This window comes from Oncorhynchus masou, chromosome 6 (genome assembly GCF_036934945.1).
Source record: "Oncorhynchus masou masou isolate Uvic2021 chromosome 6, UVic_Omas_1.1, whole genome shotgun sequence".
Taxonomy (NCBI): Eukaryota; Metazoa; Chordata; class Actinopteri; order Salmoniformes; family Salmonidae; genus Oncorhynchus; species Oncorhynchus masou.
In genome coordinates this window covers 31,635,027-31,779,205 of record NC_088217.1, presented here as the reverse complement: position 1 = coordinate 31,779,205, position 144,179 = coordinate 31,635,027, and the positions used below count along the sequence as shown (strand labels likewise).

Here is a 144,179-nt window from a genome sequence, read left to right as displayed (position 1 = left end):
ATATATATATATATATATATATATGTATGTGTATATATATATGTATGTGTATATATATATGTATATGTATATATGTATATATGTATATATGTGTATATATGTGTATATATGTGTATATATATATATATATATATATATGTGTGTATATATATATATTACTCAAAAAATAAAGGGAACACTAAAATAACACATCCTAGATCTGAATTAATGAAATATTCTTATTAAATACTTTTCTTTACATAGTTGAATGTGCTGACAACAAAATCACACAAATTATCAATGGAAATCAAATTTATCAACCCATGGAGGTCTGGATTTGGAGTCACACTCCAAATTAAAGTGGAAAACCACACTACAGGCTGATCCAACTTTGATGTAATGTCCTTAAAACAAGTCAAAATGAGGCTCAGTAGTGTGTGTGGCCTCCACATGCCTGTATGACCTCCCTACAACGCCTGGGCAGGCTCCTGATGAGGTGGCAGATGGTCTACTGAGGGATCTCCTCCCAGACCTGGACTAAAGCATCCGCCAACTCCTGGACAGTCTGTGGTAAAACGTGGCGTTGGTGGATGGAGCGAGACATGATGTCCCAGATGTGCTCAATTGGATTCAGGTCTGGGGAACGGGCGGGCCAGTCCATAGGATCAATGCCTTCCTCTTGCAGGAACTGCTGACACACTCCAGCCACATGAGGTCTAGCATTGTCTTGCATTAGGAGGAACCCAGGGCCAACCGCACCAGCATATGGTCTCACAAGGGGTCTGAGGATCTCATCTCGGTACCTAATGGCAGTCGGGCTACTTCTGGCGAGCACATGGAGGGCTGTGCGGCCCCCCCAAAGAAATGCCACCCCACACCATGACTGACCCACCGCCAAACCGGTCATGCTGGAGGATGTTGCAGGCAGCAGAACGTTCTCCACGGCGTCTCCAGACTCTGTCACGTCTATCACGTGCTCAGTGTGAACCTGCTTTCATCTGTGAAGAGCACCGTGCGCCAGTGGCAAATTTTCCAATCTTGGTGTTCACTGGCAAATGCCAAACATCCTGCACGGTGTTGGGCTGTAAGCACAACCCCCACCTGTGGACGTCGGACCCTCATACCACCCTCATGGAGTCTGTTTCTGACCGTTTGAGCAGACACATGCACATTTGTGGCCTGCTGGAGGTCATTTTGCAGGGCTCTGGCAATGCTCCTCCTGCTCCTCTTTGCACAAAGGCGGAGGTAGCGGTCCTGCTGCTGGGTTGTTGCCCTCCTACGGCCTCCTCCACGTCTCCTGATGTACTGGCCTGTCTCCTGGTAGCGCCTCCAAGCTCTGGACACTACGCTGACAGACACAGCAAACCTTCTTGCCACAGCTCGTATTGATGTGCCATCCTGGGTGAGCTGCACTACCTGAGCCACTTGTGTGGGTTGTAGACTCCGTCTCATGCTACCACTAGAGTGAAAGCACCACCAGCATTCAAAAGTGACCAAAACATCAGCCAGGAAGCATAGGAACTGAGAAGTGGTCCATTGTCACCACCTGCAGAACCACTCCTTTATTGGGGGTGTCTTGCTAATTGCCTATAATTTCCACCTGTTGTCAATTCCATTTGCACAACAGCATGTGAAATGTATTGTCAATGTGTTGCTTCCTAAGTGGACAGTTTGATTTCACAGAAGTGTGATTGACTTGGAGTTACATTGTGTTGTTTAAGTGTTCCCTTTATTTTTTTGAGCAGTGTATATACACACAGTCGTATGAAAAAGTCTGCGCACCCCTCTGAGGCTGCATAATAATTTACTCTGTTGTCACAGAAAATTATCACAGTGGCATGCCATTCATTTTCTAATAAAAGCTGAGTACTGGAGTATTGTCCAGACAAAGATTTTTAGTGTAGCAATATTAAGTTGTATGAAATTAAATCAGATGTGAAAAATAGGCTATGCAAAAATGTGGGCACTGATTAATTGGAACACACAATTGGTTCGGTGAGCTCATTAAGCCTTGAACTTCATAGGCAAGTGCATCCAATCATGAGAAAAGGTATTTAAGTTGGCCAATTGCAAGTTGTTGTTCTCTTTGACACTCCTCTGAAGTATGGCAACATGGGGGCCTCAAAACAACTCTCAAATGACCTGAAAACAAAGAATTTTCAACATTATGGTTTAGAGAAAGGCTACAAAAAGCTATCGCAGAGATTTAAGCTGTCAGTGTCCACTGTGAGGAACATAGTGAGGAAATGGAAGAGCACAGACACAGTTCTTGTTAAGGCCAGAAATGGCAGGCCAAGTAAAATATCTGAGAGGTAAAGGCGAAGGATGGTGAGAACGGTCAAAAACTGCCCACAGACCACCTCCAAAGACCCACAACATCATCTTGCTGCAGATGGTGTCACTGTGCATCGTACTCTTTCTCCGTATTCCCCAAGGTGTCTACAGCATTGTGACGTAGTTTTACGCATTTATGTTGAAGAATACCCGTAAGCGGCTACATTGCGCAACTGGTCACCTGATGGCCCCCAGAGTGATTCTCGCGTAAAATACAGAGGTAGCCATTATTCCAATCGGTCCTATTGAAAAACTAATTGTCCCGGTGGATATATTATCGAATAGATATTTGAAAAACCCCATGAGGATTGATTATAAATGACGTTTGCCATGTTTATGTCGATATTATGGAGCTAATTTGGAATATTTTTCGGCGTTTGTGACTACAATTTCCGGGCGATTTCTCAGCCAAACGTGAAGAACAAACGGAGCTATTTCGCCTACAAAAATAATATTTTTGGAAAAAAGGAACATTTGCTATCTAACTGGAGTCTCGTGAGTGAAAACATCCGAAGCTCATCAAAGGTAAACGATTTAATTTGATTGCTTTTCTGATTTCCGTGACCAAGTTACCTGCTGCTAGCTGGACAAAATGCTAGCTAGGCTATCGATAAACTTACACAAATGCTTGTCCAGCTTTGGTTGTAAAGCATATTTTGAAAATCTGAGATGACAGGGTGATTAACAAAAGGCTAAGCTGTGTCTCAATATATTTCACTTGTGATTTTCATGAATAGGAATATTGTCCGTTGCGTTATGCTAATTAGTGTCAGTCGATGATTACGCTCCCTCATGCGGGATGGGGAGTCACTAGAGGCTAGAGCTGCCCCGGTCAACTCTAAGTGCTGTTATTGTGAAGTGGAAAGCAACAACTGCTCAGCCACACAATCTCACCGAGTGCTGATGTGCATTGAGCGTAAAAATCTGTCTGTCCTCGATTGCAACACTCACTACCGAGTTCCAAACAGCTCAAGAACTGTTCATCGGGAGCTTCATGAAATGGGTTTCCATGGCCGAGCAGCCGCACACAAGCCAAAGATCACCATGCTCAATGCCAAGCTTTGGGTGGAGTGGTGTAAAGCTCGCCGCCATTGGACTCTGGAGCAGTGGAAACGCGTTCTCTGGAGTGATGAATCACGCTTCACCATCTGGGAGTCCGAGAGACGAGTCAGAATTTGGCGGATGCCCCAATGATTTGTGCCAACTTTAATGTTTGCTGGAGGAGGAATAATGGTCTGGGGATGTTTTTCATGGTTAGGGCTAGGCCCCTTAGTTCTAGTGAAGGGAAATCTTAACGCTACAGCATACAATAACATTCTAGACGATTCTGTACTTCCAACATTGTGCAACAGTTTGGGGAAGGCCCTTTTTGTTTTTAAGCATGACAATACCCCCGTGCACAAAGCAAGGTCTATACAGAAATGTTTTGTCGATATCGGTGTGGAAGAACTTGACTGGCCTGCACAGAGCCCTGACCTCAACGCAATCGAATACCTTTGGGATGAATTGAAACGCAGACTGCGAGCTAGGCCTAATCACCCAACATCAGTGCCTGACCTCACTAATGCTCTTGTGGCTGAATGGAAGCAAGTCCTGCAACAATGTTCCAACATCTAGTGGAAAGCATTCCCAGAAGAGTGGAGGCTGTAATAGAAGCAAAGGGGGATCTCCATATTATAAACTCCATATTAACGCCCATGATTTTGGAATGAGATGTTTGATGAGCAGATGTCCACATACTTTTGGTCATGTAGTGTATTATTCCTTGAATGTGACAAATTCTGGTAGTTTTACTGGTAAACATAGAAGGTTTCCAAGTACTATACCCACCCTTTGCAAACCTAGTCGGGACGAAGTTAGAAAGTCAGTCTCCCTCTCCTCAAAGTTCCTCTGAGACTGTTCTGCTCTGTGACCAGCGCATAGCTGTGGTATCAGAAGTGTTGGGTTTCATTGAATCTTTTTTTTAAATGCTGGGAATGTTCAACATAACAATTCTAACTAATGGCGTATATTCTCATTTTTGTTGTCTACTGACATGCGTTTCTCTTGTGTCAGTCAACATATTTTGTGGCAAGCTGTTTGGATTGCTGTAGCTGCAGAATGCTTCAGTCTGCTCTTCAGTTTGGCAGACAGGCAGGCTTGTTTTTTCAAATGTGCCCTTCACAATACAACACAAATATACAGATTATACACAAAATATGCATATACAGTATACACATTAAAATTCAAAAATACAGTCATGAGAAGCACAAGTAAAATATCACAAATCACCCAGAAAAACAGTTATATTCCTCCACAAATTATTCCCCAATCAATACTCTAAACTGCCCGAACGGCACCAGAACATTAAGATTGAAAGGTTTTTTGTATTAAAACCAAAATCAGATTTACCTAGCTCAGTGGAGACTTGATACCTCAACCAGAGTGGGCAAGCCAGACATTTACCTGACACACTGTATAGTCCACCTCCCCTTAGAGAGACAACTCCTATTGATTCCCCTCTGTTTGGAGCTGGACCTTCAGTCTTGCTGGCTCAGAATCTAAAGTATGTGTACTTTAGTGTTGTTCTGTGACAACATCTTCACTTGTGACCCCAGGGCATGCAGTGTTTGCCCTAATACAGTGAGGGAAAAAAGTATTTGATCCACTGCTGATTTTGTACGTTTGCCCACAGACAAAGAAATTCAGTCTATAATTTTAATGGTAGGTTTATTTGAACAGTGAGAGACAGAATAACAACAACAAACATCCATAATAACAACAACAAAAATCCAGAAAAATGTATGTCAAAAATATTATAAATTGATTTGCATTTTATTGAGGGAAATACGTATTTTGCCCCTCTGTAAAACATGACTTAGTACTTTGTGGCAAAACCTTTGTTGGCAATCACAGAGGTCAGACGTTGTACTTGGCCACCAGGTTTTCACACATCTCAGGAGGGATTTTGTCCCACTCCTCTTTGCAGATCTTCTCCAAGTCATTAAGGTTTCGAGGCTGACGTTTGGCAACTCGAACCTTCAGCTCCCTCCACAGATTTTCTGTAGGATTAAGGTCTGGAGACTGGCCTTGCCACTCCAGGACCTTAATGTGCTTCTTCTTGAGCCACTCCTTTGTTGCATTGGCTGTGTGTTTTGGGTCATTGTCATGCTGGAATACCCATCCACGACCCATTTTCAATGCCCTGGCTGAGGGAAGGAGGTTCTCACCCAAGAGTTGACGGTACATAGCCCTGTCCATCGTCCCTTTGATGCAGTGAAGTTGTTCTGTCCCGTTAGCAGAAAAACACCCCCAAAGCATAATGTTTCCACCTCCAGGTTTGGCGGTGGGGATGGTGTTCTTGGGGTCATAGGCAGCATTCCTCCTCTTCCAAACACAGCGAGTTGAGTTGATGCCAAAGAGCTCCATTTTGGTCTCATCTTACCACAACACTTTCACCCAGTTGTACTCTGGATTATTCATATGTTCATTGGTAAACTTCAGACGGGCATGTATATGTGCTTTCTTGAGCAGGGGGACCTTGCGGGCGCTGCAGGATTTCAGTCCTTCACAGCGTAGTGTGTTACTCCCTTTAAGAGTGTGCTCCTAATCTCAGCTCGTTACCTGTATAAAAGACACCTGGGAGCCAGAAATCTTTCTGATTGAGAGGGGGTCAAATACTTATTTCCCTCATTAAAATGCAAATCAATTTATAACATTTTTTCTGGATTTTTTGTTGTTGTTATTCTGTCTCTCACTGTTCAAATAAACCTACCATTAAAATTATATATTGATAATTTCTTCGTCAGTGGGCAAACGTACAAAATCAGCAGGGGATCAAATATTTTCTTCCCTCACTATAAGTCAGGCTCTCTCACATGGAGAGAGAGGGAGAGAGATCTACATTTTGTTACGAACAGAGGCTGGTGTGTTTTTTTCCTAAACAGTCTTCTTTGCTGACACAGTGCTCCACACTTTCCTCAGGGAGCCTGCGACCCAATTAGTAATTTGTTGGCAAACTGTCCAAAACTTGCAACATGAAACGGGGACAAGTGGAGAAAAAAAAGAACAAAAAAATCTCTGCCTGAGCACAACAACACAGCACTTTAGATAATAACAACCACTAGAGAAACAAAGTAATGCAAACTCCCCTTGTGTCGCTGCGGCTGGCATTTGTGTTAATTCCCCCTCGGGTGCTTTGCTTACAAAAAGTGCCCGGGTGTCAAGAGTTGCCCGTTGTTACCAAGGACAATTATCATTGTGTACTGCAGCATAATTACCATATGAATAAGAAATTCTGTTTTGAAACCTCTCCATATCCTTTCAGAAAGTCACAGTTGAATTTGAAGGAGAGCCGTACCATTGTACTCTTAATACAAAGCACCGGTTGGTTTTCGTTATGTGGGGAGGTTTTGAAAAAACCCACTAGGTAGTTAAAAGATGATGGATGCTGAAGACCCTGGGAGACTGAGGAGGGCTGTTAGAGGGTTATCCCCAAGGACAGACCATAATGATTTCCTCTATCAGAGACCTCACTCTTTGTGTCAGGAGTTAGACTGACTGACGGACAGTTTGGCCTGATGGCCATAAATAGGCTACTCATTTTCTAGGTAGGGATGGCAGGCTAATGGAAGGACGTTCTTTAACACACCATCACAGGCTTTATCTGATGAGGATTTTTATGCTATTCGGAGTCATTTAGAGCCAGTGAGGTATGGCCAGACTGGAATGGGGCTTTATAAAGGCAGAAGGTCAGATTTAAGTGCCCCCTGGGACAAGGTGATATGTACTTTAGAGAGACGACTGTATAGCTAACTGTTGGACAGTATCTATATGTATTTCAGAGGGAAACTCTCACCTGTCTTTGACCAAGGTATCTGACTGACAGTGCAGTGAAGTTGAACATGTTTATCATGACTCTTAAGGCAACTCATTTCCTTTTTCGCAGCCATGCCCAGCATTGCATTGGTGACAACCTCCTAAAATTAGTGCGGTAAGGCTGGGGCAGGGATGTTGTTAGGAGTGTTAGCTACATTAGCTGTAGAGGCTCAGAACTTTTCTTAGTAGAATAATAAGAAGGCCAAGGTTGAATCTACTCATGTACAGGGGCCATGGGGCCCACGCCCACACTCGGATAGAATCCATCTATCACCTTCCAATTATTATCATCACATAATGTACTGTACTGAAGACTCTAGTGGACCCTAGAGTGTGTTATAGAAACTCTCTATTTCACTGTCTCTCATCTCTTCAAATTATCTCTCTCCTTCTCTTTCTCTCAACCTCTCAATCTTCCTTTTTCTATCCCTCTGTTCTCTCTTTATTACTCTCTGTATTTCTTGCCTTATCTCAGAGTTTCTCTTTCTCCCTCATTGCCTCTCTTTCCAACAATCACAGTCATTATAGGCTGAACAGGAACAGGGGGTGAGGAGCAGTGAAGGGACAAGGAGATTAGGCACTCTGTCAGCAGAAGGGACTGTTAATTCTAACCATTAGCTCTGTTCTTTAGTAGTGGGTGGCTCATCTGGACTGGACACAGCAACATCCTCCCTCACTCCGTCACAGAGGTTGGATGACGGGGGCGAGGACCTGGGGGTGTTGCTGGGGAAAATGTGTGCATTTGGTACCTTCTAAATATGTGTGATTCCTTTGTGAGTCAGTCGATGTTTCCTGTTCTTGTTGCTTTAGCTTTCTTCTCTCTGAGATGGTTGATCTCTGCTGTCTGTAGCACCCAGAGGGAGGAAGAAGAAGAAATGGGATGCAGGACACCAAAGCTGTCCCCAATACAATCACAAGCAGAGCCATGCCCGGTGTCGCTAGAGCATGATGTGACAAGGACATCCCTGCCAGCCAAATCCTCCCCTAACCCAGACGACGTTGGGCCAATTGTGCGCCGCCCCATGGGTCTCCTGGTTGCCTTCAGAAAGTATTCATACCCCTTGACTTATTCCACATTTTGTTGTTACAGCCTGAATTCAAAATGTATTAAATTAAAACAAAATATCACCTATCGACACACAATACCCCATAATGACAAAGTGAAAACATGTTTTTAGGAATTTGTGCAAATGTATTGAAAATAAAATACAGAAATGGCTCTTTTACAGAACTATTCACACCTGTGAGTCAATACATGTTAGAATCACCTTTGGCAGTGATTGCAGCTGTGAGTCTTTCTGGGTAAGGTCTCTAAGAGCTTTGCCCACCTGGATTGTACAATATTTGCACATTATTCTTCTTTATATTCTTCATGCTCTGTCAAGTTGGTTGTTGATCATTGCTAGACAGCCATTTTCAGGTCTTGCCATATATTTTCAAGTAGATTTAAGTAAAAAATGTAACTAGGCCATTCAGGAACATTCAGTGTTGTCTTGTTAAGCAACTCCAGTGTAGATTTGGCCTTGTGTTTTCGGCTGAAAGGTGAATTTATGAGGCGGCAGGGTAGCCTAGTGGTTAGAGCGTTGGACTAGTAACCAAAAGGTTGCAAGTTTGAATACCCGAGCTGACAAGGTACAAATCTGTCGTTCTTCCCCTGAACAGGCAGTTAACCCACTGTTCCTAGGCCGTCATTGAAAATAAGAATTTGTTCTTAACTGACTTGCCTAGTAAAATTAAGGTAAAATTAAAAAATGTGTCTCCCAGTGTCTGTTGGATAACAGACTGAACAAGGTTTTCCTCTAGGTTTTTGCCTGTGCTTAGTTCAATTCAGTTTATCCCCAAAAAAACTCCCTAGTCCTTGCTAATGACAAGCATACCCATGACATGATGCAGACACCTTCATGCTTGAAAATATGAAGAGTGGTACTCAGTGATGTGTTGTGTCGGATTTGTCCCAAACATAACGCTTTGTATTCAGGACAGAGTAGCCTAGTGTTTAGAGCATTGGACTAGTAACCGGAAGGTTGCAAGTTCAAACTCCCGAGCTGATAAGGTACAAATCTGTCATTCTGCCCCTGAACAGCCAGTTAACCCACTGTTCCTAGGCTGTCATAGAAAATAAGAATTTGTTCTTAATTTACCTTTATTTAACTAGGCAAGTCAGTTAAGTTATTTTCTTTGCCACATTTATTTGTAATTTTCCTTTAGTGCCTTATTGCAAACATGATACATGTTTTGGAATATGTTTTTTCTCTACAATCTACATTATTTTCACTCTGTCATTTAGGCTAGTATTGTGGAGTAACTACAATGTTGTTGATCCATCCTTAGTTTTCTCCTATCGCAGCCATTAAACTCAGTAACTGTTATCAAGTCACCATTGGCCTCATGGTGAAATCCCTGAGCAGTTTCCTTCCTTTCTGGCAACTGAGTTAGGAAGGACACCTGTATCTTTGTAGTGACTGGGTGGATTGATACACCGTCCAAAGTGTAATTAATAATTTCACCATGCTCAAACGGATATACATTTTCAATCTTTTTATTTTTACACATCTACCATTCGGTGCCCTTTGCGAGGCATTGGAAAACACGCCTTGTCTTTGTGGTTGAATCTGTTTGAAATGCACTGCTCGATTGAAGGACCTTCCAGACAATTGTATATGTGGTGTTCAGGGATGAGGAAGTCGTTCATAAATCATGTTAAACACTATTATTGCACACAGAGTGAGTCCCTGCAATTTGTTATGTGACTTGTTAAGCACATTTCTACTCCTGAACTTATTTAGACTTGCCATAACAAAGGGTTTGAATACTTATTGACTCAAGACATTGCAGCTTTACATTTTTATTTATTTTTTGAACATTTCTAAAAACATAATTCCACTTTGACATTATAGGTTATTGTGTGTAGACCCATGACAATTTCATCCATTTTAAATTCAGGCTGTAACACAACAAAATGTGGAAAAAGTTGAGTGGTGTGAATACTTTCTGAAAGCACATGCATACATACATGGAATCTGTCTCTCAGAGAACAGAGGTTTGTAAGGAATGGAAATGCGTGTTAGTTTTTGTCTCTCCACAAAAAAACCCTGGGAGAGATGTGCTAACTTATCCATACCGTACCACTATGTTGATTCTCCTCAAGCTCACTTTTATGAGGATGCCTCCTTCATACATCTGAGCTGGTAGAATATCCTGCCTACCGAGGCTACATTTCAACTCTTCCTAGATCATGCCAGAGTCCCTTCACCAATGACTGCTTTCTACCTTTACCTAACCTCTACTGCTGCTGCAAGCTTCAACCAAATGATGAAGAGGACATGTATGGATTAGACCTATAAAGGCTAGGACATTCTGTAAATTGAACCTGTTCATTAAACCTGTTCTGCTCCAGTCTCCCTGCCCCATTTCACCATCATTGTCCGCTCTAATTGTATTTCAGTACAAAATGTGAATACGTCTGATATTACTCACAGATTAACATCAAATCAATCAAACTGGGAATTGGGTTGGCGATTTGAGAATTATTCCCCATTTATATTAATGTATTTCTGGAGGATCTCTGGTTTTTCATTCAATGCTTGCATGATTAAGGGAGCTTTAATGGCCAAGACTAATTGGACCCAAATCACTCTAATGGCGTTCTAAATGGCCTGTGTTTTTGCTAAATTTGTGCACTGTGCTGATTTCCTACAGCCAAGGGTGAGGCTAGTATTTATTTTTGTTTGTTTTAAATGAGATATGGACCCCATTTTAAACATATACATGTGTATGGTCTCCTTACACACACACACACACACACACACACACACACACACACACACACACACACACACACACACACACACACACACACACACACACACACCTGCTCTTACAGAGAATCAAAATGTCTAATTTGCCCCACTATGTGTTTTGTTCTGAACCTACAATTTGTCATTGGTTTGTCAGTCAGTAAAGTCATTGGAGTGAGACCAGGTTTGGGCTCAGCACAGAAAAACTCCTGTTGTTATTGTCTCTCTGTTAAGTGCCTTGTTATTAGCTGGATCTGAATTGTGTTTGGAGTAAAGAAGTGTCAAGCTGATCCCTAGACAAGAGAGTAAGAGAAGAGGAATAATCCATGGTCAGTGCAACAGGCCTGATTGCCTCTCCTCTCCCCCCAGCCCGCCTCATCGATTCTGGGGGAGCTGGGAGGACCACAGCGGCTGCTGACAGTCACTACAGCTCATCAAGTCTTCCTGCTCATCGATCGCTGGGTGCAACTAGAGGTTGAACCCAACAGCCAGCCTCCATCCTCCTCTAGCCAAACCATAGCCTGATGCCCAGCTCCATGCCTCTCTGCCTGGCTGCTGTTGGCCACACGGGGGTGGAGGACACAGATAGCAGATGTCCTCCCTGTGACTGTCTGGGCTTGTCTGGAAGAATGTAGAAAATAGAGGCAACACAAGGAGGACAGAAATACTCTGTGCTGAGGAAGTGTGTGACCGGTGCTGAGGAAGTGTGTGACGGGCAGGAACAGTCACAATTGAACACCTCTATAGAGGTGTGAAAGAGTTTTTGTCCGTCCCCACTGAGAGAGAAGAAAGAGAGCGGGAGAAGGAGGGAGTGGATGGGTTATAAGGAGGAAGGACACTGGCTTTCTAATGGTACTGAGGGCGTAAATAGGCCAGGGGAGAGAGGGGACTCAAGGGACTCTCAGCAATTGTCACCCTGCCTTGCATTTGTATTAATTTTCCTCTGTCTGCCCAGGGACCAGCTATAAATAGACTGATCTGCTCTGTGTGTGTGTTCCTGTGTGGACTGTAATGAGCAGCCCCTTGTCCACAGTTTGGGGCCTAACTAGGCTGCACTCGGTCACTGTGAATGTGAGACGGTGATGGCCCTGCTCTCGCCTATCTCCCTCCTGTTATTCACAAACTGCTTCTTAGCTAGCTCTCATTTGCTGGGGAGTGTCTGTACACCACCTTCTGCAACTGGATCCTGGACTTCCTGACGTGCGGATCGTTGGCTGTGAGGATTGGCAACAACACAACAACACCTCCACCCTGGGTCTTCTCCAAATGCTACCGCTGCACCATTGTCCTGACCGTTTGTATCACGGCCTGAAACCCGAATTGCACCATCCACGACCGCAAGGCCCTCCAGCTGGTGGTGAAGACAGCCCAGTGCATCACTGGGACTATGCTCACACCCATCCAGGACATCTACTCTAAACGCTGCCTGAGGATGACATGCAGCATCATCAAGGACCCCACACACCCCAACCACAAGCTGTTCCACTCCCTTACCGTCGTGCAGATGGTATCGGAGCTTGAGGTCTGATACCAACCGGCTGAGACAGTTTCTATCTACAAGCCATCAGACTGTTGAACACTTGAACTGCTCGGATCCTCTCCACGTTAGCACAGATGCACACATACACATCACATCTGCTGCGACCAGACTCTTATTAGGATTGCTAAATGCAGCACAATTTAAACACTTGCCCCACTCCCCCCTTCCCCAAAACACATGTAAATATTGGACTACAAGTTGTGCCTTCCTGTATTATACTTATGCTAAAATGTTTATTCTATTCTACTGAGTCATTTACTTTATGTTCGTATTCTTATCTTTTGTTATTTCTTATTGTAGCATTGTCGAGAATTAACCTGCAAGTAAGCATTTCATTGGACGGTGTATACCATGCGTATCCTGTACATATGACAAATAAAACTTGAACTTGTAACTACTGCCCCTGCTCCATAGTGGTATCCTGTCTTATTCCACTAGCACGGCTGCAGGGTCTTCCGAAGCATGTGTAGTTCTTTAGTGAAAGCCATGTCTGGTCTAGTGGTCTTTGATTGTCTCTGACTACTGTATTTTGTTGTGTTTTGTCTCCTTGATATCTACATCACACACACACTGTTCTGGCAGCTCCACTAGAACAGGAACATCTCCACCACATATCTAACAGCAAGTGTCCTGGGAACCCAAACCTCCCCAGCTCAGTGAATGAGCAGACGATACACTGAGAATCTTTTAATGCTAATAATCATTCTATATAATTACCCAGTTGGAATCATGAAGAGATTCTTTTGAAAAACTTTACATAGAGAAAGTGGGACAGAGCTGGAGTAGAGGGATTTACACATTGTCCTCATCTTGTCGTGTCCCATATATATATATATATATATATTTACAACTTTTTTCATACATTTTTTTTATTTACATTTTCCATAAACTCATCCTCAAAACACTCTCCTGCAACCCGCCTCACCAATTTATATTTATAAAAAAGTATAAAGAAGTATTTTTTACCTCAAGTCTGTAATCATCCAAGAAGCTAGCCAGAAACTAGCCAGAAGATAGCCAGAAGCTAGCCAGGAGCTAATCCAGAAGCTAATCACAAGCTAGGTCAGAAGCTAGCCAGAAACTAGCCAGAAGCTAGCCAGGAGTTAGCCAGAAACAAATCCAGAAGCTAGTTAAAGCTTTCGTCGATTCCGGAGCGAACATCAGTTGTTCCGGAGCTAGCCAGCTGAGGAGTTCCATCAATCACTCCTGGGCTGCGGTCACATATCCGGACCCGTTTTTCTGCCTACGCGGAGCCCCACCGGGCCTTCACGGCTGAACTGCCGACGTTGTCTACCCGAGGGAGTCATCCGTCTGGTTCCTCCGTCGTGACGTTGCCTGGGCGCCCATCTGCGGACTGCTAGCCATTAGCTGTCTTATCGGCTGCTATCTGAATAGATAATCGGACAATTTATTTATTTATTTTTATTGTTATTGTTATTTTTTTCTTCTTCTGGGCCTCTAGCTATATCTTTTGTTTTTATTTTTGTTGTTGTTGTGTGATTTGGATTGGTCCTCTCTACCACACGGAACCCCACTAATCTACTGACGGAGCGCAAGAGGTGGCTAATAACAGACGTCCATCCTATGCTAGCTTGCTACCGATGGCCTGGCTGGCTGTCTGGATCGCCGTGACCCCCAACCAACCTCTCCACTCTCTGGACCCTTTTGATCACTCGACTAAGCATGCCTCTCCTTAATGTCAATATGCCTTGTCCATTGCTGTTCTGGTTAGTGTTTATTGGCTTATTTCACTGTAGAGCCTCTAGTCCTGCTCACCATACCTTATCCAACCTATTAGTTCCACCACCCACACATGCAACGACATCTCCTGGTTTCAATGATGTTTCTAGAGACAATATCTCTCTCTTCATCACTCAATACCTAGGTTTACCTCCACTGTATTCACATCCTACCATACCTTTGTCTGTACATTATACCTTGATGCTATTTTATCGCCCCCAGAAACCTCCTTTTACTCTCTGTTCCATACGTTCTTGACGACCAATTCTTATTGCTTTCAGCCGCACCCTTATTCTACTCCTCCTCTGTTCCTCTGGCGATGTAGAGGAGAATCCAGGCCCTGCAGTGCCTAGCTCCACTCCTATTCCCCAGGCGCTCTCTTTTGACGACTTCTGTAACCGTAATAGCCTTGGTTTCATGCATGTTAACATTAGAAGCCTCCTCCCTAAGTTTGTTCTATTCACTGCTTTAGCACACTCTGCCAACCCGGATGTTCTAGCTGTGTCTGAATCCTGGCTTAGGAAGACTACCAAAAATTCTGAAATTTTAATTCCAAACTACAACCTTTTCAGACAAGATAGAGCTGCCAAAGGGGGTGGTGTTGGAATCTACTACAAAGATAGCCTGCAGAGTTCTGTCCTACTATCCAGGTCTGTACCCAAACAATTTGAACTTCTACTTTTAAAAATCCACCTCTCTAAAAACAAGTCTCTCACCGTTGCAGTCTGCTATAGACCACCCTCTGCCCCCAGTTGTGCTTTGGACACCATATGTGAACTGATTGCCCCCCATCTATCTTCAGAGCTCGTGCTGCTAGGCAACCTAACCTGGAACATGCTTAACACCCCAGCCATCCTACAATCTAAACTTGATGCCCTCAATCTCACACAAATTATCAATGAACCTACCAGGTACCTCCCCAAAGCCTTAAACACGAGCACCCTCATAGATATCATCCTAACCAACTTGCCCTCTAAATACACCTCTGCTGTCTTCAACCAAGATCTCAGCGATCACTGCCTCATTATCTGCATCCGTAATGGGTCAGCGGTCAAACGACCCCCACTCATCACTGTAAAACGCTCCCTGAAACACTTCAGCGAGCAGGCCTTTCTAATCGACCTGGCCGGGGTATCCTGGAAGGATATTGATCTCATCCCGTCAGTAGAGGATGCCTGGATATTTTTTAAAAATGCCTTCCTAACCATCTTAAATAAACATGCCCCATTTAAGAAATTTAGAACCAGGAACAGATATAGCCCTTGGTTCTCCACAGACCTGACTGCCCTTAATCAACACAAAAACATCCTATGGCGTTCTGCATTAGCATCGAACAGCCCCCGTGATATGCAGCTGTTCAGGGAAGCTAGAAACCATTATACACAGGCAGTTAGAAAAGCCAAGGCTAGCTTTCTGCTTTCTATCTGAACGGGCATTTATAGAATGCAGTCCATTAAACCCAATTCCTCTTGTTTTGATTTGTGCATTCATCTTTGTCATGTCTTCTATCTGGCTAACATTTGGAATGATAAACTCTTCTCCTCGCCTTAGCTGAGAGGATGACAGATTTTGTATTTGTTTGTAGTCGTATTGCAGCAGCTCCTCTTCACAATCCATATATGACCCCTAACCATTTTTTGGACAGAGTGAAAAGTGGGCTTTGGCGATATCTCATTAGCCAATGAGGAGATTAGGTGTGAGGGAGGGACTGAAGAGCTTTAGGAGGATATGATGGGTTCTCTACAGATGGATCAGGGAGAATGAGAAGGTGATCCTTCACTAAAGGCTGAGCAAATATAAACTCTATGAGATTCATTTCATAGCCTGACGTGCACAGTCATTCAGTTCAAAGACCTCAACATGCTACAGTAGGTTTATTTATTGAGTGTTACTGTTGTACATTCCTGCTGTATTGCTCCAGTGTTTGAATGTCCAGCTAAACTTTATAGCAGATCTCCAGTCAGAGCTGTGAACATTTTTGATGTGTTCTGGCCCTATAGACCCCCCTGAGAGACGTGACCTGCTGCTCCGCTTTCCCTCCTCTCGCCTCTCTCCTTTCCTCCCCCTCTCTGTTGCTGTCACTGGGCTAGTCACAGAGAGGATAGAGAGATGGCAGATGAAAATGAGCAGAATGAATGATGAGCCTATCACAGAGACCTTTTGAAACGCTCTCCGCCGTGTGAAGGACAAACAAGGCTACCATCACACATCTGGAAATGAAAAGGCTGCTTCTGTATTGGCGTCTAGACTAAGTGATTGAAAGAGGGAGAAATGTGTCTTAAAGACTCAGATGTAGTGTTGCTTTTCAGTTTATTACCAGTGGTTTGTGTAAGGCCTATGTACTGTACTGCACAGTGCTCTACAGTTATTGATACATGTTGAATAGGCAACCTCTACTGCTTCGAGGGCTAACCGTTTCTGTGGCTTGAATGCTCCAAGGGTGGTGTTACAGTACCTGTGTTTCCTTCACTCCTATAGTGTCTATGAAGAGGGAGGCTGTCTACTCTCAGAGCAGCTGCCAGAGAGAGCAAAGTCACAACAAACCCCGACGAGATCCTCCCTTCTCTCTCTCTGTCACTCTCTTTCTCCTCCTAATTTTCCCTGTCTTACCTCCAGTCACACCAACACTTAATGAACTTCCCAATTAAACTAATTATCCTTAACGACGCTAACTCTTTCCTTAAAAATGTTTGCTTTCGAGGGCAGAAAATCTAATTAGGCAGTTTGTATTGAGGGAGTTGAACCTTGTCCTTGTATACCAATTGACTACGGTTGCTCAATCAATTTGTGCTCGCTCCATTTTTTGTCCCTGCTACTTTGCTTTTCTATCTCTGGGTTTCTTTGTCTTGTCTTGGTCTGTTTGAATTAATTAGTCAGGGATTTCACCATCGATCCAGGAGGAGGCTGAGGCTCTCTCATGATAATCTGCCTTCATTGTAAGCAATTGCTTGCTAATTAATTTTGCAGGACAGTTTTCAAGTGTGGTGCTCTGTGTCCACATGCTCCATCCTCAAAACCTTCACTCTCTCTCCAGTAGTAGGGATAGTTTTTATCATCTGTTGCAATAGCAGCTAATGGATGCTCTGATAAAAGTATTTTCACTGAAACGTTGGTGTTGGTGTGAGATCCATGACATTGTTAGTGGAGCATCCAAGATCACCAGTGTGCTGGATGTGTGTGTTTTTTCCCCCTAGCTTTCCTAGCTAATGGATGTGTGTCATGTCGTTGATGTGTTTCAGGGATGTTTCTGCTCTGTTTTGATGCAGATAACTAGGGAGAAAAGAAGTATAGTTAAAGCACAGTCTTTTTTATCTCTTATAACTTCCTTGTCCATTCTCTCATGTTGGTCTGTCTCTGTCTAGAAGGCTTCCAGCACAATTATCTATTTTATTACACCATACACACACCATGCACACTCAGTGAGAAGTAATGATATCAAATCTGAGAAAGTTTACAGGTTGGAAGCAAGTGTTCCTCAAACTCTGTGTGTGCTGCTGGGTTTGCATGTGGTTAGTAGTAGGGATACACGATGTATCGGTGAGCATATTGGAATCGGACGATATTAGCTAAAAATGCCAACATCGGTTATGGCCTGACGTCAGTTTAACTCCGACGTTAAAAAACTATGTCACAGCTACCGTTTAGCAGTATTTATTCGAGAGGGGTAAAGAAAGATTTTGTTTGGGAGCCAGGCAGGTATTAACCATGCCGAAAGGAAAAGAGTAGAATAGAGAGAGTACCACTACCAGACCCACACACATCAGCAGAAGAGACTGCCTAGAGTGTAGCCTGTTTACCAGATAGCCAGTGGAGAGAAAAGAGAATACACACCATATACAACCCACATCACAGCACAGGGGTAACCCCAACAAGAATTCCTCATACAATAATAATACTAATAATGGCAGAGCAATTTAAAAGCTACTTCATACAAGAAAGAACCCAGTCATCAACAGAGGATTTGCAATAATCTGTATTATCTTCCAGTGGATGAGTGCAGAGGGTATAAATGTGGGGGGTGTTCATAGACACAACAAAGGCCTTAAAAATGTCCACAATCTTCTCGGCCACATGTCATTAGTACACCTCACCTCAATACAGTTCACATAACAATACACAACTTGCAAGCAACCTCCCTTTTAACTAAAATGTCCACCCAAATACTTCTGGCAGGGCAATAATAGTCCAGCTCTAATGAACTTCAATGGGAAGTGCATTTGAAAAATAGACAGTCTGTTGCAGGGTAAAGCACTGGAACGAGAGGGAAGGGAAAGAAAGAATGAGAACAAGAGAGATCTTAGCTGTGGTCTTCATGTGTGCTGGTGTACTGTCCGATGGTTTGTTGGTTTGTATGTTAAAGCTTCGCAACAATGTTGCTACTAATCCATGCGATCCATAACGGGCGCGATCCCAAACGAATACAACCACGACATAGAGCGATTACACCGATGACTGAGTTAAATACTTTATAAACTACACATGCTGAAAACAAACAAAACTTCTGCAGCACAGCCCACACAATCAAACTGTCGCGCCACCCAAGAGCTCCTCCCCAGAGAGCTGAATGAGCTCTCTTTATTTCCTCCTTCCTTACTGCTCATGCGCTCTTAAAGTGGCAGCGCACGGTGAAGGCTCCAAGCAGATTTCGCCACAACCGTGCATACCTATATAACGTAGGTACATGACGTAATGACAGCATTTTGCACTACACGTGCAGTACAGCATTCCTAACCTAGCCCACAATGTCTGCTGTGTGGATTGAGCAATCAACAAGTCGAGCAGTCATTTTAAAGAGTAAGTCAATTTCAGGGAGACAACTCAAAGGCAAAATCCATTAAAGCAATGGAATTCATTGCCCTTGACAATCAACCGTTCTCTGTCGTGGGTGATGTTGGCTTTTGTCGACTTGTCGAGCACTGGTACACACTACCAAGTACGCTATTTTTCAGATGTTGCCCTACCGGAGTTACACAGTAATAGCGTCATTGCTATCAGCTTCACGATATACATACTATGAAATGCCGTTTTGGTCTTTGAGTGTCAAAAAAGATACAGTAGCACTGTCAAAGATGTACAAAAAGTCTGCAAACAAGCAAACTCCGGCTACAAACGATGTGTTTACAATACCACGTTGGTAATAAAGCCTCATTTGTTCAACCTCAACTTCTGGGGTAGCTAGCTTTAGCTTGGTACCTAGCTAGCACCAATACAACCAGCCTGAGAACAATGACGAGTAGAAACTGCAGTCATTTTCATTATTTTTAGCAATGATTTAGGAATCCTTATGAGTAAGTATTTGCTAGGTTGCCACTTGGCTAGTGCGACTCGACTGGACCGGGTTATGTGTTGTAAAACTAGCAACAATAAGGATTAGGCAAAATAGTGGAATTTGTGGTTTGCCTTCAAAATAAAAGATGTCATTGACAGTGATGCAAATCAATACTAATATTAAAATGATGACAGACTGTTATTTTTAAAACTAACCACAAAGTCCACTATTGTGGCTAATCCTTATTGTGGCTAGCTTCACATAGATGGCTCCGACCACCATTAATCAAATACGAACTCTTCTAAATTAGGCTTATTTTAGATGATGACACCTAGCTATATAGTTAGCTAGCTACTGAAACAGATGTCCTTTTGCTGTGTTTTTGGAGAAGAACATTGTTTGCATCCATGAACTAGCTAGATTTTTTTATGAACAGCAACGTAGGTGCGCGAGACACATTTACAGGCATAATAGCATACGTGTCAATGAATCATTGTGACATATAAAATAGAGTCATAGTGTAATAACTACGTAAATTATGTATGAACGCGTTAAATTATTATGTGACATGCGGTCATATTCAGGTCCTGACACGTCAAATAGTGTTAGGTTTTAATAATGTTTTACTGGTAATGGGGACATACGTAAATGGCAACAAAATAACTCTTGTGTGTCACCTTTATTTAACTAGGCAAGTTAGTTAAGAACAAATGTTTATTTACAATGACGGCCCGGACGACACTGGGCCAATTGTATGCTGCCCTATGGGAATCCCAATCATGGCCAGATATGATACAGCCTGGATTCGAACCAGGGACTGTAGTAATGCCTCTTGCACTGAGATGAGTGCTTTAGACCGCTGCGCCCATGTGTTTTAACTATTTAACTGTATTAGACTGGTTAAAAGGCCGGTAACATTTTAAATATCTGTATCGTTGTTTTTGGAGGCAAGGAAAATATCGGCCAAAAATGTCATATCGGTGCATCAGGAGTTAGTAGTTATCACTGATACACTGCACCTGGAGATCAGGCTCATTGTCCAGACTCGGGAGTTTTCACACTAAGCATACCAGTCTTTGGTTTGTACAGTAGCCTGCGTATTCTGTCAGGGAGATGGTTCTGGCCTCCGGTTCAGTTGAATGGCTGTTGTTGTGGATGTCAGTCCTATATATCAACCATAGCATGTTGGTTAAATAATCTATAAAGCATTCCTTCATTATAATACATAGGACGAGATAAGAATGGAAAGGCGCATGGGTGAATTGTAGTGGGAATGGCTGGGTAGATAAGCACAGTGTGGGAAGAGTAGATATATTCTTATCAGACTTCACAGCTCGATATGAAGAGAGCTTTCCTCCTGTTAAGATTTGTGTATCTAGAAGCTAAAGCCTAGTTTGATCTTCAAATAGCCTATGTTCCTATACACAACTCTGTCTTTAGCTCTATAGCCTGAGACCAGCTCTGTGTCTTTAGCTCTATAGCCTGAGATCAGCTCTGTGTCTTTAGCTCTATAGCCTGAGATCAGCTCTGTGTCTTTAGCTCTATAGCCTGAGATCAGCTCTGTGTCTTTAGCTCTATAGCCTGAGATCAGCTCTGTGTCTTTAGCTCTATAGCCTGAGATTAGCTCTGCAAAATGCCACACTTTAGACTAACCCCAGACCCATATGCTTTTTACATGAGGAAACAAGATGAAATAATTTGATGAAGTAATAAGACCAATTATTGTGCAGCACAGGAGCCGCTTAAATGCCTCTTTAACCCAGAAAAACACTACATTTTCATCAATGCCTTATAAAGCTCCTGAATTATTGAGGAGCGAGTCATGTAACGGGGAGAAAAGTAACACAACCACGTGCACTATTTTGGAAGGATTATAAAGGCTTTGTTACTGCTGCCAAATAGGGTAACCAACATCAGCATACTGCTCATCATAATATGCTGTTCACTACCTGCCTATTTACAGGGAAATATACATAGCAACCCAATAAACATGTATTGTATAATTGTGATAACTAACATGTATCCTTGTCTAATGGTTTTTAGTCTCTTCTTTGCATGTGGTTAGGGCTATTCTTACCCAATGCTCCACAGAGGAGTTAACAGTTAGGCAGACGTGCTGTGCTGTTTATGCTAAGCTCTCCTGTGCTGTGCTGTTCTATGCTAAGCTATACTGTGCTGTATAGATTCAAAGAGGTCCACTCTGTTCTCCATATGAGAGCAGAGCCCATCTCTGTCCCAGAAGCCCCTGACTGAGCAGGTTAACTGGAAGCATGTTTACTCCTGTGCCGCCGACCATGGAAATGGATCTCCTCCAACCAGGAACACAGCGATGCAGGATTGCAATGCGGCGAAAAGGGCAGAGGGAGGAGGAAGGAAATCCCACATCCTCCCATTGTAATTAAAAAATGTTCACGCCAGGAGCGCCATTTTGATTATGACAGGCCAGTTAATCTATCTCTTTTTTTATTTCCTCTGCGGTGGGAGGGAGATATCAGATTGCGTCCGAGGAGAAAATGAGCTACCAGGAGACAAAGAATGTACTAATCTATTTATCATTAATTAATAATGCATGTGGGTGGTAACTTTATTTATGTTTGGCTGTCAAATCAGGGAGTAATTATGGTGTGGCAGAGGGCAGGATCAGTGTGGGTGACAAATGGAACAGGAGGGGCGCCGATGGGCCGTAAATCTAACGGCCACTGTTGGCCATCCATTATTCACAAGCTCTTTCTTAATGATTAAGTGGTTAGGGGGTGAATGTTATTTATAATAACGGTTACATGGAGAAAATCTGAACTCTCTGAAATGAAAATGGATGGCCCTTACTTCAGCAAAATCTATTTTTACCTAAACCCTCCCTGAACTCTTAATAATCATTAGAACAAAGTGGATAGCTGAGAACATGTAAATTCAGTGTAACATTGATGTGGCAACTCTCTTATGCTCTGCTATTGCACAATTCTAATTTGTCCCTGTAGGTCACATAAAGTTATCCCCAGTAAAATGAGCCCACCACCTCCACTGCTCGCACCTAATCCCGTCCCCACCTGTGACTGAAAACAGGGGGAGAAATGCCAATTGAAAAGCTCTCTCTTAAAAATGTAGAATTCTGTGTAAAATAGCTAAAAGGCTATAAAGTAGCATTTACTGTTAGTGAAGTTTCTAGGTAGCAAGTTAGCATACACTAGAGCTAACTGGGCTAGTCATTGTCTAAATGACAGGAAGAAACACATTCATAACCATAATGTGGCCTTTTAGGCCCAGCAGAGAATCAGAGATGAGGGGCAGCATAGGGCACACATGGATATACACTGAGTATACCAAACATTAGGAACACCTTCCTAATATGAACCTGTCTCCTCCCCTTCATCTACACTGATTTGAAGTGGATTTAACAGGTGAGGGATAAGGGATCATAGCTTTCACCTGGATGCACCTAGTCAGCCTGTCATGGAAAGAGCAGATTTGAGACTATAGAATGGAGCAGCATAAACAAAGGTCATTATTTTGTATGCTCAGTGCATAGCCTAATAAGCAACTCATTATAAAACACTGAGATATAGAAATGTCATCAATAACAAGTTATGTGACCCTCCACTATTTATTTAACCTTTATTTAACTAGCCAAGTCGGTTAAGAACAAATTCTTATTTACAATGACAGCCTACCAGGTAATAGTGGGTTAACTGCCTTGTTCAAGGGCGGAACGACAGATCCCACTATGTCGAACGAACAAATTATCTGTCACCGTTTATAAAATTGTACCGAAACTTCCTGTTTCCATCACAGCTATCATGATAAAAAAATGTATATGGTATGACTTTACGAGCATAAACCACGTTTCCATCCACAGTCTCTCTCTCTCTCTAATGGATGCATTCCATTGGAGCTGTTCATCCATTAAGGCATCCGATCCTCGTTTGCTAAGTCAAACGACACCGCTGGTTCTGCTCACACTGCCCTACCCTGTGCTCTGACCTCTTTCTCCCCTCTCTCTCCAGATGAAATCTCGCTTCTTGTGACGGCCGGCCGCCCAACAACCTGCCCGCTTGACCCTATCCCCTCCTCTCTTCTCCAGACCATTTCCGGAGACCTTCTCCCTTACCTCACCTCGCTCATCAACTCATCCCTGACCGCTGGCTACGTCCCTTCCGTCTTCAAGAGAGCGAGAGTTGCACCCCTTCTGAAAAAACCTACACTCGACCCCTCCGATGTCAACAACTACAGACCAGTATCCCTTCTTTCTTTTCTCTCCAAAACTCTTGAACGTGCCGTCCTTGGCCAGCTCTCCCGCTATCTCTCTCAGAATGACCTTCTTGATCCAAATCAGTCAGGTTTCAAGACTAGTCATTCAACTGAGACTGCTCTTCTCTGTATCACGGAGGCGCTCCGCACTGCTAAAGCTAACTCTCTCTCCTCTGCTCTCATCCTTCTAGACCTATCGGCTGCCTTCGATACTGTGAACCATCAGATCCTCCTCTCCACCCTCTCCGAGTTGGGCATCTCCGGCGCGGCCCACGCTTGGATTGCGTCCTACCTGACAGGTCGCTCCTACCAGGTGGCGTGGCGAGAATCTGTCTCCTCGCCACGCGCTCTCACCACTGGTGTCCCCCAGGGCTCTGTTCTAGGCCCTCTCCTATTCTCGCTATACACCAAGTCACTTAGCTCTGTCATAACCTCACATGGTCTCTCCTATCATTGCTATGCAGACGACACACAATTAATCTTCTCCTTTCCCCCTTCTGATGACCAGGTGGCGAATCGCATCTCTGCATGTCTGGCAGACATATCAGTGTGGATGACGGATCACCACCTCAAGCTGAACCTCGGCAAGACGGAGCTGCTCTTCCTCCCGGGGAAGGACTGCCCGTTCCATGATCTCGCCATCACGGTTGACAACTCCATTGTGTCCTCCTCCCAGAGCGCTAAGAACCTTGGCGTGATCCTGGACAACACCCTGTCGTTCTCAACTAACATCATGGCGGTGGCCCGTTCCTGTAGGTTCATGCTCTACAACATCCGCAGAGTACGACCCTGCCTCACACAGGAAGCGGCGCAGGTCCTAATCCAGGCACTTGTCATCTCCCGTCTGGATTACTGCAACTCGCTGTTGGCTGGGCTCCCTGCCTGTGCCATTAAACCCCTACAACTCATCCAGAACGCCGCAGCCCGTCTGGTGTTCAACCTTCCCAAGTTCTCTCACGTCACCCCGCTCCTCCGCTCTCTCCACTGGCTTCCAGTTGAAGCTCGCATCCGCTACAAGACCATGGTGCTTGCCTACGGACCTGTGAGGGGAACGGCACCGCAGTACCTCCAGGCTCTGATCAGGCCCTACACCCAAACAAGGGCACTGCGTTCATCCACCTCTGGCCTGCTCGCCTCCCTACCACTGAGGAAGTACAGTTCCCGCTCAGCCCAGTCAAAACTGTTCGCTGCTCTGGCCCCCCAATGGTGGAACAAACTCCCTCACGACGCCAGGACAGCGGAGTCAATCACCACCTTCCGGAGACACCTGAAACCCCACCTCTTCAAGGAATACCTAGGATAGGATAAAGTAATCCTTCTCACCCCCCCCCCCTTAAATTATTTAGATGCACTATTGTAAAGTGGCTGTTCCACTGGATGTCAGAAGGTGAATTCACCAATTTGTAAGTCGCTCTGGATAAGAGCGTCTGCTAAATGACTTAAATGTAAATGTAAATGTAAGGCGCGTGTGGTAGTGTGATCGTCTGTTGTGTCCTGAAGCTGTGGAGGTCTAGGAGGTTAATTACTTTCTCAATAGAAGATATCTCTCAGCTTTCATGTCATCTTTATCAGTCACAACAACACCGGCACACAGACACTACAGCAAGTCCTGATATGTCCAGAAAATATGCCCTATAATTTGAACACTATTGGTGCCTTTAGAGAGGATTTGTAGTGACATTTGCGAAATGCCTTTACAAATCACCTCTGCTCTGTGTTGGTCCCTGCCATTGGTAAACCAATGTAATTCATCCTTATTTGTATTCACCTTGATTTTTGAATGACTTCTACTTTTGTGAGATGGACTGTAGTTCATATCAGGCTTTAAATAGCCGCTTGACAATAACCGGGCTCGGGATAATGCTAGCGGCAGAGCGGTTTGTAACAGAGTCTCAGCAAACCATTACCTCCTGCAATAGTGGTAAATTCTTCTCTACCGGTTATATTCACAGGAAATAATCATTGTTGAGTCAATCAGATTGTAATCAACATAATTCACTGTATCCCCTAGTATTTTACAGTGACTGGCTTCTCTGCTGTATTTCAGTGACTGGCTTCTCTGCTATGTTTCAGTGACTGGCTTCTCCGGTGTGTGTTTCAGTGACTGGCTTTGTTTGTGTTTCAATGAGCTGTTGAGCTGTAAACTAATGTCATCCTGGGAAAGAAATCTTCTTGATTGTTCTATCAGAGCAATGCTATTAGAGATATCAGAGACCACTAATGCAGCTAATATGTATTATCTAGTATGTTATTTTATCTGTCAAATCAATCTTAGTAAACGCTTCCCTCTGCCTGTCACAGTGACGCCACAGTATCTATCATATACTACAGGAGTGTTGCTGAAGTTTGAAGAGAAATGCCCCTCATTTCTCCTTGTGTCCTCACCCGACCCACGCAATAAAAGTTTGCATATGGCAGTAGCCCTGGGGGCTGGGGGGGTTTATGTGTAGCAGGTGATTCATACCACGGAGGAGCAGAACTAGCTAGCTACATACGTACTTTACCCAGGATAAGATTAAAACTAGTGATGCACCGATACGACATTCTTGGCCAATACCGATATCCAATATTTTCCTTGCCAACAAAAAAATATATACCGATAACTGATATTAAAACATTTTGCGGCCTTTTAATCATTCTAGTACAGTTAAACAGTTAACACACACACGGACGAAGCTGTTTAAGGCACGGCATCTCCGTGCAAGAGGCGTCACTACAGTCCCTGGTTCGAATCCAGGCTGTATCACATCCTGCTGTGTTTGGGAGTCCCATAGGGCGGCACACAATTTGCCCAGCGTCGTCTAGGGTTTGTTATTAACTGACTTGCCTAGTTAAATAAAGGTTACACACACACCACAATGACCAAAAAGTTATTTTTGGTGGCATTTACGTATGTCCCCATTACTAGTAAAACATAATCAAAACCTATTTCTTTCACTTACTTACTGTGCTGTTTCGTTGTTCATTTGTTCAGTCGTTAAATTCTCAACCAGGATTCCTATGGAACGCCGTTTGGGTCTTTGCTTGTCAAAAAAGAAAACAATGACCAGTAGATAACCCTATTTGACGTTTCAAATAAGCTTGTTGACCAATCAGGACCTGAATATGACTGCACGTCACATAATAATTTAATGCATTCATTCATTTTTTTATGTAGTTATTACACATTGATTACACTATCGCTTGTATTTTATGTTACAATGATTCATTGATGCTGGTAAAGTTGTCTCGCGCACCTACAGTGCTGGACATTTAAAAAAATGCTAGTTAGCTCATGGATGCAAACAATGTTCTTCCCCAAAAACATAGCAAAAGGACATCTGTTTCAGTAGCTATAGTTAGCTAGCTAACTATATAGCTAGGTGTCATCATCTAAAATAACCCTAATTTATAAGACAGTTTTTATTTGATTTAATGGTGGTCGGACCCATCTATGTGAAGCTAGCCACAATAAGGATTAGCCACAATAGTGGACTTTAATAAAAGTATGCCAGTTGAGCCTTACTAGCCAGATTAAGCTAGCTGGCTGGTTATAACGTTATCTTTGGGCAACAGAATTAAGTAACTGGCTAGCTAGTTATTTTCAGGAACTGAAGTTCAATTTCAATAGGCGAACAACAAGTGGCAACCTAGATAATATACTTACTCACAAGGATTCCTAAATCATTGCTAAAAATAATGAAAATGACTGCAGTTTCTACTAGTCATTGTTTTCAGGCTGGTTGTATTGGTGCTAGCTAGGTACCAAGCTAAAGCTAGCTACCTCAGAAGTTGAGGTTGAACAAATGAGGCTTTATTACCAACGCGGTATTGTAAACACATCGTTCGTGGCCAGTGTTTGCTTGTTTGCAGACTTTTTTGTACATCTTTGACAGTGCTACTGTATCTTTTTTGACACGCAAAGACCCAAATGGCGTTCCATAGTATGTATATCTTGAGGCTAATAGCAGTGATGCTATTACTGTGTACCTCCGGTAGGTCAACATCTGAAAAATAGCGCACTTGCTAGTGTGTACCGGTGCTTGACCAGTCGGCGAAAGCCAACATCACCCACGACAGAGAACAGTTGATTGTCAAGGGCAATGAATTCCATTATCTTGGCTTTAACGGATTTCGTCTTTGAGTTGTCTCGCTGAAATGTTCTTTCAAATGAAATTCGATTTGTTGACTGCTTGATCCACACAGCAGACATTGTGGGCTAGGTTATGAATGCTGTGTTGCACGTGTAGGGCAACATTTTACGTGGCGTCATTACACCATGTACTGTATCACCAGCCCTCTCCTTCACTCCTCTCTCTCCCTGTTGTCTCCTAAAGTGAAGGGAAAGCACACCTCCACAACCCACTGCCTCCATCTCTTGAATATATATTTGTTAAAATATTGTTATAAAAAATAAATTTATCATTTGTACAGTTCTTTATTACAAATTGTATTTTTTGTCACATTTGACTGTGCAAAACCTTGCAGTGCTACTTTTTTCTTTAACCTCTAGTGACTCCCCATCCCGCATGAGGGAGCGTAATCATCGACTGACACGAATTAGCATAACGCAACGGACATAAATATTCCTAGAAAATATTCCTATTCATGAAAATCACAAGTGAAATATATTGAGCCATAGCTTAGCCTTTTGTTAATCATCTCAGATTTTCAGATTTTCAAAATCAGATTCTCAGATTTTCAAAATATGCTTTACAGCCAAAGCTAGACAAGCATTTGTGTAAGTTTATCAATACCCTAAAATGGCATTTTGTCCAGCTAGCAGCAGGTAACTTGGTCACGGAAATCAGAAAAGCAATCAAATTAAATCGTTTACCTTTGATGAGCTTCGGATGTTTTCACTCACGAGACTCCAGTTAGATAGCAAATGTTCCTTTTTTCCAAAAATATAATTTTTGTAGGCGAAATAACTCCGTTTGTTCTTCACGTTTGGCTGAGAAATCGCCCGGAAATTGCAGTCACGAAAACGGCGAAAAATATTCCAAATTAGCTCCATAATATAGAGAGAAACATGGCAAACGTTGTTTATAATCAATCCTCAAGGTGTTTTTCAAATATCTATTCGATAATATATCCATTGGGAAAATAAATTTTTCAGTAGGACCGATTGGAGTAATGGCTACCTCTGTATTTTACGCGAGAATCTCTCTGGGAGCATCAGGTGACCACTTGCGCAATGTAGCCGCTTACGGGTATTCTTCAACATAAATGCGTAAAACTATGTCACAATGCTGGAGAAACCTTCGGGAATACGGAGAAAGAGTAATCTGATTGATAGCCCATTCACTGCTCAATAGGGACGCATTGGAACGCAGCGCTTTCAAAACATGAGTCACTTCCGGATTGGATTTTTCTCTGGCTTTCGCCTGCAACATCAGTTCTGTTATACTCACAGACAATATTTTTACAGTTTTGGAAACTTTAGAGTGTTTTCTATCCGAAGCTGTCAATTATATGCATATTCTAGCATCTTGTCCTGACAAAATATCCCATTTACTACGGGAACGTTTCTTTCTCCAAAAATGAAAATACTGCCCCATAGTCACAAAAGGAGTGAGGTGGATATAAATTGAAATGTGATGGTTTCATTTCAGAGATAAACAATCTAGTGGTAGGTTTCAAACAAATACATGTCTGTCGATAAACAACCCCATGCCATAATTAGATATTTAAAAAACACACCAATCTGTTTTAGAAGTTCTTTAAACAAAAAAAGTGAATGTATTAATAGGTATGAAAATTGATATATAGCGTTTTGGAATTAAATGTATAAACTCCCCTCTTTCATCACACATCTGCATCCCTCCACCCTAGGAAAGTTACTATGTAGACATATGGCTCTATATAAATGGAATGTTAATGCCTCGCATGTGGAGGAACATATCGCACATGCCATGAATTCCTATTCACGCACCATACATACTGTATACAGTATAATAGTGTTATGTCAGCACACTGGGAGGGTTTCATCATGTCGCTCCTCTCTGATCTTCTCTTCTTCTCTTCTTGTCTGATGCCTTCTGCCCATCTGCATAACACACATAGCTTCTCATTGGAATGGACTCTTTCACATAACAATATAGTTGAGCCCCGATGTAGCAGTAGTGGGAATGTGAGAAGCTAACGGCTCTCATTTTAAACCTGCAGAAACATGGTGATCATTGGGTTTTTGGAATTCAAGGACAACAAAACAGGTTGGCTTGAGAAACCTAATGTGCTGCTTTCTTTGGAAGGGTAAAGTTCTTCTACATGTGTCTAGAGGTTGTCCCTCTAAGGCAGCAATTTGCCCCTGCTCTAAGGATGATTCCATTTGCTGAGACTTATCCTCCATCAAAGGTCAATATGTGCTGCTATACAGTATGGATCATAGTTCTTGTGGAATATTGGTATATATCAATCCTCATGTTGACTACCTCACCACAGTGAATGAGGTTATACAGCATATTGATGCTGTGAAACTTGTTTTTTTATTTTTTTATTAGTCCTTTAATTTAAAAAAAAATGCCTGATGTCTTTGTTCCAGACAAAATAGATTGGCTCATTAAATGTAGTGTTTGTGTGTGTGCATGCATGTGCGCTCATCTCTCACACAGCCTTGTTCCAATCAGGGTGTGCTGGATAAGCAAACTGCCTAGCTTTAAACATTAATGAGCAAAGAGTGAAGTAAAGGTTTAAAGCAGGTGGCAATCTTATACCTCTGGAAAGAGTCTCTTTAAGGACTGTTTTGTGTTGCATTCTAGAGTGGGAGAGGAGAGAAATTAGCTTAAAATCAGTTTAATGGTTCACAGCTCTGTTTATTGTTATGGGAGAAATGCAGGGCTTAGTGATGTGGTACATGGTCAAGCTGACAAGTCTTTCTGGTCAACAGCAGCTGTCTTTCGAGAAGGACGTAGTCTTTCTTTAGAATAACTTATCCTACATTGTTAAGCTAAGTGCTTTTTTGAATACAGAACGGCTGAGCCTTAGAAAAGCTCAGGATTGGAGGGCAGATCTGACAAAATAGACTGCCTCTTGCCAATGGGAATCAAACATGCAGTTTGAACTCTCTTTCTCTGTCTCGCTCTCTCTCACCCACAGGAGAGGCAACTCCATGCCTGGCCATTCATTGAGATCAATACAGGGGACCTAACGCACTACATTGCTCCGCTGTCCTCCCAGAGCGGCTTCCACCACACTGGCTTCGTTGTGCCCGAGCTCGTCACACAGACAGCGGCCAAGACACCGGTGACAGAGGAGTCCTTGGACCAGGACAGAGGGACGGATATTTCAGGTACTCTAAGCCCCTCTTCCTTCCATACAACCACTGCCATTGACCAACCAGGTGTGTTCTCCCCCATTTGGGATGTAATGGGCAAGTTTAACTAAAACCAAATATCTTTTAAGTTCTCATTCAACCTACCCAACCACAGATGCGTTTTAGCTAGTTTCATTCATAGCAAGAAAATAAGAGTGGATGGCCAGTAATGGAAAGAGAGAAAAAAAAGCATTGAACAGCTTGTTCCACTAAGAGGTTTGTTTGAATTACTTCAGCTAGATTGAGTTTGTAGAGATTTAGCTCTGCAGCTCTAGTCTATCCAAAGGTAAGGCTGTGTGTGAGATCTAAAGAACCAACAGACAGCCAGGATGTGGCTGCAGGTATTTGGTGCCCCACCGTGTTGATCCCACCCAACAGCCCCTGGAATTGTTCTGTCACTGTGATGTTTCTTCAAGTGGGGTGTTTTTTTAGACCCGCCATTACTCTTTTAAACTTGACAGGGCCTTTAGGTTAGCACAGCGGTGATATTGACTTTGTCTTTGCACAAATACTGGGGTGTGTGTGTGTGTGTGTGTGGATAAGGCTGTGTGGGCTGGAGGTGTAGGTATAGACTGAGATGGCTCGTCTGAGAGGAGGAGACAGAGAAGGGCATGAGGAAACAAGGGCTCACAGAGGCTGTGTCTCTAACCGCTCTTCCTCATAAAGTACAACCCTTTCGTTTATCAGATGCCCTGTATTATGGGGGTTATTGTCTTTCCTTTGTTCTGCCCATTCATGTAATGATGTCTGGGTGGGTTCAGAACTGATTACCATGTTTAGTCTCTGCCATCGGTCACTGAGGAGTGCAGTGCCCGTCTGTTGATGATGACATAGACAGTACCCCCTCCCCCTTCATTGGTAGAATTGAATATGTGGATGACAAAATGTTTTGGATTTGTTCAATCAACAGACTTCAGAAAACCCAACTGAGTTCAGTTCACTGATAGTTTTCTCCCTCTCTCCTTCCTCCTTTACCTCTCTCTCTCCCTGCCCCCTCATCTCTCTTCACCTCTCTCTTGCTCTTTCTCTCTTTGCTTGGCCCAGTCAAATAGTGTGGACTTCTGGTGGTGTGGGAGTTTGTCTGGTGTACTGTGTTGTGACGACATGACATGAGGATTTTTCACTTAAACGCTAAATCTAAGTTGCTTCAATAATCAATCTGTCAGTCCCCCAGCAGATCTTGTTGAAGCATGCACTTTCTATATCAATTAGTTTACACAGTGGGTCAGCACAGTTCTGTAATACAGAAGTGTGTGTGTGTGTGTGTGTGTGTGTGTGTGTGTGTGTGTGTGTCTGTGTGTCTGTGTCTGTGTGTGTGTGTGTGTGTGTGTGTGTGTGTGTGTGTGTGTGTGTGTGTGTGTGTGTGTGTGTGTGTGTGTGTGTGTGTGTGAGTGCGTGCGTTTTGGGGGGTGGTTTACAGATGCTGCACATTATGCAGATAATAATAATCACTCTGGATTCACCAGTAAAGCAGAAATACATCCTCCTCTTTAGAGAGAGATCCAGACTGGCTTGTTATTTGTTCTCATAATGAGAGACGGCTCAATCAGTGGTGCTGAGCTGTGTCTGATAGACCAGCCCTGGAAATCAAACTCCACACAGACCTTCCAGTGTCTGATAGACCAGCCCTGGAAATCAAACTCCACACAGACCTTCCAGTGTCTGATAGACCAGCCCTGGAAATCAAACTCCACACAGACCTTCCAGTGTCTGATAGACCAGCCCTGGAAATCAAACTCCAAACAGACCTTCCAGTGTCTGACAGACCAGCCCTGGAAATCAAACTCCACACAGACCTTCCAGTGTCTGATAGACCAGCCCTGGAAATCAAACTCCACACAGACCTTCCAGTGTCTGATAGACCAGCCCTGGAAATCAAACTGCAAACAGACCTTCCAGTGTCTGACAGACCAGCCCTGGAAATCAAACTCCACACAGACCTTCCAGTGTCTGATAGACCCGCCCTGGAAATCAAACTCCACACAGACCTTCCAGTGTCTGATAGACCAGCCCTGGAAATCAAACTCCACACAGACCTTCCAGTGTCTGATAGACCAGCCCTGGAAATCAAACTCCAAACAGACCTTCCAGTGTCTGATAGACCAGCCCTGGAAATCAAACTCCACACAGACCTTCCAGTGTCTGATAGACCAGCCCTGGAAATCAAACTCCACACAGACCTTCCAGTGTCTGATAGACCAGCCCTGGAAATCAAACTCCAAACAGACCTTCCAGTGTCTGACAGACCAGCCCTGGAAATCAAACTCCAAACAGACCTTCCTGTATCCGATAGACCAGCCCTGGAAATCAAACTCCACACAGACCTCCCTGTGTGTGGCCAGCCAGCCTATGACTCAAACACACTGCCTTGCATGGGTGGGCTTGAGGGGTGGCTGTACTTGTACTGTACTGTACTGTACACACATCACTGCAATACTGTGTGCTCAACGTCCCTCTAGAGAAATGACAATACAAATCATGTGCTCTTTACATATGATGATCTGACGATCACTGCTATGTAAATAACTGCTTATTTCATAAATCACAAGGGACATAAATAAGGATACAAGTAGAAACAATAGGTGTTTAAAAAAAGAAGTTTTATCTCTGTCAATTGTTATTTTTTTATTTAACCTTTATTTAACTAGGCAAGTCAATTTATAAATTATTATTTACAATGACAGCCTGGGAACAGTGGGTTAATTGCCTTGTTCAGGGGCAGAACGACAGATATTTACCTTGTCAGCTCTGGGATTCAATCTAGCCACATTTTTGATACTGGCCCAACTCTCTAACCACTAGGCTACCTGCCACCCCAATGAGATGATTAGTATTCTCTGCAGGTCTTACTACTGTACCTCAGGGGACCTGTTTCACCAAGTGTGCCGGTGTGAGGAGGATGTGCTTTTGCATGACCTCCATTTGTTTCATTGCGCCAGTAAGGTATTTATTTTAACACCGTGAACATTGCAGAATGTGCATGCTTATTCACAGATGCTGGATTGTGAGAAATTGCTAGTCCGACTGGGTGTTTCATTTTGGAGCACAAACTCAGGAGATAATATTTACCATGTCGAGGGTAGTTATGGAACATTACGTTTTCCTCCTATTCCTAGCTCCAACTTCGACACTATGGGATCATGCAGTGAAGAGCACCAAATAAGCTTCATCTGTCCTTGATGAGCAATAGTCTGTTCTCATAGAGCTTGTTGTGCTGAACTGGGGTCTGGGTCTATATGACATCATCATTACCCTCCAGAAGTATTACAGAAATGGCTTCAGTATAATTTAGTCCTACTGAATGTAATTTATTTATAAATGCTGTGTAATTACACAACAATTGCTACATTTTCTATGTGATTGTTATACAATTAGGCCTACATATGATTGTGTTGTTACCACCCTTCCTCTCCAAACTCCCAGCTTGCCTCAGTCTTGTCTCTCTAATTATCTCCTGCTCTCCTTCTTTGTAGTGTAACTCTCAACCTCTTATTTAGCCTTTGTCCAACCCCTTCAAATCTTGAAGTTGTGGGTGGGGGGAATTGCTCATAACTATTAATTTTGGGGGTGGATAAATGTAGTTGTTCCTGATCCCAACACTTTCTCACCAAAGTATATTTACCAGACGTCCACTGGCATGCTCTGATAATAAAACTATGTGCATCAGGAGTAAATAAGACTCTGACGTCTACTGCCACTTGCGCTGTAAATTTGAATCCCCTATGTGGCACAAGAAAAATCTTTGAAATATGAATTCACATTTATTGCGGTATTGTGTTGGGAATCCGCATTGCAGTATTTACGCAGTAGCTATTTTTCCAATGGTTAAAATGAACTCACCGATTGGTCTTGGGTATGATATGAAACCTACAACTACTACCAGGGCAACCCCACTCACACTTATGCTATCACTTTTCAGAATTAGAAGTGTGTGGGCATGGGATGAATATTGTAAATAAAGGATTTGAAAGATAAATATATCTACAACTGTTGAACTGTCTTAGCAGACTGCGCCACCAATCAGGCATAGTGGTTTGGGGAAAAAATATAATGAATTGACATGACTACCATTATCATCTATTTCTTGTTATGATAGAGGTATGAATCTAAAAGTATGATCCTCATAGCCTACATGGTTTGTTTTCTTTGTAAAAGCACATAGATGTGTATGAAACGGTAAGCAAAAACGTTGAATATGGTCATATGCGTTAATGTGCCTTGTTGCCTTTAGAATTTTGTGTAATGTCAGTAGTGTCGTGGAAATTTCCTCTATTTACCAAATCATGGGAGCAAACCACACACACAAGTCAGGGTTAGTTATCAAAGTCCATCTTTAATTATATGAGCTCTATAGCATTTTCTGTGACTCTCAACAGTTCAGTATCTCTACTCAAAAGTTGAGAGCCCCCACACAATGGCAAATGGGATCCTTTATAGCGAAGATCCACCCTCTCCTAGACAACATGACAAAACACAGGTCTTAGGAACTTACACAAAGAAAGACTTTACTTCAGAGAGGAGTATCCCCAAAGAAGACAGAGTTGGCTATAAATTATCGTTCAGTTTTGTCTCCTTTCTCAAACTCAGAACCATAAACCAATCCTACATATCAACAGGCATATATCAAATTGTCATTTAGATACAACCAATTCTAAATACAACCAATCCCGGACAAGCTCACGGAGACACACTGACTGGCACACAGACTTTGTGGAGCAAAAGATATGTTTACACATGATGACACTTTGACCTCTCCCCTCTCTGCGGCCCATGCAACTTAGTCTTGACATAGAACAGATAACTGCAACCTCGCCACAGTATTATACAAAAATACCATTCTTGATGAGAAGTAACTTACAAACATATGATGAATATAAAACATCTTACATATGTTAAAAACAAATTCTGATTATTCCACAACAGTAGTCAAGTCAAGGAAGCATCATGCAAAATATATGTAACTTGTTTCAAGAAACTAGGCATTTGTTGTGGATCACTACTTCACAGGAAAGCCATTTGAATGTAAACTCTTTTTTTTTATCACAAAGTAGTTTTTTGACAGAGATTCCTTCTGGAACATGCAAACTTTCATGTGCCTTAATAACAAACGTGTATGCCATCTGTAAATAAGAATACAATTGTTAAATTACAAGCCTAGTTGGTCAGTAACTTTCCCACTAGCCATGACAATGAGTGGGCTGGACATGAGTTCAGATTGGTCTTCCATATAAAGGGCTTCTGTCTATTTGAGCTGGTAGGTCTGTGTTGGTAATCCTGACGAACGTGACTTTAAAAAAAACATGTATCGTGTAGTGGAGCTGCATACATGTTGATCTCCACTTTCTGGAGGATCACGTTTTGAAATCAGTGGAATTATAGTATGATAGCTAAAGAGATGGTGAAATCACCTGTCTACGGATTACATCTTCAAACTAAGGGCAACCATGGCATGGCATCCGTGACAGGGAGACATGTCCATTGTGCATGATGATGTAAGATAGTCTAGCTAGCTACGTTTTCAGATATGACATATTTCTAATTTTGACAAAGTGGTTTAATTTCAAGCTAAAGCGTACTGTTAGCTAGCTAGCTGACGTTAGCTGACTGGCTCGCTATCTAGCGTTACGTGTATGATGTTATTATTCGTATCTCTGAGCCGTTTGCTTGACTAGTTAAAGCCTAATGATAGCTAGCTAACATTAGACCTGGTTGGTTAGCTACCACTACCAGCAGATTCATGCGAGGCGTAGTAACGTCTTGAGTTGGCACAATGTTCATTGTTGTTTAACTAGTTAACGTTACGTGACGTGTGTGATCTTATACATTGTTTACCTAGATAGGTTAATTTTTTTACCTAGCTAGAAAGATACATGTCTTAACAAAAGACTCCACTATGCAAGTAACCATTTTGGGTGTGTTTGTAAATTCAGTCTGAGTATGCCAGAGTGAAGAATAACTGATGAATTTACAAACACACAACACTCATTGAATTTGGCTGGTGTCAGTAAATGTTTGTAAAATATCGTAATGAAATTGCTGCCAGCAGAGCTGGTTAGGCTGTTTTCATGTTATCCAGAGGTTCACAAATCATCGGCCAGAGCGTCAAGTGTGCGCTCTGAACGCTCCAAGTGCGAAACGAGATGGGTGGAGGATGTGAACAATGCTGAATGGGTGTAGGCAAAGAAGAACTCTTAACTAGGTATCAAAACATTCAAAGGCCATTTTCTCAAAGGTGAGTTTACAAGTTTATCAACTTTCAAAACAGAATTACTTTCCCATTTTGCTACATAAGACCAGTTTGAGCTGGTTGGTCGCATATTGACAAACTCCACTTACCAAGACCATTGCTAAATAAGGCATGCTGTCACCTGCTTTTATAGTAAGCTTGGAGGTGGTACTAACCAGCACATCAAGAAGGGAGTGTATTTCATGCCGAACCCATCCCTTGAGAGGACATAGGGGCACCTTCTTAAAGTGCCTCTACATCACGATTTCAATGGTAGAGTTGAACCGCTATGGGCAAAAAGAGCTAGAAAACTGTCAAAATGGCGACCAGAATCATGAAAGTTACTCTTTAAAACCCTCCTCTTGTTTCCTCTCCTCTCTTCTCCTCTCTTTTCCTCTCTTCGATCTGAAACCATTTTAAGAACAAGACCTTGATTCCATATCTAATAATCACAGTTGGCCCAATTTAGGAACTAATATAGGCAAATGTTATCTAAAACACTTTCCAAAGCATGATCTGCTTCAATGTGAGAGCTTTGTCATGACTTATTTCCAGGTGTTTGTGGGTGAAAGAAGTCAAGTTTTGTTGGAAGGGTCTTCCTGGGGGGTATACTAAATAGACCAATTATTTCTTAGTTCAGCAACTGGTAGAACATAACCACTCTACCTGCCATTCACCAGTACTACAGCCTGAGAATGGTCAAATACAACACATATATAATACCTCCATGGACCCACTGATAGTCATCTTCTCCCTCTCATTGAGAAGGCTTAGGTTTACCCCTTTCATAGAAAAACTCAGGCATAATGAATATCACTGCCCAATATGCCCTTTTTAGAAATGATGGGTTTGCTGTGTATGGACTTGCTGGCTGGTAAATGGGATGTCTGTCAGCTTATTAATATGCTGTAAATAACCCCAGAGTCAGAACACCTCTCATATAGACATGGTCTCTCTGCATATTACAGACAGGCTCAGATACACTGGACCTGATAATGAGCTTGGTGAGAGATGGACAGATCTGAAGGATGTGGGACTTGTGTGAGGGGCTCAGAGACCATGTGTGTTTATTGCACTGTGGTCCCCTGTGACAAGATGGTCCATAACTCAGTGTGATGTGTAGATGGCATTTGTTTGGGGTGTGAACCCAGCAGGGGAGAGGAGAGGCTGGACCAGGGTGTCCTGTTACCCTCCAGGGACACTGACAGGAGATTAATCCTCCATTGTTCCTTAATGAATTAACCTCTCCAAGGCTGTTGGAAGATGATTCCATACAAAGAGAGAACCTTTTGCTAGTTCATCAATGTAGGTGACTCTACCAAGACGTTTTTCTGCCAACTTTACCATACCGCTAACTGTTTCCCGCCTTTTCCTTATATCTGAAAGGTATCGCCGATATCAAAGCTGACATTTTTATGTCCGCCAAATGACCTAGTAATCATTTAGGTTAGGTTCTGCCTATGGCTTAGTATGAAAGGCAGCCATAAAGAGGCGGCATTGGCACACACTATGCTCTAAACTCCATGGCAGCACAGACCCATAACATAGACCTAATTAAACAAAAATATATGCTATTCTTTTGAAACTACAATTTATTATTGTGTTTCTTAGGATCTGCATACACCAATAAGTAATTGATCGTTTTGATGGTATATATTCTCAATGGATTTATTAAAATAGAGCCCACCCACATCTGCACACCACTACTACCACTCGTCTCCGGCATGCAAACAGGAGGTATAAAGGTGTATGCTGGCAAGAATGTGGTAAAAATGGGCCTGTTGTAAGAGGATCATATAAACATTGCCCACTTTTTTACAGGCTAAATATGTAAATCCAATGTGAAAGCAATAGCCTATACATAACCTGGGGTGATCTCCTACATCACACACCTGTCACAATAGGACGCTTTGGATTCATGGATTTACATAATGAGATCACATGATAGAGGTGACTGACTGGTGTCCTGTAGAATGCTTTCTTTGTCTCTTTCTTACATTAATCAATGCTGAAAAGGTCTCATTTGTGTGCCTATTTTCAGCCTGTCCATTTCTGCACAATGACCACAGAGCTGGGGCCTAATTGAGATGACAGTGCTAATTGCAGTCACAATAGGCAGGAATGAATTTCTCCGGCCCCAAAACGATACAGACAGGGAGATGGCAGAGGTCATGCTAGCTTCTCTCCATGAAAGAGATTAAGATTATTAATTCATCTTCATTCCAGGGCTGTTATAACTACACACACACACACACACACGCAAATGCACACAAACCACTCCAATCCAATATGTCTTGGATCATGACAAACTGAGGAGGATATTATGATAAGACACTGGTGGATATTCCTCCATCAGAAAGGACTAGCAATCATAGGCTAATCAGGCTCAGTGTTTGGCACATCTTAATTACTCTGAAAGCATCATGGGCCAGTTCATCATGTTATATGGAGGAAATCTCTGAAGCGTTACGCTAATAGTCCATCCTGGTGATGAGTGCACATATTGTTTATTTCCTGGACCAGACAGCAGAAACCACAACCATTTCCCCTCTGGTAAAGGAGTGAGTTGGAGAAATACTAAATGAGCAACCAAGCAGGATGCTATCGTTATATATCATGTGACTGACTTATACTGCTGTGTAGGAATGGGCCTTTTTCTTTATGACCAATAATATCTCATCATTGCTTAATAGGATTCGGGAGAGGAGTTGAATTTTCTGTAATGACCCATACTGATCCAACACACATGCGCGCGCACACACACACACACACGTATTCACGCATGCACACACACACACACAGAACAGGGGTAGAGTACAGAAGCACGGCAGCATATCAAATATTCCACCACCCACTAAGATCCTCTAGTCTTCTTAGGATCTGTAATGCGGTCTTGCATACACTCATTCGTTTAAAAAACTATTCAACTGGAAGGATGTGAGTGAGAACAATGTTATTGTCGCTTGTTGCTGCCCACGTTCAAACTGGCTCAATTTTCTCAGCCTCTCTTAAAAATGACAACAATGGCAGATCTGGCATTGACACCAATGAAGTCTCTGTGTGTAATGGAGCTCGTCAACTCCTATATGAGCTGTTGGGTGATATATGTAGTCAGCTTGTCTCAATTTACAGGGTAAAGTTTGTACCTTGTCAGGATGCCAACTCTATGCCTCTGTCTCTCTCTCTCTCTCTCTGTCCCTCTCTCTCTCTCTCGCTCTCTCTCTCTCTCTCTCTCTCTCTCTCTCTCTCTCTCTCTCTCTCTCTGTCCTCTCTCTCTCTCTCTCTCTCTCTCTCTCTCTCTCCCTCTCTCTCTCTCTGTCCCTCTCTCTCTCTCTGTCCCTCTCTCTCTCTCTCTCAATTCAATTCAAGGGCTTTATTGGCATGGGAAACATGTGTTAACATTGCCAAAGCAAGTAAGGTAGATAATATATAAAGTGAAATAAACAATAAAAATTAACAGTAGACATCACACATACAGAAGTTTCAAAACAATAAAGAAATTACAAATGTCATATTATATATATACATACAGTGTTTTTACAATGTACAAATGGTAAAGGACACAAGATAAAATAAATAAGCATAGATATGGATTGTATTTACAATGGTGTGTGTTCTTCACTGGTTGCCCTTTTCTCGTGGCAACAGGTCACAAATCTTGCTGCTCTGATGGCACACTGTGGAATTTCACCCAGTAGATATGGGAGTTTTTCAAAATTGGATTTGTTTTCAAATTCTTTGTGGATCTGTGTAATCTGAGGGAAATATGTCTCTCTAATATGGTCATACATTGGGCAGGAGGTTAGGAAGTGCAGCTCAGTTTCCACCTCATTTTGTGGGCAGTGAGCACATCGCCTGTCTTCTCTTGAGAGCCAGGTCTGCCTACGGCGGCCTTTCTCAATAGCAAGGCTATGCTCGCTGAGTCTGTACATAGTCAAAGCTTTCCTTAATTTTGGGTCAGTCACTGTGGTCAGGTATTCTGCCGCGGTGTACTCTCTGTGTAGGGCCAAATAGCATTCCAGTTTGCTCTGTTTTTTTTGTTAATTCTTTCCAATGTGTCAAGTAATTATCTTTTTGTTTTCTCATGATTTGGTTGGGTCTAATTGTGCTGCTGTCCTGGGGCTCTGTAGGGTGTGTTTGTGAACAGAGCCCCAGGACCAGCTTGCTTAGGGGACTCTTCTCCAGGTTCATCTCTCTGTAGGTGATGGCTTTGTTGTGGAAGGTTTGGGAATCGCTTCCTTTTAGATGGTTATAGAATTTAACAGCTCTTTTCTGGATTTTGATCATTAGTGGGTATCGGCCTAATTCTGCTCTGCATGCATTATTTGGTGTTCTACGTTGTACACGGAGGATATTTTTGCAGAATTCTGTGTGCAGAGTCTCAATTTGGTGTTTGTCCCATTTCGTGAAGTCTTGGTTGGTGAGCGGACCCCAGACCTCACAACCATAAAGGGCAATGGGCTCTATGACTCTCTCTCTCTCTCTCTCTCTCTCTCTCTCTCTGTCCCTCTTGTGTACTTGTCTTCAATTACAATAAGTAGGAAGACACAAAACACAACAGTTAATGAGTGTGAACTTAGGGCTCTATTCAATCCGTATCACAGAAGTTTAGCGGAGACTGTGTTCACTGTATGGGTTAATTGGAAATGACCTTTACATTTCTTTCACGCAATCTGTAATGCTTCAGCCATACAGATTGAATACAGCCCTTACACCTTTGTTCATGACGTCTCCACAATTACAATTATTTTAAGTTCTGGCTCAGTAGATGGTTAGTTTTGAACTGACATCTATTCGCTGTTTCACCTGACACCTCTCTTCCTGTGGTTGCAGGTGCAGAGTCCCACAGTGATGTCAGCAGCAAGCTGAGCGGCCAGGCGCAGTCAAAGAGCACAGAGACGTCTCTGGCCCCGTCCTCCGCCTCCTCTCTGCCCCACAGGGACCAGGGGGACGGGGTGGAACAGGGGCAGGGTGGAGAGCACAGGGAGCCAAGTGAAAAGGGGCATGGGGACAGGGGCTCCAGCGAGTCAGTAGGCAGCGGCTCTTCCTTTGAGGAACTGGACTTGGTGGAAGAGATGGTGGAGGAGCTGGAGAAAGAGTTGGGGAGGGAGGAGGAAGGCCCCACAGTGAAGGAAGATGCCAGGGAAGCCCCAGTAGAGGCTGTAGCTGAGGAGAGGGAGCCTTTAGGGGATGGAGAGGAGTAGAAGAGGATGGATGGAGCAAACTCCTCGGGTTTGATCCTTTTAAGGTGGGAGTGAGATTTCTTCAGCTAATCTAGTCTTTTATGTCCACTTGTTGGTGGATCTGTAGCCATACTATTTATCATGACAGACATGGCATCTATTTCTGGACCTTTTGAACTTTCCTGTATGTTAAACTGTAATGTCTGTGAGTGATAATGACAAAACAAAGATGGGTTGATCAACATTAAGCAGAACTGTTGTAGGAGATGATACATTCACCAGTAGAAAGTGATACACTCTTTGAGGGGACAAAAATATTGTTGAAATATACTTGTGGGACTGATGAAAATCAATATTTCTTTTGATTGAAGTATTTAAATGTTAGTAACATTGTGTCCAATATGTTTAATCATCTCCCATCATAGTAGGCACACATTTTATGTAAGATAATTTGTTTATATATAAATATAAATAATTGAATATACTGTATTTAATCAAATACAGTATAGTTTTAGACAGTGGTCACCAATCGGTCGATCGACACATTCCTCGTGGATCACCTAACTGAAAAGCCAACGATAAAGGCTGCCACTCCTTTGTGTGTGTTGTGCTGTTCGTGGTACAGTAGGTACACTTGATTCAGAAGCCTTGTGCGCCGGGGAGGAGAAGTGTTCCCATTTTTAACCATTTAATTTGTCTGAAAAGACTAACTCCGCCTACCCTGTGGATCGTGAGATCTGTGGCTAAATCAAGTGTGCCTACTGACTGACCAATCGGATAGCTCAAATCATGTACCTACAGCTTACAGGACCCCGGCCCATAGGTGTTTTATACTAGCCTACATGAGATTTCATATAATTTAAAACAATGACCGTAGAGAGACTGTCAAATAATACAGCAAATAGCTGATGTTTTTATGTGTGAGGTCATGTCCAAGTTTGTATTCCGCACTGTCAACACTGTTTTTATTCAACGCTATTACAAAACATAAAACACGCTTCTCCCTGCTTCCATTCTCAATGCAGCTGCAATGAATGAGTAGTCAAGTGTATCGACAGCTCTGTGTTTTTATTATTATTTGCATCTCATCATGTCTATTTTAATATCAACAAATATTTCACTTTCTCTGGTCATAGGAACAACATGAGTTTGTGCATGAGCCAGATGCAGTGTGACTCGACTTTTGCCATCAGGTGGAAGACGTTTTCCCGTTTCCCGATTTCATGTAATGGACATATACAAAATATTCCAAATTGGTGAAATTAAATGAAAAAAATTACTTGTTTCAAAAAATAAAAAAACTGAAAAGTGGTGCGTGTATACGTATTCACCCCCTTTGCTATGAAGCCCCTAAATAAGATCTGGTGCAAACAATTACCTTTAGAAGTCACAAAATTAGTTAGATTGCACACAGGTGCACATAATCTGTCACATAATCTCAGTATATATACAACTGTTCTGAAAGGCTCCAGAATCTGCAACACCACTAAGCAAGGCACGCCACCAAGCAAGTGGCACCATGAAGACCAAGGAGCTCTCCAAACAGGTCAGGGACAAAGTTGTGGAGAAGTACAGATCAGGGTTGGGGTTATAAAAAAATATCAGAAACTTTGAACATCCCACAGTGCACCATTAAATCCATGATTAAAAAATGGAAATAATATGGCACCACAACAAACCTGCCAAGAGAGGGCCGCCCACCAAAACTCACGGACCAGGCAAGGAGGGCATTAATGAGGGAGGCAACAAAGAAACCAGAGATAACCCTGAAGGAGCTGCAAAGCTCAACAGCGGAGATGGGAGTATCTGTCCACTTTAAGCCGTGCACTCCACAGAGCCGGGCTTAATGGAAGAGTGGCCAGAAAAAAAATCCATTGCTTAAAGAAAAAAAGCTAACAATTTGGTGTTCGTCAAAAGGCATGTGGGATACTCCCCAAACATATAGAAGAAGGTACTCTGGTCAGATGAGACTAAAATTTAGCTTTTTGGCCATCAAGAAAAACAATATGTCTGGCATAAACCCAACACTTCTCATCACCCTGAGAACACCATCCCCAAAGTGAAGCATGGTGGTGGCAGCATCATGCTGTGGGGATGTTTTTCATCGGCAGGGACTGGTCAGAATTGAAGGAATGATGGATGGCGCCAAATACAGGGAAATTCTTGAGGGAAAACTGTTTCACTCTTCCAGAGATTTGAGACTGGGATGGAGGGTCACCTTCCAGCAGGACAATTACCTTAAGCATACTGCTAAAGCAACACTCGAGTGGTTTAAGGGGAAACATTTAAATGTCTTGGAATGGCCTAGTCAAAGCCCAAACCTCAATCCAATTGAGAATCTGTGGTATGACTTAAAGATTGCTGTACACCAGCAGAACCCATCCAGCTTGAAGGAGCTGGAGCAGTTTTGCCTTGAAGGATGGGAAAAATTCCAAGTGGCTAGATGTGAGACTTGCAGCTGGGGGGGGGGGGGTAGTTATGCACCCTCATGTTTTCTGGTTTCTTATCTTATTTCTTGTTTGTTTCACAATAGAAAATATTTTGCATCTTCAAAGTGGTAAGCATGTTGTGTAAATCAAATGATACAAACCCCCCAAAAATATATTTATATATATGTATATATGTATATATATATATATATATATATATATATATAATATATATAATATATAAGATGAACAACCATTATATGAAGGAATTGTATGCATTTAGTTGTGAAGGATTTGTAATTTTATCTACCTACATATCATGATCATGATCAGATCTGTTCTATTACTTTGGCCTAGGTGTTTCCGGTGTAGAAACTTGTTCAACTACTCTGGTCTGTCATGTGTACCAATATAATCTTTACTCTTTGACTTGAATCAGAGATATACTGAGTTCTTCCCTTATTTTAGGTATAACAACTTCCTTTATAGCATGATAATCCTATGATCTAGACATTGGGCTCACTCCATTTGCTGTTGTCACATGTTATTCTGTTTGGTCTCTCATCTTGGGCTTTGAGTGATGGAGATAATGTACAATGCCATGGGTGTTTTTCTGTCTGCAATAAAAGATCATATGCAATTTTCTTTTTCTGTATCTATACAGACAAGCAATACTGTATGCATGCTATGTGGTAAACTCCTGTAGTATTCAGACAGTGAAATTATATTATTCTATCCCTATTGCTCACGCCACAGCGCTGAAAACTCATCCTCTGTGTCATGGTTCCACCTGTCACCAGAGGGCTGCAGAGAGACCACCCTAGAGACAATTATGACACTCAGGTGTGTTCCATTACTCATTATGATTTTCACTTTAAAAGAGGTGTTTTTTTCTATTTCTCTTTGCAGAAGCTTGAATTGTTTACCTTGTGTGTTCGTTTCCTGAGTGAGTTTGACACATAGTGGTTGTTGTTTTTTCAAGTGTACAGTGATCCTACGCCTACCGTTTCTTAGTAAAGTATTGTGTTTATCCTTAACCACTGATTCCTTGTCTGGTCTCTTCTCTGCACCTGGGTCCAACCTCACCATGTCACACTTTGTGGCTTTTTCATTGATGAAAGTCTCTATCATTGTTTCTTTTCTGAAGAAGACCTTGCCTCACGTAAGTACAGAGGGGTAATATATGAGGAAATTACAGATGGACCCAAAGCACCTATTAACTGAACACTTTATTTTATACAACCAACTTTCATTACCATTCACACTTTTCTGTCATTTCTTGGAGGCCTGTATTGACTACCATTTCCTCTTTTTTAAAAGGAGGCTCAGAGACAGGCTTGGTGAATAGATTTCAAAAGACTGAATAAAAGAGGGAGTATGAATAAATGGCATCTCTAATGGTATAATATATCCGTGATATAACTTGCACCGCCATGCAACCACTTTGTGAAGGAGAAATTTGTCTTAGCAAACTCTTGAAGGAATAGATGTTGAAGACAGAGGAAGAAATCCATATGCACAATCTGTGTGTGAAGAGCAGTACTCATATATACAGTGGGGCAAAAAAGTATTTAGTCAGCCACCAATGTGTAAGTTCTCCCACTTAAAAAGATGAGAGGCCTGTAATTTTCATCATAGGTACACTTCAACTATGGTAGACAAAATGAGGAAAGAAAATCCAGAAAATCACACCACAATTTATTTGCAAATTATTGTGGAAAATAAGTATTTGGTCAATAACAAACAAGCAAGATTTCTGGCTCTCACAGACCTGAAACTTATTCTTTAAGAGGCTCTTCTGTCCTCCACTCGTTACCTGTATTAATGGCATCTGTTTGAACTTGTTATCAGCATAAAAGACACCTGTCCACAACCTCAAACAGTCACACTCCAAACTCTACTATGGCCAAGACCAAAGATCTGTCAAAAGACACCAGAAACAAAATTGTAGACCAGCACCAGGCTGGGAAGACTGCAATAGGTAAGCAGCTTGGTTTGAAGAAATCACCTGTGGGAGCAATTATTAGGAAATGGAAGACATACAAGACCACTGATAATCTCCCTCGATCTGGGGCTCCACGCAAGATCTCACCCCGTGGGGTCAAAATGATCACAAGAACAGTGAGCAAAAATCCCAGAACCACACGGGGGACCTAGTGAATGACCTGCAGAGAGCTGGGACCAAAGTAACAAAGCCTACCATCAGGAACACACTACGCCGCCAGGGACTCAAATCCTGCAGTGCCAGACGTGTCACCCTGCTTAAGCCAGTACATGTCCAGGCCCGTCTGAAGTTTGCTAGAGAGCATTTGGATGATCCAGAAGAAGATTGGGAGAGTGTCATATGGTCAGATGAAACCAAAATATAACTTTTTGGTAAAAACTCAACTCGTCGTGTTTGGAGGACAAAGAATGCTGAGTTGCATCCAAAGAACACCATACCTACTGTGAAGCATGGGGGTGGAAACATCATGCTTTGGGGCTGTTTTTCTGCAAAGGGACCAGGACGACTTATCCGTGTAAAGGAAAGAATGAATGGAGCCATGTATCGTGAGATTTTGAGTGAAAACCTCCTTCCATCAGCAAGGGCATTGAAGATGAAACATGGCTGAGTCTTTCAGCATGACAATGATCCCAAACACACCGCCCGGGCAACGAAGGAGTGGCTTCGTAAGAAGCATTTCAAGGTCTCCAGATCTCAACCCCATAGAAAATCTTTGGAGGGAGTTGAAAGTCTGTGTTGCCCAGCAACAGCCCCAAAACATCACTGCTCTAATGGACATCTGCATGGAGGAATGGGCCAAAATACCAGCAACAGTGTGTGAAAACCTTGTGAAGACTTACAGAAAACGTTTTACCTCTGTCATTGCCAACAAAGGGTATATAACAAAGTATTGAGAAACTTTTGTTATTGACCAAATTCTTATTTTCCACCATCATTTGCAAATAAATTCATTAAAATCCTACAATGTGACTTTTCTGAAAATTACAGGCCTCTCTCATATTTTTAAGTGGGAGAACTTGCACAATTGGTGGCTGACTAAATACTTTTTTGCCCCACTGTACGTAAAAACATGGTCTGAAGGTGTTCATTGTTTTAGCCTCTGTTCATAGCCATATTTGGAAGTCTAAATTCACAGCTCCACGTGATCAGTGCTTCTCAGGTCATTCTCTGTCTGAGGAAAGAGGCAGCAAAGTGCTACACATCAGCACATCAGGAATTGGCCAGACCGAAGGTGACTATGGGGAAATTCTTGGCTTTAGCCTTTTATGATATGTAGAGTAAGCCTTCTGTTTTGAGTGGGATTTCAACTTAACACTTAAATTGCTGAAGTTAATTAGCTGTTAAGGCTAAACTTAAAACCCCTTTCCACTCTAATGATTATATGAAATTGGAACATTCACTTGAACTTGAACTAATCTATAGGACCCTCTGAGTCTGTGGTGAGGGACTAATGTCATGGATGTTTACTGCTAGTTATATCGGCTTTGTTATTGTCTGTCTAGTTGCCTGTGTCTGCACTTTTGTATGATAGCTTCACGGTCGTTTTGTTATTTTGTATAGTTTGTTTAGTGTCTGTCTTTATTAAAAGTATAATGTATTCACATCACGCAGCGCTTTGGTCTCCTCACTTCGACGAACGTGATATTACCTTAACCATTCAGAATGAGTGCCTATACTTAACCTTTAATACTTAACCTTTTAATTTCTAAATGTGGCTTTTGGAAAAATTGATATATACAGAGCAGCAACAAAAACACTTCAAAATTCGACTTTTTGCGCAACTTCGATATTTGACGTTTGGAGAATGTGGATGAACTTCTAATTCTGTGTGAGAGCTTATTGCACATTCAACTACTATTGTGTCATTTGGCTAACCTATGCATTCAATCAGGGTGTGTCCAACAGTGTATCCATCACGGGCGAATGCCCGATGGGCTAGACCATTTTTTTCATATACCAAAAAAATTCTAAGGTTACATGGCCGGCAGCCCGTGGTCCTGTTAAGATATTTTTGTAAATATTTTGGGGCAATTACTGCCAGCCCCCCTACCAAGATGGACCGGTTTTCTGATAGGCTGAGCTGAGATCACACATTCACAGTCAAAAGCTGCATCAGCTTAAAACAGAAAGGGTGCCTATAAACATTGTTACCTCAACATTTTTAGGAGGCTAAAACCATGATTTGGTCAAACAGTAAAGTGCAATCTCTTCAGGATTCCTGCATGAAAGTGTATGCCCTGTGCCTGCTGCTGTGATGAGCGAGCCACTCTTCCCCCCCATGCGCTCAACAGAAAAATGTGTTCTGAACATACATGTCCATATGAAATTGTGGGTAAGACACAGCTTTGGAAACTTCATCCTCTTGTCCCTGTGGAACAGAGGAGGGTCTCAGCTCTCTGTAGCTTGTATTTCTCAACTCTCATTATTGATCTCAATAGCAACTATTTTACAAAGATATTGGATGGCTTGATGGCTTTGAAATATGGAGCAGTGCACCGGCCATTGCAAGGACATAGGTCTCATGGGTAGTAGTAGTAGTAGTAGTATCAAGACGAGACCCAAATGCAGACACAGGAGGCAGATGGTTGGAGTCTTACAATGTTTATTAATCCAAAGGGGTAGGCAAGAGAACGGTCTTGGACAGGCAAAAAGGTCAAAACCAGATCAGAGTCCAGGAGGTACAGAGTGGCAGACAGACTCGTGGTCAAGGCAGCCAGAATGGTCAGGCAGGCGGGTACAAAGTCCAGGAACAGGCAAGGGTCAAAACTGGGAGGACTAGAAAAATGATCATGCAATAAGCAGGCGAACGGGAAAACCGCTGGTTGACTTGGAAACATACAAGACGAACTGGCACAGAGAGACAGGAAACACAGGAATAAATACACTGGGGAAAATAAGTGACACCTGGAGGGGGTGGAGACAATCACAAAGACAGGTGAAACAGATCAGGGTGTGACAAGTAGCCTACAACTGCTAAGTTTTTTTGGACAATACATTTACTGTTGGATGAAAACATGGCTACTAGCATTGGGAATTATATTTAGAGTTAGCAATCTAGTTAATGTATTTTGAGTTTCCACTTCCTCAGGTGTTAAATATATATGACATGTATCTCTATTGAACAAAAAATAAAATCTGGAAATTCTGGAGTCTATAGTCTTATTGTCAAACCAAAAATCATAATCACTGGACTAGGTTGCTGACTGCACATTAAAATATATTTTATCATGCATTCTTGCTTGGACGTGTTAGATGAAACAACTTATTTCTTGAATAGCTGAGTAGTCTATTTATTATAATTCATAATAAAGCACTATGAATGACTTTATGATAATTTTGGTCCAACCCAAGTCATGGGCAGGTCCCACCAACTGTAAAGGTTAGTGGCACCATTGACACCAGGGGAAAATGTTATACAGAGAACAAGAAGCACAGATTACAGCGAAGAAGATGCTCAGACAGACAGACAGACAGACAGACAGACAGACAGACAGACAGACAGACAGACAGACAGACAGACAGTACAACCGGGAGTCAAACTAAATGGCTAGAGGAAAGCCACAGTTATAGTGGTGAGATGTATCTCCAGTGGTGTTTTTACATATTGTATATGTTTTAAACATGAGCTGGTTATTAAAAATGAGGAGGACCATGTCTCGCCAGTAACTGTTACAGAAATGGTTGAGAGACACTGTTCTGTACTGCCAATGTTGTCAATGTTGTATGTGTGGGGATGGGGTGTGTGTATGGCTGGTGGTCTGCCGGGGAGGGCTCCACACTGTCCCTTCATCCAGGACATGCACAGCATTTCTTAAAGTGCGGTGTGCAATTCTGAAATCAATAATTGAATTCCATCCCAAGAGAATGTAATCATTAAGAAACCGTGCCGTGAATTCTCTATCACACTCATCGCTTTTATATTACTGGGCTTTGTTTCAATCACTTCTCTTTCCATCCTTCATGGGCCACATTTAGAACCATCCAGAGTCCAGTCCCGCTCCAATCTCTCAACCAATCTTGGTGCATCAATGTGGATTTGCTTCTACATGGATTGGTGCTTTAGCATGCATGTGATCACCAAACATCTGAGACTCATTTATAATATTTTGTTCAATTTCAGAGGTTAAATATGCCAGATAGGCAGGCTAAAAGCCCCGACTGAGGATTTACTATTATGTCATTTTCAATGAGTGTGGGATATTTACATTTTAAACTCAAGTAGGTAGTCATCCCCTGGTCTCTGGGCATCCACTTTGTGGTCTATAGAGATATGTGTGATGTTGTTTACCAAGCAGTGGCGGTGACCGCATTTTTATGTTTGTATCACATTATCTGTCTGATGAATCAAATTAAAATTTAGCCTATACCACATACATATCTGTATTGTCAATTCGAAGAGTAATTGATCGACACTGTCATGGCTGACAGATATACAGAATGTCTGCTATATATAATCACAATTGTTTAATCTGGCACTCCACCAGTTATCCACAGTCAAATTAGAAGAGTAGCTGCATAAGGCCTACACTGCATTGACAACTGATTTAATTCATTGTGAAACCCACATGGGTTAGCCTACATTTGAGAGCTTTGAGGTCATGGAGATATGGCCTTCCCTATGATGTCAATTATAATTCATATTATTCCAGGGGATGTATGAAGATGGGTGAAGTCGCATACAAAACTAGTCGATAGTACCCTCCCTGACTGTGTGAATGTGGTTTTGGCAGAAGAGGGTTAGAGGTCACAACACACCATTTGGTGATCTCGAGAGTCCATATCCAGTGCGCGCAGGGTTACCACCTGGGAGCCACCTCGCGCTCTCCCTCGTCTCCACTCCCATGTCAGAACTTGTGCGTGGACTGTAAATAGAAATCTATCGATGCAGCTAAGCGGTCTCCGAACAGCTGCTGTTATGAGTTTTGCTTGTTCGGTTAAACAAAATCAAGACGATTCCCTGAGCTTCTCCACATTTACATGCTCAGCGCATCCTAATCAACAGCTCTCGAAAACAGAATGCAAAAAGCTACTAGGATAACATAATCGGTATTCTAATTATTCTTATTGTATTAATACTAGCCTAATATCACAATGAATTTGTAATATGCTATTATTAGGCTATACATGATAACAGTTAGACCTAATCTAAACTTTTGAGAAAGACTACGACCCGTTTCTTATTGCGCGGATTTAAATTAATCAATAGCATCTGCATTGATTGTCAGGGTGGTCGTTCAAAACGTGCAGGCTTGATAGCCCACAGACACACCTATTCAGAAATCGCTATTATCCACAGGCGTTCGGGTCTGTTGAATTATGTTGTGGCTGTCAATATGACAGTTCAGTTCACATGATAGCCTATGGACTCGTGTGACCGTTTTAAAAATGTAAAACTATGCACGGTGAAGAAATAATGAGTTGACTCCTTAAAATATAATGCACCCGGGATCAGATATGTTTCATTCCTCGACTCATCCTTTCTACCAGGCTCATTGATAACACTTGACTCATTTGTTATCAAATAAGATTTGTTGCACAGCTGAGTTATGAGGTGTGGACGCGTAGTTAGTAATCTGAAGGGACTCAAGTGAGTATAATGTTAAATTAGTACCAGAGGTGTGTAAAAAGGTGGGTAGACTTTTTAACCAGGGGATAGAATCTCAAGGAATCCGCGCGCTCCTCCGAGTGTTTTTCAGCACCGAGGACAGTTACTCATGCGCGCCGCAGCTGCGAGGCGCGAAAACTTCATTCACTCTCATCCCTTGTCCTTCCTTCCTCCACCATCAGTATACACGAATTGTTTATTCGGCACAATAACACGATATTTATTGAAAGTATCACCAAGGATATGAGGTGCCTGACCTAATCTGTGTAACCTGTCGGATTTGGATTCGTTCAGAAGAGAGATTCATTGGACAGGTAAGAGCTTTTGGTTTTTGTGTAGCCTACATCTGGTCCAAGCAACAGCAGCATGCACGTTGTATGCACGACTACGACCATGCTTTCTTTGTAAGTCTATAGCAATGGAACAAAGCTTTGTTATATATATTAAAGAGAGACTCCCATTCTATTCCTACTTTCTTTTGACACATCTCTCATAATTTGTCAAATTGTTGTTACAGAATTTGATTGACAGGTGGGGGGGGAAAATGTGTGTGAATGCGATGACTATAGAATAGGGTTACTTGCTTGCCATAGTAAACAAATTAGATCATGCCACCATTCTAATCATCTTTACATTTGTATATCTTCCAGCAAATTTAGTAGACACAAATCCATAAGTGTTTTTCAGAAGGGTCTCCTCATCATCATATGTTTTACTGTATTTTCCATTATTCAACCTGTATGTGATTGTCATATATTGAGACTTTCAAAATCAAGTTGCAGTTTTCAATAGATCATAGAGTTGGTCAAATTATGTTTCCTTTATTGAATCACCTACAACATCCACACACCTTCCTTTAGTTTGCACATCTACATGGATTCTGACTGCAGCGGTGAGTTGTGCATGTTCAGAGAGTCCAGGTTACACCTTGCATTAACATGTGGTTAATCGTGTGGTAAATGTGGTGTGCAGCTGTCTGAAAATGTTGGCACTATCAGAATGTGGACACAATCCGGACACAGGATGTGTGTTAGCACCAGGTATGAACAGGGATTTAGTGCATAACATAATATGTCCAAGAGGTGGACAAACCCTTGGCTCACAAGTGAACCTATACACACCACATCATAGATTCCCAGGTCATATACTGACTTTTCAGGACTGTGGGAACAAGTAAAAGGGGGAGAAGCCTTATCACAGTGGCATTGCATGTTGGTGTTTTTCTTGGAGCAAATTGTCTTGTAAAGCAATGAATGGTGTGCCCATGGCAGTGGTGGGGACGCTTGTGTTCTCAGACCCAGCCAGCAGAGAGGCTTAAGAGGAACAGGCTCTTCTCTTTTCATCTGGAACTCTGTGCACAATCAGGAACGAGGTGGAGGAGGAGAATGAGGCAAGACACTCGGTGCACCTATCTCTTTAGTATTAATGGAATCCACCTCACCTGTATCAGCGCGGTGCAGAGTGGGTAGTGACCCCCGGGGAGCGCTTCACAGCATTGCACGACGTCATGGGGATGAAACCCTGCCAATCCCCCTGGGTGTGTCGGGAGCTGGGAGTCGATGTAGCACTGCGTATCAGAGTGTCTCAGAGCGTGGAGGAGTAGTGTTATTGCTGAGCACCAAGCGTGTTAAAATCCTTGTTATCTGCCAAGAACACAAGCATCCCCACAACTGGGCCGCCAGGCCATGGAGGCACCTAGATTGCTACTCATTAGTGTGTGGAGAAGGAGCTCACTTGTAGACCAGGATTAACCTGCAGGTCAATGGACCACTGGCTCCCAGGTACCCAAACAAGCCTGTTCTCCTCTGACTCCTCCACCTCAACACACTCACAAAGCCCTGACAGATTTTATTTTTTAAGAATGTATAAAATATATGTGCTTTCTGGAGAACGTCCATAAGATTTGCCTATCGTTTTCAAAGGTGATTTTAGACTGAAGCCCCATTAACCGCAGGTCAGATGTCATTGACTGTATTGAAATACTGTAAGTATTTCTCATATTATAATGATAAGGACACTTTTCCTGTAGCCACAGCACCTTGAAGTAGGCCTACAGTATGTCACCACCATTCAACAGATGCATTGAGCATAGTCTAATGCAGGCCTGGGCAATTATTTTCCATGGAGGGCCACATTAGAATATAATTTTGCCATTGCGGGCCAGAGTCATATTATAGGATGATACATCATGTGTATGGCTGTGTTGACAGATATATCTACTGTAAATCACGCCCAGATATGCTACTTATTTTTCTTTTTTCACATGCAGAGCAACAAACCACATCCATGTTCTCCTTTTGGTAGATCATTTCATTATTAAACATTCAATGAACTACATGGAGGGAAAAGTACACTGTGCATTCAGCACCACAGACAGAACTCTTGTTAAAGGGTATGCACAAAAACACAAGAAAGAGGGAGAGCTCAACATTACATTTAAACTACTCAATCAGTGTGAGGAGTGAAGTCTCTGATGGGTATTGACTAGAGCAGTGAAGTCAGGTATAGTTTCTGACGTCGCTATGATCAGGATTGCTGAGACGTGAGTCAGTAAGAGATGATCTGTGCCTTGACTTGTTATATTTCATCACTAAAAATGTCTGTTCACATACGTAGGTTGACCTAAACAGTGCAATCATCTTCTGAGCATGACTCCTAATCTTTGGAAAGTTTTGTTCATCAAGATATGCATAGAACCTTGTCAGTGACATTGTTTTGAATAGTTCTCCAATCACTGCATCAGACCGAAGATTGAAACGCTCAAGTTGCAGTTCAGTGAAAGCGTTATCCACATTGAAGGTGAAAGGAGAGGAAACCAACAGCATGTCATTTTCCAACACTTTGAAATCCTCAAAACAACGAGAACTCACTGTTCAAAGCACGCAGCAGCGATGTATACTTCTCCCACTGGTCATCTGATAGGGAACACAGTAGAAGTATTGGAAGGTGGGTGAGATTGTTGGTTTTTACTTGGCAGGTCAGGAGGAGTAATTTTCCCTTGTAAAGTCTTGTCAAAGGCTTCATCTGGCGCTTCTTTTGTAGTTTGGAATTCAGTTCATTCATGAGGGCCATGATGTCCAGGAAATCCACATCTTTTCATTTCATTTGCAAAAACTCAGCATTCTCTGACTTCGGGTCTCACACCCTTTGAAGCACCTTCCCCAAACTCGGCCATCTCACGTTTGTGTGGTAGGGAAGATCTGCATGACCCGACTGTCTCTTGCAACAGTGAGACAAACTGCCTGTGGTTTAAAGATTTTGCACTTATGAATTTTACCACTTCAGTGACTGTATCTACAACATGGCTCATTTTCAGAACACATTGACAGAGCACTTCCTGATGAATAATGCAATGCAGGAAAAAAAATGTTATGATCTGGGTTCAGCTCAGCTACTTGATCTTGTATCCTTTTCAAAAGGCCAATGTTTTTCCCTGTCATGTTTGGGCACCCATCTGTGGTCACAATGGAGAACTTTTCAAAACTCAGTCCCATCTTAACCTCCTCCAATAAATATTGTGGTTGTGCTCTTCATTGACTGCACTGAAGCAAGCTCCTCTGTAATTTCAAAGTCTGGGGTTATGCCTCGTAAGAATATCAACAACTGCTCTGTGTCACGTGCATCACTGTTCTCATCCAGGACCAAGGAGAAATAGGTGAAATCCTTTCCTTGTCTTTCAACTGTTGTTCCATATTCTCTGCAATGTCCTCAACACACCATGCAACTGTTCGTTTTTACAGGGAAACATTTTCAAACTGCTCTTTCTTGTCCGGGCAAAGTATTGCTGCAGTCAAATAAACATTCTTTAATGAATTCGCCCTCAGTGAATGGCTTACTATGTTCAGCAATTTTGTTGGACAGTACAAATTTTATTGGTCACATACACGTGATTAGCAGATGTTATTGCGGGTTTAGCGAAATGCTTGCTCCGAAAGTGCAGTAATATCTAACAAATTACGCAACATATACCCAATACACACAAATCTAAGTAGGAATGAATTAAGACTATATACATACAGTGGGGCAAAAAAGTATTTTGTCAGCCACCAATTGTGCAAGTTCTCCCACTTAAAAAGATGAGAGAGGCCTGTAATTTTCATCATAGGTACACTTCACCTTTGACAGACAAAATGAGAAAAAAAATCCAGCAAATCACATTGTAGAATATTTAATGAATTTATTTGAAAATGATGGTGGAAAATAAGTATTTGGTCAATAACAAAAATGTATCTCAATACTTTGTTATATACCCTTTGTTGGCAATGACAGGTTTTCTGTAAGTCTTCACAAGGTTTTCACACACTGTTGCTGGCATTTTGGCCCATTCCTCCATGCAGCTCTCCTCTAGAGCAGTGATGTTTTGGGGCCTAATTGAGTGTATGTAAACTTCTGATCCACTGGGAATGTGAGAAAGAAACAAAAGCTGAAATAAATAATTCTCTCTACTTTTATTCTAACATTTCACATTCTTAAAATAAAGTGGTGATTTTACCTGACATAACAGGTCATTTCTACTAGGATTAAATGTCAGGGGAAAAAATGAGTTTAAATGTATTTGGCTAAGGTGTATGTAAACTTACGACTTCAACTATACATGCCCTTAACGGTTTTAAGGACCAAGCCAAATTTCTTCAGCCTCCTGAGGTTGAAGAGGCACTGTTGCGCCTTCACCACACTGTCTGTCAGTTTGTCAGTGATGTGTACGCCAAAGAACTTGAAGCTTTCCACCTTCTCCACTGCGGTCCCGTTGAAGTGGATAGGGGGGGTGCTCCCTCTGGTGCTTTTAATTTGAATAACAAATACATTTTTCAAAACTTTACTATCGCAAATTTTTTATGTGATCTGAGCATGATTCCTTGGGCCGTATTGAATCATGTCGCGGGCCACGGACCTTTGCCCAGGCCTGGTCTAATGTATGGCTGTACTATATGGAAAATAATTTATGGAATCCAATCACCTTCAATATAAATGCACAAGGGTTCCTTTGCAGGTAGATCTGCCCTGTTTCATCCCATGAGCTGCTATAGAGAGGGAAGCCAAAGTAACTAATTAAACCCAAATGTCTGATAAGGTATCTCGGTGCCACCCAGATCTCTTATCAGTTTTATTAGTTGGCCGTCATCTGTGATTAAGCTGCAGGATGATGAATGGCTGCAGTCCTATCAAACAGGACAGCTTAATTACTTACACCTCCTTATGGCCTCTTTCTGATCTCTTTTTAATTCACACACACGTGCACACACACAATCTATACTTGAATCCATGTTTGATGTATGAGCTTTCACATTGTTTGACAAATTAGTTTTGAATTCTCTGAATTCCTACTAAACTAAATCTTTAGTTGCTAAAAAATCACTTGCTGATGAAATAAGTGCCTGAACATCTCCTGCGACATCGTTTCCAGTGTGAGTTATGCTTCCAGGCACTTTTGCTCTTCCATAATAATGTGGCTAGGGTAGCATACAGCAGATGGTGTGTGTGTCCCTGGACAAGATTAATAGAGAGGCCCGGGGGACAGTCAAGAGCGCAGAGGTAGCTATGTAGGACCAGGGACAATGTGTGTTTGTCTGTTCAGCCATACATCTGTCTCACTGAAAGTAATATTGGTTTATATTGTGAGAATATGTTAATGTTCTCTGCTGCGCAGACATAATTTGTGTTGGAGATGTGTGTGTATGTGTTTTTACAGGTGTTGGTGTATTTGTGCACATGTGAGAGATGTGTGTTTGAGAGTGTTATATGTTGAGACAGAATGAAAGCATGTCTCAGTTCAGGATCAGGGAAGCCCACACTCTTGTTTCTCTCTTGTCACTAATGGTGTGTGTGATGAATAATGGAAAGACCCAAAGAAAACCTCATGCAGCCCCTGAAACACAAACACCATGCATCCATCACCCTGCCTGGGACAATCACAGCTCTGCCTTCAATGAGCTCACGAACACAAAGAACATAGACAGTCAAGGAATCTTAAATTAGGAAGTACACAGTGAGGTGGAATCAGGCCCATGGGAAGGGGTGGAGCTATGGAACTGTCCTAGGGGATTCCCTCCCTCACACAGGTGCAGAGAGCGTGTCAGGGATGGAGTTACTGTAAGGGGCGAGCTGAGCGGAGACACACCTGACCAAATCCAAACCCATTATTCTCTGTTAAATAGATGAACTGACTGGACCTCTCAGCCTACTTTCAGATCAATGATGAGGAAATTAACTGTGGTGGTGAGAGAGTGAGTGAGGATTTGATTGACATCTCCCTAATTGCTGTATGTCCCCACTAGTTGCCATTCAGCGCCAGCCTCAGTTTGTCTGGGTTGCTATCATTTAAACTTCAATTAACGTCTTTCCCCTAATTGGTTTGGTATCAGTGACCATTTTGGAAAGGTCAGCGCTCTTCCTTTTCCGACATGGGTTTGTCTTTTTGCCTCAGTGATCTCAGCAGTTATCATTGATACGGTCAATCTCCCAGGACTGGATTCATGGAACTAGTTTTTCCCCTGAAGTGAAGTGTTACTTAATGACAAAAATAAACAAATAACTATCCTGAGAAACAGTTGTTTGTTATACAACTTTTCAGCACTGACCTTTTCAGGACAAGTTGAACATCTACAAATCCACAGTCTGCCAAAGAGAGAGGAAGTGGCCTTCAATCTAAAACAGATATAAAACCTGTAGTGAGTTCTGAATAGGTGATATCTATCTCCTTTAGACTGTTACTAACTGAGGAAAGAGAGCGAGAGATAGTAGGGATTTGTTTGGGCTTCAACTGAGAGAGATATTTGTCAGGCTGCCACTGCTGTCCCTGCACTATCATGGCCAGATTAGGGGGATGGAAGTTGTGATTTCTCCACTCATTGTGCTCAGATTAATTACTACCAGACTAGGCTTGGCACAGCATGGCGCACATTTGGAACGGTGTGGAGTGGACCTGCTCTAGTGTCTTGTGAGCGTGTAATGAGAATTTAGAGACATAAAGCATGTTTCTTCATTTATAACTGGGGGATATTTTTCTACATCTAGGTTAAATCCATCAGTCAAATCGAGTTATGTTTGAGAATGGGAAAATAATATTGCTCAGTTTGTTAAAAATGAACCCTCACAGATGCTGATGGCATTTTGTCATAAAGGGGTTTGCCACAAGTTGTGCTCTGATTGCTGGTTGTGACTCAACTCCCCAGCCTATCTGCCTTCCTACCCTCCAACTTGTGAGGCTTGCTGTCTCATTTCCACTTCTATGCCCTCCTTCCTTCCCCTCCTCCTCCTCCTCCTCCTCTTCCCCACCTCTTCCATCCTCAGTCCCCAAACATTCTATTCCTTTACCCCTCCTGGTTTGAAAAGTGTAAAGGCTGGTAGGCTCCACACACTTGAATTAAAAGGGCCATCTGGTGAAGCGCAAAGCAGAAGAGATATGGAAGAGTGTGGAGATTTCGGCATGATAGATTAGAGGATGAAATGAGGCTGGGTGCTCTTTGAAGTTAACAGTTAACCGAATTAAAACACTTTTTAATTTTTTTTATTTTACCTTTATTCAACTATGCAAGTAAGTTAAGAACAAATTCTTATTTTCAATGACGGTCAAAGAACAGTGGGTTAACTGCCTTGTTCAGGGGCAGAACGACAGATTTTTACCTTGTCACTTCAGGGATTATGATCTTGCAACCTTTCGGTTACAAGTCCAATGCTCTAACAACTAGGCTACCTGCTGAGGAAATCATTGTAAGCCTGTTTACCATGTGCTACAGGGTATTGTATTCATGGATTGTTGTGGCTCCTGTACATTAGACCACATTATGTAAAGTGAGTTTGTTGTTCTTGTTCTGGCTAGTTTGGCTGTTAAAATGCAGGTCTGCACATTAGATCAACCACAGCTGAAATAATCAAATTGTCTTGAGGCCACTTACATACCTCCACCTTGTAAAAAACAATAATAGCCGATAACAGCTGCCCACTGTACTGAGGCTAGGAAACACTGTCACCACCGATAAGTCCACGACAATCGAGATTTTCAATAAACATTTTTCTAAGGCTGGCCATGCTTTTCACCTGGCTACCCCTATTCCGGCCAGCAGCTCTGCACCCCACACAGAAACTTGCCCAAGCCCCCCCTTCTCCTTCACCCAAAACCAGATAGCTGATGCCCTGAAAGAGCTTCAAAATCTGGACCCCTACAAATCAGTTGGTTCACCAACTACTTCTCAGATAAAGTTCAGTGTGTCAAATCTTAGGGCCTGTTGTCCGGACCTCTGGCAGTCTCTATGGGGGTGCCACAGGGATCAATTCTCAGACCGACTCTTTTCTCTGTATATATCAATGATGTCGCTCTTGCTGCTGGTGCTTCTCTGATCCACCTCTACGTAAACGACGCCATTCTGTAAACCTCTGACTAGTCTTTGGACACTGTGTTAACAAACCTTCAGACAAGCTTCAATGTCATACAACACTCCTTCCGTGGCCTCCAACTGTTCTTAAATGCTAGTAAAACTAAATTCATGCTTTTCAACCGATCGCTGCCCTCACCCGCACGCCCGACAAGCATCACTCCTCTGGACAGCTCTGACTTAGAATATGTGGACAACTACAAATACCTAGGTGTCTGGTTAGACTGTAAACTCTCCTTCCAGACATTAAGCATCTCCAATCCAAAATTAAATCTAGATTCGGCTTCCTATTTCGCAACAAAGCCTCCTTCACTCATGCTGCCAAAACATACCCTCGTAAAACTGACTATCCTACCGATCCTTGACTACGGCGATGTCAATTACAAAATAGCCTCCAACACTCTACTCAGCAAATTGTAGTCTATTACAGTGCCATCCATTTTGTCACCAAAGCCCCATATACTACCCACCACTGCGACCTGTATGCTCTCGTTGGCTGGCTCTTGCTTCATATTCGTCGCCAAACCCACTGGCTCCAGGTCATCTATAAGTCTTTTCTAGGTAAAGCCTCACCTTATCTTAGCTCACTGATCACCATAGCAACACCCACCTGTAGCACGCGCTATAGCAGGTATATTTCATTGGTCATCCCGAAAGCCAACTCCTCCTTTGGCCACCTTTCCTTCCAGTTCGCTGCTGCCAATGACTGGAACGAATTGCAAAAATCAATGAAGCTGGAGTCTTATATCTCCCTCACTAACTTTTAGCATCAGCTGTCAGAGCAGCTTACCGATCACTGCACCTGTATATAGCCCATCTGTAAATAGCACACCCAACTACCTCATCCCCATATATACATATTTTTTTGTGCTGGCTCAGCGTTCCTGGCCTCCGATGCATCTCTTCGGCCCAGTTTATCCTGCGCCAGCTCTACACACGGTGTCCCCGGTTCGCCAGCAAAGCCCAGTGCGGCCTGTTCCAGCTCCCCGCACTTGCCTGGCTAAGTGGGGTATCCAGCCAGGACGAGTTATGTCAGCTTTGTGCTCCAGACCTCCGGTGCGCCTTCACAGTCCAGTGTGTCCTGCGCTGGCTCTACGCACTATGCCTCCAGTGTGCCGTCATAGCCCAGTGCGTCCTGTGCCACCTCTCCACACTCACCGAGCTGGAGTGGGTATCCAGCCAGGACGTGTTGTGGCAGCTCTACTCACTAGGCTGCCAGTACGTCTCCTCAGTCCGGTAAGACCTGTTCCATTGGAAGCCTCCAGTGATGATCCGGTCCGGAGCCTCCGGCGACGGTCCCCAGTCCAGAGCCTCCGGCGACGGTCCCCAGCCCGGAGCCTCCGGCGACGGTCCCCAGTCCGGAGCCTCCAGCGACGGTCCCCAGTCCGGCATCTCCAGCGAGGGTCCCCAGTCCGGCGTCTCCAGCGACGGTCCCCAGTCCGGAGCCTCCAGCGTTGATCTGTGTAACGGATGTGAAATGGCTAGCTAGTTAGCGGTGTTGGCGCTAAATAGCGTTTCAATCGGTGACGTCACTTGCTCTGAGACCTTGAAGTAGTAGTTCCCCTTGCTCTGCAAGGGCCGCAGCTTTTGTGGAGCGATGGGTAACGATGCTTCGTGGGTGACTGTTGTTGATGTGTGCAGAGGGTCCCTGGTTCGCGCCCGGGTATGGGCGAGGGGATGGTCTAAAGTTATACTGTTACATTGATGCTGTTGACCCGGATCACTGGTTGCTGCGGAAAAGGAGGAGGTCAAAAGGGGGGTGAGTGTAACGGATGTGAAATGGCTAGCTAGTTAGTGGTGTTCGCGCTAAATAGCATTTCAATCGGTGACGTCACTTGCTCTGAGACCTTGAAGTAGTAGTTCCCCTTGCTCTGCAAGGGGCGCGGCTTTTGTGGAGCGATGGGTAACTATGCTTCGTGGGTGACTGTTGTTGATGTGTGCAGAGGGTCCCTGGTTCGCGCCCGGGTATGGGCGGGGGGACGGTCTAAAGTTATACTGTTACATCTGCGGCCCGGTTCCTCCAGTGAAGGTCCATGCACCAGGGCCGCTACCAAAGCGAAGGGATCTGCGGGCGGAGGGGGGTCCACGTCCCGCAGCGGAGCCGCCGCCATGATGAGATGCCCACCCGGAACCTCCCCTTTAGAGTCAGGTTTTGCGGCCGGAGTCAGGTTTTTAGAGTCTGTTACGCCCTGGCCATAGAGAGGCTTTTATGCTCTATTTTAGTTAGGCCAGGGTGTGACTAGAGTGGGCATTCTAGTTTCTTTATTTCTATGTTTTCTATTTCTTTGTTTTTTGCCGAGTGTGGTTCACAATCAGAGGCAGCTGTCTATCGTTGTCTCTGATTGGGAATCATACTTAGGTAGCCTTTTCCCCACCTGTGTTTTGTGGGTAGTTGTTTTCTGTATAGTTGATTTGCCTTACAGAACTGTTCGTTTTTATCTTTGTTATTTTGTTCGAGTGTTTTGAATAATAAATTATCATGAACGCTTAACACTGCGCTTTGGTCCATGCCTTCCGACAACAGACGTAACAGTTGCACTGCTTTGCTTTATCTTGGCCAGGTCACAGTTGTAAATGAGAACTTGTTCTCAGCTGGCCTCCCTGTTTAAATATATATGGATATTTTTTTTAAACAATGATCCAATGTAATGCTGCATACTGTCTATGCTCCTGTTGTTTTACCAAGGCAATTAATTCCCATGCAAATACTAGGTCCTTTTTACATTTATGAGTAGTTTCATATTTTGGCTTAGAATATTAAGTATAAAACATTTATTTAACAATATTTTTCAAATGCTGTCCTCAGATATGCACTGTATCAGGATGTTCTGTGGATTTTTGAAGAGAGGGAACTTTGGGAAGAAAAGGGAATTATATATCAGTTTAAATGGGAAATATCAGGACTGTACAGTATCAAATTACGTGTGCTTTAGAATTCCTCTTCTAAGCAGGGGATATGTGAAAGAACAGCAGTGGCAGAAAGAGAAAGAAGGATGAGAAGAAGCTAGCTGACTTTTCTTTTTTCTTTTCTTTAACCTTTATTCAACAAGGCAAGTTAGTTGAGAACAAATTCTCTTTTACAATGACGGCATACCCCGGCCAAACCCTAGTGCGCCGCCCTATGGGACTCCCAATCACGTCCGGTTGTAATACAGCCTGGAATCAAACCAGGGTCTGTAGCGATGCCTCCAGCACTGAGATGCAGTGCCTTAGACCGCTGCGACACTCGGGAGAGAGAGAGTGAATGTGTTCCACTGTGTCCTGCTTGGGAGATAGTGGCCTCTCCTGGAAGTTTAATTGGATGAGAAGCGAGACAGTTTAGGAACACTTTTGTCCCCCTCCTCTCTTACGGGTGTGTACTTTAGGGTTTTAACATGCTGGCTAAGTGTTATTCCCATATCTCACAACAGAAGTTGATATTTTTTATGAGAATTTGTGTACTCTCGTTTCGACATATTTTTCATGTTCAACTTTTCATTTAGGGCTACAATTGGTAATTCTCCATTCTCTGTCTCACTGTACTTAACACCCTGATTATGTTTAGGAATTGTCTCCTGTTGCTACTGTATATTCGGTCAGGCAGGGGTTGTGCAGAGAGGGACGGTACATTTTTGTTTAGCTGACTCTCCGGGGCTAAGGCAAAGGCGTGACATCCCCACTCTCATTTGGCGTTGGAGAAAAAAGACCTGTCAGCCCACAAAACACTGCAGCAGAGGGGTGCAGTAAGATTCAATGCAATGTTTCCCTTCTAGCTTCATACATCCACAAAAACACACAGGCATTTGCCTCTAAACTATCTGCAGTGCAGAAAGAACGTTGAGGGTTAGGGTGTTTTTGTGAATTGAATATATAATGGTGATTTATCTGTGAATTATATATAGAGTAGAATACCTGGCAAATGGCAATACCTTGTGAAATAGAGCCATACAGATGTAGGATCTTAATTTGATACAGTTTGTTAGACGAGGAAAATAATCCTGCAAAAACAGGAAATCTGAATTATTATGTGGATTATAATTAATGGACATTTTTGTAGTGCAGAAGTACACACACACACACACACACACACACACACACACACACACACACACACACACACACACACACACACACACACACACACACAAATGCATGCATTCACAGATACACACACACACACACACAGGCGAGCAGGGAAGATCTACAGCAATGATTGAAACACTGCACTTTTAGACTTTTTCATTTCAGAGAATGGTACTTCATTTGGGTAGTAAATATCCTGTGCCTTACAGAGCCGTATACATCATGAGATGGCCGATGACCATAGTGAGGGATAACATGAAAGAGTGCTTCAATCCAATATCTATCTGCCAGACCCTCAAAACAAAGAACGGGAAACACTTGTTTGTTGAAGATTCCACATACTCTTCAAGAGAAAATGGAGAAATCCACAACAAATCATGACAAAGCCTAACTGACTTTTATATGACAAATTTTCATAACCTCTTGTCGATATGATTAATTATGTCTGGAGCTCTCTCAGTGAGCTGGTTTGACTGGCAGATGTAGCTAGCGGCAGTGGCTAAGGCAGATGATACTGGCATAATATCCTGCTCGATAAACTGCTCCCTCCCTCCCCTTCCTCTGTAGTGTGGCTAATTAAGCCCTGGAGAGGACAGAGGAGAAGATGATACTAGGAACCACAGACCTGCTGCTGCTGCACATCCTCTGGACCCATGCATTTCTTATTGAACCTTTATTTTGACAGGGAGTCATGCTGAGACCAAGGTCTATTTTACAGATGAGCCCTGTGTACACATAAATATACACTATACATCAATATTCACATCAATACATGAAATGCAAAACACAATCAAATAAAAGGTCTGAATTGCCTTAGAGGCACTAACTCTTCCCATTTTAGAGAGCTTTGGAGATTATTCCACAAGTAAGGTTAAAAAAAACTAAAAGCAGATTTACTTAACTCAGCGGAGATCAAAGGGATTTCCAGAGTTAGCCATCCCTTAGACCCGGGTCTGGTAGCTCATAGGTTAACATTGAAGTAAAGCATGGCAGAAGTTTATGCAAGAGGGCTTTATGAACAAAATGCAATGCATCATTCTACGAGACTTCAAATAGGGCATGTCTACTGTCTGATACAGAAAGCAATGATGTGTACTGAACCTGTCCATCCATCTCTACTGGGTCCACTCTGGGTCCTGGTCCTCACTCTGCTCCACACCCAGGGCCCTGATGCTCTACAGGGGTTACCTCCCAAATGCCACCCTATTACCTAGTGGACTACTTTTGACCTGGGTCCATAGGAATCCTATGCCATTTGGGATGCAATCTGTCTCTGGTTCCTTACTGACCAGAAGGGAGGGTCAGTGGATATTAGGATATGGTTCAACATGATAAATCAGTTCACCTTTAAGTGGAATTGGGGAAACGTGTTAATAATAATTTAGGAGTGATATACTGTATATTGATATGACAAATTATATTCCGTTCCAGTTAACATGTGGGCCTCACTTTGTTGTTTGATGCTGTGAATGTGTTCAATGCTTGGTTACGTTTTTTGTATGTATCCTGGTTTTCATTGATTTCAGTTGGACAAAAATGTAATAAACGGAAATAAAGCTGTGAATAAATAAACACAATGTCATTGTGGTGTTGTAAATCCACCACTACATTAGTTTCCCAATGTCAATGTAGATCATGATATTTATGCAAAATTGTCCACAGAAAATATGAATTAGCTTATGGAGTAGAAATAAACCGTGTTTAGATTCAATCCATCAGGGGAGAATAAGTCTGTAGGTACTACTACAGGGAGATTTCAACAGCTCTTTGTGAGTGTGTGTATGGCACTGTATTTGTTTGTTTTTGCTAAATCTTTTTTACAGTGTTCTCCAATGGAGACCTTTTTATACAGGTTGTGTTTGTCTGTGCATGTGCCTGCGTGCATGTAGACTTATCTCCCTGCAATGAGAGACATGGGCTAGACATGAAACTAGATGGAGAGAGGGAAAAGAGAGAGAAGAAGAGTAGAAAGGGAGAGACCAAGAGTTTCACACCAGAACAGTCACATGGCCCCTTAGGCATGGAGGAAGACAAACACACACTATTCCAAAGGAAGCAATTCACCATGGGGGAGCGATTTGGTATGTCACTAGGGAGCTGCTTAGGAACTCAGACATGGGAAAGCACTCTGGAGGATCCAGCCAGCACCCTCAGCACACAATGTTCTCTCTCACATCACACACCCTATATCTGTGTTCTACACCTGTGCAAAGAAACAAGATCAACATCTCGCCCCATATACAGTACTATATATATAAAACCAACCATTTCTGTGACATCCTACAGCAGTATGTTTGGTGGTGTTTCCTATTTTGTTCAGCCAGACAGCTACAGTAAAAGTCTAATCACACCCTGGCTATGTAACATATGATTATGTTACACTATACTGAAATATGACTTGACGAGTAATTTTTTGGAATATGTTATTGAGTACTACATATGCGGAATGGGAAAAGGGCCTTGTGAATATTGTAACATGACACAAGAGAATATAAATAGTGAATCTATACACTAGCCCAGCCATACTCAACAAGTGGACCGCAGTCCGGATATGTCATTTTGAAATTTGGTAGTGCATGGGCAGTTGTTCACAGACAGACCTTACAGAGCTATTTGCAGTTTTTTTTAATCGCCTTGTTACTATTGTCACAAGTGGTATGTTTTCACAAGTCTTAGTACATCACTCCAAACTGGTAACACTTGTAACGCAGCCAGTCTTTCATTCAAAATCTGTCATTGTGCATTCATTTGGAATGTAAACATCTCTCACCACACAACCATTGATTCAAAATATACATTTATTGTGAAATGAGATCACAACATGGGTTGAATCACCAAACACAAAATAATGATATCTCTTCAATTTAGTTGTTTTCACTACCAGTCAATCCAATAGCAAACAATGCAAGATACCTGTTTCAAATCACCCTTAGATTTGTTGAAAGTAATATGCTACAGTACTGTAAATAACACACATTGGGCCATACACTTACATTACCTGACAGAATCTATAATTGTCATAATATCTATCCAATTTGTAATCAAAGGTGTGATCAATGAAGACATCCTCTACAATTATTCATGCAAAAAGAAAATCGGATATAATTGCAACATACTGTGTGTGTACTGTCTGTAATCAAATGTAAGAAATGGAATACAATTGAATAAATGACAATGAAAGATAACGTTTAGCACACATTCACTTGCATCAAGCCTGTCTTGTCACATCTGCTCCTGTTACGTCCTCTGGTGTTCATCCGGTCACTTCCTGACCTGCAGTTGCTACCCCTGTACACTCTCTCTCTCTCCCTTTCTGTGTGATCATGTGGTTGGAGACAGGTGTGTTGGAGTCAGAGCAGATCCCTACCAGCTGCAACTTGTTCCATAATCAAGACCACTACAAATACTCAGTCCTGCCACTTCCACTCTGCCAGATTGTAATCTCTGCTCAGTCAGTTCATGATTCTAGCTATTTATGATTATTCAAGATCCTGTTACTCTGCTGTGCCTGTTTCCCTGCCTGACACCATTTATCCTCTCATTGCAGTTACCGCTCTGTCTCTGGCTCCTGTTCCTCATCTCACCACCCAACTACCGTGCTCTGGATTTCACTCACCACCACTACCTTGGATTCCCCTCAGGACCTGTTTACCCTGTTCTACTCAGCTAACTCCAACCTTAGTCTCCAAATCTGTTTTTTCTGTAACTCATCCGAGCTTCCCCGGATCTGCACTCCATACCTCCCTGTGTAACAATAAATATTTTGGTTCATTCATCCCTGTTTCCTCATCTGAGTCTGCTCTTGGATTCCTCTGTGTCGCTCCGCTTAGTCTTGAGCATTTGGCCATAAATTTTCATCCACATCAGTGAATGTCCTCATTGATCATGCACCTTAAGAAAAACCTTTTGGCATGGCGAATCCAAGCTTGACATTGGTCTGCATTGATTTCGTCAGATGCCTCATCCGTGGCCAGAAAGAGGGTTGCTTGCTCATGGGGATGGTGATCGTACACCTTCCACCTCCATGCTGAAGAAAAATCCACAATAGGATTGAGGAAATGAGAGTATGGGGTCAGGTATATGGTCACAAATCGGAGATGGGCCCGAAACCATGCCTGAACCACCTCTGCGTGGTGGAACCTGAGATTGACCCACGTAATAACATAGGTGACACCTTCACCTTGACAGGCCTACTAAATTTAATTGAGACATATTGGGGTGTGCAGCATTTTTGGATCCAAGTAATGGCCTACGTCCTGCCACACCATCTTCAGAGATAGCTGCGCACATGGAGATGTTCCCCCCACGTTATCCAGGCACTTGGATTGTCTCCCGAAGAGGTTTCACCCATGGCACCGAGTTTTGGCCAGGTTGAAGCCCACTTTATCAACAAAGATATACTTGTGATGGTTCACAGCATCAAGCACCATCACCCTCTAAATTTGTAATTTTAATTGTATTTTTACAGTATAGTTCCAATATGATATTGTGAATCAAATAGTAACAGTAATACAGTATATAATGCTGTACTTGAACATACTAGGCCCGCAGTTGTTTCACCGGGTCGTTTCTCTCAAAAGGCACCATGTAAATGTTTTTCATATCTGGTGCATCTTCAAAAGGTGAGAGATTGCCAATGTGGCATCCATCAGCCTACTAACAAAGGTGTCATCGTTCTCAATGTCCTGCTTCATTTCAGACAGCCGTCATTCCTGGCCCTTACCATTTCCACCACTGCCCTCTCCTTCTGTCAATTCTGAGGGTAGAACAGAGTATACGGTCACGAGATCATACTGTAAGAATACTGTAACAGGTTTTGTGAATTTACATGCATTACAATGTAATTTATTGTAATTGTAATGATAAAGCATAGTGCATATCCTGCCAAATGTTCTCATGATCAAATCGACAGTTGATCTTCTCAGATTGGGGTGAACTAATCTGTCAACCTCTGCCATGGTAAGGCCTCTGTTTACCACATGGTTAACAACGATGGCTCGGACTTCATTAGACACAACCGTTCCCTGCCATCTGCCTCCCTCTCTTTAATGCCCACTTCTTTGACCTCTTTGATGGGGCTCATGCCCACCTCTCTGACGGGACCCTTGTCCACGAGCTCTTTGATTTCGTCTTCTCCCTTGCTGTCTATTCTGCTCCATGTTGAAAGAAATTGCAAGTGTTCACACACCCCCTTTTATATGGTGACCAATTGTGGTTACCACAGTCATGTATGGTTATCATGTATCACACATTCGATGTTTATACTTTACAAACACACATTTTATTTCTGTAGTTCTCAAAATCCATATATAGTAGACAATCCAGTTTAAAATATATAGGTGTACCAAGCGGTTAAGTGATTAGCCATTAAGTGATGGTCAAATATATTTAAACAAATGAGAAAAGAATCATATAAAAATTATTGTGAGCATATTGCATTGTGAAAGGCAATTACTTTATATGAAAGGTATTTCTAGATGAAACACTGATTAGCTTTTGCGCAAAAGTTACTGTGTGATTTTTGTGTTGAAAATGTGCTTAAATGTGCTTTTGTAATGAAAGTTGTGAAATTTGACCACACACTTGTGAAAATAATACCAAAGTAATTTTAAAAAAATGGTATAACCTGTCAGAAATGTCCAGTTGGTCAACTATTCCATGTTAGTCAGTTAAGTTAGGCTAATCAGCTATCTTAAATCTAGAATTGCAGGAAATCGGCTCGAAAACTGCAACATTTTCTCTCGCCCCATGACAAAATGTGTAGAATTGCAGGAAATCGGCTCTAAAACTGCAACATTTTCTCTCGCCCCATGACAAAATGTGTAGAATTGCAAGAACTTGGTTTTAAAACTGCTAAATGTTCTTTCCCCCAACAAGACGGCGTGAACAGTTCAGGGTTACATGCGTTGCGAGGTACAGGTTTATTACTAAGGCGATAAAAGACAATATCCATCTGGATCTTTGCCACTTAGGACATTTGTGTGATCAGACATTCTCCAATTTGAGTACCCCTTCACTAGTCTATGTAGTGCTGTACTGTACACAGTATGTGTAACTATTAGAAATGCTCTCATCACTTTTATTTCAATGTGTCATTATCCAATGAATATCCCTGTTTCCACATCAGTTATTATGAACACAAATTTCAATGGAATAATACAACACAAATTTTACTGTCTCGTAAAGATGATATTTGTTGGAAATGAGAAAGTGTGTGTAAGACAAAGGTCTCATTGTGTTGAAGCATTGACTGACTCCTCCTCTTTTTGATCCGCAGGCTGTAATCTCCAGAACTTTGAAGACAATGCCATTGATGTAGTAGATGGCCTCAGACAGGACAAAAAAAAGCTAGCTCTTTGAGATCTCGTGCCCCGCTTCTCTGTGCCTTGCTAGCGTACTGTACCCTCCCCAATTCCAGAGACAGAGGAAATCAGAAGAAGAGAAGCACCAGACAGCAGTGATCTGACTCACACAGGGCCCAGGGACATGTCATCGGGGAGGTCCCCTTGGTTGGGGCTGCGCCCCCTGCCCCAACCGCTCCACCTCTCCCCCCTCTGCCTACTGTGTGTGTGTGTGTACCTCCTGGCCCAGGCCCCACTGGGTCTCTCCATGTCAGGTTTCAACACGGACACCAAGAGAGAGATCACAGTGGATGGAGACCTGATCATAGGGGGTCTGTTCCCTGTGCACCAGAAGGGCGAGGGGCCTGAGGACTGTGGGAAGATCAACGCTCAGAGAGGTATTCAGAGACTGGAGGCCATGTTGTTAGCCCTGGACGAGATTAATAAGGACGAGCACCTGCTGCCGGGGATACGGCTGGGAGCCCACATCCTGGACACCTGCTCTAAGGACACTTACGCCCTGGAACAGAGCCTGGAGTTTGTCCGTGCCTCCCTCACCAAGGTGGACGACAGTGAGTACACCTGCCCTGATGGCTCCTACGCCATCCATGACGACGTCCCTCTGGCCATCTCTGGGGTGATAGGAGGCTCCTACAGCGACGTCTCCATACAGGTACAGCACTGACTCAGCATGTAGTGGGGTAAAACGGATAATATATGTATTGTATATATATACACCTCACATGCGACCTGTAATAATACAATGCAATTAATATGACAAAGTCTATTAAAATGAATATCTGACTCCATAAAGATAATTTAGCAATATGCAAGAGAGTATAGTTGAGTTAAAGTAATAGTAAGGTCAAGAAAGGTCTGAGAATGGTCTATATCAAAGGCAGATATTTAATATTCTAAAACGAATGATAACATTATTCATGACATAAAGCTCAAGACAATACTAGCATTAGTATTCTAGGCATGATCCGAGAGGAAAAGAGATAGAAGTCATAACCTAAAAGAGGAAAAGGGTGTATCTCTCCAGCACAGGTCAGAAACAAAGAGACAATGAATCTGAGACCCCTTTATAACATCTGAGTTTTTTAAATTCAAAATCTGAGTTTTTGTTCAATAGTATTAATGTAAAGTTAAGCTCCAATCAAATACCAGACCTGCAGGATGTTATCACAAAATAATATCTGCATCACAGAATGGGGTTTGGAGAGCAACACGGAGAAGGCTAAATTCCTGAGAAGACAAATAAAAGTGTAAACAGTCACTTCAAGTAGCTGGGCCGCCCTACTTAATCCTCACTTGAACACAGCCGATTCTGAATCAGACAGAAGTGTTCACAACTGGACAACCAGCACTGTAGTCACTGTAGACAATCTTCAGACCAGTAGTCCATGGCCCTAGCAGCAACAATTCAGGAGGGTCCTTTTGGCGGGTAGCATTGTCTTCTGCTTTAGACATGCAAATATACTTCCTGCAAATGTCTTCCTGCAAGCAAACTAGAAAGGAATGCTACATTCTTCTTTGTAAGAGCAAAACAAAGAGACTGTCCAAGACATCACAGATGAATTCAATAAACATACAATGGTATTTTTATCTGATTGGATTGGTCAATAGCAACTTCAGATGTTGTTTTATCAAGATGATCAGAGATCACAACATACAGTATTTTAAATTAATATTAATATCCCTTTGAGAGAAAATGGATTTGCCTTGATAATTAGAAAATTAACAAGAACCAAAACTTTGAAATATTTTTTACATTTTTATTTAACCTTTATTTAACTAGGCAAGAAAGTCAGTTAAGAACAAATTCTAATTTCCTGCGGGGACTGGAGACTGGGAAATCAAGAACAATTCTTGAAGTTAAATCAAAACAACTTTCAAGCAACTCAAAATATAAATATAATTATAGGGTAAGAGTGGTTTCACAAGCAATTTGGAAATGAAGTGTAACATCTCAATTTAACAGCATCCAACATTACCATATCAATGGTGAAGGTTCTAAGGCCATTTTGTGAGAAACAAGGCAATGACGGTTCATTGCACACACACATCTATACATTCTGATGGACTTAGCCACATGTACTACGCATAGGAAAACAAAATATTATTTGTGTCTTAACAGGAGCCACTACATTATGTCTAGCAATCTGTGTAGATAAAAAAGCACCCCAGCAAACAGGGGACGTCCTGAGAACATTCGGCAACGCTTCCATTAGGTACCTTGATGATTTTGGCGCAAAGTAATCCCACTTTTTGAGAATGTTCTAGGAGCATTGCGTGATGATCCCAAATTAAAGTTCTCTGGGGGACCTTTGTCTAGTTCCCTATCAGTTCCCAGGACGTCACTGAGGACAATATTAGGACCTTTTTAGGATGTTCTCAGGACTTTCATTTGACTAGTCCTTAGGACATTGTGTGATGGTCCTAAGGGAACATTCTCTGGGGAACCTTTCAATAGTTCCCTGTAAGTTCCCAAGGCTTTCATTTTCCTAGTCCTTAAGATGTTGCATGATGGTCCCAAGGGAACATTCTCTGGGGGAACTTTTTATATTTCCCAGTTTGACCCTGAGATGTTTTTAGGAGATTCTTGGGGCATTGTGTCATGGTCCTCTGAAGGTCACCTGAACATTTTTAGGACATTGTGTCATGGTCCACTAGAGGTTTTGTCTATGTTCCTGGTTGGTCCCGTGGATGTCCCCGAGGACGTTTTTAGCACATTCTTGGGATGTTGTGTCATGGCCCCCTGGAGGTTTGGTCCCAATAACATCCTAAAAGCAGAGACCAACCGGAAACTAGACAAAACCTCAAGTGGACCATGACACAACGTCCTGACGACTTCATGTGACTATTTCGTGACATCCCGGGGTCGTCCAAACAACAAATTATTGTTTGCAGGGACATTCACAAAAATACCTTCTGTATGTAGATGACACAAATGGATATACAGTACCAGTCAAAAGTTTGGATTTTTCTTTATTTTTACTATATTCTACATTGTAGAATAATAATAAAGATAGCGGTCTAAGGCACTGCTTCTCAGTGCTAGAGGCGTCACTACAGACCCTGGTTCCATTCCCGGCTGTATCACAACCGGCCGTGATGTGGAGCCCCATAGGACGGCGCACAATTGGCCCAGCATCATCCGGGGTAGGCCATCATTGTAAATAAGAATTGGTTCTTAACTGACTTGCCGAGTTAAATAAAAAAATAAGAAATCAAGATATGTTTTATATTTTAGATTCTTCAAAGTAGCCACCCTTTCTTTGCCTTGATGACAGCTTTTCACACTCTTGGCATTCTCTCAACCAGCTTCACATGGAATGATTTTCCAACTGTCTTGAAGGAGTTCCTACATATGCTGAGCACTTGTTGGCTGCTTTTCCTTCACTCTGCGGCCCAACTCATCCCAAACCATCTCAATTGGGTTGAGGTCGGGTGATTGTGGAGACCAGGTCATCTGATGCAGCACTCCATCACTCTCCTTCTTGGACAAATATCCCTTACACAGCCTGAAGGTAGGGTCATTGTCCTGTTGAAAAACAAATGATAGTCCCACTAAGTGCAAACCAGATGGGATGGCATATCGCTGCAGAATGCTGTGGTAGCCATGTTGGTGAAGTGTGCCTTGAATTCTAAATAAATCATTGATAGTGTCACCAACAAAGCGCACCCACATCATCACACCTCCTCCTCAATGCTTCATGGTGGAAACCACACATGCAGAGATCATCCGTTCACCTACTCTGCGTCTCACAAAGACACCGGTTGGATCCAAAAATCTCAAATTTGGCCTTATCAGACCAAAGGACAGATTTCCACTGGTCTAATGTCCATTGCTCTTGTTTCTTGATCCAAGCAAGTCTCTTCTTATTATTGGTGTCCTTTAGTAGTGGTTTCTTTGCAGCAATTTGATGATGAAGGCATGATTCACGCAGTATCCTCTGAACAGCAGACGCTTTTGTGACTTACAAGTCGGCTGGGGCCACTACTTTTACATATGGGTATCTGCAAGCGCCATGCTCTACCGACTGAGCCACACAGGACATAGGACAGTTGATGTTGAGATGTATCTGTGATCGCTGTAAAGCATTCATTTGGACTGCAGTTTCTCTAATGAACTTATCCTCTGCAGCAGAGGTTACTCTGGGTCTTCCTTTCTGGCGGCGATCCTCATGAGAGCCAGTTTCGTCATAGCGCTTGATGAAACTTTAAAAGTTCTTGAAATTTTCCGCATTGACTGATCTTCATGTCTTAAAGTAATGATGGACTGTCGTTTCTCTTTGCTTATTTGAGCTGTTCTTGCCATGGTATAGACTTGGTATTTTACCAAATAGGGCTACCTTCTGTATACCACCCCTACCTTAACATAACACAACTGATTGACTCATCGGATTAAGAAGGAAATAAATTCCATAAATTAACTTTTAACAAGACACACCTGTTAATTGAAATGCATTCCAGGTGTCTACCTCATGAAGCTGGTTGAGAGAATGCCAAGAGTGTGCAAAGCTGTCATCAAGGCAAAGGGTGGCTACTTTGGAGAATCTCAAATATTAAATATGTTTTGATTGGTTTAACACTTTTTTGGTTACTACATGATTCCGTATATGTTATTTCATAGTTTTTATATCTTCACTATTATTCTACAATGTAAAAAATAGTAAAAATAAAGAAAAATCCTTGAATGTGTCCAAAGTTTTGACTGGTATTGTGGAAACCATTGAGTTGTAAAGGAAGAATTAGTTAACACATCTTCAAATAATCTATAGCCTAAGTTTTAGGAGAAAGCTCCCAATCTACTTCATGCTGCAAGTGTAACGGATGTGAAACAGCTAGCTTAGTTAGCGGTGCGCGCTAAATAGCGTTTCAATTGGTGACGTCACTTGCTCTGAGACCTTGAAGTAGTAGTTCCCCTTGCTCTGCAAGGGCCGCGGCTTTTGTGGAGCGATGGGTAACGATGCTTCGAGGGTGACTGTTGTTGATGTGTGCAGAGGGTCCCTGGTTCGTGCCGGGGTATGGGTGAGGGGACGGTTTAAACTTATACTGTTACACAAGTAGAATCGAGATGGTCAGCTCCTCCTTAAATCTCAACATCTCTGCATAGTATGACTGCTTCTGTGACAAAAGTTAGCGAACCTAACTGGATAGGAAGTCATACCCTGTGGGCCGGCAGGCTGCCTGAAATGTGAATGAGGATTTCCTCTGCCAAGATTCCAACAGTGCCTGACCGTATGCTATTCTTTCGGTTGAATGCATTCAGTTGCACAACTGACTTGATATCCCCTTTCCTTCCCTTTTACAGAAATCATAATAATGCTTTGTGGGCTCTTTGTACCAGCAATAGGGGCTGTTTCAGTAGCTTGGTCTGCTCACACACTAGAGAGTGGTGTGGATGGGCACACCACACCCATAGGTGCGACTGACTGTGCGACAAACCCGCTATCTCTATCGGAGTCAGAAATGTCGTTTTGGAGCTTATCTAACAAATCTCGCTGTGCATCATGTAGAAATAACCTGCTATTTTTTGCATGCTTGAGCTGCTCTATTTTGCGCTTCCATATCCCTTTGATTATCACATACACCAGATAGGTGCAGTGAAATGTGTTGTTTTACAGGATCAGTCATAGTTATATGGCGCCCCTGCAGCAAATTAGGGTTAAGTGCCTTGCTTAAGGGCACATTGACAGATTTTTCACCTTGTTGGATCGGGTATTTGAACCAGCGACCTTTTGGTTACTGGTTTAACCTCTCTAGGGTGTGTGGGAGTCCCACCTGGCTAACATCCGGTGAAATTGCAGAGCACCAAATTCAAAAACAGAAATACTCATAATAAAAATTCAAAAAACATACAAGTGTTATACATCGGCTTAAAGATTAATTTCTTGTTAATCCAACCATTGTGTCAGATTTTAAAAAGGCTTTACGGCGAAAACATACCATGCGATTATCTGAGAACAGCACCCAGCAGACAACAGTTACCAGCCAAGTAGAGGAGTAACAAAAGTCAGAAATATCGATAAAATTAATCACTTACCTTTGACGATCTTCATGTGGTTGTACTCACAAGACTCCCAGTTACCCAATAAATGTTTGTTTTGTTCAATAAAGTCCCTCTTTACATACAAAAACCTCAGTTTTGTTGGTGCGTTTTGTTCAGTAATCCAATGGCTCCAAGGCGGTCACAGCAGGCAGACGAAAAATCCCAAAAGTATCAGTAAAGTTCATAGAACCATGTCAAACGATGTTTATAATCAATCCTCAGGTTGTTTTTAGTCATAATAATCAATAATATTTCAACCAGACAATAGCTTTGTCAATATAAAAGATGGTAGTCTAACTCTCATTTTTCAGAATACAAGCCTGAAACAATTTATAAAGACTTGACATCTAGTGGAAGCCATAGGAAGTGCAATCTGAGTCCTATATCATTGGATACTGTATAGGCAGTCAATGGAAAACTTCAAACATAAAAAATTCCCACTTTCTGGAGGGATTTTTCACAGGTTTTTGCCTGCCATATCAGTTCTGTTATACTCACAGACATTATTTTAGAGTGTTTTCTATCCAAATCGACCAATTATATGCATATCCTAGCTTCTGGGCCTGAGTAACAGGCAGTTTACTTTGGGCACGCTTTTCATCCGGAGTTGAAAATAGTGCCCCCTACCCTAGTGAGGTTAACACTATAATCGCTAAACTACTTGCCGCCCCATAGTGGTATCACAGTGGTATCAAGCATGCTCACCCCTAGTTTGCTGTGTCGCAATTAGTTTTTGCCAAGTAAAGATACAGCAAGGTCTAGAATTAACATCCTCTTAGATGTTTTCTTTTACATGCCAATATATTGCCAGTACTGAAAAATGTCATCCCTATTCGAATCAAATGTGAGACTTTTCTTGCCTTTTTTGATCAAATCACTAATACGAGTTGATTGCCATTTCTCAAACAGATCCGTTGCTTGCATATTCTCCATCACGCATGTGTTCGTTATATATCAGGAAATCTAATGGAATAAATACCAGTTTAGCCCAAATGATCTGTATAATATATCACGTTGGGGTCACCATGTACTAAAGTGGGGTAATATTTATCATATATGTATTATTATATACAGTACCTCACATGCAACCCATAATAAGACTATGTAATTAATATGATGAAGTCTATTGAACTGAATATCTGACTCCATAAAGATAATTTAGTAGTATGCAAGAGACTATAGTTGAGTTAAAATAATAGTAAGGTCTGAGAATGTTCTGTTCTAAAATGAATGATAACATTATACAATGCATTAAGCTTAAGTTGCAATACTAGCATGACAATACATTATTCTAGGCATGATCAGAGAGGGAGATAGAAAGAGAAGTCACAGCCTGAAAGGCCATGCCTCAAGAGTCCCTGGGGTGGTGAGAGAAAAAGAGACAGTGTATCTCACCAGTGCAGGTCAGGAACAAAGTGAAAGAGCTACAGGATGTTATCACAACAGAACCTCTGCTTCACAGAGGTGTGACATAATGGGGTTGGAGAGCAACACAGAGAAGGCTGAATTCCTGAGAAGAGAATGAAACCTTTCGCATAGAGTGTAAATAGTCACATTCGGGGCTGGGCCCACCCTAAATACACGCTAATGAGCTTTGTTTATGCTGCTCTATTCTATAAACTCATACTTGGATCTTACCTACAATGAGTATACAAAACACTGAAAAAATATGATCCCTTATTAATGTTATTTGTTAAATCCTCTTTAATCAGTATAGATGAAGGGGAGGAGACAGGTTAAAGAATAATGCTCAAGCCTTGAGATAATTGAGACATAGATTGTTTATGTGTGTCATTCAGAGGGTGAATGGGCAATACAAAAGATTTAAGTGTCTTTGAACGAGGTCTGGTAGTAGGTGCCAGGCGCACCGGTTTGTGTCAAGAACTGCAACGCTGCTGGGTTTTTCACACTCAACAGTTTCCCGTGTGTATCAAGAACGATCCACCACCCAAAGGACATCCAGCCAACTTGACACAACTGTGTTTAGCATTGGAGTCAACATGGTCCAGCATCCCTGCCCTGACAATATGGGGGGGAGGGGGGTGCAAATGTGTTCCTAATGTTCAGTATACTCAGTGTATGGTTGCTGGTTATAAGTACAGAGAGTTTTCTTAGATTCTTGCTAAATATACTTTCTGATATAAGGAGATGTTTTTTCTTCTTCTAACCAAACACTGAATTGCTCCTAGTTTCTAAATGTATCGCCAAGTCTTGGGTTTTGAACAATCCCAACCAATGCAAGATAAATACTGATGCAGCAACTGTTCTGCAAATCTATGTCACTGTCCAGATAGCCATGGCTTCGCTGCATAAAATAGAGCAGGGACACGAAGATTGATGATCATATAAACTGTCTATACTTAAACTAAAGTACCGGCAAGCAATTACGGTGCTTCATGTTTAGTGAAATGTTAACACAGGAGCTTTAATGAAAATGGGTTCTGTATGGCAGATCTGTTTACCTGTTTGCCCATATGCTTGGCTGATTTCATTTAGAGGATTTAGAGGAGCTCTTCTCTTCCCTGGTAATTCACACTCCAGCAGTGGGCCTGTCAGATGAAGACACGCAGCAGATGTTGGGTTGAGGAGGATGGGATGATGGTATGACTAGTGACAGCATGATTACTCTCAGCAGCAGTAACAGTAGCAGCAGTAGCGACTGACTGGTGAGGCTAAGCAAGGAAAGCGCCTCAAAAGCACGTGATGAAAGGCCTACTAATTGGGGGCCCTATTCAGACCCCTTGACTTCTTCTACAATTTATTATAAAATGTATATATATTTTTTAAATCCCTCATCAATCTGCACACAATTCCCCATAATGACACAGCAAAAATGTTTCTGTGTATAAAAAATAAAACTGAAATATCACATTTACATAAGTATTCAGACCCTTTACTCATTACTTTGTTGAAGCACCTTTGACAGCTATTACAGCCATGAGTCTTCTTGGCTTTGACGCTACAAGCTTGGCATTGATTGGCACACCTGTTTTTTGGGGTAGTTTCTCCCATTCTTCTCTGCAGGTCCTCTCAAGCTCTGTCAGTTTGGATGGGGAGCTACACAGCTATTTTCAGATCTCTCCAGAGATGTTTGATCGGGTTCAAGTCCGGGCACTGGCTAGGCCACTTAATGACATTCAGAGACTTGTCCTGAAGCCACTCCTGCGTTGTCTTGGCTGTGTGCTCAGAGTCGTTGTACTGTTGGAAGGTGTTCTGGAGCAGGTTTTCATCAAGGAACTCTCTGTACTTTGCTCCGTTCATCTTTCCCTCGATCCTGCATAGTCTCCCAGTCCCTGTCCTTGTAAAACTTATGTTGCCACCACCATGCTTCACCGTAGGAATGGTGCCATGTTTCCTCCAGACGTTACGCTTGGGATTCAGGCCAAATAGTTCAATCTTGGTTTCATCAGACCAGAGAATCTTGTTTCTCATGGTCTGAGAGTCCTTGAGGTGCCTTTTGGCAAACTCCAAGTGGGCTATCATATGCCTTTTAATGAAGAGTGGCTTCCATCTGGCCACTCTACCATAAAAGCCTGATTGGTGCAGTGCTGCAGAGAAGGTTGTCCTTCTGGAAGGTTCTCCCATCTCAACAGAGGAACTCTGGAGCTCTATCAGTGTGACCATTGGGTTCTTGGTCACCTGCCTGACCAAGGCCCTTCTCCCCCGATTGCTCAGTTTAGCCGGGCGGCCAGCTCTAGGAAGAGTTGGTGGTTTCAAACTTCTTCCGTTTAGTCCACTGTGTTCTTGGGGACCTTCAATGCTGCAGAAATGTTTTAACACCCTTTCCAAATCATGTCCATTCAATTGAATTTACCACAGGTGACTCCAATCAAGTTGTACAAATCTTAAGGATGATCAATGGAAACAGAATGCACATGAGCTCAATTTTGAATCTCATAGCAAAGGGTTTGAATACTTATGTAAATATGGTATTTCTTTTTTCAGTTTGTCATTGAGGTATTGTGTGTAGCTTGATGATGGAAAAAAATATTTAATCAATTTTAGAATAAGGCTGTAACGTAACAAAAGGTGGAAAAAGCCAAGGGGTCTGAATTCTTTCCGAATGCACTGTATATACACTACCGTTCAAAAGCTTGGTGTCACTTAGAAATGTCCTTGTTTCTTAAAGAAAAGCACATTTTTGTCCATTAAAATAACATCAAATTAATCAGAAATACAGTGTAGACATAGCTGCCAATTGAGGACTTGTGAGGTGTCTGTTTCTCAAACTAGACATTCTAATGTACTCTTGCTCAGTTGTGCACCGGGGCCTCCCACTCCTCTTTCTATTCTGGTTAGAGCCAGTTTGAGTTGTTCTGTGAAGGGAGTATTACACAGCATTGTATGAGATCTGCAGTTTCCTGACAATTTCTCGCATGGAATAGCCTTCATTTCTCAGAACAAGAATAGACTGACGAGTTTCAGAAGAAAGTGCTTTGTTTCTGTCCATTTTTAGCCTGTAATCGAACCCCCAAATGCTGATGCTCCAGATACTAATCTGGTCTAAAGAAGGCCAGTAGTATTGCTTCTTTAATCAGCACAACAGTTTTCAGCTGTGCTAACTTAATTGCAAAAGGGTTTTCTAATGATCAATTAGCCTTTTAAAATGCTAAACTTTGATTAGCTAACATAACGTCATTGGAACACAGGAATTATGGTTGCTGATAATGTGTCTCTGTACGCCTATGTAGATTTTCCATAAAAATCTGCCATTTCCAGCTACAATAGTCATTTACAACATTAACAATGTCTACACTGTATTTCTGATCAATTTGAACTGTGAGTGAGAGAGAGCGAGAGAATTGTGGACATTCTCTTACATACTCTAAACACGATCACCTGCATTTACATACACACATTCACAACTCCGTTCCAGCTCTAACATAGGAGCTTCTCTAGCCTAAAATGATCCCCCCATACAGCCACAGACCACCAATAGATTTCAATTAGGGTCCAAGCCATTATTAAACCTCCAGATGGAATCTTTGCAGTCCTTTCTTCCCCTTACTGTGCTCTGCTTCATAGGCAGAATGCCTAGGCTGCTTGGGAGGCAGGAAGGGCTGGATGAATAATAGAGTGGACCATTCTAGCCAGTGGGGGAGGGACTGCTCTCTGCATGAGATATGCCCATATGACAGGATAAAAGTATGTAATAAAGGTATGTAAAAAAGCTTGGGATGGCTTACTCTCTGGGATGCGTTGGTGAATGCTACACAGTGCTTCATTTTAGATACTGATGACATTGTGTGTTATCCCTATAGTTTAAGGGGTAATTTGAGAATTATTTTAACTATTTGTTATCATTAATTTCCCTCTCCTGTCAACAGGATGAGAGGGGGATCCAGAGACAGTGCAACACATGCACTGATCTAGCCATCATCTAAATGCTAGATAATGATGAGACTCCACTACAACAAGCTACATTTTAAGTAGAAAATATCAGACTGAATACAGCAATGTGCTATTACTAATTCTAATCTAATGTACAGCGTATTCCTTCAAAACAAACATAAATACCTAACATAGAGAGAAAGCTCTTGTGAGGAGGTAGGGAATAGAGAGATTCAAATGATAGAGAGAGGGGGTGGAGGGCATGCAAACACGGGCTTGACAAACGAAGTGTAACTTTGGTGAAGGACTATATCTGGGGCTACTGTCTCCTCTCAGGGAGCATGCCCTTGTCCTGTGTTAATTTATGGAGCTGCTATTATCAGCCTCTGTTTTCAGTTCTTCCCCAGCTATACACGCAGTTGCTCCACTGAATTTTTCAGCGGGTTGAATAGACCCACTTGCCTGCCTGACGATGCCCCCAGCCTTTGGATAACCCTCTTTTTAACCACATGCCCTCTGCCCTGTACTTAGACTACACACAGTCTCAGAGGATGAAGGGGATAGCCTGGTACCTGATCTGTTTGTGCTGCTATTTGTGCTGACGAAGGAGTTCCCTCTCATTCTCTATCAGTGGTGGTCAGTGCAGTTTAAGATGAGGGAGGACGTATTGTTCTTTTAATAAGCATGGTCTTATTTCTATGACAGCATTTTGAATGACTGTCATTCATATTCCATTCACCCAGCTCAATGTAACAGCAATAGGTTTAGGCTAATTGATACTCAAATTTTCCCTATACCCATCATGCGGTTGCTAAAACCTAGCCTATGAATGACAGTTTACAACGTAGGTGCACACAGGTCGAGAGATGACAGACAGTGACACATGGACAGACAGTGACATTCAATACCACCTTGCATACTCTTGCCTGCATCTAGCTGATATAGGGTGTAATCATTAGTCCAACAGTTGCAAACAAAAGTTTCTATATGTCAAATTCAGGTATGTTTATCCCTGTTTTGGTCCGTTTGCTCCGTTTAAGAACCGTTTTTCAACAGAATGAGCGGAATGAATATACCCCTGATCACATGTTAACACAGTTGACTTTCATCAAATATAATCACATTTTATTTGTTACATACACATGTTTAGCAGATGTTATTGCGGGTGTAGCATTACAGCCACATTGTATTCCTTCTCGCATCTATGCACTCTCCTCCGCTCACCTCTTCCCTTCGCTTGTGAACCTCAATGCACAACACATCAGCTGTATGTGACCAGACGATAAAACCTTCCCAGGCCAAACCACTACACACAGACTACATCGTTGTCACCATATTAGCTACAGTAGGGTCATATTTAGCATAGCTAATAGAATTAACACGTTTGTAAACTCGCTACAATCATGCGGTAACGTTACAGTGTACAGTCAGTAAGCAGTTACACCGGCAGGCCCCGGTGACAATAAATTAATAAAACAAAAAGCTTACCTTGGAGGAGTTCCAGTGTTGTGTTGGAAAGTCATAGCCAGTTAGCTAACATAGCATACCTCTGTTTGAGCAGGGTGTTTCAGTAGGCTAAACTAGATAGCTGCATTTGCTAGCTAAGTACAGTTGAAGTCGGAAGTTTACATACACTTAGGTTAGTCTTTAAAACTCATTTTTAAACCACTCCACAAATTTATTGTTAACAAACCTTAGTTTTGGCAAGTCGGTTAGGACATCTACTTTGTGCATGACACAAGTCATTTTTCCAAAAATTGTTTACAGACAGATAATTTCACTTATAATTCACTGTATAACAATTCCAGTGAGTTAGAGGTTTACATACACTAAGTTGACTGTGCCTTTAAACAGCTTGGAAAATTCCAGAAAATTATGTCATGGTTTTAGAAGCTTCTGATAGGCTTATTGATATCATTTGAGTCAATTGGAGGTGTACCTGTGGATTTATTGCAAGGCCTACCTTCAAACTCAGTGCCTCTTTGCTTGACATCATGGGAAAATCAAAAGAAATCAGCCAAGACCTCAGAAAAACAATTGTAGACCTCCACAAGTCTGGTTCATCCTTGGGAGCAATTTCCAAATGCCTGAAGGTACCACGTTCATCTGTACAAACAATAGTATGCAAGTAAAAACACCATGGGACCACGCAGCTGTCATACCGCCCAGGAAGGAGACGCGTTCTGTCTCCTAGAGATGAACGTACTTTGGTGCGAAAAGTGAAAATCAATCCCAGAACAACAGCAAAGGACCTTGTGAAGATGCTGGAGGAAACAGGTACAAAAGTATCTATATCCACAGTAAAACAAGTCCTATATCGACATAACCTGAAAGGCCGCTCAGCAAGGAAGAAGCCACTGCTCCAAAACTGCCATAAAACAGACAGACTACGGTTTGCAACTGGACATGGGGACAAAGATTGTACTTTTTGGAGAAATGGTCTGATGAAACAAAAATAGAACTGTTTGGCCATAATAACCATTGTTATCTTTGGAGGAGAAAGGGGATGCTTGCAAGCCGAAGAACACCATCCCAACCGTGAAGCACGGGGGTGGCAGCATCATGTTGTGGGGCTGCTTTGCTGCAGGAGGGACTGGTGCACTTCACAAAATAGATTGCATCATGAGGATGGAAAATTATGTGGATATATTGAAAACATCAGTCAGGAAGTTAAACTTGGTCGCAAATGAGTCTTCCAAATGGACAATGACCCCAAGCATACTTCCAAAGTTGTGGCAAAATGGCTTAAGGACAGCGAAGTCAAGGTATTGGAGTGGCCATCACAAATCCCTGACCTCAATCCTATCGAAAATGTGTGGGCAAAACTGAAAAAGTGTGTGCGAGCAAGGAGGCCTTCAAACCTGACTCAGTTACACCAGCTTTGTCAGGTGGAATGGGCCAAAATTCACCTCACTTATTGTGGGAAGCTTGTGGAAGGCTAAGTGAAACGTTTGACCTAAGTTAAACAATTTAAAAGCAATGCTACCAAATACTAATTGAGTGTATGTAAACTTCTGACCCACTGGGAATGTGATGAAAGAAATAAAAACTGAAATAAAATTCTCTACTATTATTCTGGAATTTCACATTATTAAAATAAAGTGGTGATCCTAACTGACCTAAGACGTGGAATTTTTACTAGGATTAAATGTCAGGAATTGTGAAAAATGGTGTATAAATGTATTTGGCTAAGGTGTATGTGAACTTCCGACTTCAGCTGTAAGTGGAAAAAAATGACATCTCTATTTCTCACTTCTCTTTCATCATGAAAGAAATGAATATGGTTCAACTACTGTCTTTCTCTCTATTTGAGTCAACTACTCACCACATGTTATCCACTGCAGTACTAGCTAGCTGTAGCTTATGCATTCACTACTAGATTCATTCTCTGATTCTTTGTTTTGGTGGACATGTCAGTTCATGCTGCAAGAGCTCTGATAGGTTGGAGGACGTCCTCCGGAAGTTGTCATATTTACTGTGTAAGTCTATGGAACAGGTTGAGAACAATGAGCCTCTAGGTTTTGTATTCAAGTTTTTATTTTATTTTACCTTTTATTCTGATGTCAATGTACCCAGAGGAGAACAGAAACTAGCTGTCCTCCGGTTACACCATGGTGCTGTGGAGGCTACTGGAGACCTTCTTTGCAAAATAGTGTGTTTATATCAATTATTTGGTGACTATTTATACTATTATAATTATTTTTTCCCATTTGTATTCACTGTAGAGGATGGTCCTCCCCTTCCTCCTCTCAGGAGCCTCCACTGCTCTCTATGTTGTAGTGGTGAGCTGGTGGGCCAGTAGGTGTCTGTCTGATGAACTAGACCGAGTCTAGTAAGGTTTATTGAACTTGGCCCAGACCGCTCCACAGGGTTCCAGGGAGTGTAAATCTTTCATCACCTTCATCGCGACACCACTGTCTGTGCTTTATAGGGCATTTTGTTCAGCCTTCCCTTTGTGTGCTGAGCAAACTAGCCCTCAATTATTAAGACTAATCTTCTCTTGTATTGCACTTCCTTTATCATTCATGTCTTAAGCACTTTGGCTTCGCAAACACACTGTACCGTCATCACGATTGCGGCTGATGTAATTCCTACAAAGGCTCACATTGTACGGACTATGATTCATAGAGACTGATTGATGGCCCCATAAACAAGGATTTCCTGTGCTCCTAACAGGTAGTCAGAGTGACCAGAGATTATGTTATTCAGAGATATGCAGGCGGAGTGCGTAATGAGTGTGTGTGGGCATCTTTTACAATAGCTGCAGGTTCTACAGCTCTGAAGCCTATGGCTCATCAGCCCCCTCCTCTCCCTGTATAATACCAGACTAGGGGCCTTGTCTGGGCCATCCGGGTGAACCCCAGGAGATCATATCTGATGTATGGGGAACCTACAGGCAGATGGGCTAGTCAGCCAGTCAGGCCACAGAACACCTCACAATCCCTTGGTAAACGTCCCCATCGCCTTGAAGATGCAGCAGAACATGGCCGCCGCCACTCTGGAGTCTGGACTGGTCACAGTGAGCAGGTTGCTGCTGCTGCAGCCTGCCGGTGGGGTTGTTGCTGTGTCCCAGAGTCAGATGTGATCTGTGGGTGGATCTATCCTGGGGCCTGGCCAGCAGGTGCCCCCCAACACCACTTTCAGCAGCATCTGGTCTCCCATCTAGGACCAACCCTGCTTAGCTTCCTATGCAAGCCAGCAGTGGGATGCAGGGTGGTATGCTGCTGTGCTGTTTTCACAGATACCGACATTTCAGTGGGTATCAATGAGTATTGAGAGAGCTTTAGCACTGTTTTCATCAACAGCCATGCGTGTGTTAATTAGTGATGCAGTATATTCTACAATTACAGCGAGGAACATTTAGCCTTGGGGCTAGGTTGTAATTAAAGTATTGCAGAGGCTCCAGCAGCGTTACCCTCGACAACAGTCCTGTTAAACATGACTCACTGACACTGCTACAAAGAAAATAGGTCAGTGTTACCTAGTGTTGAAGTTTTTTTTTAAACATCTTTAGTGTTGATTCAGGAGTTAAATTATCTCTGTTAATAGTTATTAACACTCATTGGTGTAAAATAACCCCAGTGTTGGTGTTAGTAACCTGATTTGAGCGTGATTGTGTCATCCTTACTCTGTAGAGTGAAACACTAAAAACCGTGCCCATCATTATCATATTTCCCAGCATGCTCTATTGCAGGTAGATTTTTATGTTTGTTTCAATATGTTGTTGTATGTACATTGATTGATTAATTAATCTTATGCTACACAAAGATAAATAACTTACATTTTTCTAAAGTAATCCAATCTGTTAGTTGATTTATTGCCAGCTGTGGGCTGTAAACCAGTAATTTTAGGTCACTGTATAAGGGTAAAACGAGGCCCTCCAAGTAAGGCCTTATGATGTTTTGTCTTAAGTATTTTAATTTTAATTAAATCATATTTGCTTACAAAGCCACAGGACTGAAAATATATAATTTCAACAACCATGTTTCTGTCACGGGCGGTAACTCTACAATTCATTCGAAAGGCAAGGCACACTGGGAAATATGCAAATAAGACTTTGCGCTCTACAGCTGTTGTTAAAACAACACCCTCAAACTGCAGTGCATTTGGTAAGTATTCAGCCCTTTCACTTTTTCAAAATTTTGCTACATTTGAGCCTATTCTAGTTTAAAAAAAATAAATTAATCACTCATCTACATACAATACCCCCTAATGGCAAAGCAAAACTGGTTGTTAGAATTTTTTTTTCAAATGTATTAAAAATAAAAAACATAAATACCTTATTTACATAAGTATTGATTATTCTTGACAGAGATGAAAGATGGGGGTGTGTGTGTAAAAACAAAGGCTCTTCCTTCTGTGCTCTTTGAGAGTGAGAAAGAGCTTTTGAGTTCCTGCTGCGTATCCCAGAATCCTCCTTTTATTTAAAGAGGAATGTTTTAGCACATTCCCCAGACGCAGCCTGAGACTCTAATTAATAAGACAGGGTGCCATTTAGAGGTGAACGAGATGGCAACATCTGATAGGAGAAGACGCACATAATTACACACATGCAGGCAAACACACGCACGCACACACTCATACACATTCGTACGAAAACATTGGTTGACATTTACTACACCAGAAAAATCATCCTAATTTATACTATGATAATGAGGTTCTGGGCTGTGCTAGCAGAGAGCTCAAACATCCCATTCTTATCTTAAAGAGGAAAAATAATAGCTATTTTTAGTCCTCAGCGGTTGTCATCTGGTTCTAGACAGTGCAAATTTCTGGGAACACGCGACTCGCCCAGTGGATATTACATGGCTGTGCACACATGATCGAATTCATGCCAGAAATGACAATAATTATGAAATGTATCAGTAAAGCCATGCAGTGGAAATGCATAATTCATGAGGAAATGTAAAGAACATGCAATAATTATGAAACGTATCAGTAAAGCCATGCAGTGGAAATGCATAATTCATGAGGAAATGTAAAGAACATGCTCCCCCAAATCATAAATAAATTACATGTGATTGGATTATTCAGTGGCTCAGCAGAACTCTATTCATAGTCTCACAATCCACATACTTTCCTCTGCACCACTGAATGAGTGTGTGCACTGTCCATCTTACATGTGAATGAATGCCTTTATATCCTGTGTGGCAACATTTTAGCCTGCTCCCAGTTTGCTTAGCTAGACAATTTTACGGCGTGAGAAAATGGGGGTAAGGAATAAGAGAAGTCAATCCCAGTTGGAAGGATCTCCTGAACACTTGGATCGGAGACACGCAATGTCATTACCATTTTGTACAATGCTCAATCTGAGACAGAACGGATGGGAATGGGTTGATGAAGATGGATGAGACCTGAGAGAGATAGTGATAGAGTTGCAAGGGCTTCAGAAGACAAACCTGTTAATTTGAAGTGCCAACCCAATTTTTAAAATATGCATGTGTTCCGTTCCCCAGCAAGAAAACCAAACATTGTCACTCAAACAGAAGGGGGAACTAAGAAAGAGTCACAGACAACCAAAAAGGTGGGAGTTTTAAGAGGGGTTCTGAAGGACACTCATTGTGGTGTCCACTGAAAGTTGACTAGCAGCAACAACTGGGACCGAAAAGACACCCACCATGAGCTCCCATAAAATTTGCCCAACAAGAAGTAAACAAAAGATAAACTCACATCAAACATAAAGACAGGAAGCAAAACAAAAACAGGGAAGATCAGATAAAGGATTGTTTTTCTAGAAATCAAATAGCGAGAGCCAACTAAAGTTGTTAACCCTCCACATCTTTCAAATCAAGTGGAGCACTGGACCATCCATTCTTAAATATAATCTGGGCCAGCACAGGTGAAACATCTTTTGACTAATGAGATGGACAAGCTAGCACAGGTGTAACACATAGTGACTAACGAGTCGGTGCGCCCCACGTTCTCACCTGCTAACGTCCAACCTTGAAAATAAATGGAAAAACCAAAGCCTGTGACACATGCATGCCTATACATTAATTCCTTCCTTCCTTTTCCCGAATGACAGCTTTAGCAGCAGTGTGTGTGGTCTGCTGTAGTGACTGTGGGGTCCCTGGCAGAGCATATTTAAGTGACCGATTACAGTATGGGAGCCCCGTATCACTCGGCAAGGAGAAGGCAGCTCTGATGAGAGAGATCCTCTCCTCTAGTGTCCAACCGGGTCACATTTCCACCTGGTGGAACATTTTAAGGGCGGTTGCCAAGCAACTGAACTCTTGAGGAGTGAACTGGTGTTGATTCTAAGTATGGAATCTCCTACTATAGTCTGTTAGCCATACCCTGGGAATGAGATACTTCAACACACATATGACATTGTCTTTGAACCTCCACTTCCTTAGTATTAAGTGTGTGTGTGTGTCTGCGCGCATTCATGAAGCAGTGCATGCACTGGTGTACCACACACCCTCGCAGCTTTTTGGGGGCCAAATTTGTAGAACTGCAGGAAATTAGCTGTTTTCCTAAAAAAAAAATGTTTTCCTGTTTTTGGGGGGTTTGGGAGGGGCCTTGCTCGAACCTTGCGGGCATGGAGGCTTTGTTGCGAAATAGATTTTGGATTGGAGATGCTTAATGTGAGTCTGGAAGGAGAGTTTACAGTCTAACCAGACACCTAAGTATTTGTAGTTGTCCACATATTCTAAGTCAGAACCGTCCAGAGTAGTGATGCTTGTCGGGCGGGCGGGTGCGGGCAGCAATGGGTTGAATAGCATGCATTTAGTTTTACTAGCATTTAAAAGCAGTTGGAAGCATCTGAAGTAGTGTTGTATGGCATTGAAGCTCGTTTGGAGTTTTGTTAACACAGTGTCCAAAGAAAGGCCAGATGAATCCAGAATGGTGTTGTCTGCATAGAGGTGGATCAGAGAGTCACCAGCAGCAAGAGCAACATCATTGATATATACAGAGAAAACAGTCGTCCCGGGAATTGAACCCTGTGGCACCCCCATAGAGATTGCCATAAGTCAGTACAACAGGCCCTCCGATTTGACACACTGAACTCTATCTGAGAAGTAGTTGGTGAATCAGGCGAGGCAGTCATTTGAGTAACCAAAGCTATTGAGTGTGCCGATAAGAATGCAGTGATTAACAGAGTCGAAAGCCTTGGCCAGGTCCATGAAGACAGCTGCACAGTACTGTCTTTTGTCGATTGCGGTTATGATATCATTTAGGACCTTGAGCATGGCTGAGGTGCACCCATGACCAGCTTGGAAACCAGATTGCATAGTCGAGAAGGTACGGTGGGATTCGAAATGGTCGGTGATCTGTTTGGGCAAGTTTCTGCGGGGGGTGTAGAGCTGTTGGCAGGAGTAGGGGTACCCAGGTGGAATGCATGGCCAGCCGTAGAAAAATGCTTATTGAAATTCTCTATTATCTTAGATTTATCGGTGGTGACAGTGTTTCCTAGCCTCAGTGCAGTGGGCAGCTGGGAGGAGGTGCTCGTATTCTCCATGGACTTTACAGTGTCCCAAAACGTTTTGGAATTAGTGCTACAGGATGCAAATTTCTGTTTGAAAAAGCTAGCCTAGCTTTCCTAACTGACTGTGTATATTGGTTCCTGACTTTCCTGAAAAGTTGCATATCGTGGGGGCTATTCGATGCTAATGTAGCACACCACATGATGTTTTTGTGCTGATCAAGGGCAGTCAAGTCTAGGGTGAACCAAGGGCTATATCTGTTCTTAGTTCTACATTATTTGAATGGGGCATGCTTATTTAAAATGGTGAGGAAAGCACTTTTAAATAGAAACCAGGCATCCTCTACTTACGTGATGAGGTCAAATATCCTTCCAGGATACCCTGGCCAGGTCGATTAGAAAGGCCTGCTTGCTGCAGTGTTTTAGGGAGCGTTTAACAGTGATGAGGGGTAGTCGTTTGACCGCGGACCCATTACGGACGCAGGCAATCAGGCAGTGATCGCTGAGATCCTGGTTGAAGACAGCAGAGGTGTATTTACAGGGCAATTTGGTCAGGATGATATCTATGAGGGTGTCCATTGTTACGAATTTAGGGTTGTACCTTGTAGGTTCATTGAAACTTTGTGTGAGATTGAGGGCATCTAGCTTAGATTGTAGGACGGCCGGGGTGTTCAGCATATCCCAGTTTAGGTCACCTAACAGTACGAACTCTGAAGATAGATGGGGGCAATTAATTCACATATGGTGTCCAGGGCACAGCTGGGGGCTGAAGGGGGTCTATAACAAGCAGCAACGGTGAGAGACTTATTTCTGGAAAGGTGGATTTTTAAAAGTAGAAGCTTGAATTGTTTGTGCACGAACCTGGATAGTATGACAGAACTCTTCAGGGTATCTCTGCACTAGATTGCAACTCTGCCCCTTTGGCAGTTCTATCTTGTCGGAAAATGTTGTAGTTGGGGATGGAAATGTAAGAATTTTTGGTGGCCTTCCTAAGCCAGGATTCAGACACGGCTAGGACATCAGGGTTGGCGGAGTGTGCTAAAGCAGTGAATAAAACAAACTTAGGGAGGAGGCTTCTGATGTTAACATGCATGAAACCAAGGCTGTTATGGTTACAGAAGTCATCAAATGAGAGTGTCTTGGGAATAGGGTGTGGTGCTGGAGGCTACAGGGCCTGGGTCAACCTCTACATCACCAGAGGAACAGAGGAGGAGTAGGATAAGTGTACGGCTGAAGGATATAGAACTGGTCGTCTAGTGCATTGGGAACAGAGAATAAAAGGAGCAGATTTCTGGGCGTGGTAGAATAGTTTCAGGGCATAATGTACAGACAAGGGTATGGTAGGATGTGAGTACAGTGGAGGTAAACCTAGGCATTATGTGACGATGAGGAGTGGTTGTGTCTCTGGAGGCACCAGTTAAGCCAGATGAGGTCTTCGCATGTGTGGGAGGTGAGACAAAAGAGCTGTCTAAAGCATGTTGGGAGTGGCTGGGGGCTCTACAGTGAAATAAAACAATAATAACTAACTTAAACAGGAGTAGACAATGCATATTGACATTAGGGAGAGGCATGTGTAGCTGAGTGATCATAGGGTCCAATGAGCACCAATAGGTGAGTCAGGGAGCCATTCGGTAGTTGCTACTACGCTAGGTGAGCTGGAGACACGGTGATTCAGAAAGCTAGCAGGCCGGGCCCAGCAGATTGCTCTTCGACAACGTCGCAATGGGAAAGCCTGTTGAAACCTCCTCTGACGATTACGTCGGCAGACCAGTCATGATGGATCGGTGGGGCTCCGTGTTGGCAATAAAGGGTCCAGGCCAGTTGGCAAAAGAGGTATTGTAGCCCAAGAATTAGCTGGTAGACCTCTTCGGCTAGCCGGGAGATGGGCCTAGCTCGAGGCTAGCTCAAGGCTAACTGGTGCTTGCTTCGGGACAGAGGCATTAGCCAGCAGTAGCCACTCATGTTGCAGCTCGCTAGCCGCGATGATCCGGTGTAATGGTCCAGAGCTTGCGGTAGGAATCCGGTGATGTGGTAGAGAAAAAGCAGTCCGATATGCTGATTGTTGATATTGCGCTGGGCAGACTGGCAGGTATTGACCGAGCTGAAGCTGGCTGCTGTCCGAGGGAATGGTGAAGACTGCTAGCAGTGGCTGACTGACTAGTAGCTAATAGCTATTTAGCTGGCTAGCTTCTGATGGGGGTTCCGGTTCTAAAGTATAAAAATAGCAGATCCGTACCACATTGTGTGAGGTGGGTTGCAGGAAAGTATATTCAGTCCGTAGATGGAAAGTGAGATTACAATATAAACGAAATATATACGATAAAAATGAGGAAAACATATCTTGCATTACTCAAGTGGCATTATTAAAGTGACTAGTGATACATTTATTTAGTGTCCAATGATTTCAAGTCTGTATGTGGGCATCAGCCTCTCTGTGTTAGTGATGGCTGTTTAACAGTCTGATGGCCTTGAGATGGAACCGAGAGACTGAAAAACAGATTCTAGCTTTGATGCACCTGTACTGACCTCACCTTCTGGATGGAAGCGGGGTGAACAGGCAGTTGCTCGGGTGGTTGTTGTCTTTGATAATCTTTTTGGCCTTCCTGTGACATCAGGTGCTGTAGGTGTCCTGGAGGGCAGGTAGTTTTCCCCCGGTGATGCGTTGTGCAGACCGCCATGCAGTTGTGGGCAGTGCAATTGCCTATATCAGGCAATGATAAAGCCAACAGGATGCTCTTAATTGTGCATCTGTACGAGTTTGGTAGTGTTTTAGGTGACAAGTCACATTTATTCAGCCTCCTGAGGTTGAAGAGGCGCTGATGCGCCTTCTTCACTACACTGTCTGTGTGGGTGGACCATTTCAGTTTGTCCGTGATGTGTACACTGAGGAACTTAAAACTCTCTACCTTCTCCGCTGCTGTCCCGTCGATGTGGTTAGGGGGGTGCTCCCTCTGCTGTTTCCTGAAATCCACAATCATCTCCTTTGTTTTGTTGATGTTGAGTGAGAGGTTGTTTTCCTGACACCACACTCGGAGTGCCCTCACCTCCTTCCCTGTACGCTGTCTCATCATCGTTGGACATCAAGCCTACTACTGTTGTGTCGTCTGCAAACTTGATAATTGAGTTGGAGATGTGCATGGCCACGCAGTCATGGGTGAACAGGGAGTACAGGAGTGGGCTGAGCACACACCCTTGTGGGGCCCCAGTGTTGACGATCAGCACAGTGGACATCCCTCACCACCTAGGGCTGGCCCGTCAGGAAGTCCATGACCCAAATGCACAGGGCGGGTTTGAGACCCAGGGCCTCAAGATTTATGAGGAGCTTCAAGGGTACTATGGTGTTGAATGCTGAGCTTTTGTCAATGAACAGCATTCTTACATAGGTATTCCTCTTGTCCAGATGGGATCGGGCAATGTGCAGTGTGATGGCAATTGCATAGTTTGTAGACCTATTGGGGTGGAAAGCAAATTGAAGTGAGTCCAGGGTGAGGTAAGGTGGAGGAGATATGATCCTTGACAAGTCTCTCAAAGCACTTCATGATGACAGAAGTGAGTGCTATGGGGGATAGTCATTTAGTTCAGTTACCTTTACTTTCTTGGGTACAGGAACAATGGTGGCCATCTTGAAGCATGTGGGGACAGCAGGCTGGGATAGGGAGAGATTGAATATGTCCGTCAACACACCAGCCAACTGGTCTGTGCATGCTCTGAGGACGTGGCTGGGGATGATGCCTGGGCCGGCAGTCTTGCGATGGTTAACACTTTTAAATGTCTTACTCACTTCAGGCACGGAGAAGGAGAGCCCACAGTCCTTGGTCGCGGGCTGCGTTGGTGGCACTGTATTATCCTCAAAGTGGGCAAAGAAGGTGTTTAGTTTGTCTGGAAGCAAGACGTCAGTATCCATGACGTGGCTTGTTTTCCTTTTTTAATCCGTGATTGTCTGTATACCCTGCCACATATGTCTCGTGTCTGAGCTGTTTAATTGTGACTCCACTTAGTCTCTATACTAACATTTTGCTTGTTTGATTGCCTTGCAGAGGGAATAACTACACTGTTTTTATTCAGTTTTGTGCGAATGCCGCCAACAATCCACAGTTTATTGTTAGAGTAGGTTTTAATAGTCACAGTGGGTACAACATCTCCTATACATTTCTTTATAAACTCCCTCACCGAATCAGCATATACGTCGATATTATTCTCTAAGGTTTCATGGAACATATCCCAGTCCGCGTGATCAAAACAATCTTGAAGCGTGGATTCTGATTGGTCAGACCAGCATTGAATAGTCCTTAGCACGGGTACTTCCTGTTTGAGTTTCTTCCTATTGGAAGGGAGGAGCAAATGGAGTCTTGGTCAGATTTGCCGAAAGGAGGGCAGGGGAGGGCCTTGTATGCATCGTGGAAGTTAGAGTAGCAGTAATCCAGTGTTTTTCCATTGCGAGTGCTACAGTCAAAATGCTGAGAGAATTTAGGTAGCCTTGTTCTCATATTTGCTTTGTTAAAATCCCCAGCTACAATAAATGCAACCTCAGGATATAGGGTTTCCAGTTTGCATAAAGTCCAGTGAAGTTCCTTGAGGGCTGTTGTGGTATCTGCTTGAGGTGGGATATATACGGCTGTGATAATAACCAAAGAGAATTCTCGGAATACGGTCGGAATTTGATTGTGAGGAATTCTAGGTCAGGTGAACAAATGGACTTGGAATTCCTGTATGCTGTTACAATTACACCATGAGTTGTTAATCATGAAACATACACCCCCGCCCTTCTTCTTCCCGGGGAGATGTTTATTCTTGTCGGCGCGACTCACAAAGAATGCAGGTGGCTGTACCAACTCCGACAGCATATCCCAAGAGTATGTTACAATCCCTGATGTCTCTCTAGAAAGCAACCCTTGCCCTGATTTCGTCAACCTTGTTATCTCATTAGGCAGCATTAGGCGGCTGCCTATGGTGTCAGATTGACGAGGGTTTCATTTTCTGAGCTAAGCTGACCAAGATGCACCTCCAACAACACATTAAACCTCACATAATATCCCCCAAAATAATGTCAATTTCTCTCAACCAGTGGCATATGGGCTTTTTAGGTGAGTGCTGATGCCACCATGTGAGACAACGTCTTTTAGATGTCTTTTTTTATTATCCTTTTTTGTGTTTTACAAACAGTGTATTTTACAAACATGAGGTTTACCACATAGATGGGTATTCACTGTAGGCACCTCAGTTAGCACAGACTGAAGCCTTTTGGACGTTTCCTTTTGGTGCAGTCCGAACTGGCCATGATATCCACGGACATTGGTTTTTGGTCTGGTCATAGACTTCTATGTTTGGTTCGGATTTGGTGCGGTCCAGACGGGCCATGATTTGGTTGTGAAACTCTGGTACGCCACTGAGTGCACGTGTGTGTTTGCAAATGTTTGTTTGAGAGTGTGTGAGTATGCTGCTGTGCATATGTGATAGTAAGCATTGCCCAGGACAGCTGAAGTGGGGATATTGTGTTATTGTTGTAGAGGCACACTGAGACAGCCTTCTGGGAAGAGTAGGTTGGCTTTTCATGTTGAAAACATCATGACATCTCCATGAGGTTGTGCCAGTGTGAGCTAGGACAGTCTCTCTCTCCCTCCTCTTCTCTCTCTGGCCTCTCTTTCCCTTCCTCTCTCTCCCTTCCTCTCTCTTGCCACAATCTCCCTTATCTCTTCCCTCTCTCTGTTCACCCAGCCGCTGGATGTCCTTTATTCTTTAACAGAACCAGCACATGTCTAGCAAATATCCAGACCAATGAGGTGCACATAGGCCATGAATCACACGGGGGAGATTGTCTGGTGATAGTAACACCGTCAACACAGTGCCGAGGTGAAGGCTGCTGCTTCCTACAGGAATATTTATGAGCCTGTAAAAACACTGGCTGCTGCTGTTGATCATTTTTGCTCATCTTGTACAAATGCAGTTTGAAAAGGATTTTCATGCAGCATTAATCAATGGAATTGATCAAAAGGAATAGATGAGATACTTCACACTGTGTCATCAAATACAGTGCCTTCGGAAAGTATTCAGACCCCTTGACTTTTTCTACATATTGTTAAGTTACAGCCTTATTCTAAAATGTATTAAATAGATGTTTTCCTACACACAGTACCCCATAATGACAAAGCAAATTTTTTTTGTTGGTTTGTGCTAATTAAAGTATTCAGACGCTTTACTCAGTACTTCGTTGAATCACCTTTGGCAGCGATTACAGCCTCAATCCTTCGTGGGTATGTGTATTTGGGGAGTTTCTCACATTCTTCTCTGCAGATCCTCTCAAGCTCTGTCAGTTTGGATGGGGAGCGTTGCTGCACAGCTATTTTCAGGTCTCTCTAGAGATGTTCGATCGGGTTCAAGTCCAGGCTCTGGCTGGGCCACTTAAGGACATTCAGAGACTTGTCCCGAAGCCACTCCTGCATTGTCTTGGCTGAGTGCTTACAGTCGCTGTCCTGTTGGAAGGTGAACCTTTGCACCAGTCTGAGGTCCTTAGCGCTCTAGAGCAGGTTCAAGGATCTCTCTGTACTTTGCTCCGTTCATCTTTGCTTTGATTAAGACTTGTCTCTCAGCCCTTGACGTTGAAAAACATCCCCACAGCATGATGCTGCCACCACCATGCTTCACTGTTGGGATGGTGCCATGTTTCCTCCAGATGCGATTCTTGGCATTCAGGCCAAAGAGTTCAATCTTGGTTTCTTCTGGAAGGTTATCCCATCTGCACAGAGGAACTCTGGAGCTCTATCAGAGTGACCATTGGGTTCTTGATCACCTCCCTGACCAAGGCCCTTCTCCCCTGATTGCTCAGTTTGGCCGGGCAGCCAACTCTAGGAAGAGTTTGTTGGTTCCAAACTTCTTCCATTTAAGAATGCTGGTGGCCACTGTGTTCTTTGAAGCTTTCAAATCTGCAGAAAAGTTGTGGTACCATTCTCCAGATCTGTGCTTCGACACAATCCTGTCTCGGAGCTCTACGGACAATTCCTTCGACCTCATGGCTTAGTTTTTGCTCTGAAATGCACTGTCAACTGTGGGACCTTATATAGACAGGTGTGTGCCTTTCCAAATCATGTCCAATCAATTGAAGTTTCCACAGGTGGAATCAAATTGTAGAAACATCTCAATGATGATCAATGGAAACAGGATGCACCTGAGCTCAATTTCGACTCTCATAGCAAAGAGTCTGAATACTTACGGAAATAAGGTATTTCAGTTTTTTAAATTAAAAAATAAATAAATGTGCATTTTTAAAAATGTACTCTTCCCTTTAATATTGCACTGGGGAAATTTCCCAAACGCACCAAGTGTAAATGACCACTCCAGAGATGTCTAGTATTAATGTAATAAAGAGTTCTGCAACATTCTCTGCTCCTGTACTTTTACTCACGTTGATACTCGGCTGTGTTTTTGTCTTCTTCCCTTTAGGCACTCTGTTCTTCCACTGTGCTGGGTTTCTTTCTGTGTTAAGAATGAATGAGAGCTGAAAAGCCTGCTATCTATCCCTCTTTCCACACTCAGGCTGTGTATTACCATTGCTCTGGAGTGAACCCCTTTCCAAGTACTCCTCTCTATAGTAGATTCTTCCAATGCAAATCCTCTCCCTGCCTGCTTCCTAATTTTCGTAATTAAATACAGAGCTCACTCACTGTGGAGGAGACTCAGCGTGTCTGGAATAGTATGAGCTGCATGTCTAACATGTTTAAGTCTGCTCGGCTGAGGTACAAAGTGAATATGGAACTGGATTAGAAGATAATCAATAATACCTATGTGTATTATACAGAGGTGATTCAAGGCATGTAAACCGTGTGAAAGATATTTCTTGCACAATACATAGGAGTATTATGCTTGAAGTGTAATTTATTTCTATGTCTACCAGACTGACTGATCAGTCATTTGCCCAAGAGTTTCGAGTTGCCTCTGAGAAAATGAATCAAAATGCTGGAGATGTGAATCATGTCATTCCCCAAAACACTGGCCACAATCTGTTATATGTATCACTCAAATGGGCCTGACAGCATTCACATATATGAGTGGTGAGGAAGTCTGATAATGTCAGATAAATGGTTTTAATTAATGCCCACAACACCACTGAATCCTTGACATGGCCTTTGGGTTACACTTTATTTCCTCCTCTGGGACTGTGTATGGATTTTATAAAAGCAGCTTGATGAAAGAATAACGAAAACTTGATTGGAAATGATCTAATCATTTTGACAAATGCATATTTAGTTGCAGAGTAGACTTGTAGAAATGTACACCATTTTCTTTTGATGCTGATCTTAAGTTTTTCAATTGCAAGTCACAGTAAGCTCAGTAGTGTGTCCATGTGTGGACTTAACTAGGTGACACTTTAATGGGTCTGCTACGCATGTCCTATGCATACACCATGAGCCGCGGCTCTGGATATTCTGCCCCAATTTTATTTTATTTCTCTCATCTCACTCTTATGATTGTAGTGTTTTTGAAAAAGTGAAATCTGTCAAGTGAGTCGAAGTGCTAAGGCATTGTTTATTGCAATTCCTGGACTGCATTTATATGCCTTGTCAATGATGTAGGGCTGCATAAATCCCATTTAAAATCAGTGTTGTACGAAAATTGAGCAAACTTAAGGTTGTTGGTAGTGCTAATCTAGGAAGTTATTTTTTTAAATGAAAGTTAGAAGTTGTACTTTTAGTTACCACTTAAGTGTGTCCTCCCATTCTCCTAGGAGAGAGAGAACAGGCTGCTGCCAGCTGTCTGTACATGTGTTTTTAAAGCCTGTCGAGGTGGGTTAGGGAAGAAGAGGTTTTTGGAGAATGTTTCATGGCAATAGTAACTAGAGTTCCTAGTCAGGGAATCTCTAGTGAGCCAGGCAGGAAGCCTCAAGGGTAGCATACTTTTCCAATATTAACCATTCTGCACACAGACAGAGGACTCCTCATCTGTGTCTTTTAACAGTTTCTATGGCAACATGCATAAAGCATAACTATTTTGAATATGGTTTGACTGCCATCTCTTGTACAAAGAACAGGTGATTTTAGTTACATATTACTGTAAAAGTGTTGCAATATGTCCCGTGACATACTATGACAATATAATGCATGATATTCTGAGGTTTAGAGTCTAGAGTCTAGGCATTTTTCTCTTGAGTGGATGTTCAGGGGGCTTGGACATAATAATAACTCATTAGACTGCAAATTGACCACAAGAAGCCCAAACAGATATACCATTTTTCTAAAATGGTACATTTGAATACAATCACATACAGTCCCTTCAGAAAGTATTCAGACCCCTTGACTTTTTCAACATTTTGTTACGTTACAGCCTTATTCTAAAATGGATTAAATTCATATTTTTCCTCATCAATCTACACACAATACACTATAATGACAAAATGAAAATAGGTTTTTAGAAAATGTGTCAAATTTATAGAATATAAAAATGAAATACCTTATTTACAAACTTATTCAGACATTTTGCTATGAGACTCGAAATTGAGCTCAGGTGCATCCTGTTTCCATTGATCATTCTTGAGATGTTTCTATAACTTGATTGGAGTCCACCTGTGGTAAATTCAATTGATTGGACATGATTTGGAAAGGCACACACCACAGTTGACAGTGCATGTCAGAGCAAAAACTAAGCCATGATGTCGAAGGAATTGACCGTAGAGCTCCGAGACAGGATTGTGTCAAGGCACAGCTCTGGGGAAGGATACCAAAACATTTCTGCAGCTTTGAAGGTCCCCAAGAACCATCATTCTTAACTGTAAGAAGTTTGTAACTACAAGGAGTTTTCCGAGAGCTGGCCGCATGGCCAAACTGAGCAATCGGGGGAAAAGGGCCTTGGTCAGGGAGGTGACCAAGAACCTGCTGGTCACTCTGACAGAGCTCCAGAGTTCCTCTGTAGAGATGGGAGAACCTTCCAGAAGGCCACTCCTCAGTAAAAGGCACATGACAGCGCACTTGGAGTTTGCCAAAAGGCACCTCGACTATCAGACCATAATAAACAAGATTCTTTGGTCTGATGAAACCAAGATTGAACGATTTGGCCTGAATGCGAAGCATCACGTCTGGAGGAAACCTACCTATCATCCCTACGGTGAAGCATGGTGGTGGCAGCATCATGCTGCGGTGATGTTTTTCAGCGTCATGGACTGAGAGACTAGTCAGGATCGAGGGAAAGATGAACGGAGCAAAGTACAGAGAGATCCTTGATGAAAACCTGCTACAGAGCGCTCAGGACCTCAGACTGGAGCGAATGTACACCTTCCAACAGGACAGCGACCCTAAGCACACAGCCAAGACAGTGCAGAAGTGGCTTCGGAAGAAGTCTCTGAATGTCCTTGAGTGGCCCAGCCAGAGCACGGACTTGAACCCGATCAAACATCTCTAGAGAGACATGAAAATAGCTGTGCAGCAACAGTCCCCATCCAACCTGAGTATCTGCAGAGAAGAATGGGAGAAACTCCCCAATACAGGTGTGCCAAGCTTGTAGCATAATACCCAAGAAGACTCGAGGCTGTAATCGCTGCCAAAGGTGCTTCAAGAAAGTACTAAGTAAAAGGTCTGAATACTTATGTAAATGTGTTATTTCCAGTGTATTTAAAAAATAATTCTGACAACCTGTTTTTGATATGTCATTATGGGGTATTGTGTGTAGATTGATGAGGACAAAAAACTATTTTATCCATTTTAGAATAGGCCTGTAACATAACAAAATGTGGAAGAAGTCAAGGGTTCTGAATACTTTCCGAATGCACTGTATGTCTCTATTATTTGTGGGAATGCTTCGGAACAGATTTTACAATTTAAAGTCACTTGGAGCTGATTTACTGGTGTTTTTACAGTCTTATGTCATAATTTTGTTTAAAAAATGTAACAGAAAACCTGGGGGGGGGGCGACAATGTAATGTATAATATTATCTCATTAGTTCTAATAAATATCTCAGTGAGGCAATCATTGCCTTTGACTAATCTGTTATTCAACCCTCTGATCTAGGAGAATAACAATGATTCCTGTGATTATTAACAGCCATCCAGGCACATCACATCAGATTTTTCCTGACGTCTCCCAATGTTTGGCTTAATTTTCAGTCACATATTTTTTTTACAAGCAAAATCATTTGATATTTTATTAATATGATGGACATAATGAATTAGATATCTCATAGAGGTATTGGTCAAATTATGTTCTTGTAACGACTTCCGCCGAAGTCGGCTCCTCTCCTTTTCCGGGCGGTCGACGTCACCGACTTTCTAGCCATCGCCGCTCCATTTTTCATTGTTCCGTTTGTTTTGTCTTGTTCCCTGCACACCCGGTTTTCATTCCCTAATCACACTGCATGTACAGTGCCTTGCGAAAGTATTCGGCCCCCTTGAACTTTGCAACCTTTTGCCACATTTCAGGCTTCAAACATAAAGATATAAAACTGTATTTTTTTGTGAAGAATCAACAACAAGTGGGACACAATCATGAAGTGGAACGACATTTATTGGATATTTCAAACTTTTTTAACAAATCAAAAACTGAAAAATTGGGCGTGCAAAATTATTCAGCCCCTTTACTTTCAGTGCAGCAAACTCTCTCCAGAAGTTCAGTGAGGATCTCTGAATGATCCAATGTTGACCTAAATAACTAATGATGATAAATACAATCCACCTGTGTGGAATCAAGTCTCCGTATAAATGCACCTGCACTGTGATAGTCTCAGAGGTCCGTTAAAAGCGCAGAGAACATCATGAAGAACAAGGAACACACCAGGCAGGTCCGAGATACTGTTGTGAAGAAGTTTAAAGCCGGATTTGGATACAAAAATATTTCCCAAGCTTTAAACATACCAAGGAGCGCTGTGCAAGCGATAATATTGAAATGGAAGGAGTATCAGACCACTGCAAATCTACCAAGACCTGGCCGTCCCTCTAAACTTTCAGCTCATACAAGGAGAAGACTGATCAGAGATGCAGCCAAGAGGCCCATGATCACTCTGGATGAACTGCAGAGCTCTACAGCTGAGGTGGGAGACTCTGTCCATAGGCCAACAATCATTCGTATATTGCACAAATCTGGCCTTTATGGAAGAGTGGAAAGAAGAAAGCCATTTCTTAAAGATATCCATAAAAAGTGTCGTTTAAAGTTTGCCACAAGCCACCTGGGAGACACACCAAACATGTGGAAGAAGGTGCTCTGGTCAGATGAAACCAAAACTTTTTGGCAACAATGCAAAACGTTATGTTTGGCGTAAAAGCAACACAGCCCATTACCCTGAACATACCATCCCCACTGTCAAACATGGTGGTGGCAGCATCATGGTTTGGGCCTGCTTTTCTTCAGCAGGGCCAGGGAAGATGGTTAAAATTGATGGGAAGATGGATGGAGCCAAATACAGGACCATTCTGGAAGAAAACCTGATGGAGTCTGCAAGAGACCTGAGACTGGGACGGAGATTTGTCTTCCAACAAGACAATGATCCAAAACATAAAGCAAAATCTACAATGGAATGGTTCAAAAATAAACATATCCAGGTGTTAGAATGGCCAAGTCAAAGTCCAGACCTGAATCCAATCGAGAATCTGTGGAAAGAACTGAAAACTGCTGTTCACAAATGCTCTCCATCCAACCTCACTGAGCTCGAGCTGTTTTGCAAGAAGGAATGGGAAAAAATTTCAGTCTCTCGATGTGCAAAACTGATAGAGACATACCCCAGGCGACTTACAGCTGTAATCGCAGCAAAAGGTGGCGCTACAAAGTATTAACTTAAGGGGGCTGAATAATTTTGCACGCCCAATTTTTCAGTTTTTGATTTGTTAAATTTTTTTGAAATATCCAATAAATGTCGTTCCACTTCATGATTGTGTCCCACTTGTTGTTGATTCTTCACAAAAAAATACAGTTTTATATCTTTATGTTTGAAGCCTGAAATGTAGCAAAAGGTCGCAAAGTTCAAGGGGGCCGAATACTTTCGCAAGGCACTGTATTTATTCCTTCTGGTCCCATCCATGTCTTTGTGTAAAATAGTTTATTGTTATGTGGTTATTGTGACACGTCAGGCTATGTTTCCATGTTCCGTTTTTGTGCATGTTGTACGTATTTTGGTACATTAGCTTTGGTGAGTGTTTTTTTGCGCTTTGTGCTTTTGCCTTTTTTCTGGAGGTTTTGACGCAGTTTGCGTCCGCCTGTTTGTTCACTCCAGCCTGAATAAAGTGTGAGCCTGTTCACAACACTCTTGACAGTTCTATACATAACCATGCATATATGATTTTTTTATGGCCCAGTGTGGTCAAAAAAACAGATTTTCTTGTTTTATATATATTTCCACACTATGAGGTTGTAATAATACTGTCACATTGTGAAAATAATGATTATGCCTTTTAAGTGTAAGAGCTGTTTGAAAAGACCGCCTGAAATTTCAGCCTGTTTTGGTGGGATGGAGTTTTGTTCTGCCTGGTGACATCACCAGACGGTCAATTAGTTACTAGATTAATAAGAAGGAGAGTTCAAAACCTCTCTGGCTCAAGCTAAAGTCAGTGAGCATCTTCTACTGCACCACATCACTGGTCACTGACAAAACCTATTACAGCCAGAGAAAAATACAAAATATAAGGCTTTTTTGATTATATGATGTATAATCCCCCCTCTGTCTGTCTTTCTATGTGTATTTCTTGATAGTAAAATGGAATTTATAAATAATTTAAATCAGGGATAGGCAAATGGCGGCCATTTTTGAAGCCCACGGATCGCAGTCGGAACTCAGTCGGGGTCTGAACTCACTGTTGAGAGTTAGAATAACAGAATACACAATGTGCAATTTCTAAATGTTGTTGTGTATAAGCAGTTTTTCTCTTGTTATGTCAGTCACTAACCACATTTCCATCCAAAGTTTTTACGTGAGAAGTCATACCATATCAACAAACATTATGACAGCTGTGACGGAAACAGGAAGTTTCAGTGCAAATGTATAAAAGCCGACAGACAATTTATTCGTTCCACATGGTGGGATCTTTTTGTGTCGGAAAAACTAATTCTATGAGAAATGGCAGTGGAAACGGTTTTATGTGCAAATATTTTGCTGTTTCCATCAGGCCTTTTGTGAAATGATTTATCCAACGTACTTTACGCAACATTTTTGCTTCATAGAAACCTGGTTAGAAACTCAAGTAGCCCATGTCAGCAAAAAACATTTTAGATGGGTAAATTAGTCTAGCCAGCTATCTAAACTTATAATAGTCATGGTCGAATTACCGACTCGGATGTCCATATTCATTCTGTTAGTCACTCTCACTCACACATCATTTTAAAACCTGCAAACATTTCTATCCCCCCTATGGCAAAATGTGTAGGATTGTATGAAATTCGTTTTTAAAATATATTCTCCACCCCTGTGGCAAATTGTGTAGAATTGCAGCAAACTTACTTTGAAACTGCAACATTTTCTCTATGCCCCATTGGAAAATATGTAGAATTTGGGGGAAATTAGCCTTAAAATGTTTTTCTCTCAAGCCAATGAATCATCAGATATTGCATGGTTTTATTGGTGGATGTTGTCGACTGTGTGGTAGATGAGATATGACAGATCTGGGTTGTAGTCTATGTGGGCATCCTTGGAGCCCGTGGCAAGCCAAGGATGTTGTCAGACAATCAGCAGAAAGGAGAGTTGTGAAACACACTGCTAGGACATCAGAGGGCGATGAGAGGCTGCAGATTGGAGTGAGACTGATTGTCCCTTTAGGCCGAACTGTTAGTGAGATTACTGTATTCTGTATCTGATGTGGCTCCTTTCACCACTTGAGTTATAAAGAAATGACCCACAAGCAAAATCTGTTTTGATTTAATAATATATCAGAACTCCCAATAATTCATTCAGTGAATTGTTATACATGTATAACAGTTATAAGTACTATACTTTACCAGTACTATTACTAGGGTATAATGTCTAGGTACTGTAAAGACTTGGCACTATTCCATCTGGATCTCTGAAGCGTTACAGATTGCATGAAATGTAAAGGTCATTTCCGATTTAGACGAATTATGTAGAGGTCATCTTGAACGCAGTCTTCACTTACACGGGACCATTGCTTTTAAATTTAAATCAAGCAGTAATGCTGAACTTCCACAATACAGATCAAATAAAGCCCCTACAGTATTGTTTAAATCTTGATCATGCTCTCATTGTACCTCTCTCTCTTTCTCTCCAGGTGGCCAACCTCCTTCGTCTCTTCCAGATCCCCCAGATCAGCTACGCCTCCACCAGCGCCAAGCTCAGCGACAAGAGCCGCTATGACTACTTTGCCCGCACGGTACCCCCTGACTTCTATCAGGCCAAGGCCATGGCAGAGATCCTGCGCTTCTTCAACTGGACCTATGTGTCAACCGTGGCATCGGAGGGCGACTACGGCGAGACGGGCATCGACGCCTTCCAGCAGGAGGCCCGCGCCCGCCAGATCTGTATCGCCACCTCAGCCAAGGTCAGCCGGTCGATGAACCGCTATAGCTATGACCAGGTGATCCATTCTCTGCGGCAGAAGTCCAATGCCAAGGTGGTCATTCTCTTCACACGCAGCGAGGACGCCCGGGAGCTGCTGGTGGCTGCCAACCGATTGAACGCGTCCTTCACCTGGGTGGCCAGCGATGGCTGGGGGGCGCAGGAGATCGTGGTGAGGGGCAGCGAGGCTGTGGCGGACGGGGCCTTTACCATCGAGCTGGCCTCCTACCCCATCCCCCAGTTTGCTGAGTACTTCACAGGCCTGAATCCCTACAACAACACACGTAACCCCTGGTTCAGGGAGTTCTGGGAGAATAGATTCCAATGTAGCCTCCATGACATGGGCTGTGGGAAGCACTCTCTGCGGGACGGCCTGTTTGAGCATGAGTCCAAGATCATGTTTGTGGTGAACGCTGTCTATGCCATGGCCCATGCCTTGCACAACATGAGGCAGTCGCTGTGCCCCAACTCCACAACCAAGATCTGTGACGCTCTGAAGCCAGGCAACGGCAAGAGGTTCTACAGGGAGTATATCCTGAAGACCAAGTTTGACGGTGAGTTTGAAGATTGATGAGTATCTACATGACTATACATTATGTAACAGATATGATCGTTAACATGCGCCTGCATGCGCCATCGCGCGCATGTTGATTTTATACCCCCACACCAGACATGATCAGGACACGCAGGTTCAAATATCAAAACAAACTCTGAACAAATTATATTAATTTGGAGACAGGTCAAAAAGCATTAAACATTTATGGCAATTTAGCTAGCTAGCTTGGTGTTGCTAGCTAATTTGTCCTGGGATATAAACATTGGGTTGTTATTTTATCTGAAATGCACAAGGTCCTCTACACCGACAATTACTCCACAGATTAAACGGTAAACTGAATTCCTTTCGTCGTCTCTCCTCCTTCCTCAGGCTTCTTTTTTACTTCTTTGGACTTTATAGGGTGGTTGGCAACCAACTTTACGGTGCATTGTTACAACCGACTGGAGTGTGGACATCAGTTCATCTTTCAATCACCCACATGGGTATATGCTCCTAAAAACCAATGAGGAGATGGAAGAGGCCGGACTTGCAGCTCGTTGAGCATCACAAATAGAACCTATTTTAGCACCTGGCCACGCAGAAGCTCGCACACGACGCAAACAGTGTGGTCAGCATGTAACTCTCTTACGTTGTGTTTTTAATGAAAGGAATGCCAGCCAATGGTCCCAGTTGATCTGTGGTTTACTCTCTGACAATAGACACAAAGAAAACACATTAGATGTGCAGGACAGAAGTCTGTTGAAGGTTGTAGATTTGTCTACAACATGGAAACAACTGTGTATTAGCAGGGGCTAATGTGACCATTATATTTCGAGCATGCTAACTATCTCACTTGTACAGCAATCATACATACAAAAGCACATCACAGGAAGCTCCCAATATCTAACAGGTATTGTACACATATATACATATACAGTACCAGTCAAAAGTTGGAAACACCTATTAATTCAAGGGTTTTTCTTCATTTTTTAAAACTATTTTCTACATTGTAGAATAATAGTGAAGACATCAAAACTGTGAAATTACACATGGAATCATGTAGTAACCAAGAAAGTGTTAAACAAATCAAAATATATTTATATTTGAGATTCTTCAAAGTAGCCACCCTTTGCATTCCAGGTGAAACTGGTTAAGAGAATGTCAAGAGTGTGGAAATCTGTCGTCAAGGCAAAAGGTATTTTCATTTGTTTAACACTCATGAGAGAAGTTTTCATCATAGTGCTTGATGGTTTTTGCGACTGCACTTGAAGAAACTTTCAAAGTTGTTGACATTTTCCGGATTGAGTGACCTTCATGTCTTAAAGCAATGATGGACTGTTGTTTCTCTTTTCTTATTTGAGCTATTCTTGCCATAATATGGACTTGGTGTCACGTCCTGACCTTAGTTCCCTTTTTATGTCTCCTTTTTAGTTTGGTCAGGGCGTGAGTTGGGGTGGGCATTCTATGTTTGTTCTGCGTGTTATAGTTCTATGTGTTTGGTCTGGTATGGTTCCCAATCAGAGGCAGCTATCAATCGTTGTCTCTGATTGAGAACCATACTTAGGTAGCCTGTTCCCACCTGGTGTTTGTGGGTAGTTGTTTTCTGTGTCTGTGTTTTCACCATACAGAACTGTTTTGATTTTCATTTCTTTCAATTCACTTGGTATGAAGTATTTTCGTGTTCTGGGTTAATAAATAATCATGGACACTTACCACGCTGCGTTTTGGTCAGGTGTTTCCTAATCCTCATCAGACGAAGAAGAGGTTCGTTACACTTGGTCCTTTACCAAATATCTTCTGTGTACCATCGCTACCTTGTTACAACACAACTGATTGGCTCAAACGCATTAGGAAGGAATGAAATCCCACAAATGAACTTTGAATAAAGCACACCTGTTAATTGAAATTCATTCCAGGTGACTACCTCATAAAGCTGATTGAGAGAATGCCAAGAGTGTGCAAAGCTGTCATCAAGGCAAAGGGTGGCTACTTTGAAGAATCTCAAATATAAATATATTTTGATTTGTTTAACACCTTTTTTGGTAACTAAATGATTCCATATGTGTTATTTCATAGTTGTGATGTCTTCACTATTATTCTATAATGTAGAAAATAGTAAAAAATAAAGAAAAAACCTTGAATGAGTAGGTATATCCAAACTTTTGATTGGTACTCTATAGGAAATGTACAAAGTGACCTCTGACACATTGTAAATATAATGCACTATTTCAGAACATGACCTACCACTTGGATAGAATTATTGGACTGGGAAGAATTGACGTCCACAATTTCCCCCTATCTGCAAGCATGACCAGTGGCATAACACCTTGTTGATATGTAAATTCAACCAACCAGTAGGGATACATAAACATTGAATACATATTCCTGCATTGGCAGAAACCCTGTTAGATGTATACAGAGAAATTTGATTTTATATCTCCTAAGAAGTGATTTTCCATGAGATTATTGCCAGAGAACAAATAGACCATATTCAACTGTATTTCTTTGTATTTGATTTTTGGTTGATGACTAAAGTCTCTTTCATCTATATAATTTTGTCTCTTATTAGTCTCTCGACACATAATGTTGAAAATGAACTACACTGCATGATATACTGCAATCATAATCTACCCATGAGTGCCCTACTTGCTGACAAATTTGATTACATAAATTTAGATCCATTGTATCAATTCCTACCATCCTACAGTAAGTGGGAACAGTCCAGGACTAATTCTAGTTGTTTTTATATTGCTGCTGAAGATAAGAGCTTGTAATGATTCAATTTGCAAAGAGGAAACCATTTCCAGCCTCACACGCTGAGGCTCATATTGTCATGCATTTCATCTGCCTGGAGTGTGTGGAGAGTGACTTGGCCTACAGCCTGAATATTACATATAGGAATCACATAAACACCCTCATCAGGGAACAACACTTTCAGTCAGGTGGTGACCAGAGATAGTCAGAGTAACAGATCATTTATGTAAACCCCTATAGCAGCAACACATCTGTACAACACAGATAATAACAACCCCACCAAGCCGAATGCTCTAACTACTAAACCGTTGACTGAGTAGTTGTGTCTCCAAGTCTGAAGGTAGGGATGCAGTAAAAGGTGGGAATATTGCCATGTATGAGTGATGGTGGGGGTGGGCGGGGGTTCAAAGTCCTTGAGGGTTGCTTTAGCCAAGCTAACCATCTCAGCCGTCCATGGATTGTAGATGGATCCCCAGGGGAGCTTGCTGTCAGAAGACATCAGATTGTATTACAAGACTAGAATCGCCTGAAGTGTATGGACATCTTTGGGGAAATGGCAGTATAGCAGGGTCACAAATTATCCTTCATCCATTACAAAGTCCCATTTCCTCTAGTTCAAAAGAGACTAGATGATTCTCTATGGAGAATAATGGGGCTATTCAGCTGAGAATGGTTCTAAAAATCTCTAAACATCTCAGCGGTCCAGGTGCAAATCTGTCATTTTGCTCCGTTTACTTTCTAGCTATGAATGCATTGGTATTTCTATCCATGTCTTGCAAATTGTTATACCATAGTTAAACATTAAGAATGTATTATTCCATAGTTAGACATTATGAATGGATTGATGTTAAGATAAATGTTCAATCTTTTTGACATGCTACCAAGTGATTGTATAGTAACTGTCTATTCCATGCTGTTGAATGAATCTGCTCTAAACCCATAGTTGTTGGCACCTGAATAGTAAAAACAACAACTTTTAAACCTCTCTCTGAGGTTCTCATTCGAGTGCAATAAGCCTGTGTCAAAGAAAACAGACTCAACCTTCTGGCTTCAATTATGTAAATGCTGGGTTTGCACCTGTGTCCCCGATGCATCAGCTACTGTTTAATCCCATGTGAAAGGAATGGAATGTCAGAGGGGAATGCAGAGAGGTGAAGTGATGAAGCAGATACAAGCTCATTCAATAAAAACATGTTGACTCCAAGACCCTGGATTCATTGCACACATTGTACACAATTCAAAATACGAATCTGAGTGAGTCAGAGTTCAGAGGGTTAATGATATATTGTATTGTCAAGGATAGACATGAATTTGTTTATTTCACTTTCAACCATCATAACATGACCATGGTATTCTCTTTATCACTCTGCAGCTCCATTCCGTCCAGCAGACACAGAGAACATGGTGAGGTTCGATATCTTTGGAGACAGCTTAGGCCGCTACAACATCTTTCACTACCACAAAGAGGACGGACGCTACGTCTACCGTAAGGTGGGCTACTGGGCCCAGAATCTGACCCTTAACACCAGCCAGATCCCCTGGGAAGGCCATGCCGCACCCACCTCCCAATGCAGCGACCCCTGCAGGAAGAACGAGGTGAAGAGCATGCAGCCTGGAGACGTGTGCTGCTGGATCTGCATCCCGTGCCAGCCTTACCAGTACTTGAAGAACGAGTTCACCTGCGCAGACTGCAAGTTTAGCGAATGGCCCCTGGCCAACCTGACAGGCTGCTACAACCTACCAGAGGAGTACATCCGCTGGGAGGACGCCTGGGCTATAGGCCCTGTTACCATTTCCTGCCTGGGCATGATGTGTACACTCTTCATCATTGGCCTCTTCCTCAAGCACAACGACACCCCTGTGGTGAAGGCCAGCGGGCGGGAGCTATCCTACATCCTCCTGCTGGGTGTTCTGATGTGCTACAGCATGACCTTCATCTATATCTCCAAGCCCTCCATGGCTGTGTGTACCCTACGTCGACTAGGCCTGGGCACCTCCTTCGCTGTGTGCTACTCTGCGCTTCTCACCAAGACCAACCGCATCGCACGCATCTTCAGCGGGGTGAAGGACGGAGCCCAGCGGCCGAGGTTCATCAGTCCTGCCTCGCAGGTGGCCATTTGCGGAGGTCTGATCTCCTGCCAGCTGGTGGTGGTGGTGGTCTGGCTCCTGGTGGAGGCCCCGGGGGTCCGGAAGGAAGTGAACCCCGAGAGGAGGGACATAGTTACCCTCAAGTGCAACAGCAAGGACTCCAGTATGCTCATGTCCCTCAGCTACAACTGCATCCTCATCATCCTCTGCACTGTCTACGCCTTTAAGACCAGGAAGTGCCCCGAGAACTTCAACGAGGCCAAGTTCATTGGTTTCACCATGTACACCACCTGTATCATCTGGCTGGCCTTCCAGCCCATCTTCTATGTCACGGCCAGCGACTACAGGGTGAGTTATCAAATCACATAGACTTTGATATTCTGGTGTAAATAATAAGCAGACATCCTAAGCCTTTGATTTTGTAAACAAAGTCACATGTTTTTGCTGTTTTTGAGTTTCACAGTACATCACTACTTTTCCAGAAATTAACAACACAACCTCAACACACTGCCTAACATACAGTGTATATATACAGTACTTTACAAACTGAGGTTGAAGACACATGAAACTTATCATTTGGTTGTTATTTCTACTTGTGTATTTCCTGTGTCCTTAAAGTCGAAAGTCAGGGGATGTGAGTTTGGCTCATTGAATCTTTTCTAAACAGATAACAAATCCCTTTGATTGCTTGTCTTTAACTCTGATAAAAGAAGCAGATCTCTTTTCATGTGACTGATAATTCTGTTCCAGAGGAGAACAAAGGCTCAGAGGTGATCATATCCCGGCAAAATCACGGGTTTAAATAGGTGGGATGGATTTATACTGAAAAAACACTTGACATTGGCTACTTAATGACAATTAGCCTAGAGCAAACCTCATTGTGTTATGATCATTTCATTTCCACATTACCATACCTACCATAAAACCTCAATTAAACGCAGTCTCAAATAGCCGCCTTTCCCTTTTATTACATTTCAGCAAGTAAAAGCCTGTTTCAAATAGTCTCGGGGTCTAAATTAATTGTTCACGAGGTTACCATGGACACCACTCTGATATTCCCACGGGCATGTGCATTAAAAAAAAAATCCTAGCAATGGCGCCAACAAAAAGACAACACAACATCAAATAATGCTCTCCATGGTGGTGAAGAGTGAAATTGGGGGGTGTATGACAGGCAGCCTAGTCTTTGCAAGTCTGATGGATTTGTTAATATTATGTTTATACTGGTCATACCGGTCACAACAGTGTGGTAGTCTTTTCAACATTTTATAGAGCAAAATGCTGTGTACATTAAAGGGATACTTCCGGATTTTGGCAATGAAGTTTATGTCTCTGCGCTAGTTAGCGTTAGCGTGCGAAACTACCTCGTCCTTCATACTAGATGCAGAGACATAAAAATAATATCCTCATTGCCAAAATCCTGATGTATCACTTTAAGGAAATACACACCTAACTCAAGGATAAGCCTGTCTCCAATAAGCGCTGGTTGTGTTCAATGATTTTAGCAGATAAATGTTTTCCCATTCCAAGAGTAAAACAAATATATATATATATATATATATATATATATATAGTAAATGTCAATGAAGTGCACATTAAAGTAGAAGGGTTGACGGTAACAGGGTTGACAATTTCACCTTAAATCCCTTTGCGACAGAGGGAATAGAGTGGTGAGGAGCAGGAGGAGTCATTCATTTTCTGGATTCAGGTTCACTCAAACGTAATTTTAAGCTTTGTTTTACTTAATTATTTGTCATCTGATGTATTCGTTTCAGTTGTCATTGGCGTAGGGTTAGCTGGATGTTTCTGACTGGTCTTAGAACTGTGACAACGGGCAGCCTCTCCCCACTTGACTCGATGGGGAGGATTGGTAGAAATTTTGCCAACACAGACAGATATGTACACAGTCTTGTACCATTCAACTGTTTTAAACTGACTATCATATTTGTTGATTCAATCTGACTTTATTAGTATAATGAGTAATCCAAGAATGTCACAAGTTAATTGACATGAGAAAACTTGAGATAATAGCAACTCTACAGAGGGCCAATTGCTTCAATGAATGGCTAAATGACTTCTGGACACGAGGGGTCCGCAGAGCTCCTCATCACCACTATATGGAAGTTTGTTGTGTGTAAGAGGGAGGGGCAAGTCAATGTAAGCTTCACATTTTTTAAAAATTGTTAAACACTAGAAAATGGCCAAAAAGAGTAGAAGCAGCTCACCTGCTTTTACACTATGATTTGACTATTAGATGTTCAATGTTTCTAAATAATAAATTACAAAGGAATAGTATGACCATATTAAAATGAGTGTTCAGTTCACGTAACAAGGTTGAACTTAAAATGAGGGACAGATGTCGAGAGAGAGAGAGAGAGAGAGAGAGAGAGAGAGAGAGAGAGAGAGAGAGAGAGAGAGAGAGAGAGAGAGAGAGAGAGAGAGAGAGAGAGAGAGAGAGAGAGAGAGAGAGAGAGAGAGAGAGAGAGAGAGAGAGAGAGAGAGAGAGAGAGAGAGAGAGAGAGAGAGAGAGAGAGAGAGAGAGAGAGAGAGAGAGAGAGAGAGAGAGAGAGAGAGAGAGAGGTCCCCTGGTGCACCTACCTCTGCAGACACAGATGGACAGGCTGGAGAGTATGAGGTCTGGGTGGGGGACAGAACGTAGCTGTGTGTCCCCGTGCGGAGTAGAGTGTGAAAGATCAGGACGTTGAGTCCCAGCTGTGTCCCGTGTGCTGGGATTACTGTGTGTCTCCCAGGGCTTCAAAGGGACCCTCCCTCATGGCCCCTAGGCAGGAGGGGAGAGAAGGGGACACGGACAGAACAGATTAACACAGCTCTAATCTGACCGCTCTGATTATCTCTGAACTGGAACAAAGACTCATGTGATTTGTGTATTGTCTTCAATGAGGCAAATATAACTGGACTGTGTTCCATCTGCTACAATCTTACTCAGAGATGGCTGTCCTCCTACCCTGTGATTTCAGAAAAGTCTGGTTGAATAATCAAACAATAATTGGCACGTTATCCATTAAATGTTTAAGGAAACAAATTATGGTCTACTGAGGCATAAATTACAAACACGATTACCACATTACATTTTAAAGATGTCCTCCCTGAAGGGGAAAGCAAATTAACAAGGTGATGAAACATCATTCATATCCAAAGGCAAAGAGTGCCCTTCACACTGGGCATAGACATCAGTTCAATGTCTAGTTTTGATTTACATTTGGTTGTTGTCAACTAACGTGAACTCAACGTGAAATCAACAAAACATTTCACCATGTCATTGGATTTAGGTTAAGTTGGGTAAAAAAAAAGTAAAAAATTGTCCTTTATAAATATCAGATATACAGTATCTTTAGGTTTTATTGGTGACATTTATTTAATATATTTCATATACTCATATGTACTCATATACTCTAGGGGAGAATGGGTTAAGTTGAGACATTTCTTCTTTTTTTTACATTCAGCGTCACTACGTCAAGGAAATATAGTATTCTTTCTAACAAAGAGATCTACATATACAATATTTCAGGATGTTGTGTATCCCTGGATTTTTTAAAACAGAATTAATGTAAAACTTAACAGTTTAACAGTTTAAAAACTTAAAACTTAACAGTTTTGAAAACATAGCTTGTCCAAAAAAAGTGGTTATTTCCACAACTTACCCTGGTATGGGGTAAGTTGAGCAGCAGGACGAGGCAAATTGAGCCGCCTTTGAGTAAGTGCATGACGGTGTTCTGTGACAGTGGGGGATGGTGCTGGTAGGTCAAAGTTTAATTCATGGAATGGTGGTGTGGTATATTGTACATCTTAAATGTATGCCTACACTCTTTGAAAAAAATGCTCCAAAAGAGTTATTTGCAGAGGGATAGGGTTCTACCAAGAACCGTTTTGATCAAGGGTTTTTTGTAAGTCAAAGGGCTCTTCCTAGAACCTTTAACACCCCAAGAACCATTTTTGGCAGAAAGGGTTATTTTATGAGTCTTTGGAATGCGAGAAGGGGTCTACATAGAACAATATATCATATTGTCCAGCATGCTCTATTGGAGGGAGACTTTCAGAGTTGTTTGTTTTACTGTAATATCTGTGTTTTTGCATGTATAGGATATTGATGCCACACAAAGATACAGTAAATAATATACTGTTTTCTAAACTAATCCAGTCTATTAGTAATAGGATTTATTGCACCCGTTACTGAGATGTTTGTTCCAGTTTAGATGATTGAGGTAGTCTCCGTATTCAATCTGCTCTACCTTGGCAATCATTCTGAATGCAGGTTGTGGGTGATTAACAATTCTACTTGTTGGATATCCTAACTCTGGCTGGATTCCAATCAGAATTACACGTCACTTTGAAAGCCAGCATAATGTGACTTGCCGGCCTGATGTGGCCTGTAATCCAGGAGATTCCTAATACCACTGTGTCACAGGAGGTTTGTGGCAAGTTAATTGGGGATTATTACGAGCCTTCCTCCCCTCAGTAGCCTCCACTGCACTGTTAGGGTATAACTAGGCCCTCAAAGAAAGGCCTTATGATTTATGTAATGTATTGTCATAAATATTTAAATGTTAAAGGCTAATAAGGCTGGTGCGTTCTACCCATTCGTAGAGGATTCTAGGAAGAACCCACCAAAGATAATATGGTTCTCGTTATATATCCATCAAACGGTTCTAGAAAGTACATTCAGATGATAAAATGGTTCTTGGTAGAACCCTTCATAGAGGGTTCTTAGGGGTTCTTTGAAGAACCTCTGCAAAGGGTTCTACCCAGCACCAAAAAGGGTTCCCCTATGGGGACAAACCAAATAACCCTATATGGTTCTACTTAGCACCTTTTTTCCTAAGTGTGTACTTTCAGATCTAGATCTTTCTGTTCAATATCCCTCACCCTTCCTTTTCTTGACCAGATCGCTGGGACCGGGATGTTGTATCAATGTGCTGATTCGTTGGCAAGTTCTCTGCATTTAAGGCTACTAAGCCCATAAAACTGGTCCGTAAAATGTTTTGATATGTTTAGCAAGCTCAGACTCCATGACATCAGATAAGACCTTGTGTGCCTCTGCGACTCTATTATAGCCTCTCTTTCACACAGGTACATGTTTGTTTTGTTTTTTTGTCAATGTACCTCTTCAGTGTCATTCAGTCATTTTTTTTCTCCCTTGCTGTTGCTCGAATGGACATCCCTTCTCTCACTTCCTTGGCTGCTCTCTCAAGGACCTCAAGAGGGGCTAGACCCTTGCTTGTTCTACTTTTTTATACATTAGGCATGATTGTGTCTGCTCTGTAATGTAAAAAAAGCACAATCTTGACTTCATATGCATGACATACTGCAAAAATACCATAATATAAATAAAACTGACAGAATTGAATCTGAATGTACAAGGGGTATGGTGGCCATTGGCTCAACTTATCCCATGGCCATTGGCTCAACTTACCCCAAGGCCATTGGCTCAACTTACCCCAAGGCCAAAATGTACACTATATTAGCCCAAAGCCCACACAGCTACAAGGATGCACCTTCATCATGCTAGGTTTAGGACCTCATATTGTAGCTTATAGAGACCCCAACTGATGTATAAAACAATCTTAAAATGTTCTACTTTCATTTAGATACAAGCATCATGAAACCTATAACACAATACATTAATTTGGCTTTGTGAAAATCCGTTTTTTGGACCTAACTAACTTTTTCCATGTGATTTATTCCTTCACAGATTCCATGAGACGATGACCTCTTCCTAAATATTTGGTCACATGATTCATTTTGTGCATGGTTTCCTTTCCTTTAGAAAGTATTCCCACCTGATTTCTTTTTCCACATTTTGTTGATTTACAGAGTTGAAAATTGATTAAATTAAATGTGGAAAGAGAGTATTTGTTTACAAATTAATAAAAAAAGAAAAGTAATTTTGAGTCAATAAGTATTCAACACCTTTGCTATGGCAAGCCTAAATAAGTTCAGGGGTAAAAATGTCACATAATAATTTGCATGGACTCACTCTGTGTGCAGTAATATTGTTTAAAATTATTTTTGAATTACTACCTCATCTCTGTGCCCCACACATACAATTCTCTGGAAGGTCTCTCAGTCAACCACCAAAAAAAGGGAGGTTTTCCAATGCCTTGCAAAGAGGGGCACTATTGGTAGATAAAACAATAAAATTAAAATAAACATTTAATATTCCCTTTGAGCATGATGAAGTTATTAATTACACTTTGGATGGTGTATCAATACACCCAGTCACTACAAAGATACAGGCGTCCTTCCTAACTCAGTTGCCGGAGAGGAAGGAAACCACTCAGCGATTTCACCATGAGGCCAGTGGTGACTTTAAAAAAGTTATTGAGTTTCATGGTTGTGATAGGAGAAAACTGAGGATGGATCAATAACAGTGTAGTTGATCTACAATACAAACCTAAATGACAGAGTGAAAAGATGGAAGCTTGTACAGAATAACAAATATTCCAAAACATGCATCCTGATTGCAATATGGTATTAAAGTCAAACGGCACAATATGTGGCAAAGAAATTAACTTTATGTCCTGAATACAAAGCATTGTGTTTCGGGCAAATCCAACAAAGCACATCACTGAGTACCACTCTTTAAATTTTATGGTGGTGGCTGGTGGGTATGCTTGTCATCGGCAAGGACTAGGGAGATGTTTAGGATAAAAAACAGAATAGAGCCAAGCACAGGCAAAATTCTTGAGGAAAACCTGGTTCAGTCTGCTTTCCAACAGACAATGGGAGACAAAAAAAAAGATTTCCTATACAGGATTGGCAGTGTAATAAAAAACAACAGATATTCCCATTCAAGTCAACTTTCTCTGATTTCTAGACCAATGTACCCTCAAATTATTTTCGTCACTGAGACAGTTTCAGGTCGGTTGAGTGCAAGCTTGAAGGTTGTGAAAATTCTGTGCAACTTTCGGCACACGTTTATTGTGAACACTGAGGCTCTCAGCTTTAAATTTGTTTTAACAGTAGTCAAGTAGGCTACTGTGGATATTTGATTGTAATGTAGGCCTACCATAGTGGCATTTTAACATGGAAATAGCTGTTGCATCACCTCCTGGTATGGTAACTGCTCGGCATCTGACCGCAAGGCGCTACAGAGGGTAGGCGGTGTCAGAGGAAAGGCCAAAAAATTGTCAAAGACTCCAGTCACCCAAGTCATAGACTGTTGTCTCTGCTGCCGCAAGGCAAGCGGTACCCGAGCTCCACGTCTAGGACCAAAAGGCTCCTTAAGAACTTCTACCCCAAAGTCATAAGACTGCTGAACAATTAATCAAATGGCCACCGGACTATTTACATTGACCCCCCCCCCGATTTTTTTTTTTTTTACACCGCTGCTACTCACTGTTTATTATCTGTGCATTGTCACTTCACCCCTACCTACAAGTACAAATTACCTCGACTAACCTGTACCCACGCACATTGACTCTGTACCAGTACCCCGTGTATATAGCCTTGTTATTGCTATTTTATTGTTTTACTTTTTGACTTTAGTTTATTTGGTAAATATTTTCTGAACTCTTCTTGAACTGCATTGTTGGTTAATGACATGTACAGTTGAAGTCGGAAGTTCACATACACCTTGGCCAAATACATTTAAACTCGGTTTTTCACAATTCCTGACATTAATTCCTAGTAAAAATTCCCTGTCTTAGGTCAGTTAAGATCACCACTTTATTTTAAGAAGGTGAAATGTCAGAATAATAGTAGAGAGAATGATTTATTTCAGCTTTTATTTCTTTCATCACATTCCCAGTGGGTCAGAAGTTTACATACACTCAATTAGTATTTGGTAGCATAGACTTCAAATTCTTTACCTTGGGTCAAATGTTTCTTGTAGTCTTCCACAAGCTTCGCACAATAAGATAATAATTTTGGCCCATTCCTCCTGACAGAGCTGGTGTAACTGAGTCAGGTTTGTAAGGCCTCCTTGCTCGCACATGCTTTTTCAGTTTTGCCCAAAAAGGTTTGAGGTAAGGGCTTTGTGATGGCCACTCCAATACTTTGACTTTGTTGTCCTTAAGCCATTTTGCCACAACTTTGTAAGTATACTTTGGGTCATTGTCCATTTGGAAGACCATTTCTGACCAAGCTTTAACTTCCTGATTGATGTCTTGAGATGTTGGTTCAATATATCCATATAATTTTCCAACCTCATGATGCCATCTATTTTGTGAAGTGCCTCCTCCTGCAAAGCACCCCAACAACATGATTCTGCCACCCTCGTGCTTCACGGTTGGGATGGTAATCTTCGGCTTGAAATCCTCCCCCTTTCCTTCCAAACATAACAATGGACATTATGGCCAAATAATTATATTTTTGTTCCATCAGACCAGAGGATATTTCTCCAAAAGGTTCGACCTTTGTTCCCATGTGCAGTTGCAAACCGTAGTCTGGCTTTTTTATGGTGGTTTTTGGAGCCGTAGCTTCTTCCTTGCTGAGCGGCCTTTCAGGTTGTGTCGATATAGGACTTGTTTTTACTGTGGATATAGATACTTTTGTACCTGTTTCCTCCAGCATCTTCACAAGGTCCTTTGCTGTTGTTCTGGGATTGATTTGCACTTTTCACACCAAAGTACGTTAATCTCTAGGAGACAGAACGAGTCTCCTTCCTGAGCGGTATGACGACTGCGTGGTCCCGTTGTTTATACTTGCATACTATTGTTTGTACAGATGAATGTGGTACCTTCAGGCGTTTGGAAATTGCTCCCAAGGATGAACCAGACTTGAACCAGACTATTTTTTTGTTGAGGTCTTCGCTGATTTCTTTTGATTTTCCCATGATGTCAAGCAAAGAGGCACTGAGTTTAAAGGTAGGCCTTGAAATACATCCACAGGTACACCTCCAATTGACTCAAATTATGTCAATTAGCCTATCAGAAGCTTCTAAAGCCATGACATCATTTTCTGGAAATATCCAAGCTGTTTAAAAGAACAGTCAACTTAGTGCATGTAAACTTCTGACCCCCTGGAATTGTGATACAGTGAATTATAAGTTAAATAATCTGTCTGTAAACAAATGGTGGAAAAATTACTTGTGTCATGCACAAAGTTGATGTCCTAACCGACTTGCCAAAACTATAGTTTGTTAACAATAAATTTGTGGAGTGGTTGAAAAACGAGTTTTAATGACTCCAACCTAGTGTATGTAAACTTCCGACTTCATCTGTAAGTAAGCATTTCACGGTAAGGCCTACACATGTTGTATTCTGTGCATGTGACAAATAAAGTTAGATCAAATCAATCATTCAGCCTACAGTAGCAGCCAATGTGTGGTGTTCTATGTAGGCCTACATTCAAATTAAATTACATTTGTCTCATGTGCCGAATACAACAGGCAACAACACATCTGCCACGCCGATCCTCAACAATGGGGCCCCTCAGGTAAAATAGGATCTAAGCTACAACATATGCAAATATGAAAGAATCTGAGTTTGACAACCATGCTTGTAAGCTTTTATATTATATCTCAACCATTTGTCTTTTCAGTGATGAAGACATGGATGTCTCACGGTATGGTGGGTTGTGCAAAATGGGTCAACTTTTATCTATTGAATGTTTTGGCATTCAGGTCCAAAAAAGCACTTCTACAATGGGCAAATATTTATGGAAGGTTGTCATTCAAAAGAGTGATTGAATACAAAGGGATTTACCCAATGCCGACCAGTTGCAGTGGTTGGTGCCTTAATTGTGCAGAATATGATGCTTGTTTTTGGTAAATAGAACGTGTCCTTTCTGTTTGCCGAGAAAATGACCTTGCTGGATAACTTGAATGCATGAATTTCACCTTTGGGTGGATGCTGCAGATTCCATTCGTAGTAGACATAAAGGTGAAATTCATGCATCTCAGTTAAGGGTATCCTAGTGGTGAGAGCATTGGACTAGTAACCGGAAGGTTGCAAGTACAAACCCCCGAGCTGACAAGGTACAAATCTGTCGTTCTGCCCCTGAACAGGCAGTTAACCCACTGTTCCTAGCCCGTCATTGAAAATAAGAATTTGTTCTTAACTGACTTGCCTAGTAAAATAAAGGTTAAAAAAAAGCCCTCAATGAATTGAATGAGGTGTGTTTGTCCAGGGCTACAACAAAAATGTGTACTGTTGGGGATACGCAAGGACCAGGATTGTGAAACACTGATATGGGATGTAGCGACATCAGTGCAAAAGAAGATGCAGTGAAGAAAATAAACTGAAAGAATAAATGAAGAATGAGTAGTCCTCAATGCTGTTTTTCGTTTTCATAAGATTTTTTTGGGGACACAAAATACACTATATTTACAAAAGTATGTGGACACCCCTTCAAATTAGCGGATTCGGCTATTTCAGCCACATCCGTTGCTGACATAATATATCGAGCACACAGCCATGCAATCTCCATAGACAAACATTGGTAGTAGAATAGTCTTAATGAAGAGCTCAGTGACTTTCAACGTGGCAACGTAATAGAATTCCACCTTTCCAACAAGTCAGTTTGTCAAATGTTGACCTGTTAGAGCTGCCCCGGTCAACTGTAAGTGCTGTTATTGTGAAGTGGAAATGTCTAGGAGCAGCAACGGCTCAGCTGCGAACTGGTATGCCACACATGCTCACAGAACGGGAAGTGCTGAAGCGTGTCAAAATCGTCTGTCCTCGGTTACAACACTCACTACCGAGTTACAAACTGCCTTTGGAAGCCTCATCAGCACAATAACTTCATCGGGGGCTAAATGAATTGGATTTCAATAGCCGAGGAGCCACACACAAGTATAAGATCACCATGCACAATGCCAAGCATTGGCTGGAGTGGTGTAAAGCTCGCCGCCATTGGACTCTGGAGCAGTGAAAATGTGTTCTCTAGAGTGATGAATCACGCTTCACCATCTGGCAGTCCGGCGGACTAATCTGGGTTTGGTGGATGCCTGAAGAACGCTACCTGCCTGAAAGCATAGTGCCAACTGTAAAGTTTGGTGGAGGAGGAATAATGGTCTGGGGCTGTTTTTCATGGTTGGGTTAGGCCCCTTAGCTCCAGTCAAGGGAAATATTCATGCTTCAGCATACAATGACATTCTAGACGATTCAGTGCTTCCAACTTTGTGACAACAGTTTGGAGAAGGCCCTGTCCTGTTTCAGAAGGCCCTGTCCTGTTTCAGCATGACAATGCCCCTGTGCACAAAGCGAGGCCTATACAGAAATGGTTTGTTGAGATTGGTGTGGAACAACTTGACTGGCCTGCATAGAGCCTTGACCTCAAGCCCATCGAAACCTTTGGGATGAATTGAAACGCCTACTGCAAGCCAGGCCTAATCGCCCAACATCAGTGCCCGGCCTCACTTATGATCTTGTGACTAAATGGAATCAAGTCCCCAAAGCAATTTTCCAACATCTAGTGGAAAGCCTTCCCAGAAGAATTGAGGCTGTTATTGCATCAAAGGGGGGACCAACTCAAAATGAATGCCCATGATTTTGGAATGACATGTTTGACGAGCCTGTGTCCGCATCCTTTTGGTCATGTAAATTGTTCTAATTTGAACTCTTCACTCTACATGTATAAATCATTGTCATTTTAATGTTAACTTTTGAAATAACTTTGGGGGGAGGTGTTTCTTCACACTTTTTTCACCTAATACCAGGAACAGCACCATCTAGTGATCAGAACCTGGTAATATCAGGTTGTATGATGGGGCATAAACCTAAGAACTTCAATGACTAATTTCTCTGAACTCGCCAAATTCATTACATAGGTTGAATATAAAATTATCCAAACCGCAGCTTCATATTTATTTAATGAATTTTATATGAATTTAAATGGCCAATGTGGGTGCAATCAATTAGCTTAAGTTCTAATTGTCTTTCAACATAATAATGTTGCAGGAACTGTTACCATATATGTTCCAACTACAGAAACCATTTCAGAACAATCTGAGATGGTTGGTGTCATGGCTTGCTGAAATTAAATTAGCCAACCCAGCAGACTCCCTTGTTGGTTTTGGGTAAAATTCAGGCATAACAGCAACCTCTTATGTTAAAGAAGAGATAGCCTAGCGGTTAGAGCGTTGGGTCAAATCCCTAAGTGGACAAGGTAAAACGGTCGTTCTGCCCCTAAACAAAGGCAGTTAACCCACTGTTCCTAGGCTGTCATTGTAAATAAGAATAGGTTCTTAACTGACTTGCCTAGTTAAACGAATGTTTTTAAAAAAAGAAACCAAAAGGTTTAATACACTAAAAATACACCTGTGCAGTGCGGAAGTTAATGTTTGAAACAGTGAATATGATTGGTTTCATGTCTCGCTTAACTTGCTTAACTTGTCAACTTGTCTTCATATTTCATAACTCCCTTTTTAGTAAGGAATCACGAAGAGTCTCCTCATCCCTAAAATAAACCAGGAGATCTGTTAGCGATAGCGATATTAGGACTACCTTGCAATGTAGATGTTCAATTTTCTCCCGAAATTGCAAAACAATTTGTATGTTGATGTAGTGCCCATCGGTTATCAATGTTTCAACCTCTGTATTGAGAACTCATGTTTTTATCGTCATTTCCTGGTTATAAAGAGCGCCAAAAACGACACTAACCACGAGCCTTAGCGTTTCTGCTGCCACAGAAATGACCTTGGGTTGTCACTAGTTACTACAGCCACAAAGTCATAAACCCCGTCCATTTCTACAATTTCTCTTCTTAAAATTTGATATGAAACCTGAACCTAATCTTCACCTAACCTTAACCACACTGCTAACATTATGCCAAACCCTGATCTTAAATTATTTGTGGCTGTGGAAGCTAGAGGAAACCGACCACCTGTGAATCCGAAGCAATGATTGCGCTTCTGTTTTGGGTGTGGTAGCGAAGGAACCTTTCTTTATAACGGGGGTGGTCCAGAGGGGTCATTTTTCAAACACCTGAAACAGCTTTTTCCTGCACTGTAGAGTCATAATCATTATGCCTAATTATACTGGGTATCCTAGTGGTTAGAGCGTTGGACTAGTAACCGGAAGGTTGCAAGTTCAAACCCCCCAGCTGACAAGGTACAAATCTGTTGTTCTGCCCCTGAACAGGCAGTTAACCCACTGTTCCTAGGCTGTAATTGAAAATAAGATTTTGTTCTTAACTGACTTGCCTAGTTAAATAAAGGTAAAATAAAAAAATGTAAACATATATATATATATTCAGCGTAGCTTATCTAAGCATAGGTCTTTACCTGTTCAATTGTCATGTTAATTATTGATTCTTTAAGAACTGTTATGCCTTAGGAGTTTAGTACAACTGCCACACTGGGATAGTATCATAACCCGGGAATTACAACAATGTATTTATTTACTTTATAACGTCTAGCAACCTTACCAGCAGGCATGCCAGCGAAGATAATTAGAAAATCTACTCTAACATGCTTGATAGCCTGAAAATGCTTGACAGTTAGTTATTAGGTTGGGAGATTGAGAACATATCTAGCTGGCTAGCTAAAGCCAACTTCATAAAATTGGTAGTTGGCTGGAATTACAGAGAAACAACAAAACATTTTCATTTTATTTATTAATCAAATAAAGAATCAATAGGCTACATAGCTTGATCAAATGAATTTACAAACATACTTCCTGCGAGTCCTGCCCAGCACCGCCAGCTAAAATCAAATCAAACGCTGTGTGTGTTACTGGACACTCTCTCTCCCCCTCCACTGACAACACTGTCTGCATGCACTAGAGTATCTAGCGTCCCACCTAGCATATCTTTGCTCCTCAGTGCACCTTGGAAGGAACCACTTACTAAGAAGATGTCACGTTCTGATCTTAGTTCCTTTGTTTTGTTTTTGTTTTAGTATGCCCAGTGCCGGCTATTCCACCTCGCCGCACTGGCCTGGCTACGGGGAGCATTCAGCCAGGTAGGGTTGGGCAGGCTCAGTGCTCGAGAGCTCCAGTGCGCCTTCACGGTCAGGTCTATCCAGTACCGCCTCCACGCACCAGCCCTCCGGTGGCAGCTCCCTGCACCAGGCTGTCTCTCCATCTCCTCCCTACAGGTGTTCCCGCCTGTCCAGTGCTGCCAGAGTCTTCCTCCTGCCCAGAGCTGCCAGAGTCTCCCGTCTGTCCTGATCTGCCAGAGTCTCCCATCTGTCCTGATCTGCCAGAGTCTCCCGTCTGTCCTGATCTGCCAGAGTCTCCCGTCTGTCCTGATCTGCCAGAGTCTCCTGTCTGTCTTGAGCTGCCAGAGTCGCCCGTCTGTCCTGAGCTGCCAGAGTCTCCCGTCTGTTCTGAGCTGCCAGAGTCACCCGTCTATCCTGAGCTGCCAGAGTCGCCCGTCTGTCCTGAGCTGCCAGAGTCGCCCGTCTGTCCTGAGCTGCCAGAGTCGCCCGTCTGTCCTGAGCTGCCACAGTCGCCCGTCTGTCCTGAGCTGCCAGAGCCGCCGGTCAGTCAGGAGCTGCCAGAGCCGCCGGGGCAGTCAGGAGCTGCCAGAGCCGCCGGAGCAGTCAGGAGCTGCCAGAGCTGCCCGTCAGTCAGGAGCTGCCAGAGCCGTTCGTCAGCCAGGAGCTGCCGGAATCATCCATCACTCCAGCGCTGTCGGAGTCACCCTTCAGGCCGGAGCTGCCAGAGTCTCCCGCCACTCCGGTGCTGCCGGAGTCGCCCTTCACTCCGGAGCTGCCAGAATCTCCGGTCTTTCCGGTGCTGCCGGAATCTCCCGTCCATTCGGGACCCGGGGCTAGGGTCCCCAGTCCGAGGTCGGCGACAAGGGTCGGTGAAGAGGCGGACAAAAACTATGGTGGAGTGGAGTCCACGTCCCACGCCAGAGCCGCCGCTACGGACAGACGCTCACCCAGACCCTCCCCTATAGGTTCAGGTTTTGTGGCCGGAGTCCGCACCTTTGGGGGGGGGGGTACTGTCACGTTCTGACCTTAGTTCCTTTGTTTTGTTTTGTTTTAGTATGGTCAGGGCGTGAGTTGGGGTGGGCAGTCTATGTTCCTTTTTTCTATAATTTGGGATTCTGTGTTTCGCCTGGTATGGTTCTCAATCAGAGGCAGATGTCAATCGTTGTCCCTGATTGAGAACCATACTTCGGTAGCCTGGTTTCAATTTGAGTTGTGGGTGATTGTTTCCTGTGTCTGTGTGTTCCACACGGAGCTGTTTTCAGTTTATTATTTCACTTTGTTATTTTTGTATTTAGTCGTGTTCAGTTTGTTCTATTAAATATGGACACTTACCACGCTGCGCATTGGTCCTCCTCCTCTCCTTCATACGACGACCTTTACAGAAGAATAGGAGGTTTACTCTTTGCCTGGTCCAGTCAGTGTGCCCCCTTCGCAAATTACCCCTGACAGACCTTTATATAAATAATTGTAAACAAATCTGAAGGAGCATGTGCCCTTGTGCCCCCTATGGGCATGATGCCTCTGCCCATTCTCTCCTACAAGCCAAAAGAAGCCCTAAAATCACCTAATCATGTTGTACGTTCCCCTTCTGAAAATATATATTCAGGCTGAAAATGTAGAATGATCTCACTCTCCCTGTGAGGGCTAGATGCGTTGTGGAATAACACACCTGAATATACGTAGAGTAGGGCTTCCACAGGCTACACAGCATTTTTAAAACAGTTTTATCGAGAGCACTTACAAAAATCTTTGTCAGTTTTCATAATGAACAACTGAATCACACACACACACCGTGAGAGGAGGCTCGGAAGATCCAGAGTTGCTATGCTCTGCATCCTAAATTCATCCCTCTTGGAAAACAGTTTGTCTGAGAAGACAGATTCCCAGCTCTCTGTTGTTCCTAAGACACATCTTTCCATTATTAAAATCAATTAGAAGCTTATGATTATGCAGAAGGCTACACTGCCCACATTGCAATGTTATTAAGACTATTCCTGAATACAAAGTGTGGAACATAGCACCTGTGCACTCTTTGATGATACTACATGAGGTTGACATCAGTTTCTTATCCCAGCTTTTAGGTATTTTATGAACCAGATTAAAAAAGATGGAGAAATGTTTTAACATAATGTACAGCAGCCTACATGTGACAGACAGTATTCAGCTCAACAAAGGGACTGCCAGAAGTAGAGGCTGTTGACAATTCAATATTTATTTCTAGTGCATTTCACATTGGACTCGCTACACAACTCAAAGATTCACTTGTGTCATGTTATGGTGAATTTGCATTCTCTGTATCCTACTGTCAGTGACAGCAGTGAGTGAAGGACCACAGCACAGCTTGAACATCGTGTCCACTGCTAAGTGCTCTCTGCCTGCCAGCCCAACTCATTCTAATGCTGAAATTAGTATTCAGGGAGACATGGACATACACCTGCTGAGCCTGGGAAGTGGGTGAGATGGCAGGCTGGCAAGATGTACCCAACACCCACTCACCATGCACCACTACCTGTAGGCTGCATTATAACTAAACTGGCATCTCGGAAGAGACAAAGACAAATCTGGGCTGGATATAAAAGGACTATCTGATGACACACAACTGCATGTGGGTGGACGGAAGGGAGGAGGGGAGGTGGAGGGGGACTTAAGTGAGGGTCTGACAGGCAAACAAACAGCTCACTCACACCAATCTCCTCTCAGATGGTGCTGGCAGCACTACACAATCACACATGGAACCTTCTATTTCCTGAGGTTGTCCGGCTACTGTTAGCTTTTTGACATTCCTCAGTCTCTATGCTGTATTGTGTTCCATAATATGGCTTTATCAGATGAGTAATCCCTGTCTCTGGTCCCGTCCTCTCCCTCTCCCCCCTTCAGGTGCAGACCACCACCATGTGTATCTCTGTCAGTCTAAGTGGCTCGGTGGTCCTGGGCTGCCTCTTTGCCCCTAAGACCCACGTCATCCTGTTCCAGCCCCAGAAGAATGTCACCTCTCTCAGGGTGGCCACTACCCGCTTCAGCGTCACCACCGGCCCTGGATCCAGCTTCTCTCAAGGTACAAGCCGGCAGGCAAACACAATCTTCATCACCTATCATTATTATCATCATCATCAACCTCATTATTACCATCATGGTCGTTAAAAAGTAATTTTACAGTACCATTGTTCATCATTGAGATATTTCAACATATTACATTATAAAGTGCCTTCAGAAAGTATTCACAAATCACCACCCCTTGACTTTTTCCACATTTTGTTGATTTACAGCCTGCATTTAAAATTGATTAAATTGAAAATGTGGATCACTGGCCTACACACAATACCCTATAATGTCAAAGTAGAGTTATGTTTTTCGAAATGTTTACAAATTAATTAAAAATGAAAAGCTAAAATGTCTTCAGTCAATAAGTATTCAACCCCTTTGTTATGGCAAGCCTAAATAAGTTCAGGAATAAAACATTTCTTAATAACAGGTCACATAATAAGTTGCATTGTGTTTAACATAATGTTTTATGACTACCTCATCTCTGTACACCACACATATAATTATCTGTAAGGTCCCTCAGTCGAATGGTGAATTTCAAACACAGATTCAACCACAAAGACCAAGGGCACCTAATAAAAAGAGCTAACATTGAATATCCCTTTGAGCATGGTGAAGTTACTAATTACACTTTGGATGGTGTGTCAATACACCCAGTCACCACAAAGATACAGGCATCATTCTTAACTCAGTTGCCAGAGAGGGAGGAAACCGCTCAGGGACTTCACCATGAGGCCAATGGTGACTTTAAAACAGTTACAGGCAAAACAGAGCACAGGCAAAATCCTAGAGGAAAACCTGGTTCAGTCTGCTGTTCAACACTGTGAGACAAATCCAGGTTTCAGCAGGACAATAATCTAAAGCAGAAGGCCAAATATACATTGGAGTTGCTTACCAAGACGTCATTGAATGTTCCTGAGTGGCCTAGTTACAGTTTTGACTTTAATTGCCTTGAAAATCTATGGCAAGACTTCAAAATGGCTGTTTAACAATGATCAGCAACCAAGAGCTTGAAGAATTTAAAATAGAATAATGTGCAAATATTGTACAATCCTGGTGGGCAAAGCCCTTAGAGATTTACCCAGAAAGACTCACTGCTGTAATCGCTGCGAAAGGTGAATATTTATATTTCTGTATTTCATTTTCAATACATTTGCCAAAATAAAAAAATATAAAGGTATTTTCACTTTGTCATTATGGGGTACTATCTGTAGATAGGTGAGAAGAAAACTAGATTTAATTCATTTTTAATTCAGGCTGTAACACAATTTTTTTGGATTAAGTCAAGGGGTATGAATACTTTCTGAAGGCGCATCACTTCACTCCACCCCTGTGGTGTGTTGACAGACCAAACTTTAGAATGAGGTGCTGTTTTCCCCTCCACTGCTCTCATCTTCTTCTCTAACCTCTAATCTGACTCAGTGAATTGTAATCTGATCATGTTGTTGTTAAAAATGGACTGTTCTCTTTCTAAAGCTTCAGTCTCCAATATTGTGCCAACGGTGTGTAACGGGCGAGAAGTGGTGGACTCCACGACTTCCTCCTTGTGAAGACTGACTGACTGAGCCTCACGTTCCTCTGCTGACAAACATTGTATACAGAGTTCTATAACCACTAGTCCAGAATCAGCTGTTTCAGATATTAAAGAGGTCACACAGAAGATTGTCCTGATTTTGTTGTCCTCTAAGTGCTGTGAGTACAATGTCCCGATTCTGTTTCCATTCTATGACTAGTAGCGATTTTAAAAAGAGATACCAATAAAGATTCCGTATCATAGCCCTTCTTTTTATTGAAGATTTTACTGGAGACATGGAGTAAATTATGGTAAATTTGTTAAATGTAATATATTCAAGATGTTTTTAATGTAGATTTTGGTGAACCGGTTTGTGCTTTCTTGTAATTTATGTAAATAAAAGGTGTTTTTTACTCATATGAAAACTACATATGGGTTGACTATTCTATAACTCTCATACACAGGCTGTCTGACTGAAACTAAATGGGTTGTAGTTAAACTGTCACTCAATCAAATACACATTACGTAACACAGAGACAACAAGGAGGACATCGAACTCTAGTCTGTGGAGGCAGAAAGATATAATGTTGGATGTAAACCTGTTCCCATACTTGTGCTACCACTTCTCTTCAATCCCACAGAGCATTTGGGGAAAGGGGAATTTAAAAACCCTAGTCTATGTCCACGCTCCCGTCATAATCAACTTAAAATTAGATTTGATTTGAATAAAATAATCCCCATAAAAATCTGTCAGTTTAAGCTAGAGATATCTGTTTTGTATTCTACAACTGTTATACTTGGCGCATGTGACTAATAACATTTTATTTTATTTTCATTAGATCTTCTCAATCTGTAGCTTCCGAACAATTTGGCCAACAAATATTATGACCTCTACATGGAAAGGTGTGACTCTCACAAACTCTAGAATACCGACAGGCCTGTTTTGCTCTAGGACTGCCACAGGCTTCACAAGACTCATCTGAAGGTCCCCCGGTACCAGTTGAAAACAATGAATGGAAGTATATATGGAGACTGTTTAGTGCCAAAATAACGTGTTAAATACATCCTTAAAAAAACACACACAAAAAAACATGTTTATCTTTATTATATCTCTCAGATATAGGATAGACACTTCAGAACAAACTTCCTTTAGATTTTTTGGGGGGGACTATCGGTTGTTCCATGTAGTGAATCTGTTCTTCAATACGTTTGTTTAGTCTAATAGCAGTAAGGCCCACATTTTTATTTTCATAAAATAATGTTTTAATATATATATTTTTGTACTTCTGGGGGTCTTAACATTCTAAATCAAATAGCAAAATGATCCTTGGTATAACCTTCTGAAAACAATTCCATATATCTTAGTAGAACCTCACCACCCTGGCTTAGGCTGCTGTAATGGGTTAACTTCATTATATTTAATTACAGAATTCCATCCCCATGGAGCCTCACCATGAGTAACCCTCAGATACACCTACAAGAACTTCAGACTCAACAAACTACATCAACAGTTGTAATTTTCAGTTATTTAACAGCGTGGCATTTTCACGAGGCCTGATGTGACTACCATGGCCACATCTCAGGAACTTATTACTGATACGAATATGCCAGCAGCATAAAAAAATGCCATTTTCAATCAGAAAAAGCTTGCTTTAATGAATTTATTGAAAAATCACAGTGGCGTACCTTGACCAACTGAAAACTGCCACCGAATGAGACGCTTCAACTCTTGAATGCTCTAACATTCTAACTCGAAACTCTAACATCCGGAGGAATAATGCAAATCATTTTGAGACAGGACGAGAAGTATAAGCAAATATTTCTGTGACTAAAAAATGTATCATACAATCCCTCTCCAAAATACTATTTTATTAGCTTGTGCAATTCCTTGTGCAATTCCTCACTTCAGTTATGTTGGTGAGTGAAATCAGAAAGATTACAAATATTTGTCTATTTAATTCATCATCTGCCATGTCTGCAGACCAAACAGACTCAGTGAAAATTAGCCCAAGCATCTACATGAGTTAATATGAGAGAAAATCCTCTTCGGGTGCCTTTGGAATACACTAAACGTAAGTTGTACAGAGGAAGAGTCTAAAGAGGCAATGGGAAGATCTCAAATACATTCTCCTCGCGTCCTCTCTCCTCGTCTCCTTCTCAAACCCATTGGATGAGAAAGCCAGAGGTCCCTCCTCTCTGGACTTCTCCTCCAATGAGTTTTGAGAAGGAGATGAGGAGAGTTGACGTGATAAGTATGCACTTGAGATTTTCCCCATGAGACAGATTCTTCTCAGAAAGATGGACCAAATCCCTGATTCAATACTGCCATCTTAAGTGCATGAGGTGAACTTTCTCCACGATTGCAAAATCCAGCTGGTACACTGGATAATTTGGTGATACACCTTTTTCACCATCTAAAGACAGTGTAGTACAGTAATATCTACTATATCTACATGATTGTCATCACTAAATACAATTTTAATTTGAGCAATATATACCTTTAACTTGTACACTCCCAGACCGTAGGCCAACATAAAATATATTCCTTAATAGAAGTATCAATGCTCACTCATGCCTACAGTATACCCTTCCCACATAAATAACAGATGATTAACACAATCTAATGTGCCCCAGATGAGGCCACGTGTTGTAATGGCCAGGGACAGGGCACTATATATGTTCAACACAGACCATGAGCACTCCATTGTGGATGTCAGAAGGTGAATTCACCAATTTGTAAGTCGCTCTGGATAAGAGCGTCTGCTAAATGACTTAAATGTAAATGTAATATGACAGCCTATGTTATTATTCATAAAAGTTATAAATCTTGTCCCTCCTTGATGACATCATCATTTTGCATTAACCTAATAAAAATGATGAGTAGTGCAAATTGGCACCTCACGAGACTAATCCATTCCTGACACCAGTGGCGATTTTTTTATTTGACACACTCAAGTCATTCATTGTTAGAGTAATAGAGTGTAGCCAGGCCTTCCACTGAGACATATGGATGGGTCTGAGGCCCATACCTCTATTCCTCTACTTCCATGCCAGGTTCCCTCAAACATTCACAACATGAAACAGGTTTTTCTAAGCACCAATGTAGCCTTTGAGGCCGGTTCGAACCCCTGAACTGCCTGTGGGGGAATCTGATCCAGGTTCAATATCCCTGTACACTACTTACCGCCGTTGTGCAATGTACTTGCCGCAGCCCCTGTGCTGCTCCCAGCCTGTGATGTTGTGTGTCAGGTTGTGTAGGGTGATAGCAAAAAAATTATAATATTAGTGCAAATGGACCAATAAAACATGTATTGTAGTAGTAATGTGGGGGCAATAGTATGGCATTGGTTGAAGTGCAATGTTCAAATCATATCTCCCTAGCATCATATCTAAGCCAATATGACACCAATGTCAATTAGCAAATCAACTTGATCGGAGGTACACAACACACTCTCCGCCTCTCGTCATGAGCCGTCCAGCCATTACCGAGAACCACATAGCAGATTTTTAACAGGGTAGTTAGCATTATGAAAAAAATACTATTTATTGCACTGACCTACAGAGCCTTCAGAAATTATTCACACCCCTTTTGTTGTGTTACAACCTGAATTTAAAATGGATAATTTTAGATTTTGTGTCACTGATCTACACACAATACCCCAGTGGAATTTAGTATTCAACCCCTTTTTTATGGCAAGCCTAAATACGTTCAGGAGTAACACTGTGCTTAACAAGTCACATAATAAGTTGCATGGACTAATTTTGTGTTCAATATTAGTGTTTAACATGATTTTTTAATGCCTACCCCATCTCTGTACCTCACACATACAATTATCTGTAAGGTTCCTCAATCGAGTAATGCATTTCAAGCACAGATTCAAGCACAAAAACCAGGGAGGTTTTCCATTGTCTTGCAAAGGACACCGATTAGTAAGGACACGCTGGCAGGATGGTGGATTGTGTTCCCTGAAATGCATACACCAGCTGATGGTGGGGCCCTCTCTATGCACTTGTTTATCTTCTGATCCCACTGGAACATCTAGCTCCTCCACTGAGCGATATCAGAGAAGACCACGGTTGTCCCGGAAACATTTGGATGACCACCCCTAAATCCATGCATCTGCAGCACCTGTGACATCCCCTTGGTGTATCCCAAGTCCATTCCACCAAGGTGGATGACTGCAATGTCAGAGGGAGAAGTAGCACAGGCCCTCTGTTGGCGTAGAACACAGAGCAGAGCCTTGCTCTCCCAGCCACCGAATGTGACAGTCAAGAAAGTATGTAAATAGTTAATGGGTAGGCTACATGTTTATTATTTGTGTATGTTCCGGAAGCTTGCTAAATGGTTTATGGTGGCAATTAGACAAAGTTTAATGCTTGTGGACAAATCCCCTCAAGTTCATAGTGGTTATTTAAACAACTCTGAACCATGGATTACAGTTTTTCCCGGAACATGGGCTACTTTCAGGGTTAGGAACAAACTGACTATAAGATGTAAAAAAAAAAGTAATTGAATTTACAAATCAATCATTGCAAATAGGGCACTAATGGTCAAGGATTTCTTAGTAAACCGAATCTCATAAGCTTTTCACAAAGTAATTTACATCCCCAAACCCAACCCCTAACTGTTCTTTGTGCTCTTTATCTTATATTTGTTACTTATCCCACTCAGATGCTGTCACTAAGCGCTGCAAGAGTGCAACAAAGGGACATGTGAGAACAGCTTACATCAGTAAAATGGCTGAATTGACAAGCGATGAGAGAAAAAAAATCTAATGAATAGGATTAAATTAAATTGTTTGTTTTGTGTCATTTGTTCTGTTTTATTACCATGACTACAAGTACAACTGAAATAATGCTCCGATAACATATATGTTAACACATATTATAAACACGTATTATGACATAAGGTACACATGCTCTTCGAACATCTCATTCCAAAATCATGGGCATTAACATGTAGTCGGTCCCCCCTTTGCTGCTATAATAGCCTCCACTCTTCGGGGAAGGCTTTCCACTAGATGTTAGAACATTGCTGTGGGGACTTGCTTCCATTCAGCCACAAGAGCATTTGTGAGGTTGGGCACTGATGTTGGGCAATTAGGCCTGGCTCGCAGTCGGTGTTTCAATTCCTCCCAAAGATGTTTGATGGGGTTGAGGTCAGGGCACTGTGCAGGCCAGTCATGTTCTTCCACACCAATCTCGACAAACATTTTCTGTTTGGACCTTGCTTTGTGTATGCTTTGTCATGCTGAAACAGGAAAGGGCCTTCCAAAACTGTTGCCACCAAGTTTGAAGCACAGAATCGTCTAGAATGTCATTGTATGCTGTAGCATTAAAATCTCCCTTCACTGGAACTAAGGGGCCTAGCCCAAACTATGAAAAACAGCTCCAGACCATTAGGTCTCCTCCACAGAACTTTACAGTTGGCACTATGCATTGGGGCAGGTAGCGTTCTCCTGGCAGCAGCCAAACCCAGATTTGTCTGTCTCGCAACTGCCAGATGGTGAAGCATAATTCATCATTCCAGAGAACACTTTTTCACTGCTCCGGAGTCCAATGGCTGTGAGTTTAACACCACTCCAGACGATGCTTGGCATTGTTCATGGTGATCTTAGGCTTGTGTGCGGCTGCTCGGCCATGGAAACCCATTTCATGAAACTTCCTATGAACAGTTATTGTGCTGACGTTGCTTCCAGAGGCAGTTTGGAACTCGGTACTGAGTGTTGCAACTGAGCACAGACAATTTTTATGTGATACACGTTTCAGCACTCGGCCGTCCCGTTCTGTGAGCTTATGTGGCCTACCACACAAAACCTTGACAAAATTACTTCTTGGAAAGGTGGCATCCTACAACGGTGCCATGTTGAAAGTCACTGAGCTCTTCATTATGGGCCATTCTATTGCAAATGTTTTCCTAAGGAGATCGCAAGGCCGTGTACTCTATTTTATATACTTGTCAGCAACGGATGTGACTGAAATAGCCAAATCCACCCATTTGAAGGGATGTCCACATACTTTTGGCCAGTGTAAATGCAATAAACATTTGAATACTATAAGTCACACATACAGTATATGAGCATATAAGGTAACATATATTATAAAATATAAGACATACACTACCGTTCAAAAGTTTAAGAACACCTACTCACTCAAGGGTTTTTCTTTATTTTACTATTATCTACATTGTAGATTAATAGTGAAGACATCAAAACTATGAAATAACACATTTTTTGTATTTTATTGAACCATTATTTAACTAGGCAAGTCAGTTAAGAACAAATTCTTATTTACAATGACGGACTACCAAAAGGCAAAAGACCGCTCTGCGGTCCGACTCATCCCAAACCATCTCAATTTGGATGAGGTCGGAGGATTGTGGAGGCCAGGTCATCTGATGCAGCACTCCAGCCCTCTCCTTCTTGGTAAAATAGCACTTACACAGCCTGTGGGTGTGTTGGGTCATTTTCCTGTTGAAAAACAAATGATAGTCGCACTAAGCCCAAACCAGATGGGATGGCGTATCGCTGCAGAATGCTGTGGTAGCCATGCTGGTTAAGTGTGCTTTGAAATCTAAATAAATCACAGACAGTGTCACCAGCAATGCACACCCACACCATAACATCTCCTCATCCATGCTTTATGATGGGAAATGCACATGCAGAAATAATCCGTTCAGTCACAAAGACACGGCGGTTGGAACCAAAAATTGCCAATTTAGACTCCATACCAAAGGACAAATTTCCACTGGTCTGATGTCCATTGCTCGTGTTTCTTGGCCCAAGCAAGTCTCTTCTTTTTGTTGGTGTCCTTTAGTAGTGGTTTCTTTGCAGCCATTCTACCATGAAGGCCTGATTCACACAGTCTCCTCTGAACAGTTGAGATGTGTCTGTTACCTGAACTCTGTGAAGCATTTATTTGGGCTGCAATTTCTGAGGCTGGTAACTCTAATGAACTTACCCTTTGCATCAGAGGTAACTCTAGTTCTTCCATTCCTGTGGCAGTCCTCATGAGAGCCAGTTTCAACATAGCGCTTGATGGTTTTGCGACTGCACTTGAAGAAACATTAAAAGTTATTGAAATTTTACGTATTGACTGTTCATGCCATAATGATGGACTTGGTATTTTACCAAACAGGGCTATCTTCTGTATACCCCTTTACCTTGTCACAACACAATAGATTGGCTCAAACGCATTAAGAAGGAAAGAAATTCCACAAATTAACTTTTAAGAAGGCACACATGTTAATTGAAATGCATTCCAGGTGACTACCTCATGAAGCTGGTTGAGAGAACGCCAAGAGTGTGAAAGCTGTCATCAAGGCAAAGGGTGGCTATTTGAAGAATCTCAAATATAAAATATATTTTGATTTGTTTAACACTTTCTTTTTTGGTTACTACATGATTCCACATATGTTATTTCATAGTTTTGATGTCTTCACTATTATTTTACAAATGTAGAAAGTGGTAAAAAAATATATAATATTGAATTAGTAGGTGTGTCCAAACGTTTGACTGGTACTGTATGTATGTATGTATGTATGTATGTATGTATGTATGTATGTATGTATGTATGTATGTATGTATGTATGTATGTATGTATGTATGTATGTATGTATGTATGTATGTATGTATGTATGTATGTATGTATGTGTATGTATGTATGTATGTATGTGTACATATATGTATTTGTACCTAAAGGGTTCCTAAATTGTTTTATGAAATAGCTAAATGATCCATGGTATGACCTTAAAACAATTCCATTTGTCAGCTTAGAACCTTTCCAGCTGTGTATTTGATCTGCACATGTCAAGCCTTCCTCTTATGCGCAAGTGAAGTGAGTTTGTAAAAACTCACAAAAAAAGATATGTATCTTAGAAATAGTTTTCACATACAAACTTTAGGTCTGAAATCTAATTTGGGAACCAAACATTGCAGGTTCAAACCCAACATGTGCAGATATGATGTGTAAAAAAATATGGTTGTATTTGTATGATTTAATGCTGTTCAAATGTCCTATTATTTAAATTCAATACCATGTGTTTCTATATCACCTACAATGCAGTCCTCAAACGTGAATTGCAATTAATTCGGGAGGTAAACATAACGGGGATGTATTCCAATCTGCTTTCCTTTGATTTAATTTGCTTGCTGAGAATGTTGTGGTAATATTAGGTAAACATTTTTTAATTTTTCTTGAAATGTTGAGGACTTCCAAGACAAGATAAAATGTACACTGAGTATACAAAACATTAAGAACACCTTCTCTTTCCATGACATAGACTGACCAGGTGAATCTAGGTGAATGCTATGATCCCTTATTGATATAGAAGGTGCCAGGCGCACCGGTTTGTGTCAAAAACGGAGTTATTTAATTCTTACAACAGGGAATGTCCTGTGCAACCTAACTTAAACCCTGCATACCACTGCTGGCTTGCTTCTGAAGCTAAGCAGGGTTTGTCCTGGTCAGTCCCTGGATGGGAGACCAGATGCTGCTGGAAGGGGTGTTGGAGGGCCAGTAGGAAGCAATCTTTCCTCTGGTCTAAAAAAAATTATCCCAATGCCCTAGGGCAGTGATTTGGGACATTGCCCTGTGTAGGGTGCTGTCTTTCGGATGGGACGTTAAACGGGTGTCCTGACTCTCTGAGGTCATTAAAGATCCCATGGCACTTATCGTAAGGGTGTTAACCATGGTGTCCTGGCTAAATTGCCAATCTGACCCTCAAACCATCATGGTCACCTAATAATCCCCAGTTTACAATTGGCTCATTCCTCCCCCTCCTCTCCCCTGTAACTATTCCCCAGGTCGTTGCTGCAAATGAGAATGTGTTCTCAGTCAACTTACCTGGTAAAATAACAGATAAATAAATAAACATTGCATGAATGCCATCACAACTGAGCATATTTGTGTTTTAGGAACCTATCTCTTGCAATGTTCCCACAACCGAATTACATGTTATGGGAACCGTTAAATAACTCAGAAAGGCTGTTCTGTCAAAATTCTTGCAATATCAAATACATTTTTTTGTGCACCCTGATACAAACATTATCTGAATGTCAGCACAACAGGACAGTTTTGGTGTTTTGGGAACATATCTTTTGTGATGTCCCCACAATTTTCCCACCAGACTGTTCCCACAACCTAATGAAACATTCTGGGAACCTTTAAATAACAGATTAAATGTGTTATAGGAACGTTCTTGGAACATCAGGAAAATGTTTTATACAAGCAGTCTTTAATCATCACCACAAATGGACAGTTTTTGTGTTATGAGAACATTTGCGGTGACCTTACGAATGTTCTGGGAACTTTTAATTTTGGTTTGCTGCGAAAACATTATATGACTCCCTTACAAACAGGCCCATTTTTACCAAATGTTTGCTTGCATATGCCTTTATACCTCCCATGCGTATGCTGGCATGCCAATGACTAGTGGTGGTAGTGGTGTGCAGATGTGTGTGAGTGTCTATTTTAATAAATCTATTGAATATACAACATCAAAAATAAATATATTATTCATTCGTTTAGGCAGGTCCTAAGAAACATTACACAACTAAAAAAATGTATTTTCAAAACAATAGAATTGCATATTTTGAGTTTAATTAGGCCTATGATAGGTCCAAATGTATGTAACAGACAACACACCTACCCAGTTATTTTGTAGTAAGAATATAATGGAAAATAACAGAATAAAATACAAATAATATGAAAAGTGATATTTTGAAACAGAGCCCAAGCCCATGTTTTTTATCCATGTTTCTTATTTTTTCTATCTTTATCATGACACTGATAGAAAATAATAGCAATCATATTTTTTAAAGCGTTTGGAGTTGTCTATATGCGATTTAGCAAAACAATAGGCCTACACTTGATTTGGGCTACATTATTGCATGAAAACAAATAGATTAACTAAACAAATAGATTTACCAGCCTGAAACCAATTAACTAAATACCTATACAGACTTATTAACTTTAAACTAAGAAAAAGGATGTGTGAATCTGTGTGTGTGAATGACTGAGTGAAAACAATGCAAAACTACAAAAGAACAAACAAAACTGGTTCATACCTGGAAGAACGGGAGAGAGAGAGAGAGAGAGAGAGAGAGAGAGAGAGAGAGAGAGAGAGAGAGAGAGAGAGAGAGAGAGAGGGGGTGATTAGTGACAGTTTAAATACTCTGATCCCAGGTGACTCCAATCACTAACGACCCTCTTCTGCCTGCAGGAGGAACCGTGACACCCCCATCCTTAAAATGAGGGTCCCACCGTCAACCCAACTTCCTCCAACCTATTCAAAACAATTCAAATTTCCCCAAAAACAAAAAAAGGATACCTGTCCCGGCTCCTAGTAGTAGCCCCGTGTCCCCCAACTGACTGTCCACCCCTCAAACTCGGCAGCCCTGGTACCTGGGGAGCAATTTAAGAGGAAAGAGGCGCAGACAGCCCGTAGGGGTCAGCAGAGAGAAGATACAAACTAGGTTAAAGGAGCACGGGACAGAGCATCAGCAATGATATTATCCTTACCACTAATGTGTCTAATATCAAGGTTGAATGGTTGCAAGAACAAAGCCCAGTGCATCAGGCGCTGGTTGGGATTTTGCAGGGACCTCAGAAAAATAAGTGGGTTGTGGTCAGTGAACACAGTTAAAGAGGTCAAACCAGAACCAACATAGACCTCAAAGTGCTGTAAAGCCCAAATGAGACCTAAAGCCTCCTTTTCAATTACAGAATAGTTTCTGATACTTACTACATTTCCGGGAGAAGAAACTGACTGGACACTCAACATTGTTATCATTCTCCTGGAGAAGCACAGCCCCAGGACCGATTTGACTGGTGTCTACCTGCAATATGAAAGGTTTCCCAAAATGTGGTGCTGCCAATACAGGTGCCAAACACAAAAGAGCCTTAACTGCATCAAATGCCTCTTCACACTGGGTGGACCAGATAAATTCAGCCTTGGCCTTCAACAGATTGGTCAGGGGGGACACTACTACAGAAAAGTTTTTACAGAAAGCACGGTAGTACCCCGCCATTCCCAGGAAGCGCATCAGTTCTTTCTTTGTGGACGGCTGTGGGAACTGCTTCACAGCCTGGACCTTGGCTTCCACGGGGCCAGACAAAACCCTGACCAACAACCATGCCTAGGTATGTGACTGTAGTTTTGGCAAACTCACATTTTGCCAAATTAATAGTCAACACCACGATTCTGGTCGTTGTCGACCGTTTTTCTACTCCCCCGGACGGTCCTGGATTTTTATGTAGTATATTCATCCATTTACAAAAGCTCTCACCACAACCAAAGCGAATGAACACAGGTAGGGCCACTCAACCCTGTCGAAGGTCTTCTCTGCGTCCAACGACAGGATCGCAGTGTCTGACAAACCAATTCTAGCATGTAGGACATTTACCACTCTCCTAACATTATGAAATCCTTGACGACCTTGAAAAAAGCCTTTTTGGTCTCTACCCACCACATCCGGGAGAAAACCCTCCAACCTCCTCGCAAGTGCTTTACAAGAAACTTAGTGTCAGAATTCAAAAGTGAAATAGCACAATAGGAATCACATTTGGTATGCAGCTTTCCAGGTTTTAGGAGCAGTGATCAGAGCTCCTCTCAAAGAAGGGGGCAGGAGACCATTTTCGTAAGATTCCAAAAACATCTCCAGGAGGGGAGTGCACAGTTTGTTATTAAATCTCTTGTAGATGTCAATGGACAGCCCTTCTGGGCCAGATACCCTCCCCGCCCCCATACTATCAATTGCATTGTAAATTTCCTCCACAGTAAGATCAGCATTAAGAATATCCTTAGATTGGAGTTTCCCAATATTTCAGATGAATCTATCTAAAAAGCTAGCCTGAGTATCGGTTTCAGCAGGATACTCTGATGCAGATTATTTTTCATATAAGGATTTAAAGGTATTGTTTATCACCTGAGGGTCTACCGTCACAGCTTCCCCTGCATCTGAATTGATTGCTCTCTCTGCTTGCTGCTGTTTGATTGGTTTAGTCTCAATAAGCTTGCTGCAGCTCTACCCATAGAAAGTATGTTATATTGAGCTCTGAGCAAGAGCAACTCCCAGTGTGCACCTGTGGAATTAGTGAGGAAAATGTCTCTCATCATAGTTTTCAGTAATTTCATTTTTTGACGAGTATCTCTTGACTTTAAACTAGTGAAATGTATAATTTGACCCCCTATGAAAGCTTTACAAGCTTCCCATCTAGTACAAGCTGAAGTCTGTGTAGTATTCATTGAAAAGTATAGGTCAATTTGCTGTCCAATGTATTCTGTAAAACTTGTATCTTGCAGCCATTTAGGTTGGAAGCACCATTTAGTTGGTCACCTACTAAATTAGAATCGGAATGTATAAGAGATGCTGGAGCATGGTCAGAGATGACAATACTGTCATAAAAGCAATCTTTTTATTTTAGAGCGTAATGTTGCTGAGATAAAAAAAAAGCTGGCCGCCTGGCCAAACTGAGTAATCGGAGGAGAAAGGCCTTGGTCAGGGAGGTGACCAAGTACCCGATGATCACTTATTGTCAGAGCTCTAGAGGTTCTCTGTGGATATGGGATAACCTTCCAGAAGGACAACCATCTCTGCAGCACTCCACCAATCAAGCCTTTATGGTAGTGGCCAGGCGGAAGCCACTCCTCAGTAAAAGGCACATGACAACCCGCTTGGAGTTTGCCAAAAGGCACATAAAGACTCTCAGGCCATGAGAAACAAGATTCTCTGGTCGGATGAAACCAAGATTGAACTCTTTGGCCTGAATGCCAAGCATCACATCTCAAGGAAATATGACCCCCACCCTATGGTGATGCATGGTGGGATGTTTTCAGCGGCAGGGACTGGGAGACTGGTCTGGTGAGTGCTAGAGTAACAGGAGTATTCCACATCATCTGGCTTCATTTCTCTCCAAATCTCTATTAAGTTTAAATCCTTCATAAAATGCTCTATGGTTTTCCTAGATATGGTGTAGAAGTAGTTTGAACCCAAGGTGCGATCTTTAACAGGATCTAAAGTGCAATTAGTCTCCTGCAACAATATAATTACCTGGAAGTGTGGAAAGGTTTAAATACAAATTGTTAAAGAATTTAGAGTCATCTTCGTTGGGACCATACATATTAATTCAATTCAACTGCTCGGTCAGAAAGGTACCCCGTATAATGATATATCTGCCGGTAGGATCAAAAATCGTTTGCAATATCTGATCTGTAATGGACTTATGGATAAGAATAATAACTCCTCTTACATGGGAACTAAACGAGGCTGCAATGACCTGCCCAGGCCACCTCTTGCGTATCTTAGGAATGTTGGCAGATAATAGATGTGAATCTTGC

General features: G+C 42.2%; 2 protein-coding genes across 3 annotated transcripts in view; both read left to right on the top strand.

Annotated features, from left to right (window-relative positions):
• LOC135541896 (testis-expressed protein 264 homolog) overlaps positions 1-43,883 on the top strand; it is a 124,064-nt gene extending 80,181 nt beyond the window's left edge. Inside the window, exons 3-5 of one of the 2 annotated variants that reach the window (XM_064968384.1) lie at positions 30,839-31,031; positions 42,115-42,529; positions 43,601-43,883. In XM_064968384.1, the coding sequence (XP_064824456.1) occupies positions 30,839-31,031; positions 42,115-42,485 (564 nt within the window). In that variant the 3' untranslated portion in view covers positions 42,486-42,529; positions 43,601-43,883. Of the gene's footprint in view, positions 1-30,838; positions 31,032-42,114; positions 43,522-43,600 lie in introns of those variants that run through there. The other variant, XM_064968383.1, reaches the window with a different exon arrangement.
• Positions 43,884-71,423: 27,540 nt separating this feature from the next.
• On the top strand, positions 71,424-131,262 carry LOC135541073 (metabotropic glutamate receptor 2-like). Its single transcript, XM_064967199.1, has 5 exons — positions 71,424-71,951; positions 106,779-107,619; positions 111,727-112,790; positions 129,163-129,340; positions 130,804-131,262. The coding sequence occupies exons 1-5, from the start codon at positions 71,424-71,426 to the stop codon at positions 130,875-130,877; spliced, it is 2,685 nt and encodes an 894-aa protein (XP_064823271.1). The 3' UTR covers positions 130,878-131,262.
• The last annotated feature ends 12,917 nt before the right edge of the window (positions 131,263-144,179 follow it).

Coding starts and splice junctions, on each gene's coding strand:
- LOC135541073 (XM_064967199.1), top strand. CDS start 71,424: ATGTCATCGGGGAGGTCCCCTTGGTTGGGGCTGCGCCCCCTGCCCCAA. Junction 71,952..106,778: donor ACAGCGACGTCTCCATACAG/GTACAGCACTGA, acceptor CTTTCTCTCCAG/GTGGCCAACCTCCTTCGTCT. Junction 112,791..129,162: donor TCACGGCCAGCGACTACAGG/GTGAGTTATCAA, acceptor TCCCCCCTTCAG/GTGCAGACCACCACCATGTG.